This window comes from Argiope bruennichi, chromosome 2 (assembly GCF_947563725.1).
Source record: "Argiope bruennichi chromosome 2, qqArgBrue1.1, whole genome shotgun sequence".
Taxonomy (NCBI): Eukaryota; Metazoa; Arthropoda; class Arachnida; order Araneae; family Araneidae; genus Argiope; species Argiope bruennichi.
The window spans coordinates 56,314,020-56,435,915 of NC_079152.1; the positions used below are offsets into that span (position 1 = coordinate 56,314,020).

Sequence of the window (121,896 nt, forward strand, 5' to 3'; positions counted from 1 at the left end):
TTAAAATAGGAAGTGATGATTCACTATAAATCCCACTAGCAGCCTTTACCTTTTTCCACAAGGTTTTACTGGAAGTATGGGATGTTATAGAAGAAACAAATGATATCCATGAATTCCTCTGACTTGGACGACGAATGCGTCGAGCTAGCAACAAGATTTTCTGTTGTCGGGTACCTTCTGAACTTGTTCCACAATTTTTTCTGTTGTTTGAGACTGTCACGGCAGGCTTCATTCCACCACGGTCTTCGAAACTTTCGTCGACGCGGGGATGATTTTGGTATTGTGTTATTAGCGGCGTTCATTATGGTGTTAACGACATGTACTACTGCTTCCGAGATGTCTTATGTATTGACCATTGTCTCTGTGATATCTGCCAGTTGCGAAAAAGCAGTCCAGTCCGCCCGCTGGAACAGGAAACGAGGAGGACAAATAGTCACACCAGCGCTATCAACATGGGAGACGATTATAGGAAAGTGATCGCTATTATATAAATAGTTGCTAACGGCAAAGGTTAGCAACGGCAGAAGCTCAGGAGAACATATGGCCAAGTCAAGACTGTGGAAGGTACGTGTGGGTTCGTGGAAGTACGTCAATTCGTCGTTATTGAGCAGGCAGAGAAAGTTGTTAGAAATAAATTCCTCAATCTGCCGCCCACGACAGTTTGTAGTACCCGAACCCCACAAAGTACTATGTCCGTTGAAGTCACCTTGCAATATAAAAGGCGAAGGAAGCTGGTCCACTAAGTTGTCCAGATCTTGCTGACAGATGGCATCATGTAGCGGTAAGTAAATACAACAGACTGTGACTAATTTCCGTACATGAACTTGTACAGCCACAGCCTGTAGGGAAGTTTGTAATTTGAGAGGCGAACTTGGATAGAGATTTGAAGTAAAGATACAGACACCCCCGGAATTGTGAGATCCTGTGTCTGCATCTTTTCGTATACAGTTGTAGCCACGTAATTTTATAGGAATGCTTTCTGCCAAGAAAGTTTCTTGAACACTTATGCAGACAGGATGAAATTTGTTTAAAAGTGTCTTGATGTCATTTAGTTTGGACCGAATGCCGCGACAATTCCAAGAAAGGAAAGTACCCATTAAGAAGTTTTTGTTGCTGGTAAAGAATTAGGGACAATGGGTGGAGGTTGCGAGGCATCGCAACTCATTTTAAATTCTTCATCCTCCCCCTCAGATGGATGAAGCGAGATTAATTCGGAACTCTTGGATGCTCCACCAAAAATGGACGTTAAGTCCTTATGGACGACACCTTGGTTTGCGAGTCCCAGTGCGACAGATGAACGCAAATTTGATTTTTTAAATTTTGTATTTAAATCCTTTGCAGACACGCCACGTTTTGAAAGCTTTAGCTTCAGGGATTTGTTGGATTTGGATTTTATCTTGTGCGTTTCAATTTCATTAGTTTCAGGAATACTTAGTGTAGAATTTTCTGATTCAGAATCTGAAATTTTAGGGTTCGGTTTTGTTTTTAGATTGCTTTTTGTACAGTTAGAGCATGAACAGTTTTCACAGAATGGTTTTTGTACAACAGCTGCATAACTTATACCAGGTTTAGGTGTTTGGGACAAAACCTTTCGCCTGGCTTCTGGATAGGATATGTTTTCTTTTACTTTTGTTGCTATTATCCGTTTTTCCAGTTGCCAACGTTCACAAGTTCGAGAGAATGATGCATGATTGCCATCGCAGTTTGCGCATTTTTCGGGTGCGCTGCACTGCTGACTATCGTGGCCTTTCTCAGCACAGCGGGCGCAAGTGAGTGTCCCGCGGCAGTTGGCTTTCGAGTGACCAAAACGCTGGCAATGAAAACACCGTAATGGGTTTGGAATAAAATGTCTAACAGGTAATTTATGTAGCCGGCATATATAAATTCTGGTATATTTCTGCTATGGAAAGTTAGTATGTAATGTTTGGTGGGAAGTATTTGTTCGTTCCGCCGGATTGAGATTTGTTGTACATTGGTCACTCCTTGGGATTTTAATTCTTTTGCTATTTCTTCAAGGGGAACATTAAACAATTCCCCACAAGTTATAACACCTTTAGAATAATTTAAAGATAAGTGCGGACTTACAGTAATTCGGATATCAGCCAAAGCTTTCAATTTCATTATTTGTTGGGCTTGCTTTTTAGAATTTACTTCAACAAGCAAGCCACCCGAACGCATTTTACGGATTGAAGTGACGTTCCCTATTGTTGCTGCAAACGCCTTCTGTACAAGAAAAGGAGATACAGAATTAAAAGTTTCATTTAACTCAGAAACACGCTTGATAACAAAGAAAGAATCATGATATGAATTATTTTTTACAAAAGATTGGACTGTGCGATGCCCACTGAAGGGAGATTTCTTGGAAGAGCCCATGCGATATTAAAAAAGATTCGGGTCCGACGGCACCGCCCACCACGGAGCCCAACAAGGGATGGCAGCCACCGGCTCTAGACGTCTAGCCTCGGCACTTACCATAGTGCTAATCGGTTACCTATACGCTCGGAGTTACCCCCGGGGACAGTGACCACCCTTAACGCCAAGCCCAAGGAGTAACCCCTTCGCTTGATCCCTAGCAGACTAGCCACTCAGGTGACCAGTTACCAGCCGATTGATGCACAGGGGACCACAGTGCACCACCCATCTTTCTAGTGGGTTGCCACGCACGGCCAACACGTGGGGTTTTGGCTGTCCATGAGAAGCAAGAAGCAAACAGAGCGGCGACAGCTTCTCATGGAGAGCTCCCTCGCTTGCCGTCGAGGGAAGGAAAGACAGCAGAAAGCAGAAGGCGTAGGGGAGAGCGAACTGAAAGGGAGTATAGATCCCTGGGTACCTCGGGATTGGGACACCCGTACTCACCTATAGTAGGTGAGCCCCTGAGGGGCAAGATGTTTTGGGAGATCGCTTATACGAAGACCTAAGACGCGTATATTAAAAGAAACATATTTATGGAACACCGACGAAAAATTTCAAAAAACATTTCTCAAGTCAAGAGTTGTTTAAAAACGGAGGTACATTAAACAAAAGATAAATAGGATGAAATAATAAAACATCACTCCGAATTTGAAAGACGTTTTCAAGAATTTACTGGACTAGAACCAATTGTTACATTCATGTGTTACCCATTTGGCAATATAGTAAGAAATATAGTGGAAAAAAATAGTAAAAATCTAAATTATATATTCTCTTTATATCTTGAAGAAAATTAAAGGAAAAGAAATATTACTTTAGATACTAAAATAAACATTTATGGAACACCGATATAATATACATTATATATTCTCTTTATCTTTCCAAAAAAAGCGAAGCTTTTCTCTTTCAAAACGACATAATTTTAAAAGCACGGAGTTCAAAACCTAAGAGTAACTTCCGGAATGTAATAGACGAAGCAACGTGTCCTAATTTTAAAAAAGTAGCATATCATTTAACATTGGCTCTACCTACTTCAGTGAATCTGCAGTTTCAATAATGAATATACGAGTATTATTTAACCCGTGTCCGTATTTAAGATAATACGTATCGTTCCCATCTCCCATATGACTACTTAGAATCCAGTGTAAGATTAGCAGTTAGGAATTATATAGATATTCAAGATAGGTGAACAGTATGCAGTCTAAGTCTTCTATTAAATATAACTACAAAAACTAACTTTATATGAAAATGGTTTATTTTCTAATGTATTTTGAATTGTTTCATATTAAATGCATCATTTGATATTATTATATTTATGGCCATTATTATTATGTTTATATCTTACTATTATTATTATGTTTGCAATTATGTAGTTCAATACATATTCCGTATTTATTATTAAGTTATAATAAATTTTATAGACCTTTTTTTTTAGCTCACCACACCCTGGCCACTGGATGGACCGCAACACCTTGAAAAAATCAGAAAAAGCCCGTAACCTGGAAAAGTCTTCCCACTCCTGATTTAGAGCAATAAAATGTGATATACGATCTTGTGATCAAGATCTTAGATCTGTGCCAAATGTTGGATCTGTGGAAAGACAGTTATCTAAAATGCATGTTTAATTTTCTTCATTATATTACGAAGCACAAAAAGCGTTATAATGTGTTACCACATGCGTACCACTATAGTAAGGTTCCACGCTGGTGGACTTCTTTGACATTTGATGGTTTGTCGCCTCTCTCCTTATACTAGCCCCTCCCCCCCCCTTCCCTATCTACTTTAGGTTCAGAGGATGCAGAGGAGAAGAGAAAAGAAGATGCTAAATTGTCTAAATGTATGAGAAGATCGAGGGAGTATTTTTTCTCTTTCATTTTCTATATCAAATGCTAATTCTGATTCTCTAATTTGTGGAATTTTATTTAGTTATCGTTGAGTCTCCAGATTTTTTTCAATTTCTGTTAATGAATAACTGCTCTGTTTTTTTCTCTCTCTTTAAAGTTTCCACTTATCTTCGAACATTTTAGTGATTCTCTTTGTACATTTACATTTAGGACTTTTTGGATTATTTTAAAAATTTCTGTAAAGCTTTGTTCACTTCATGAAATTTCAAATTCAAATTTTTCTCGTCTTCAGATAACTAATTTCACATAGTGCCATGGAGGAATTAATAAAACTCTAAAGCTCAAATCACGGAAATTGGGATAAAGCTTTCAGAACCATCTTTGAAATGCTAGAAAATTAAAAAAAAATGGTTATATTTAACCATTTAAGAAAATTAAACATTAGTGAATTCTCAGAATTCTTACTTATTTTTAAGATGTAAATTTTAATCCAGAGATAAATAAATTATATATATATATATAGTAAATTCTTTTTTTATTTTTTTTATAATTTTTTTGGTTTAATTTTTATTTGTTTTTTTGTTTTTCCTATTAACTTGATTCTAATACTTTTGTTTATATATATATATATATATATATATATATATATATATATATATATATATATATATATATATATATATATATATATATATAAAGAAAGAAGGATTGTCTTATTTCTTAATTTCTTATAAATTTTAGTGCTGTAATTCTATAAACGTAACCACTATAAACGATTTTTGTGTTGTATTAATTTGAAAAATTTGGAATTGCTAACGAGGTATAAGCTACACGCTTACTTTTGTGATTGAGTGTACAGTTTGTTTGTTTGTTTGTTTAGTTATATTAACGTCCCGTTTAATGCAGTAGTAGGACTATTTGGGAACGAACCTCGTAATTTTGAACCGCGGTCAGATGACGAGAACGACACCTGAGCTGGCACCGCCTCTCCAAACTTCCAGACCACACTAGTGGGAGGATGTTTGACTCTGACGGATTTAACGTGCACCAGACTCGCTTACACGACAATTCTTCGAGCCTGAAGCCCTGAGTGTACGATTTAAAATGTTCTGTGATGTTTTTATTTATTAGATTAACGTCCCACTATAAAGCGATGTATCATTTAGGGGTGGACCTCATAATTTCGATATTTGGTTGAATGATAAAGATGGCATCTGAATTAGCACTTCCTTTCTGAATTTGCACTCCAGCACCAGACCATGTGATTTCAACATATTCTTAACTGTCAACTGACATAGTACTTCTTTGTCAAAATCAGCATCCCTCCTCCCTATCTCTGAGCTAAATTTTGTTTACAGGGCTGGTTGCCATAGAATGTGTGCTACTATTTTTTTTTATCTCAAACTGATGCTTTGTACTTTTGCTATCTTTTTTCCTTCGTTGTTCATTAATAACTCTTATTACTAAATTTTTTATATTTAATGCGTTCTTTTTTGTACAACCACCTGTCAAATCTCTCGTTTTTAGCTCACATTTTATTTTTGCTGATTTAGTGCAAGTACTATTGATTTTTGAGAAATACTGACGGAAATCATCTATATCTATGAAGCTGTGTCACGCAATCTAATACTTATGATTTTGTAGAGTTTGATAATGATCTTTGAACTGACCTCATGATGAGTCGGGTTTAATACTTATATTTTGTAGGGTTTGTGAACATTGATTTAGAAAAATCGATGTAAAGATCAGTGGCGGATTGAGCTATTTTGCTCCTATTCATTTGCACATTACAATGTTTTCCTTTTTGGTCAATTTAGTTTCTCATTTCTACGCAAATTCTTTTTCAATCAATACTTTAATTATCTTTTTTTTAGGCTAAAATTTTATTTTAGTAACTTTGTAAAAATGTATATGTTTTTTTAATATGACTCATGATTTAATGGCGTGCACATCTGTACTTAATATTATTTCAGCAAACGCTCGGTATTAACATTTTATATTTATGATTTTATGAAACAAACTTTATGTATAACTAAACTTTTAAATGTTTTGTAAACTTTTGTGTATAATTAAGTGAAAGAAATGAAACTGACAGGAAACTGACTAATAATATTTTTAAAAAAATCTTGTATTATCTTTATTTTCTGTAAATCATGATATTTGCATTTTTTAAATATTTATTTAACAACTAGGTTAATGACATTATTAAAATATCGATCTGCCTGATCTCCATCAGTGAAATGGCTTTAAGTATTTTGGTTATATTAGCGTCCCGTTTGAAGCAACACTAGGGCTATTTTGGGGCGAACCTCGTAATTTGAACCGCGGTCAGATGACGAGGACGACACCTGAGCTGGCACCTCCCCGTCTCCACATCACACCACACCAGCGGAGGACGTTTGGGCATGACGGATTTAACGTGCAACAGACCCCCTTACACGACGGTTCTTTGGAGAAATCGGGTCACGAACCTGAAACCCTCCGGTTCCGAAGCCGAGACCTTACCACCAGGCCACCGCGGCCCTCACGGCTTTAAGTACTTGCCTTTTAGGAAATCTGCTATTAATAAAAAAGTATTTTTAACGTAAATACTGTGGAAAATTTCTGTGAAGTTATCTTAAGAGCCTAGCACACTAACAAAATCTCCAAGAACCAGCAAGGGAAAGCTCGAGTTTTGCTCTTCGAAATAGAATCGTTGCTGGAATGGATAAAGGGGACTTTCAAGCATGTCATAAAGTGACGTTCAGAATTTTTACTCCTCAAATTCTATACTATAATATCGAGGATTAAAATCCTCAAAGACTGACCAATTATTTTCTACTTAGATGACGATATCATTGGTGTCGATAAGTGGAGATCGCATTTTTTCTGAATTTAGATCCGCAATAGACACTAACACAGTTTTACAATCAACTCTGTTGGATGCTGATCGGATGCCGAATCAATGATCTCAGGGCTTGGCGACAAACTTGGCGACGAATTTGGAGACAAAATAGATAATACTGGAGTCTTTCAGAATTTTGGTGATAGTGCCAATAGGAACCGAGATATGGCTGATGGTTCCAGAACCTTCTCTGCTCGGCTCCGGGAACTAAAAAAGCCCGGCTGTCTAAGCTGAAGACAATCGTGGAAAGAGTCGCCGATAGGTTTAGAGTCGCATAGCGAGTCAACGGCGAATAGTTGTATCAGTCCAGTGAAGCGCAAGCGTTGTGTGGAGCTCAAACGATTGCTGAATTCAGCTGTGTGCCGAATCTTGGTGTTTATTATAGAAGAACATTGAGTTCGTGTGAGGAATAGCCATTTGTGTAGTAGTGATTCGGCAGTTGAATATAGCTAAAGCGAGGAGACAGTGGAGAATTGCAGGCATTTGAACAGACCTTGGAGAGTAGCTACGAAGATTCCCTCCTCCTGCTGAATTCTGTCAGGCTGCTTTGTGTGCTGTGGTTGTATTACTACCGATAACTACTTTTGGGTTACTGTTTATTGTAGTGTGCTGCTATGTGTTACCTGTGTTTGTTTCGGCTGTGTATTTGTTGTCTTTTGTGCGTGATTATAAAAGTCGTCTTTCGTTACTAAAGGACTGTTTCTTCATCGAGCAACAAATCGGAAAGAACTCCGGAATTTCCGAAAGAATATTGTATACAAGTTCAAAAAGAACTTTTTGGTTTATATATGAGAAAATAAAGCGAAATTAAATTGCTCGTAATAAAAGTTACTTACATTTTATCTCAAATGTTTTTTATATGATAAAATTTGCAATTCATTTATATTAATTCATATAATCATTTTTCTCATTTTCAATAAATTTATATTTTCTTTTATTTATTTATATTCTATTTATTCAATAAATTTATATTCTTTTTTTTTTTTGCATATTTTCACTTTGAGATTTAAAAAAAATTCATTTCATAAACAGAGAGTAAAAGATTTCTATGTGATAAGTTAATGATAGTTACATAAATACTTTAAGATTTACTAATTTCAGACACAAATGAAAGATATTATAAATTTTCAAAAAAAAAAATGAATTATTCAAATAACAAAAATAAAAATGCGATTTATCAAAAGTGTTTCAATAGTTTTATTTATTTTTACATACTGCATGGCATATTTAGTGCTAAAATATCAAAAATAAAACAAAAGATAAACTCATAATTTTTTAAAATATAATTCAATTATTCGCCAAAGAAGAGAAGGTGCCCTCTTTGAAATATTACTCAATAAAAAATTGTAGAATATATTTAAATATTAAATTACTGTCATTTGAAAACCAATTTCTTCTGAAGTAAGTACAAAGTAGCAATCGCAAAATCAGGCCAAGAGTAAGCTTCCTATGTTCTTTTCTCCACCCCAACATCTGAAATTAGATTTAAAAATATGAATTTAATCTCTATTTTAGTTATATTAACGTCCCGCTTTTTAAAGCAACACTAGAGCTACTTTTGGACGGATCTCGTAACCTTGAACAACGGTCAGGTGACGAGGGTGACACCTGAGCTGGTACCTCCCTCTTCAAGCTTCTACACCGCACTAGCAGGAAAATATTTGGCCCCTATGGGTTTAACGTGCACCAGACCCACTCACACGACGGTTCTTCGGTGGAATCGGGTCTCGAACCTAAAACTCTCCGGTCTCGAAACCGTGAATTACCAGCAGGCCATCGCAGCCCAATTTAATCTCTAGATGAGTAAGTTTAAGTAGAAAATTTTGACATACTGAAATGACAAAACTTTTAATCATGAGTCACTTTCGGGAAAGTTGGTTTCAATATTTTGCGTATAAAATAATTCAAATTTCAAATTTTAAAATAATTTAATGTAAAACTGTAAAAAATATCAACTTTTTTAAAAATCTAAATTATATTTCCTTACGAGATTGGATATTTTTTAAATCATAAAACGCCATGTTTTAAGTATAATAAAATAAAAACATATAAAATTTATAAAAAGAAATTAATTAGGAATATTGTTGGAATAGTATTTAAAATTTAAAAGATACTTAGTTTGAATAAGTTTGTATATATGGCCCATAGAATTTAAATGAAAGCATAAAATTTAATTATTTAGAAAATACCGCAATAAAGATATTAAGGTCTCAGGTATTTGTAGATTTTACTTTTTTAATGATACGATTCTACATATATTTGCTTAAAAATAAATATTGACTTAGAATGAAACATAATATTAACAGAACTCATGATTAATATGATACAATGGGAAAAAAATATCTTTTCAGAAACAAAAATTTGTATTATGTATTGTTTCATAGTAATCAATTTTCTTTAAATCAAGTATTAGCTGCAAATGAAACACGTTTTTTTTCCTTCACATTTTTATCTTTTTCTTCATAAAACTAAGAAAGCTTTTTTTGATATGTCGTTCAATTAAGACTTAGAATCTTTTTACGTATTTTTCAATCAGTTTATTGACAATAGCAGTAACAGAGGAAAAAAGTTATCAAATCTTAATGATCTTACTATATTTGTCACCTAAACCAGAAAATTCAATCGCTGATTACATTATACATTTTTACATTCTGATATACAAAGTATAGAGATTATAATCGTCAAAAAATTTGAACCCAAGATTTTGACAAATACTCTATGCTCCACGCACCCCTGAGTTCGAAAACACATGTTTGGCGTAATGTTTGTCTGACTCAGACAAAGATAACTCAAAAATGCTTTGAGCTAGGAGGATGAAATTTAGTATGTGATCTTTTCACCGAATGTTTGTTAAATTATGATCGAAATCCACTCAGATGACGTCTATCTATCCCTCTGTCCGAATATAAGTTAACAGAATAAATATAAAACGAGCAGAGCTAGATAGATAAAATTTGCTACATAAATTTAACATCCCAAATATAAATTCATATCAAATTTTCAACCAAACCTGTCAAAAGGTTGACTGTCTGTCAGTCTGCACTTTCACAAATATGCCATCCCAATAATGTAATGACTAGGGATTGCAATATCGGAACAGAATTTCAATACCGGTATTCGGTATTTTTTAGATCTTAATACCGGGATACCGGTTTTAATACCGGTATTAGAAATTTTAGAAAAAAAAAAAAAAAAAAAACAGGTGTTTCTTTGTTGTTGTTGTTGTTTTGCCAGTTTTATTAGAGAGTGTAAATATCACAAAAAAATTGTAACTTATAAATTATAACAGTATATAAAGAATCAAAAAAAAGTAAAGGAACACCTTATTTATTTAAATCTCAAAAAAGTGTAAATATCACTATTCAGTCAATGGTACTATTACAAATTCTTGAAATGTGATCTTAAAAAACTTAATGTATCAATTGTACTTTCATTAAGCCTGAAAAGTAATTTTGTGCAAAAATTACCATCTGTCGAAAACGCTCTTTCGGCATCTACGCTAGTTGGTGGTACTGTTAACAATGCGAGATATATTTTTTCCTAGTATATACCTCTAAATCCCTCATCTTCAAATAAATCCATTTCTCGTCGGATGGTTTTGGATATAGCTGATTTCTGTATTGTATTTTGGTTCGTTGAAATTATTTTATTTATCGCTAATTCTAATTTTTGTTCAAGAGACAATTCCTTTTCACTATCGACATTAGTGTCATCATAATCTTCGATAACTGAACCGAATTCTTCTGAATGTGAATAGATTTGTGGGTAAAAAAATTTAAGAAAATTTACAATAAGCTTAATCAGATTTGAATTGGTTATTTTCTTTTCTTCTGTTTCATTTCCATTTTTAAAATCATTATAATTATGTAAATACCATTAGACATTTTCTATTTCGGTATGCACTCCTTCTGTGCGATTTTTCAATGTAATATATAATTCTTCAGATAGTGATGGGTGCTGTTTTTTCAGTGACTGTAACATGAAATTTATTGTTGCATTAGCTGTTAATAAATTTAAATCTCTCCGACATAATGATTCAATAGTCATTTTTATTGGAAGTAGAGCTGATGCAGTTCTGGATATTAAGTCGAATTCACTATCCGAAAAATTAATTTGCAGGTTTAAGTCGATTATTGCTTTTTGGATTGGATTTCTCAGCTTCAAAAATCGGTCCAACATTAGTAGTAAACTGTTCCAACGTGTTTTAGAATCTAATATTAACATATATTCTGTTTTATTTTCAGTTAGTACATATTTTAGTAATGTGTCCTTTTTTTATAGGGGAACGTTTAAATATTTTAACAATTTTTCGAACTTTATAAATTATAGGAAGCAATTCTTGATGGGTTAATATTTCATCCTCATTAGCAATATCTTCTTCAACAATTACATTGTCATTATCTTCATTGCCAATATCTCTCTCACTCTACTCTCTTCAATGGCGGAACCCGAAGTTTCTATATCTTCAATATTTGGATTCTTCTGTTCTTTATTTTTTTGGTATAATACATCTATTATTCCTAATTGAATTCCATGAGCATAGCACAATTGCTGATTTGCACCAATCAACTTTTTTCGTAATTCTGTTGCTCCATCAGTCATTATGGACACAATATCTTCATTCAGGGATAATCCATGTATCGCTAATTTATATTTAAGCAATTAATTAAGCCAATAATTAGCTAGTTAATTTCTCCCGTTAGGGAGACATAAAAACAAAAATGTATACTATTTTGCTATGTTGGCGATTCCAGAACATATAGTGGAGACAAACTTAAAAATGTCTAGTAAATACCGAAAAACCGGTATTTAAACTTGTGAATACCGGTATTACAAAATTATACAAATGGCTCAAAATACCGGTATTCGGTATCCCGGTATACCGGTATTGCAATCCCTAGTAATGACTTAAACATATGAAATTTGATATTAATTTTGTGCCAAATTTTGGTTTCAACCGATTGGAAAAAACGCTTTTAAAATACAAATACGATTTGCGGTTATTATTTAACCACATGGTAGGGATTAATTACCAAAGAAAAAATCGCCAAGGAACACACAATAGGTCCAGAAAAAATGCTACATTCACACCAAAAAGCAATATTTCATAACTACTGTTCACCTATGGAAGACATTCGAGGTCTTACCCAGCGTCCGCAATTTTACACGGGAAGAGCTAGATTACAACTTTATTGGAGAGTATGCGAGACAGTTTGGGGATACCATTTCCGTTGGTTTTTGTACAAAATTAAAATTGTTCCAATTCAAGGCTATAGCTAAAATTGTAGAAAAGGCTGAATACTTTGAAAGTTATTGATGGATGAAAAGACCTAATTTCAAATGCATCTGCAAAATGTACAAACCAATTCCAGAAATAGAAATGAAAGACTGAGAAAATATAAATGCAAAAAACACCCCTTAAAAACAATAAGAAATTACTATAGCGTTTCTTTCATTTTGAAGTTGACTGACTGAATATTGATACCTTTATCTTTTCCGCTCAACGTCATATCATACGAAAAGTTGCTCAATTTTGATGGCACCAGCAAATTTCGCCAGTGTATTAGACTCAAACTATTTTACTGATATAAAAACGCATCCTATACAAAGCTCGTCAAAAAAAAATCTCATTGCTCATGATCTATAAAGTCAAAATCATGGAAAATATCATTTAAATTGGAAGTAGACATCTTTAAAAATATACACACTGCAGCTTAATAAGGAACCATCTACATATTTATATTTGCATTATCTTTAAATTTTCTATTGCAACCTCAATTAAAAAAATAATTTTAATTTATTAAGAGAAACTCATTGGTATAAAATGTTAAATAAATCAATTCAAATAATTTTAGATATGCAAGAAAAAAGATATAGGGGTTGTTACAACGTATATTAATATAAAAACAAAAAAAGATTATTTTGCTTATAATTTCATTTGATTCAAATTTTCATTTCAGTCGTTAATATGGTAACACTTTGCTCTAAAAATACTTAATGTGATACTTAAAAACTAACAGTGAGAACGATGAAAAATAACCAAATAAGCACTCGGAGCGATTTTTATTTTGTGATTTTAATTCATTTAAAATTTTTAAAAATATTTTTCCGCTTTTAAATGCTAAAAATATGATTACACAAAAATTTCTTTTACACCACTTTACAATTTTTAAATTTTTGGTTATAATGATATGGATTTAATTGTCCTGCGGTTTTTTTTCTCAACTTTGCGACGTGATATGAAACGTGATATGAAATTTAATTGTTGCAATAAAATTTCATATCATATTCATTTTTCATTAGTTTTTTTTAATCGAATGATTTTCTTTCACTGATTAAAGCTAAAGAGAGAAAGATTCTGTTTAATATTTGTGCAGAATCCTTTGCTAATAGTTTTGAGTTGAAGTCAGATGATGTGGGTGACACTTAAAGCAGATTCTTGAAGTCTTTTGTTTGATTTGGAATTTTTGAGCCGATGAAACAGCGTTTCGATTTCGGAGTGGTAGGATCATGAATTCGAAAGCAGATTCCATCAAACGTGGTTTATAGAATGTAGTATATACATGATATTATTGATCATTTTGGCTGGTTTTCAACAACCTGTAAAGCTGTAAAATTTTTGAGAAAAAACTATATGCACAAATGCTCTCATCTGACAACAAATCAAGACTATGAAGTCTCTTCTATAATATTCTTTATGAAGTCTCAAAAAACGGCACTTAATTTAACCTGATCAAATATTTTTTTTATCTAATTTCATCTTTGTAACTTTCTAAGCCAGACGAATTTTAGACCGTTTTGATTCCTATGGTAGATTGAACGTGCTTCATCCATTCAGTTACATTTTTAATGACACAGTAGAGTCGCGGGATTTAATTATTTTAGAGAGGTTTATGTGCACAACAAATAGAAGAGGTGACAGACTATTGAATAACGCGGCTTTAAAATTTATCATGATTTAATGCTTAAAAACACCGTTGTGGTGATATCATGAATCAAATTATGCGTAAGAAATTTAATTCAAATGGCGCATAACAAATACTCCTTGTGAAGCAACTGGCAGCCAAAGGCAAATATATTTTTAAAAAGTTACTTAAAAATAATATATGAAAAAGCTTTAAATAATATAAATTTAAATGCAACTAATAAAGGTAACGTATAAATGCATTGTCTTCTCTTCAATTCAAATTTTAAAATTTTAATCTTGAATGAGCTTTAAAGCTATTTATAAATCATGGTACAAAGTTACAATTTCATGCATCACTTTTTTTTTATACTAGCCGCCTTTGGCGACCAGCCAGTTCGCCAGTATTAATTCTCCTTGTACTACGCATCTCTCTCTAATTTTCTATCAACACCCGTTAAATTTAATTTTAAATTAAAGTAGAAGTGATGAAGCTACAATTAATATAAAGACATTTTTTGGTAAAACCAAACATATATTTAAAAAAAAGAAGAGAACTGAAAGCAGAGTCGATTCAACAAAAATTTCACGGATTCATCATAAAATTAAGTTTTTAGTTTTATTTTCAAAAGGATTTAACTGATGTTAATAATAATACTTATTTTTTTCAGTGTATAAACATACTTCAAAAATTATGAAGTTTAAATTTTACAGTGCTTTTGGTCCTAAGGAATCATATTCTGCAAAATATTCCTGACACTCCAACTTTTAAATAAATAAATAAACGCATCTATCTTTTGCGATCAAATCTGACCAATTTATTAAGTTTTGAATATTACAATTGTAGAACAACCAACATTTTTATAATCTAGGCCAATCATTCTTGAGAAACCCTGGGAGGTAATTGGCTTCTTTGAGACGATCGATATAGTAATCTAAAATCGTCCGTTTTAATGGAATCGTGATATTCAAATTTTCATAAATGAATCAATTTTAATACTTGGTTTCGTTGATCGGAGTGCCACTTTTTTAATTTAAAATATGAATGCCCCAAGAATATTTTGTTAAATATGACTCACGGAGTAGAGTATGAAAAATTTTAAAATTCGTAATTCATCAGATCATTTATCGACCCAAGTTATATAAAATATAATTAGTTACTATATTTAGACAATTTTAACAGTATTAAATAGTATGTATATCTATTATTAAAGATTTACAAATTAGCCTTTAGGCCCGGATTTGAATCGATATCTTGCATGTATTAAGCCATGTTTGCCTTAAATAAAGTTGATTTTTTTGAATTAATAATGTAGATATTATAAGATCATAGAAAACTTACTTTGACTTTTTTAGAAAGTATCATATTTTTTATTTATTTCATTTCATGCAGTCACTTGCTGAAAATTACACTTTTATATGTTTAGTTTGTAATGATATTTAACTTCTTTTTTTTTATTTGAGCTTTTGTCAATGTGATGGGAATGCGTTAATAAAATTTAATTTTTTCCCATTGACGTGCTCGTGCAGCTTAAATTTTATTTTTATTTCGTGCGAAATAAATTATTGAAAAATATAATTACATTATTTTTTAAAAAATTCATTAAAAATAGGAATTTAATTTATATATCAAAACATTAGTATCATTGAAACGATTATTTTCTGAACGTTAATGTGATGTAAAATTCAATTTCGGGATGTTATATTTTCGGAAATTATAGCTGAAAAACGCCAAAATTTCACTTAATTTTTAATTAATTAAAATTCTAATTAAAAATTCAAAAAAATTCTTTCGAGTTGCACATTACCGACCTTCAAGGTGTACCTATGCCAAATCTGGTAACTGTAGGTAGAACGGTCTAGCCTATAGAGCACCGATACAATATGTAATAAATTAAAGACGAGGTCACAGAAACATTTATAAATATCAACGATGTTGGCAAAAAAGATGCCATATTAATGATATGCAAATTTACCAACAATTTCTTTTACATGTAAGTAGAAGAAATATTAGCAACCAGTTGTGAAGCTGTGGTCACTGCGGTTTTCTTCATAGCAGTGCGGAATGTCAGACCTTGCAGACTTTGAAAAAAAGGCAGTTAGTGCTCGCCTCGTTGGAACGTTGGTAACCACAACAACTTATAGTGCTAGTATATATCGAACAGTAGCATAGAAGCTTACGTCTGTATATGTATACAAAGGAAAACATCAATCAAGAATAGATATGGAAAAAAAGCCAAGTTAAAGGAACAGATTATTGAATATTAAAGCAGAGTGTGAGCTTTATAAGGAAGATTACATCAACCAAAGTGAAAAAGAATTCTATCAGTACCTGCATATTCCTATTTCAATAAATGTCGTTAAAAGAAAACTACGTTAACAAACCCATACATACAAAACCTACGGCAAGGTAATAATTCAAAAACCATATCTGACTAATGTAAATGCAAAATGGCATTTTAAACCATAAAATTTGGTCGAAAGATACACTGAAAAGAGTAATGTGATTCGATGAATCATCGCACATTTATTTAGGGACGTCCCAGTTATTTGAAAATATTATTTTTATCACTATGGAGAAGAAAATTCACGGCTGATACCCTCCTCCATTGCCATTATGGAATTTTTATGATTTCTTAACTAGATTTGGTTTAATAGTTCTTTAAACAACATTCCGGATTTGAAAAGCGCAATGACTCGATGTATGCAGACTATTATACATGCTAGACATAGCCTTATGCTTAATTAATATATCTCTTTATATTCTTTCATAGTGTTTTCATTATTTTGTTTACCTATTTTTTATACATTTTTTGACACAATAAAAGGAGAACCAACTACAGTGATTTTGATTCCTCCGAAGCTGTCTTTCATCTTCTTCAATAAAAATATTATCATCCTCAATCGTTTTGAGTTTCATGATATAGGAAGTAAGAATTCTGAGTGTCTTTTTTTTCAACTGGTCAAAACCAAAATTTGGCATAAAACTACAATTTTACTAAAGGATCATTTATCAAATGTCAACCATTTATAAATGTTTGCAATATTACGAAATTCGCTTCCATATATCTGAAATAATCTGAATGCGCAGTCTGACAGAATTTAAATTTTTTGACTGATTTAGTTTAAAATTTTACAAAATTTGATATTTTAAATGCTCAAATTGTGGGCCAAATTTTATTTATCAGAATGGTACGTTGCGTTTTGTTTACATGCATGTGAAAGTACAGATCGACAAATAGTTGACCGTTTGAACGGATTTTGTTCAAAATTTGAGAAAAAAATCTTCACTTAAGCGGCTAAACTTCTTCTAAACGGATTTCGTTCAAAATTTGATTGAAATTTACCATTTTGAAATCTAGGTGTTGATAGATAAATTTGATAGAAATTTATCATATGGAAATCTAGGTGTGTGAAAGACCATATTCCAAATTTCACCCATAATTCAAAGCGGTTTCGACTTATTATGTACAGAACAGAGTGAAAAATAAAATTCCAAAAATGCAGTTTTTCGACTCAGGGAGTTTTGAAACTCGGAGATTTCTGAATTTCAAAAACTTTTTGGCACTTTCTCTTTAAATAATGTTTGGTATTCAAGAAAGTAAAAAGTTAATGTTTCATGTGTAGCGAATTTTTTCAGTATGGCACATTATGTTGACCGGTTTTTTTAATATAGAATAACTGATAAATTTGTCGATTCAGATGACAGTTAAAAAGGAATTAATTATCATTTGTCAATTAATTGATAGAATGTTCATTATTAAGTATCTTTGTAATTGGCAGGCTCCTTGGAATAAATATCGCTCTTCGAAGCAGCTATTGAATAATTTAATTTCGCCAAATAATGTAAATACCTCCAAATTTTAAAATTTCTACAATTTTACATTTAATTAAAAAAAATTTGGAAAAAGATAATACCAAACATTTATTAGTGTAAAACATATATAACTTAAAACAGCGGCAATTCTAAATGCGAGTCTAATCTATTTATATATTGAGAGAAATATGAAATTCAATAGTACTATTTATATTTTTACTATTTTATATATATTTTTATTATTTTAATGAATTAAGTAACATGAATTTAAAACAAAAAAATTGTAAACTAGAATCACCAGAAACGAAACAGGTACTGAAATTTGAACTCTAGGAAATTTCGATGGATTTTTGTTTTAGATATGAAGTGAATTACGCCTATTGATAACATTAAAAAATTCTTCACAAAATGAAGGAGTGGGGATTCTTAAATTGAAGTGCAAGTCTCCAAACTATATTCTGTCAGTCAATATTAGATATACTCATTTCCTCCAATTTGGTTTTCCTATTTTAGAAAATATATGGATGTAACTATACATATTTGGTTAAGGAAGAGTTCTAAATGTAATAGCAATTTAGAAAAGAAATTATTCCATTTCAAAAATTTTCTTTTATGTTTATAAGTGCGTGAGAATAGATCTTTATTCATTTTCCCTATTGATGGCGTTTTAGCTTTCAAGTTTCTCTGTACTGTCTATATTCTCTCATTCTTTTAAACATATATTAATTGTAGCAATTTATTTTATTGTTTATTCTTTAGCTTATTTAAGGTCTGTTATTTGCTTCATTACTTTTTAAACACGCAAAAGTTCTTTTCACAGATCTCAGTAACAAATCCATAGTATATCGTTTGCTTGATGGATGAAAAATCTTCACGTATTATTTCATTGAAATTATTTAAAGGAATTATAGATTTTATTTTTCGTTATTATCAAATTTACTCCAAAAGTTCTAATACCAATGTACAGTTATTTATAGATATATATTAAGAACAGTTTTTATTTTTATTTATAATAAATGTGATGCAATTTATTATAAACAAAATTTTATTATTAATACTTTATTTAACTTTACTTTTCAAAATAAATTTGTATAATTTTTTTTTTTAAATTTTCATAAAAAATATTATTACAGTCACTTTTATTAGTAAGAAGGACGATTAACATTGCTTTTCTTACTATATATATCAGCCAATCCATGAATTTAATTCAAATTCGGAAAAAGCAAAGTGCTGGTCGCACATTGGTTGATTTTACGATTACAAATTAAATGGTTACAAATTACAAATACAAATTTTACGGTTCCATTGAATGAAACGGTCGGAGCTAACAAATTCATAAAAATGTTGCCTTTTTTATAAATGATACTGTGCAAAATAATTGTATAAAACGATTATTCGCACAATTCAATAAAAATTATTGCTTTTTCTGATTTTGAATCAAAGTGGCGACGATTACAGATTTATAAACCTTTGCCATTTTTATAAATGGTTGTATTCCAAATTAAGTAATTGCCGATACATAACTAATGATCAAAATTTTCATAGGCTAACAGCTAATATTAATAATAATAAACATGTATTTGCTACTGGTCGGTACCAAATGAAATGCCAATTTAGGAAACTGAATTCACTTTTGATTTGAAAATCAAATTAAAAGAAGTTGAGTTATCTTATTTTTAAAACTTTTGACAGGTTAGACAAGAAAAGTAGTAATTAAATTCATGCTTTTATTTTAAAATTACGATTGCTAAATCAAAGTTACAATTATTTTTAAATGAGGAAGAGTGGAATACTCAAAAATTTCTCGCCTATATATTTTAATAAAGGTGTTATCTCAGAGTACGCCTTGTATAGCACTGGTGTACTTTAATTATGAAATATTAACCTTTGATGTAAATTTAGCATTTTTACTAAATCTATCGAGTTATTCTTGACGAGTTATTTGAAGATTAATCTCCGGCATGCTATTAATAGTATCGAAAATCAATTTTGTGTTTTAGACGCGTTTCTCTCAACATATTGAAACAAAAATTGACACTAAATTAAAGTCACAAAATCACATAGCAGATTTGATATATTTAAGTCGTTGCATCTTTGAATTAACGCTTTTACATGTTTCTAAAATTACAGACTAGCAGACGGTCAATCCCTTGTTGGATTTGGCTCAATATCTGATAGATGTCTAGACAATAAATATTGGTTTTATCTATCTATCTCCCTTGGTTATGTAGTTATCGTGCTAAATTGTATTTGAACAGCCGGGCAGACTGACTTCCTCTGAACACATTTCAACCAAAATTTGATAGAAATCTGCAAATTTGGAGTAAAGATAATATACCAAATTTCATCTGTCTAGCACAAAGCGTTTCAACCAAAATTTGATAGAAATATGCAAGTTCGGAGAAAAGACAGTATACCAAATTTCTTCCGTCAATTCAAAGCGTTTCCACCAAAATTTGATAGAAATCTGCAAATTTGGAGTAAAGACAGTATACCAAATTTCATCCGTCTAGCACAAAGAGTTTGAACCAAAATTTGATAGAAATCTGCAAATTTGGAGTAAAGACAGTATACCAAATTTAATCCGTCAATTCAAAGCGTTTCCACCAAAATGTGATAGAAATATGCAAATTTGGAGTAAAGATAGTATACCAAATTTAATCCATCTTGCACAAAGCGTTTCCACCAAAATTTGATAGAAATCTGCAAATTTGGAGTAAAGACAGTATACCAAATTTCATCCGTCTAGCACAAAGAGTTTGAACCAAAATTTGATAGAAATATGCAAATTTGGAGTAAAGACAGTATACCAAATTTAATCCGTCTAGCACAAAGCGTTTCAACCAAAATTTAATAGAAATCTGCAACTTCGGAGAAAAGACAGTATGCCAAATTTCATCCGTCAATTCAAAGCGTTTCCACCAAAATTTGATAGAAATCTGCAAATTTGGAGTAAAGACAGTATACCAAATTTCATCCGTCTAGCACAAAGAGTTTGAACCAAAATTTGATAGAAATATGCAAATTTGGTGTAAAGACAGTGTACCAAATTTTATCCGTCTAGCACAAAGCGTTTCCACCAAAATTTGATAGAAATCTGCAAATTTGGTGTAAAGACAAGACAGTATATCAAATTTAATCCGTGTAGCACAAAGCATTTTTGATTTATTTTTGTCACAAACAAATAGACGAACGGAGATGACAGAATGACATTTTGCAAAAATGTGTTTTTTGAAACTCTGGAATGCCTAAAACGCGAAGATTCGGTAAAATCTCGTGTAAGAATTTTTTGATGATTATTATACTCTCTCTATACAATGTATATGAGAAAGTAAAAAAGAGGATTTGTCGCTACAATGATAGAAAGCAATAAATGAAAAAGAGCAAAATAAATGTTATCATTTGAGGAATGTATTTCAATTTATATATATATTTACATTCAAATAAGGGTGTTTATAAAGTCCCGGACCCATTTTGATGTTTAATAACTCATAAAATAATAAAGATATAAACACACGTATGACATTTATTGATGGAATAACTCATATATTTTCCTTTTCAGGTTTGAATATTTTTACTTTTGTAAATATCGTCTGCGCGTGTGGTTAATTTCAGATAATTTCATTTTCCAGTCTAAATATCTGTACTTTTCTAAATATTGTTTGCTTATTAATTGCATTTTTCTCTCTTTTGTTTTTGTCAACTATTGCAATGTTATGTTTACTTTTGATGTGTTTGTTCTATGTAGTACTTTTGTATGTGATGTTTTATTCGAGCGGATATTAAGGAGAATGCATACACCACAAGAGAAAGCACAGATTTTATGGTGGTTCATAGAAATGAAATCGATAGTGCAAGCACAGAGAAATTTCAGAAGAATTTACCAAAAAGATCCTCCATCCAAAAATAGCACCTTGTGGTGGAAAAAGAATTTTCTAGAAATTGGAAGTATCGAAGATAAGAAACGTTCCAGACGTCCTTGCACAAGTGATTTTGATGTTGAGCGTGTCAGAGAGACATTTTTACACAATCCTAGAATATCTGTGAGATCAGCGGCAACAGAATTGGATATGCTAATTTCGACGGTGTACAAGGTTATTAAGAAAAAATTAAGACTGCATGCATACAAAGTTCAAATTGTTCAAGTTTTGGAACCGAACGATAGACCTAGGAGGATGGCCTTTGCAACAGATATGCTAAGGAGGATAGAAGATGCTGCTGATTTTCTGAAGAGCATAATGTTCTCCGATGAAGCATCCTTTCATGTTTCTGGCATTGTTAATCGCCATAAAGTGCGCAAATGGGTCTGTGGATGCCGACATGCTTGTCGCTACCTGGCGTGAAATTGACTATCGACTTGATATTCTCCGTGCGACGAAGGGGGCACACGGGGAAGTTCATTGACAAGGGTCATGAAACTTTTTGAGTCTATTTAACCATTTATGTTATTAATTTAAATCTATCTTTATTATTTTATGAGTTATTAAACATCAAAATGGATCCGGGACTTTATAAACACCCTGTATATTCAGATATATTTTGAATTAATTTATATATTATAATTAATTTTCAATTAATTATAATTCATTTTGATATTGTCTTTTACATGATAACCTGTTGAGAGAATTTTCAATTCCACGTTATAATTACATCATGGATGAATGTGATGATGAGAATGATGATTTCATGTTGGTGCATATCATGGTAATAAAATTCATATAAAAATATCATATCAGTCAAGCAGAACTTATTTCTGTGCTTGATAAAATGGAATTTATTCTGAAAATTTTATTTTTAAAATCCAATCCGTGTATGCATTATAATTTTAATATGAAAGTTATTTTTTTATCTGCAAGGATTGTTAGGAAACGGGAGAAAAAAAAATCTTACATAATGGACCCTTAAGTAACTGGTAAAATAATAAATAATGACATTTTTCTGAAGATATAAATTTAAATCAGAACTTTAGGATTGAAAGATAAAAAAAAAAATATAAGACTTTTGGACAATTTTGATCCGCTTAGAGGTGATATGTAGTGAGGATGAAAAACACCTTGTTAAGTGCGTTTTCTTTACTTCGATTTTCATTTTCTTCTAGAATCGTACTGCTTTGTTTCATTTCGAAATTTTAGTAATAAAATCAGTGTCTAACAAATAACTATGTATTTTGGAAATGTAAAACTATGTAACTTAGGGGAAAAAATATAAATCCTCATCTATAGTCCCTTTTACCCCTGTTTTGGTGGAATCCATACTGATTAGTATAAAGGCAAAAACGCTTCAGTACCAGCATTTAATAACGGACTATAATCCAGAGGAAGTGCAGGCTTAGATGTTTTAGTTATATTAACGTCTTTTTTTTTAAAGCAGCACTAGGGCAATTTTGGGACGGACTTCGCAATATTAAACCTGGGGCGGATAATGAGGACGACGCCTAAGCTGGCATACCCCCTCCTATCCAAGCTTCCACGCCACACCAGGGAGAGGGTGTTTGACTCCGATAGATTTAGCGCGCACCAGACCTGTTCATATGACAGTTCTTTAGAGAAACAGGGTCTCGAACCTGGATCACTCCGGTTCTGGAGCTGAAACCTTACCACCAGGCCACCGCGACCCCAAGGGAGAGTGATCTGGATATGCACAATGCCTTGATGTCAAACAAAACTTAGAAAAGGGGAAAATGATGAGGAGCAGTGAAAAGACAAAGAAAACATACAGAGAGATACATAGGTAAGATGAATATCTGGAAAAAAGTAGACGAAGAATTGCAGGCTTTCACGAGATTTGACGTGAAATATTCCTTTATATCACACATAATATTAAGAAGCATTATTGAACACACAGTAAAATTTTAAAACAATGAATGATATTTTGTAAGAAGATAGGCATCTGAAATTATATGTAATCGCACTAAGAAATATAGAGTCTTCATATGATAAGATGTATGGTAACTTTAAAATCTGCATATATTTAAAAGAATAATAATAATAAACAAAGAACCCAGAATTCCCCAATTCTAAACACTGGTCCAATTTCGTTAATTTTTAATGCATATGTAAGTTTACAATCCCTTGATATGTCATGAGTGATGACCTGTTCCTCATCATTCCTAGTATTCAAGAGAAATCTCAAAATCTCTACTTCACCGTACCTTCTCTAGGTGGGGAGGATATTATCTCCAGCCACAACCATTATAGGATTTCGCCGATTTTCATTGCATATGAAAGCTCAGAACCCTTGGATATGTCATCAATGTGACTCTTATTTTCGAAAAACATCGTAACATTAATCTTCTGGCATAGCTCTCATCCTCAACAATTACAATGATTTTCGCTCTGAATGCTGTCAATAAATATAGCCAAACAAAAACAAAGCTTTATGTTTATTTTCAAGTAAAATTTAAAATAGTATTTTCATCTGATACGGTAACATGTAATTCAGCAAAATTTAGACATTATTGAATTATTATATATAATGGCTGGTTATTGAAAGGGCAAGTGTTATTTTTTTTTTCGGATATAAAATTGCATGTATATACGTGTATTTCGTTTTAATAAGTTTCAATTTTAAATATTCAGTATGATAAATAATCAATATTATTTATTACAAGTGACTTTTAAGATCGGAAAGATGACCAATGTCTTTGCATGCTGCGATTTCTTTAGATGTTCCCTCCCCACCACAAGATTTTAACAGTCAAATTTTAGAAACACGTATTCAACTATTCAGAATAATATATCATTCGGGATTATTGATATTCCGTTGAGATCGGTTAAGAAGGATTTTATTATAATTACAAGTTACTTTTTAAATATTTCAATGGTTTTAAAAACAATGCGCCCCTTTTGACAAAGGAAAGATGATTATAATGTAAAAAGGCATTTATGCCAAAGTTTATCGATAAATTTTCAATGATTTAATTAGTTGATATTTCAAACTTTTCTGATTTAAAACCTATATCTGAATCTTATTACCAAGTTATGCAACTTAAGAAACTTAGTTTTCGTTTAAGCTGCTAAAACTTATACTTAATTTGATAATTAAAATCAAATAATATATTAAATTGAGATTCATTGCAATCTATCAGGTTGTTACAAATCACATCAAAATTTAAAAAAAATCTTATTGCGTAGTAAAAATTTCTGGCTACGTAATCTTGATTGCGTATTTCCGTGGTAACCGTCTTTTAAAAGAGCATTTAAGAAGTACATTTAAAAACAAAATTGGTGTATCAAAAGTTATGTTTGATAAAGCCATATCTTAAAATCAAAGCGCTTCGTAATTTTGAATTTCACAATGCCTGCCTGTCCACGTGGATGTAAACACGATCATTCAAAAACGAAACGAGTTAGATGAGTCATAAGACATGTTGTTGTTACACCAAAATATCAATCTGTATCGAATTGTTGCCAAATCTATAAACAAAAAGACAGTTTTCCTAGAAAAATGTTTGCTGTAACTACATAAAGAAAAGTAGTTACATAAGAGTTTTTTTCCTTAAAGATGGGCATTATTGTTTATACTAATTGAGAATATTATACGCTTTTTTAACTACTGCATCTATTTACTTGCGAGTACCATCTTTCCAAGGAACTGTATTTTTAATTGAATTGAATAAATACATTCAATTCAATTAAAAATACATTTTTATTGAATTGAATAAATACATTCAATTCAATTAAAAATACATTTTTATTGAATTGAATGTATTGGTATTTTTATTGAATTGAATGTGTTTGTATTTTTATTAAATTGAATGTGTTTGCAATTTTATTGAATTGAATGTATTTTTATTTTTCCATTGAATGCGATTGCCGTTTCATCTAGAAAAAAATCTAACGCACTTTAACTTGATGTTCATAGTTCGACAAACATGATGGAAAAAATCTAGACTTTGAACCTAGAACTTCCAAATTTGGAAAATGATTACTTCTGGAGTAATAACTAAGAAAGAATCTGTCAAAATTTAAAGTAGTTTTCTAAATTAAAAAATAATTAAAATAACTCAATAGCTGTGGAACTTATTATTGCATAAAAACCATTTCTGCATCACTTAACAATAATTCAAAAAATAAGCTTTTATCAAACATTGTTTCTGTATAATTTTCTACCCTAATTTTAATAATTATGTTCCAAATATTTTACAACAATATTTTACAATAATTGGATTAACACTCAAACTCATTGTTAAATAACATTTTTTTGTATACTCTCACTCGCTGGTATGTAATTAAAAGTAATTTTTTTTTAAAAGTAAAAAAAAATACTAATCAAACAAAAATATTATCATGCTATAATATGCTGAACTACAGGTTCGAATCTTTAAAACAAATTTCCTTTTAAAACGTCTTTTAAATAATAATCAATTACGTAAAATATTCCCTTTTTTACTTGCTTTTCAAACAAAAAATTCACACATGTAATTAAAAATAAGTGTTTTAACAACATGGAAATCTCAGAAAACCAGTGTGAACAGTCTTCCCAAAATATTCGACAATAAAGATATTTTACCCTACCCCCCTTATTAAAATTGTGATTATTTGAACTGAACCCCGAACTCCATGAATGTTCATATTTTTGTTTTGAAAGTGAGCACGTGAGAGTTTGGTTATTCGCAAAATAATAAAGAAAACCGTATATGTAATTTGCATGTATTTTTTCCCACCGATTGAAATCAAATTTGACAGAGAACTGCAATTATACTCAGAAGATCACAAGCTGAATTTCATTGAGTCATTGCGTTTCCGTGCATATGAAATACGGGCTGACAGACAATCATCCCTTTGACAGATTATGTTCAATATTTGTTATAAATCAATGCTTTTGATGCTAGAACAGTGGACCGAATTTTATATTCCTGCGGTGCTGTGTTTTTGAATTTTCGCATTTACATATACGAAGGCTGTTTGAAATGTATAAGTATATTACTTACATGACGAAATTAGGACCGCAACCCCCTTCAAAGTATACCCCTTGCAGCTTCACACACTTAGCCCATGGATCCTTCCACTACCGAAAACACTTCTGGGAGGTTTCTTTTGGAATGATGTTGTCGCATTCTGCATTATCTCTTCTCTACTCTCAAAACGTAATGCTTTCAATGGTATCTTTAATTCTTGAAACAATAGTAGTCGCAAGCAGCCATATCTGGGGATTAGTGTAGTTGGGAGACGATTGGAATTCCGTGTTTCTCCAAGGAAGTCTGGATCAGGTTTGACGAATGAGACGGGGCATTGTCATGATGCAATTGCCATTTTGTTTTTTCTTCCAGAGGTTTGGTCCTTTACGCCGAACAATATTTCTGAGTTAGAGTGGAACTTGTTGATATTATTTTTTTATCACTGTTTGTCCTTCCAGTGCGTCTCCACCGATGTGCGGCCATTTCTGAATCAGTTCCTTCACTTGTGTTATCCCCATAGCATCGTCCAAACACTTGCCGAATCTTACGAATCGTTTCGCTTTGAGACTCACCAAGCTTTTGACGAAATTTGATGCAGTATCTTTGCTCAACTCATTCAGTCAACTTGAGAGAAATCAAAAATCCGACGAACACTTATAGCAGCACTTTTCTAAGTGGCCAGCAGGCAGCGACTGATACCTTCAAATACAGAGAAAAAAAAATCAAGAATGCGCATTAAGTTGTTTTCTCTCATTGTGCACAGTGGCGCCTCTCTAGCATAATTACCGCTGGAAAATTCAAGATCGGAAACTTTTTAGACAACCTTCGAATGTGGAAATATACCTAAGAAACAGTCCATCCTTTTCATGGATATATTCTCAAATTTGTATATGAATTTATATTTTAAATATTTGACCTGTTCACCGGATTTTATCTGTTTAGTTTTTTGCGCTTGGTAGTTCTTGTATTCACTTGTACTCGCATCGATAAACAAACAGACTTTTTCTGAATGGATTTCGTTCAAAATTTGATTGAAATCTATCTACAAATTTGATGTAAAGACTGTATGTCAAATTTCATTCACCTTACTCAAAATATTTTTGAATTATAGAGTTCACGGACAAACAGACATAAATAAAAAAAAGTGTTTTTCCGACTCAGGAATGTCTGAAATTTAAGGTTTTTTTGAGCTTCAAAGATTTTTTGTTGATCGCAGTCCTTTTTCTCTATCTTCTTCTTATACAAGAAAGTAAAAAGAGGATGAAAGGAGATGCTCTAACCAGAACATTAAAACATGACCAAATTTCAAGTTTGATTCGTCTATTTATATTATTTTTTGAAATGCACTCTTAAATACAGTAACGACAATCTGAACGCAAAAACATATTTAACTTTAGCACATTGCGCACGTTTATAAACACAATACTTAGAAAAGATTTTTTTTCTCCAAAATATTTTTTATGCTTATTAAAAATAATATATATATATGGAAATAAATTTAGCATTTCTGAAAATCTTCTTCTAAAAATTTTTAAAACTGGTGTTAAAATGAATTTTTTTGTTGTTTTTCGAATTTATTGAGAAAAAAAACTTTAACATTTCAATCAATTTTAATTAAAAATAAAATTATTATCGTAAAATAATTCTTATTACAACTACCCAAAAATTGATTATATGCTATATTTGGTATTTCTAGATCTGTAAAGTATTTTGAACACTTTTTTCATTATTTATATCAAAACACTCAAAATGCGAATAGCATCCAGTTTATAAAGATTAGTATTTCAAGACAACAGCCTAGTAATCAAAACGGCCATGATTAAATAGATCATTTTTTTTTTCAAATTTTAAGATGATTTGGCAATTGCACACCTCGGATAAACTGATAAAACATTATAAAAGGATAAAACGTTATAATTTTGGATACTTTTAAACGACTTTTATCATGTCAATCGAGAAAGTATACTAACATCACTAAACATTTTTTAGCTACAAGTTATAAATTATTTGCATATGCTGATTTGCACAAAGACGCAGAAGAGACTTCTTTGAACAAAATATGTACATAAAATATATTGCCATTATCAGGAAATTCGGTCTCGAAAATTTTAATAAATTTCGACGTGTTTTTTTTTTTTTTTTTTTTCTTCTCAAAACAAAGAAGCCTATTTTTTTTTAAATTATTTTTCTTACCTCTCTCATAACTCAGTAGTTAGGTGAAATTTAGTTCGTAATTTACACAAAATGTCTGCATATTTTTCAAATTTCAAATCAACTCGCTGGCTTGAAGAGATATTTTTTCTAAATTATGCACTCGATTGTCTTTAATAGGTGACAGAGCTAAACACAAAATATACCATATTTACGACATTTTTTTAAGTGCCTTTTTCATTCAAAATCAAGGAAAATATTAGACCCATTTAAAATTATTTTATTTATTTATTAATTATCTTTGGCGACCAACTACTTCCCAGAGAATATTGACTCTGTTTAATTTTAATTAAAAATTTTATTCAAAACTTGATGCTTGCAATACCATCAATAAAAAAATTTTATGCATCAAATTGCGACAGACTTTAAAGATATGCTATTTTCTTATCTTTAAATCTGTTCACTTTTTTGTGTGTATGAACTATCCTAACAGAATCCAATCCAATGACATCACAGTGCCAATAAAAACGTAATCTTTCGTGGTACTGTAATTTCACCTTGTTATTCTTCAAGTGAACTGCTCAAATAATCCATAAAATTTTTACTTTTTACTTATTTCTTTTCTTTTTTTTTCTTTAAACAATTGAAAAAAAAGACTTATACATTTAAAAATATGCATTTTTAGGTGTATGTTAATATAAAAATGAAAAAAGTTTAAATTTCGTTACAAAAATGAAAACAATAAATTGAAAATTAAATAAAAAAAATATTTTTAAAGAAATTGCTAAAATTCAGAAATAAATTTGTTCTTTAATTAAATCAATATAATAAAAATGATTTTATCATATCGTTGAAATCGGTATATAATATTTTCAATAAATAACTGCATAAATAATGTAACAATAAAATTTTTGGAAGGAAAATTTTCAAAATCCTGGTTAATTTTGAATAGACTAAAATTTTAAAAACTTGCTCAAAGATTCATATTTTTTGCGTAATATATATTTCAAATCTTTAGATAAAATAAAATAACTATTTCTCAAAAAATAAGCATCTATTCTTGACTTCAACAAAGCATACAACCATCATCATCTTGTCTTTTTTTGTATTGTTTTCGGAAATATAAAGTTTTAAAAATTCACATTGAATAAATAAATATAATCGATTATAACTTGAAATAATTATAGCTTATAATCGATAATATTAATGATTTGAAAAAATTTTATTAACTTTATTTAGAAATATACAAATTATCACTTTCTAAAACACTTAAATTAATAAATTTTTTAAAATTAACTATTGCTAAAATTTCTCTTGCATTCGCTTTTTATTTTGTATTAAATTTTATGCAATCATTTTAATGTTTTGCAATGATTGTAACGACAAATTCTGAGAAAGCGTGGAAATTGTTTACCTTAATACTACATATCAAAGAACGAATAATAATAATAATGATGATATTAATAATAATATTGAGTTCAGGTGAAAAAAATCCTCTGTCCCCAAAATTATGTTATATTTTTAAGAAGGCATGTACTCCTAATTTTATGTCGTAAATGTTTTTGGCTGTGAAGATTTTGACAGCATCAATTACAATACCATCCTCGAAAGTTCCAAACAGTCAATGAATTTCCTATTTGATATTTTAAACAAAATTCCATAAATATTCAAATATTCTTAAGGAGATAACCAATGAGCGAAGTTTAAATTCATCTATTAAATAAAATTCCGATCCATTTACTATAAAACATGTACTAGAACATTATCATCAAACTGTTTACCAAATTCCGACTGTTACATCAATTATGAATCCTTTATTTACACGCAGAAAATTGCGAAATATAAAATGGAATTTATCTATTGGCACCACCATACTATCGTTTTCCATATTTCAGAACTGATTGGGTTCTGAAGAATTTATTATTGCCCACATAGCTTCATGTAGAAGAAATCAAGTTGTTTGATAGTGGTACAAATTTGTAATGTAGCTTCCCACCACGGTTAGTTCAATCACTGGAAAGTGATCCGGGTACCGGGTCAGTAATCCCAGAACTTGGCGACTAACCTGGAGACCATTCGGCAATTTGACGACTAATTTGGCGACAAAATAAATATTGCTGGAATCTTCCAGAAGTTTAGCAATTCAGCCAATAGGAACCGAAATGCGTCTAATTGGCTCATAACCTTCTCTGCTTGCCTTCCGGGAACTATAAAAGGTCTGCAGTCTCAAGCTGAAGTCAGTCGTAGTCGTGTATCGAGTCGTAATCGTGGAAAAAGTCAACGGCGAATAGTTGGATCAGTCCGGTGAAGCACAAGCGTTATGTGGAGCTCAAGCGATTGCTGAAGTGAGCTGTGTGCCTAATCCTGGTGGTTATTGTGGAAGCAGCATAGTGGAGTATCCAATCGTGTAGTAGTGAGTCGGCAGTTGGATACAACTAAATCGAGGAGATAGTGGGAATTACAGATGTTTGGAGAGACGTAGAGTGAAGCTACGTAGATTCCCTCCTCCTGCTGAAATTCTGTTTGGCCGCTTTGTGTGCTGTGGTTGTTATTACTACGGATTTTTACTTGTGGGCTATTGTTTGTTGTTGTGTGATGCTGTGTGTTGCCTGTGTTTGTCTCGGCTGTTGTATTTGTTGTCTTTGTGTAATCGTGTCTTTCGTGTTTAATAAAGGTTGCCATTTGTTACTAAAGGATTGTTTATTTCATCGATCAACAAATCGGAAAAGAACCCCGGTAGTATTCTTAACAATAGGTTATTATTATAACTGGATGATATTGCATTTCATTTCGGACATATACTTGCTCCAAATCATCAAAAGAAAAAAAAGAGTCGTATTTAACCGATGCAGAATCAATTATTTCATCACTATTTCAGATTAGAGGTCCTTTAAAAGAACTCCTTAGTTTTCTACTAAAAATAAACTCTTTATCTGAAAACTTATGTTTTCTACATTTTTAAACATTAATAGAAGTTAAAGAACAAAAAACACTTACCGCTATAAGATCCTAAAATTTTGATGCAGCTTTCAGAAAAAATCCAATTCATCCTTTGATTTATCTGCACAATTTTGAAAAAGAGCATTTTATACCCAGATATTAAAAAAACTATCTTTCACAGAAGTAACATCTACAAATATTACTCAATTAGTTTCTTTGTCCCAATAATTCAAATTTTTCAGATGGAAACAACTCATATGAATCAGAGAATGCTAGATAAAAAACGGGGCAATTACTGAAAGTTTTTTTTAAAAATTTCAAAATCTTCAAAAATTGAATTTTTTATTTTAAGATTTTTTCGAGAGATCATTAGAAAGTGTAGAACTGAATGGAATAATATAATTCCAGAAAAATGGTTTAATAAAATAACTTTTATACAGCGACAGATAGTATAGAATCAATAGAATTTCTAGATGTATAACTCTCTTCGAAAGATAAATATTCTGAATTCTGTGGAATGCATTAGTAAATTTTTACTTATATGTTTTTGAAAGGTTTTTGTTATTTTTATGCCATTTATGTGAAACTCCAAAAATGGGTAAAGCGGAAACAAATCTTTTCTTTTTAACGGACATTATAAACGAAAAACTATTATTTAATGGAGGATCTTCTACATTTGATAGTCTTTCATCGATTTTCAGTTGTCTAATTTTCTGAGGTACTCTTGGAAACGATTTTCAATTTGGAAAATTTTGCTTTTTAACATCACAAATACCCTTTCTCACAAGTCCATAATACTCTTCTGTTTCTTTATAGCAATCTGATCAATAGAAATGTCGTGCTATTCTATCCTTAATGTTAACGATATCTTAAGGTACTGAATTGATATCATGACTTAATGACTATCTTTGATCCTTATAGATTTCAAGAACAAGTTGTTTTTTTCAGTTCCAATTTTATCGATCACCCTTTTCATCACCAATGCGTTTTTTTTTCTTTTCTTTTTTTTTCATATTTTAAAATTAATTGCTTTGTTCAAGTTTTGTAAATTGAACAATATCAGGAGGAAGCAATGAAATAATTTGAGTTACATGGTTTTCAACAACTAGATTTAAACCTATAGTATTATCTTGCATTATTTTAACTCAAATAATACAAGAAAGAAGTTCATTTCGTCTTCTTTAGGACTCATTCGTGGAATGATATTCTGAATCCTGATTTTCACAGTCATCAGATAATAGCATATATTCCGCTAGCTATATTTTTGCGGCTCTTTACCTCAACTTAAAATTTTTGAAATTCGAAAGCTAAAACTACTTTCTTTCTCGTTCTCTCTCGCTTTTTTTTTTTTTTTTTCCGTAGGTCGCGGTGGCCTACTGGTAAGGTCTCGAGTTCGAAACCGGAGGGATTCAAGTTCGAGATCCGATTCCACCGAAGAACCGTCGTGTAAGCGGGCCTGGTGCACATTAAATCCGTTGGGGCCAAGCATCCTTCCGCTAGTGTGATGTGGAAGCTTGGAGAAGGGATGCAAGCTCAGGTGTCGTCCTCGTCATCTGACTTTGGTTCAAAATTACGAGATCCGTCCCAAAATTGCCCTAGTGTTGCTTTAAAACGGGACTTTAATGTAACTAAACTAATTCCGCTCTTTTTTTATTTGCATTGTTGTTTTCGCTTTCCTTTTTCGCGCTGTCGTTCTGCTACTTTTTCTTTTATTCCTTGTTCTTCTCTTTATGTTTTCTTTCTTCCTCTTTTCTAATGGTACCAAGTAATTGATGTGTAAATTTTTCTTCATAATCAATTTACACTATGCTCTAGCTTTACAATTAAATTAAATTCTTCGACCAGTACTTTCAAGTCAAGTTTCTTACTCCTAGATAAGAATGCCATGCTGAACATATTAACTTTAATCGTCTGTTATTCGAACTTTCAATATTCCAAAATTGATTTCTTAATAATATCAAGAAGTTTAATTTTGAAAGATTTCTTTGTCGGCAATAATATATGCTGTTTCCTATTTAATTATATTCTGAAATTCTAAATATAATTACTTTCCAATTTTTAAAAATCAATCTTAATATCATAATTTAGTTCATTAGCTCAATATGTAAATTTAAAGTACTTTATCTATAGTGTAAAACTGTTGTATCATCTTTATAAATGTATATTGAATATTTGTATACATAATAAACAGCTTAAATAATTTATATAATAACTTTTTCAAGGAAAAAAAAAACGTATAAAAAAATCGTTTGCAATTTTTCAAAATATAATATCGCACTACATATTCATCGAAAATTATTTTAACAATTTTACTACACTACAATAAAATAGTTCTGTATATTTGTATTTCAAAATATTTGTAAGTTGGGTTAGCCGTGTAAATATTCACACGCCATCTTGGCAATAATTATAAAACAATATTGGCAATTTGGCAATTCACTCGAATTCTATTATACCAGCTTGGCATCTACAACTACTAATTAATCATTCAAATGCCTGCTTGGCGAAATCTATAACATATTTGCCGGTCTGACAATGTAGTGGAATTCTCTTGACCTGGTTTGACATTGCAGCTACATTTCCGAGCGCCTGAATGTAAGAACAGTTTATTTTGTGTCACTTACTTAAATTAACTTAAAAAATTAATTAATTTTATGTCATTCACTTATTATATATTTACATTATTATTTTATATAAATATCTATTATCACGGTTAAAAATATATAAATATTACCACAAATAAGTGTCTTTAAAAATCAACATAAAATAATAATGTTTAAGTATTATTTTATTAAAAATTATTAAGTAGAATGTAGCTTTCCATATATTATTACTGATATTTGCTAAAAAGCTGAAATTTATATTAAAATTTAATATGAAATTCAAATGAAATAATAAAATCTAATTAATACTTCCTAATATGTATCAGATTAAAATCTTTATCGAAAAATAAATTCATCTGATGCGAAGATTTCTTCTAGAAGCAATTAAATCATTGCAATAAATGGCATCAGAATGATCTGCAATACAAAATGGCGCTTCATTTGTTTCATACAGAGAACTCTATAGGGGAAGAGAAAAAAAAAAAATTGACAACAAGATTGTTAACTGACCTGCAACTGAAAAATGACGTTGTTTCGACAGTTTGATTTGGAAGACCAGCACAATTTTTCTCGAAAATGCGTTCTCAATTTGAATAACTTGCTTAGTAAAAGAAGAACAACAAAATCTTTTCTAGATATGCGGTCTTAATTTACAAATATCTCGGATAGAAACTCTGTTAAAGTCTATACTATACAGTACACTCCCGAGTATCCGGCTTAATGTAACCAGATAACAAAAAAAGCCGGATAGGCCGGGTTTCTATGAGCTAATTTCTTTATCCCCCAATACCATAAGACAAAGTTTTTATGCCAAATGTATTACGTAATACTTATTTTCTCATTTCTTATTGAGTACTAAGCCCTCCATTTATCTCAAGCCATATCGAATGTGAACGCGGCCTGGCAACGTATCGAGTTAAAATAGAAAACTCTGTACTGGTAATTTAAATATGTTTATATACTGCAGCGCACGTTTCCAGAATTTATTAGAGACAAAGTAAGTTAAAGGATATAAACTGTTCACATTTTAACACAAATTCTGTAATGCTCAACTTAAATGCAGGTAATATAAACAAAAGATTAAAGTACATCGTAGGCTTAATTCTTAAGAAAATGGATTCAAACTGGTTTTATTTTTCATTGATAAATGATGATGCAGATAAGAAAAGGTAATTCTAAGATAAGAGTCAAAACTTACAGTTTTTAGTTTTTGAAAAGTCCTTAGTAGATTACTGCTTCTGCAATGCGTGGCCTTCCTCATTTAATTATCATAAAAGAAAACTAGGCCGGATAGTCACGCACTGGATACTCGGGAGTGTACTGCATTTCAAAACATTAGATTAAATAAAATAATCAATTCTAAAAAAATAAGTATTTATTCTTGACTTCGAAAAAAAAATTCCTCTCCTTAAGCTGGAAGGCAAAGGTAGATTCTTTTTCATCTAAATTACTATTTTCCAATTCCCATTCAGTCCGTAGATAAAAGCCAATTGGAATGATCTCCCCAAAACATTCTCGCATACTCTCCAATTTATTCCCCCCCCCCTCCTCCTCCTCCTCTCTTCGCATAAAATTGTGGATCTTGGATAAGGCTGCGAATACTGTAAAATATCTTCAATAATTACTATGGATGTGATATGAGAGAACACTTTATTTGCAATTATTTACATAGAAAGTTTCGAAAGCATATTTACATCGAGAAAGCGAAATCTGAATTAATTACACTTTGGAGTGGAGTTGAGTTGCAACTAGTATGACGCTTACATAATCTCCCACCTTGCAATTTTATGTAGTACCTGAAATTGCAACAAAAGTTATAAATCGAGTCTGTTGGGAATTTTAATACGCCGGCCAGCTTTAGTGACAACATCAGGAGTTACTTTGGTTATATAATCATCATCTTCACTGGAATCTTGATCTGAAACAGCTGGAGTTGCAGGAAGTTGAGTGTTTGTGTCTTTATCCTTTTGCTGAGCAATGAATGGTAATTTTTCAGAACTTCTGATTTCCAAGGAATAAAGTCTCTGGAATGGTCTTAATTTTCCCCCTTGAGCTGTTCTTACTCTGGCGACTCTTGAATGTCCATCTGCTCCAGGGAAGACTTCAGTTACAATTCCTAAGGGCCAGTGAAGGCGTTTTCCATCAGTTTCAAGGAGAATTATGTCTCCAACATTCAAAGATTCATCTCGGGTGTGACGACCTTTATGCACTAACATTGCTAAGTATTCGTTGCGAAATCTCGTTCTTAAATCATGCCGTAGTTTTTGAATAAAACGTAATCTTCTATTTAGGCTTTTACTGTCGATTTCGTCTAAATCAGTTGTATCACTACTAGGAATGCCTTGCAAGAAACAAGCAGGTGTCAATGGCCTTAGACCTTCTGAATTATCTTCAATATATGTGAGAGGCCTGGAATTTATTGTAGCTTCACAGTCACATATAAGAGTTTCCAATTCTTCATAATCAATACTCTTTCGGCCCAAAATTCTCCTTAGCATTTCTTTTAGCATGTGAATCATCCGCTCCCACCATCCACCCCACCATGCAGCAGTTGGAGGGTTGAAATTCCATTTAATTTTCTTGATAGTGGAAAACGACATGATCTTCTCCCAATCTAGATTTTTCAAGGCATTACTTGAACCAATGAAGTTGGTGCCGTTATCAGTGTAGATTATATTAACTCGATCTCTCCTAGCAAAAAATCTTCTTAAAGTCATTATAAAGGCTTCCGTGGACAAGGAATTGACTAACTCAAGATGAACAGCCCTATAAATAGCACAGGTAAAAAGGACAATCCATGTCTTTTCTCCAGAACGCAAAAACAATGGGCCTGCCAAATCAATCCCTGTGACTTCAAATGCTGCAGCAACTTTTATTCTATTTTTAGGAAGAGATGCTAAAGGTGGCTCCGTAGGTTTGGCTTTAAATCTTTTGCAAGTAATACAATGAGAGCTTACTTGTTTTGCTATTTTATTGACAGAAATAATCCAGTAATTTTCCCTCAAATCGGAAATGAGAGTTCGAAGTCCGGCATGCTGCAACTCACAATGTTTCTGGTGTATCAATCGACGTATTATTTCATGGTTACCTGGCAACAATATAGGACACTTAAAATTCTCTTCTTCTCCCAGTATGAGCTTAGTTCTAACTTTAAGAATGTCGGAATCGTTTTTGAAAGTTTGTATATTTTTCAATGCTTTCATCTTGCTTCCTGCAAAACTTTCCTTTTGAATTAGCTTTAGCAAACAGTTTTCAGCTGATTGGACTTCTTCATAGGTTAGTTCGGTTTCCTTACATTTTTCTTTAAGACGACAGTTTTTAATAAAACGTAGTATCCAAGTCAGCATTCTTAAAATCTTTGTATATTTGATATGCTTATGGAATATGCTTTCGAAACTTTCTATGTAAATAATTGCAAATAAAGTGTTCTCTCATATCACATCCATAGTAATTATTGAAGATATTTTACAAATACCTTGAATGATGTTTGTTAAAGTAGAGTATACATCGCTAAGGCTACCTTACATTTATATAATTTGAAGTTAACTCTCAACGTAATTATTGTCTTTTTTAAAAAATTATTTAAAAAAAGACAGTAATTATCAAAGATTAATTATTGTCTTAATTAATCTTTGTAAATTCCTTTTTTGGCAACATTATTTCTATTCTGACTCATTATGTTTGTGACGTCATTATGTTTACTTTCAGATGTAATCTCGGTACGAAAAGGAATTGTTCGTTGTAAGTTATAGAATTCTTTTTCCTGTGAATGTTGAATTTTATACTTTTAAACCTGTGAATATATATCACTGCCGTAGCAGAAATTTTATGTATATACCTAAATTCTGAATGAGTTTTAATTAAAACTGCTTCATTAGAACATGCAGCGCAATGAATTATTTACTGGCGTCCGCATACAATTTATCAGAAAGCTAAGTTAGTGTCTGATATGAAATTTCCAATCGATGGAAAAAGAGGCATCTAAAAGGCATACTTATGTTTTCCTTGTTATATTACAAGTCGTTGTTTTCGAACATCTGATTCGCTGGAATTAAGGGTTGCATAAAATTTCAAATGAATTTTTTTGTAAGTAATTTATTAGCTGCGAGAGCAAAGTATTTTTAACTTTCCAGTTTTATTCAAATTATATAACTCACACTATTTTAGAAATCTTAGATAGTTAAATTCATTGTGCTATATGCCTTCCTAATTTTCTACTCATTTCCCCTCAAGTTATAAGTTCAGTTTGGAAAAGGAAGCGATTTAACTTCAGCTGATCCAGGATCATGCTTGTTAATCGAAGCACTTTTGTAAAAATATAAGGAGAGAAAAAAAAAAAAAAAGAATAATTAAAGATTGAAGTTTTAGATGCTCTGCAGAATATATTATTTCACAATAAACGTAATATACCAGAGTATAATTCAATAAGAATTTTTGTGTTTCGATTTTTAAAAAAAAAACATTGATGTACAATGAAACTTATTAACGAGTATAAACTGTTCCCTAATCTGAAACAATTCCTAATAATGTGAAACATTCGTTAAGCAAAACAATTATTTCCATGGGAACCCATGTAAAATAGAACAATGCGTTCCATTCCGAAAAATGTACTCAAACAAATTTATAATAATGTAATTTATTATTTATAATGCAAGCTTTATTTTTACAAGAAAATTCTCTAAAGATATTTCTCTTTGACTGTGCTTCAAAATTTGAAATAAATGAAACATAACGTTGTCGTTTAATGCATTTGTAACGCACATAGTTACTGTCTTGTCAGGGTGATGCTTTTCACTAAATAATTTTCCATATTTTCAGCATTTCTCTTATTTCGTTGAAAGCTTTTAGCTCAGTTTCATTTATTATTTCTCCGTTTCTTGACCAAATTTCCTCCGTAGCTTTTTGCTGTGACCCAGAATTCAGCTTCATGAGATCTTCGACTGTTCTGTCTATGCTCATACACTAACTCATCAATGTCGTTGCGATTCACACATGTTAAAAATAGCAAATAACAAATAATAAAACAAACTCACATTCTTCCAAGAAAAAAGATTATGACAAAATATTTTCAGAACAACTAAAAAAATTCCTCTCAGCAAGCTGGAAGGCAAAGGAAAATTCCTTTCAGTCTAAGTTACTGTTTTCTATTCCTTTCAATTCTTAGACAAAAACAAATGGAAATGGTCTTCCCAAAACATTCTCGCATACCCTCCAATTAACCTCCCCCCCCCCCTTCCTACTGCATAAAATTGTGGAGTTTAGATAACAAAGCGAATACCTTCCATGGCGTTTACCAGTAGAATACAAGGTAGTTACAAAATGCGTATCTGGTAATAGTTCCAAAATACAGATCTTTGGCATGAATCTAGCAATTTTACTGAATCTATTTTGAGAATACGTATTTTGGACGCTTTTTACAGACCGATGCACGAAAAATTTGACATCTTACCCAATTAATTTACATAGCATTGTACATATTTCATTTTCTGGTACTTGTGTATTAACCACATACCAGTAATCAGTCGTTAAAAATAATTAAAGATCTAATTTTAGTAGGGTCTTTCGTAACTATTTTTGCCAATGGTATACGACTAATGATACATTAATATAATTCTTTACTACACTAAAAGGCACACACTGAAAATAGAAATCTCAACTTAGCATTGTTTACAGATTGCTTAAGGTTTATAATCTTAAGCTTGAATGGAAACAGCATTTTTATTAGAGAGCGTGCGACAAAATTTCATTGAGATCTCTGCTGGTTGTTGTACTAAAGCCATGTTCCAACGACTTGTGCGTCTGCAGATATGCCACATTTTCTCCGCTTTCCCCTCTCTTGCGGTTTTCCGAGTTCTCTGATGTCTGTGGACGCGATCCAGAGTTTCCCGCAAATTGTTTGTAAACTGGACAGACATCAAAGAACCCTGAAAACTGCAAGAGAGGGGAAAGCGGGAAAAGTGCGCCATGTATGCAGACGCACAATTCTTAGGAACGCGGCTTAGGTCATAAACTAACTCTCCGACCCGCCCGAAGGCACACGGATAAAAACTGAATGACCGGACCACCGCAACAGCAACACTCGTGGAAACTGTGGTTGAGTCTTAAGGGTCATCACTGGCCACAGTACAACACTTCCCTGAGGAAATACGTCTCGTCATCGATGGGAGGAGCCAGATCTCCACCTTTATGTCTACTCACAGAGGTGATGAGAACCAACCACCATGCTGGAGGCTTCTCACCCTCAATTACGGTGGTTGTACTAAAATATTTTTCGAAATTAGAGAGGAAAACGTCACTTTATTTCAATATTGAATTAAAAAATCTCGAACAAATTTTGAAAACTATTTCTCATTAAGAACCTACTAAACAAAAATTAACTGCATGCAGAATTTGGTAGTTTTCCGTCAACGATAGTGATCTCGAGCTCAAAATTGAGTCTTTTTTTTTTGGGGGGGGGGTGAGGGTTCCAAAATGATCTACCGCAATATGGAATGTATTGAAAGATTTTTTTTTAACCATTTACGTCGCATCATTGTTGTCATAATTTACAGACACCAAGCTGCTTATTCATATTATTATGTTAATATTAGGGCACGGCAATTGCCAACGGGGGAGCCAACTAATGAAAAGCTGCTAAAATAATAATAGAAAAAAAGTGCCATGTTTTGAGAATAGCTTAAATGGCAAGAAGCTAGTCTTGAAGAAAAACAAATAGCAATTAACTGGGGAAAATATCAGATTATCTTACTTCCTACGTTATGAGAATGTCTTTTGAAGATAGTATAGAAAAAAAAGAAAAGCTTCTATTAATATAAAGCTTTTTTTTGTCGTAATAAAATAATCACAAAATGATCAGACCAGGAATTAAATGCGCCAAAAATTGCGCGTCCTTCAGTTTTGTTGCTGTTATTTTTATTTTGCTATCAGTATTTGTTTATATTTATGTGCTATATTTATTTATTTATTTTGAAATGGAATACAAAAGATATTTCTAAAACCCATTTTTAATTTGTCTTGTTTCACGTTTCAAATAGGGTTTGTCGGTTTTCAAACTCGGTTTTAAAAAAAACAGTTTTTTTAAAAGTAAATTTGTCAAATTCGAAAACCGGTTTTTAAATTTAGAAAACCGGTTTTCTGGAGCACCTGAATATTTCTCAATAAATAAATAAAATAATTTTTTTTAATTGAATTTTATCGGTTGAGACCGATTCATCTAACAGCTGCAGACTTAGGGCGACGAGATGCGAATTTATTAGCAAGTGAAGGTATATTTGAATTTCTGTTAATTGAACTAAAAAATTTAAACACTGAAATAAGTTTGAAATTATCATATGCTTTAGAAGAACGAATTCAAGAAAGAAGACAAGTAGAATTTATCAACTCTTTTGCCTGTATTTGCAAAATCCACAAAACATTTCTAGTTCAGCGAAGAAATCTAGTGTACTTTCTTTAGCTTCAAAAACAGAAATTATTAAGTTATCTGGAAACCGATTCTGATGAAAAGCAAACCGAAGATACTACATCAGAGTAACGCTTTTTTTAAAAAAAAGCCATAGAAAAATCAATTCTTAAGTTTCTTGAAGACCCTAAAGAAAAACTTACAAATCCAAAGACACTGAAAGATGAATTTTCATTATTTGCGGCAACGAATAAAAGAACAAAAATTATAGATTTGTTATTTGATGCCTCGAAAACTATAAAACCAAGCAAGCTCAGTAGCTAGTGAACGAGTATTTTCAATTTCAGGCATTATTATGTCCAAAATAAGAACAAGACTTGGCCACCGTTCAGTGAATAAATATCTTATGTTTTTTTAAATCCTATTTTCTTAGGAGAAATTAGAATGAGTGAAAATAATATGAATATTATTTGAAATTTTTGTTTGTGTTTTCGTTATTTTGTGTAAGTAATGTGTATATGTAATCCTTAATTTTTTTTATATTTTGACTTCAATATTGATTTCGTTTTTTGTTATTTTATATCAATTAAATAAAATATTTTTCCCTATTCTATTTTTTTTGTGACAAAAATTCGAAAACCAGCTAAAACCGGTTTTTTGGAAATATTGAATTCGAAAACCGGTTTTTCAAAAAGTCGGGTTTTGTATAAACCCTAGTTTCAAAGATGGAATTACGTTACCGATTTTTCACATAATTCAGAGAAATTTTGTATACCTATTTTTTTTTAGATGATAATGCATTATTTCAACATTTTCATAAGTTAACAATTCATCGCTTGATAAAATTTATTCCTAAGTCGGGCTGTGGTAAGGACTCGGCTTTGGAACCGGAGGGTTTCAGTTTCGAGACCCTATTCTACCGAAGAACCCTAGTGGTGGACGTTAAATTCGTCAGGGTCAAACGTCCTCCCGCTGGTGTAGTGTGGAAGTTTGGAGAGGGGGTGCCAGCTCAGGTGCTGTCTTCGTTACCTGACTGCGTTTCAAAATTACGAGATCCGTTCCAAAATAACCCCAGTGTTGCTTTAAAACGAGACGTTAATGTAGCTAAACTAAACTATTCGAATGTTGTCATATGATAACGAATTAAAGAAAAATTCATCATAAGATTCCGTAATACTCATGTTATTTCATTTAAAATCAATTACTAAATAGGAAATAATTAAACTGAAATTCTTCTTTTTAGTGCTGTAATAAAAGTATTCTTTAAAAAACTGTTTTTCTTAAATTTGTTTTCACCTGAAATGTGATCTCTGTATGATAGCTCAAGAGGTAATAAAACTCTTTTAAATCCTGTCTCTTGGAAGTAGTTAATCTTTATCTTTACTTACAATAAATATGAATGTGTATGTCTGTATGCATGTGTTAGCCTATATTTACTTTGGAGAATGAAAATTTGTGCCTAGAAGCGATTTTTTTTTGAAATTTTAACTAGAATTTTAATTAATTAAAAATGAAGCGAGATTTTGGCGTTTTTCCGCGAAATACTACAGTACAAAGCTGTTTTTGATATCATCTTAAATTCAAAAAAGGATGTTTCCTATGTTACCAATGTTTTAACCTATAAATTAAGCTTCTATTTTTAATTAATTAAAAAATATTTTAATCATATTTTCCAACAATTTGCTTCGCATAAATGAAAATAAAATTTAACCTGCACTAGTGCGTTATGAATATGTGGGAAAATTTAGCTTTTATCAGTGCATTGCTATCACGTTGACAAAAACTCATTCTGAAAGATTAAGTTAATCCTTACTGCAAACGAAACCTAAGAAAGAGTAATATTCAGCACATGTTTGTATAAAATGAAATAAATATGAAAGACGATATTTTCTTAAAAAAATGCGAGAAAAAAGTTTTTTTCTGATGTTTTAAAAAAGCTATACTATTAATTCAATAATTCAGTTTTATTCAAAGCATACATAATTTATTAAGCATAGAATGTACTCTCTAATCAGAACTCAATAGCAAATTTCTAAAAATTTATGAATTGGCTTATATATCTGATAAAATATGGTCTAGATCAGAGGTTCCCAAACTTATTTTTCTCGTGGACCACTTTCAAAGTTTTACTATTTTCGGTAGACCCCCTGCTGCTACATTTCTACTGTATTTCCAAAACTCCTTAAAAATATCACCCTAAATTGGGGGTGTTAAGAAGAAAAAAAAAAGTAGCACATTTTCTTGTGTCCTGTTTATTAAAATAATACTTGTGGTTATACAAAAATTATAAAAATTTATCATTACAAAAAATCAACAACTGACAAAAAATCAACAATAAAAAATAGTCACACTTTTAATGAGACGGATGTATTTGATGAATTGACAGCAAATTATCAATATTTGGCTTCAGTTTTGTAAGAAGTAATCTCAAATCTCCCCGTTCTGTGATGTTCGATCTGCTCCTTTTTTTTTTTTGTTAACAGGTTGGTAACGGCACTAAAACTTTATTCGACAAGATATGACGAGGGAAACGCTATCAAAAATTTTCTCGCAATTTCCCACAGCCCAGGATATTTTTCGGGGATTTCTGCCTGCAGCCAAAATGTTTGATAGCCTTTTTTAAATTCCACCTTCAGTTCCTCGTTGGTGCTGAGCTCAAGTAGCTCCTCTTGTAATACCACATTAGCCTCTTCCGTTTCTAAACAAGCAAGCAGGTCTAAACAAGCATCCCGGACGAGCGGGCGCAAGGGCGGCACTTTGCAAGTCTCGACATGTGGTGTACACTTGTACTATTATCTATTGTTCTATTCAGTTCTGTGTTTGAACTGAGTCTCGAATATTTTTGAGTACTTACCTAGTGAATGACGCTACCTGCCTACGTTGATAGGTAAATCCAAGCCAAAATTTTTGTTCTTTATTATGAAAACCAGAAAATTTTTCGTGGACCCTCACTTACAACTTGTGAACCCCTGTTTTCTTTTCACGTCTACGTGGACCCCCGTGTGGTCTCCTGTGTCCCTTGGGGGTCCACCTGGACCACTTTGGGAACCTATGGTCTAGATTAAATAAATTAACTATATTTGATGTAGTTTGAATTAATAAATGCTCTGATGAATTACGAATTTAAAATTTTTATATATATCCTCTCTTCTGTGAATCACGTTTAATAAAATATTTTTGAGATATTAATATGTTAAATAAAAAGAGTCCTACTTTTTTGCCATTTAAACTGATTGAGTTATGAAAATTTGAATGTCAGTATTATACAAAAACGCGCGATTTTTGATCTCTTCATCCACCGTCTTGAAATAAATACGCTAATCTGGGCATGGATCCCCAAGACTGATTGTCTAAAATAATGAAAATGTTGATTGTCGGTAAATAATGATATTCAAAGCTTTATAACTTGGTCAGGCTTGATCGAAGCAGCCTGAAACGTTAGATTATCAAGATAATTTTATTAAATATGATTTACAGGATCGAAGGACAGTATAAAATTTAGATTTCATAATTGTTTTCAGAAGTGCATTTATTGATTGAAATAAAATAAATTATTATTTACCGCATTTAAATTGTTTTGGAGGTACAACTGAATTATACGATGAATCAGAGAAATTTTTAAAAATAATTCTTTGAAATATTATATCAATTATATAAAAAATTATTTTGTGGTATACATAAGATACAATGCAAAAAGATTCCATTTTCTGTAATCATATTTAAAAAAAATATATGTTTGGTTCCTGCATTAAAAGTTTTCTTATTTATTGAAGTTTTATCACTTCCATTTCAAATTTAAATTTACATCTTACGGCAGCTGACAGCAAATTAAAGAGACATATAGAACAATGAGCAAAATATTATAAGGCTTGTATAATAATATGTGACTATCGAAATTTGTTGCTTAAAAATATTATGCTGAAGAAGCTATTAAGAGACCAAGGTACATAAATATGTAATTGAAAATTCTGTAGAGAACTATTCCTGGCTAATAAGCTGATCGCCAAAAGCAGATTTTTGGTCAGATAAGTTATGCATTATTATATGCGAGAAAAGTTGTGTAACAATTTAGTTATATTCAAACAATGTTTTGTTTTGAAAATATTTGATATTTTTGAAAAAGGGTATCGCTATAAAATTATCAATAAAATCATTTGAAGAACTAGTAAGTGACAAATCGTTGAATAACCGCTAAATTACATATTTATGTATGGATTTCATTATAATATTTTTTAAAAAATGCAATGCTTTAAATATGCCAATTCTATTTCGTTCAACTTAACAGACGAATTTTAAGTTTGTTCTCTTGTTGTATAGTAACGAAGTACAGAATACATACTTTTTGCTACAATATTGATTACATTGTAACAAATAAAAGATCAATCATCAAATTACCACTTAAATTATCAATATAAAGACAATATTAATTGATATATAGAGAATAAAACTAAACTACCAGACGTACCAAATATATTTTGACCCCCAACGGTTGTCCTTAATTTTTTTCATTGATTAGTTTATTTATCCTGAAAAAGAACTTAGTTCGAAAACAACAAAAACAACATTTTAATAATCGGAATCGAGTTTTGAAAATTTAATTTTCTAATGTCTTTCTGAGCTTGTGGTTTTATTTTGAGCTCTTGGTAAGTAACGTCTTGCGCTAGAACGACGACGTTAGTTTAATATGATGCTGAACACGTGATACGCGTATCAAATGACCATTTTAATTACCAGATGTAGATCCCCCTATCGTTTTTTTATGTTGTTTTTCAAAAATCACCTGGTTATGAAAGTCACATTTCTTTTGAAAAAGGTCTAGAAGGAATATTTTTAACAGCAATATCTACTTGCACTTGGAAATTTCGTGTAAATGTTTCATTTTTTAATGTTGTATTGACAAGAAAGAAGTAAATGATTACCCTAGAAACTTTGAATCCTTCTTGTATTATTTTTCAAACACGGGTTGTTTGTGCACGAATCTAGTGAAAAAAATTGTCAACTGATTTCTATATGTTATTTTTGTGTCATGTATATTATTTTAAATATCGTCGAATGACTCCGAAGATGTTTGCGACTATATATTCTTATTAGATTTTGTTTGTTTGTTTCTGAACAACAGCCTTTTTATTTTATTGGCGCTACTTTGAATCGTACTGTAGATAATAGAGTACTGTAGAAAGTTAATTTCATAGTTTATTTTTAATTGTGTTTTCCGATTGTTTTGTAACGAAGTATACAAAATATCACAATTGTCAAAAAATTCGAGATATGGTCTGATCTTCACATTTCAGGTCTCCCTGAAACTGAGAAACGCGTTTTTGGAATTATATCTGACTCTGACCATGACTGTTCAAAAGTGTTTTGAGCTGGATGGATGAAATTTGATTTTTAATATCTACTTCAAATTTGTAGAATTCTATCAATTTCGAACGAAATTTATTCAGGGGAAGTCTGTTTGTCCAATTATCTGAATATAAGTTAATACAATAATTACAAAACGGAGAGAGCTATATGAGTTAAATTTGATGCACAGATTTAACATCAAAACTGTAGATATATGTCAAATTTGAAACCAAATCCGTCATATTGTTGACGGTCTGTTTGTTTGTACTTTCACAAGCATGTAAGTGCGATAAAGCAAAAACTCAATACTTTTTGGTACTTGAGCATAAATAGCATCTTAGCGATTACTCGTCACATATTGCACTCTAATAGGCACTTTCGTAACTATGTTTTTTTTGTTTGTTTTTGTTTTTTGCCAATGACATTTTTTTTTTAATAATACAAAAATATATTTATTAGAGAATATGTGGAATTTAGGAATGACTACTACGAGGAAGACTACTGTCGTTGGTTTATGATATGAATGACTGAATTATTGTATTTGTTTGAAATTATTTTTTGATGACTGAATCGGAATGCTATGTTTATGGCAATGATATAATTTAGAAGAATTTTATATTCTTAAATTGCTTATTCAGATATCCGTCATTTAAGTATTAACTCACGCTTTGTAAATTTGAAGTACTCGTTACACTTGGTCCAGAAAGCATTTAACCGGCATTTAGGCATACGCTTTAATTGACACGAACGTAAAATATATAAAATTTGCAAATTTGATAAAATTATAATTATTTAGTAATATTCTTAAATACTATTAAATAAATTATAATATTATTAAATTAATAATATTTTTCTTATTATTAAATAAATTATAATTATTTAATAATATTATTCTTTTAATCGAATAATCATTAATTAATATTATAATTAAATCGAACATTTTTAAATCTGGATGTCATAGATGTGTAAACCTTAACCACTTCAACCCGCTGGTGTGATGTGAAAATTTGGAGAAGGGGGCGCCAACTCAGGTCCCGTTCTCGTCATCTGACCGCTGTTCAAAATTGCGAGGTCCGTCCCAAAATAGTCCTAGTGTAGGGACGTTAATAGAATTAAATTAAACTAAACTAACGACTCCAATTTCATTTGGCTTTGACATTGAAATCGATTCGATTTTCTGTCTAAATGATGTTTGTGAATGTGGTTAAATCTATTTCAAATAATTAAGATTATATAATATTACTAGCATATTATAATTAATGGTAGATAATTATAACTATTAAAATTAGAAAATTATTTAACCTGTATTACTAAATTAAATTAATCATAAAAAATGCGAAATTATTCAGTTTAGATTTATTAATAGATTTGATAAATTGTAAAAAAGACTCAGAAACATAACAAGCAGCATACATGTTCGTTCAGTGTCGAACAAGGGGCCTTAAAAACCTATATTATATTAACAGATTTGAGAGCTAAATTTTCTAACAAATATAGGCCAAGCGTTTTCATGACAGGAATCTTGAACAAGCAATCAATAATAAAACTAAAATCATTTTGACTTTCCCATATGAAAGAGAAAGTAACATAATCATAAAAAAAATTTTACCTTAAGATTTTGATGAATCTTTATGTTTAAGATCACCTCCCTCTGCGCTTGAAAAACATTTTTAGGAGCATGCCTGCTTGCAAACAGAATAACACAAAAACCGAAGAAACTAGATGATTGAAATTTGGAATGTGATACAGACACCAAAGCTACCAATCTGTATCAAATATTGAATAAAATCTTTTACAGAAATTCTGTCAGTCTGCTTATCTATAAAGAGCACCCGCCGGTGGAGCACCTCGAAATGAGGATGAGATGCTTCCAGCATGATGGCTGGATCTCTCCACCCTGGAGGGTACACTAATAGGTGGGGGATCTGACTCCTCCCATCGATGACGGGACGTACTTCCTTCGGGGAGGGTTGTACCGTGGCCGGTGACGGCTATTAGGACTCAACCACAGTTCCCGCCAATGTTGCTGTTGCGGCGTTCTGGTCATTCAGTTTTTATGGTTTAAATCCGTGTGCCTTCGTGGCGGGTCGGAGAGTTAGATGGTTGACTTATCTATAAAGAGCAAGATAACTAAAAGACACATTGATCTGTTTGAAAGAATTTTGATCATATTGGGTTTATCATAAGTAGGGCTGTGCCGATTTTCGATTTATTTGGAAAAAAAAATCGAAATTTTAAAAAATTTATTTTTTGATGCCAGTTTTTGAAAAATATAGAAATAATGAAAGCATGATTATGAATAACAGTTCATGATAAATTGCGATAAAAAATCGATATTCACAGTTAACTTGTGTTTTCGATTTCGTTTTGGTTGCCGGGTAGTATTTATTTTTGTTACTCTTCATTCTTATTGTCCTTCATGCAGAATTTTTGTTAATATTTCTATAAATACTGCCATATTCTAATATACAAAAATAATTGTTTTAAACCAAATGTTATAAATTGTAACATGCAGACATTGCTTTGCCATTGTAGCATCACTTTATTAAAGGGGTTTCAAAAAAATTATTTTCTAACTATTTTTATTCAAAAGAAAAGAAATATTTTTATTATATAAATTGGAACTTCCTTTTATTTGAAGTCGTTTGATCAGTCAATATGTTACGAGATACTATTTATAACTTATAATAGCTATAAATAAATAATGATATCACGATATATCGAAAAATATCTATATGTGTTGGACGATATATCGCGATGATAAAGTTCCATCATCTCCAAGCCTTAATCATAAGGACCCTGAGTCAAATTTTGGATCAAATTCTTCAACTTTCTGTCTGTCTGTCGATCTGTTTAAATATACTTCTTTGAACACGATAATTCAAAAATTGAACAAGCTAGATAAAAAAAGTTTGGTAAATATTGACACCAAAATTTTAGATATAAATCGAATTTTGGACTCCATCGATCAAATAAAAAGCATACTCAATCATAAAAAAAATCAAAAAATGATACTCGATTCCCTTTATTGTTGATGAAGTTAAATACAAACCGTGCCATATCTTAGAAATGTATGAAAAAGTTGAGGGGAGAATACTCTGACAGCCTTTTTACTATAAGTTTTCTCAGCTTACTAAATAATGATAGGGAAAGTAAACGTATTCAGAAAAATATACATACTATTTAAAATTTCGTAGCAAAGTACATTTTATATTTATAATTTTCTATGCAATTTTTTGAATGCTGTTCCTTGATTGGTTGGGTGTGAGTTTTAATGGCGCAACAGTATAAGTATGGTTAAAATATTGGAAATCTTTTGTAAAATGTTATGTTAAAAATTATCGTACCAATTGATATTAAAAAAAATACATTGAAAAACTGAATTGCACTCGATAAAATGTTGGAAAATGCTAAGCAGACAAGGATTGGAGAAAGACAATTGATAAAACTAGATATATCCGTAAAAGTTAAGCTGATCATTGGATATTATTCCAAAAAATGAAATGGACTAATTTGAACTGGAAATTCTAACTCTAGATTAATTTTAGTTACAAAAACTAGTTTAGACTCAATACGAGGGTTACTTTCGAGCAAGTCCTGGTTACCACAGGGCCTGGTGGTAAGGTCTCGGTTTCGGAATCAAAGGGCTTCTGTATAATACTATGTAATATTGAAGAATGCAACATTTTCTTAAGGTGCGTGACATTTCTAAACAGAAACTTGAGCTACTGAAAAGCAATCAAAGGAATTACACCCCACAAAAAAAAAAAAAAAAAAAAAAAAAAAAAGGGAAAAAAGGCAAATACCTCTTCGATTAATCCCTATTGAGTGAAAAATCTTTCTTTTTTTATGAAAAAGAAACCTCTTTGAGACGAAAAGGAATCTCGAAAGGAACGTGGGTTCTTTATTGATTCTTGGAAAGATAATCATTAGCTATTTGTTCCATTATATTGTTTACAATGTGACACTTATTTACCTTCTCTGCGTTTGCTAAAAAATTTTTCAAATGAATCCTTGAAACCAAATTGGAAGGAAAATAAATGAATGAAATGCGCTTCATTTTGTTGTATTGTGACTTATGGTACTTTACAAGCTCGCTGACAGTTATCTGCCAGCGATTTAAGCCGAGTGAGCGTCTCTTGTTTTTTCAGTAGCGCCACGAGTACGACTTAGCTACTTCATGCGTCACATTTGCTTGCACAACCCCTTTATAAAGGGGGGAACATTCACACACCTCAAGATATAACACAGAAAAAGAAAAACCATGCCCCAACCGTGACTCGAACCCGCGACGCCCAGTTCACTGGGAATACGCGCTACCTCTATGCCAGGATACCGGCGATGAGCTTCATAGATTCTTAGTTTGAATAAAGAAAAAATTGCATATGAAAAATTGAGAATTTTCATACATTAAAAGCGGTTTGAAATAAAAACATACGTTACTTTTTAACATTATTTCTTTAATAAAAAAAGCATCGAACTTATCTATATATATAAGGGATAAATAATCTAAGTTCACCGATTTAGAGCTATATGCTTTCTACCACTATTCAACTGGACCGCGGAGGCCTGCTGGTAAGGTCTCGGCTTGTGAGCCATAGAGTTTCAGGTTCGAGACCCGATTCCACCGAAGAACCGTCGTGTAAGGGGGGTCTGTTGCACGTTAAATCCATCGTGCCAAACGTCCTCCAAATGGTGTGGTGTGGCGTGGGGAGGGAGGTGCCAGCTCAGGTGTCATCCTCGTCATCTGACAGCGGTTCAAAATTACGAGTTGAAGTTTGTGAAGTTTCTTAATTAAGAGATGCAAAAAACATTTAACTAAAAAAAGAAAGAAAACTCTTTTAATTACAAAAATTGAGCACAGAAGCGTATTACTGACTCTTGCAACAATTCGACAAAATTAAATTGCTGAATGCTGGGGCTGCAGTGGCTGGTGGTAAGGTCGCGGCTTCGGAACGAGAGGCTTTCAAGATCGAGAGCCGATTTCACCAAAGAACCGTCTGTAAGCGGGTCTGGTGCACGTTAAATCCGTCAGTTCAAAACATCCTCCCGCTGGTGTGGTGTGGAAGCTTGGAGAGGGGGGCTCCAGCTCAGGTGTCATCTGACCTCAGTTTAAAATTACGAGATCCGTCGCAAAATAGCCCTAGTGTTGCTTGAAAATGGAACATTAATATACCTAAACTAAACTCGAACCGCGATTAATTGACAAGAACATTACTTGAGATGGTACCCATTTCTCCATATTTCCAAGGCTGCATCAGCGAGAGGGCGTTTGGTCTCGAAGAATTCAGAACGCACAAGGCTCACTTGTGCGGCAGTCTTTAATAAATTGGGTTTCGAATATTTTGGCTCTAAAGCCGAAATCTTGCTACCAGAGCACCGCTATGTGTGTTCCTAATTAGAAAAAGTTGTTGATTCTTGAATCAAAAGTATTTAAAGAAGATTTGAACTTCTAATCAGACACATCATAGGATGATAATGTTTTAGGCTTGATTTATCTATCTTTATTTTATTTTTAATTTGTTGATTGATTAATTTTTTTCTGGCGCAAGTTTATTCTAAAAACCTGCTTTAAATTATAAAGCAGCATTCAAGTGTGCCCAAGAAAAATGTATTTAATATCATCGTAGCATGATTGAATATAAATATAGAAATAAAAAAAATATTATTTACTTAAAATTATCCAAAAGTTTATTAAAATTAACGGAAAACCTTGTATGGAAATGAAACTAGTATAATTGAAAAGCCAATATTTTAATGTTCAGTAAAATCTTTTTTATATAATGGTATGTTCCGAAATTAACTCATCCAACAAAAATTCTGAAAACCTTTTTAATCAACATTTATTTACTATCTGTAAAGGAATTACGCGCAATAGCTTTAGATGCAACATTTTTTTCTGTAAAGAGTTTTAATATTATCATGCTCAACTATTTCTGGATTGTCCCCCCTCCCCCCCAAATTGTTAGTCTTTATTTTGATTTTTAAAATTTTTTAGAAGCGATTAATTATATAGGGAGATATTTAGAGAGTTTACAGAAAATTACAGAAATAATAGAGTAATTTAGTTTTATGTATTAATATTCAGTTTTAAGTTGCTCGTATAGATTTAGATGTGCACACCATAGTTCCGTAAGATGACCATTATAATTTATAGAGACGAATGTTTCTAGGCAAAATGGATGACTTCTCTTCCGGCATTGATGTTTCCAGAATTCTTCTTTACACTAATGTGAAAATTTTCAACTTTGGAAATACTTAAAGGCCATTTAGCTCACACAAACATCTGATTTTCTGCGAAATTAGATATATAGTTCTTGAATCTTCATTTCGAAAATTGAGATTCAATCATAAAGCTACCTTTCTTGGCAAAAAAAAAAAAAAAAAAAAAAAAAAAGGAGAGAGCCACGAAACAAGGGAAGATAATTTAATTAATTGAAGCACAGATTTTAGATTTGATTTGGTACCACATAACAATTAGCAAGCTATTTCAAACTATTTATTGGTTTAAAAGCATTGCATATTCTACTTAGATTTTACTATACATACATTCTTATAGCACTGCAGGTAAATCAATTATACGGAGATCACCGAAACAATATTTAGGTTCTCGCTTCCCAAATGTATATAATAATAATGGCTTTGTCTAATTAACAAGTTTATTACAATAACGGCATGCTTCCTTCGGCGACTTCATTTAAATTTTACCAAATCACTGAAGAGATTTCATACTACATTACATTTTGTTTGCAAAGCTCTATCAGACATAATATTTTTTTTTATTGTTTTAAAGAGATAATTCAATTAAACAATTTGTCCTTTTCGACCAGATAATGGTTAATAGCTGTTGTGTCCTAGTATCATAGAGTCGATTACAGGACCCTAGACCTAAGAGTTCAATGTACATTTACCCTCAAAATATCCACTGTATATATAGTTCTGATGTCAAACATGTAATGGCGCAAATCGCAGTGTTATTTTTGTTTTGTAGGATTTTATGGTGCAAGAGTAATTGTTTGGCTATACCACGACAAACAAAAGGCAAAAGAAAATTATGTAAAACTATTTATTATATTAAATACCAAAGTTAAACTTATATTACAATATTATATATTAAGCTATGTTAACATTTAAAATATCAAAGATCAAAAACTGAAATAAAATTTACATAAAAAATGACATAACATACTGTGTGCAGTCGAATTTGGTAAAAGTTGTATTTACTTGCGTGCCGTCCTCGTCATCTGATCACGATTCCAAAATTGCAAGATACGTTCTAAAAAAATTCTTGTATAGCTTCAAAATGGGAAGTGAAACTAATAAGATCAGAACGTTTAAGACGAGTTATATCTTATTTTATTGAACAATTGTTGTTCAGTCAAGAGTGCGGAAATGGAACACTTAACGAATGACAGATTTATTTTATCATCTGTTTTTCTTTCTTTTTTAAAAAAAAAACTAACTTGCGGTTATTTTAAATTTTAAAAATAATTTTTATTGAAAAAATAAAGCTTTTTTAATAGAAATTTATTTTTTTTAGTGGCTATGATAGACGTGATTACCATAATTTGAGACGTTGAATAAATTATATATACACCAGAAAAAGATAACTAGAATGAAAACGAGCAGATAATTCAAATTTTATATATATATATATATATATATATATATATATATATATAAAATTTGAATTATCTGCTCGTTTTCATTCTAGTTGTGAAATGTTGTTTACAAAATATAGCCTAAAAATTTCATTTTTATGAATGATATATATATATATATATATATATATATATATATCATTCATAAAAATGAAATTTTTAGGCTATATTTTGTAAACAACATTTTTATTTGTAGCAAGATATTTTGTTTTACGCATAGCAAAATTTAGTGTATGTTTTTGTTCTTTTAAGCAAATTAAAATCTATTTAAAATTTTTTTCATGGATATTGCTTTAAGCAACTATTTACCAACAAATACATGGAAAATATAACTTTCTAAAATATTGAAATGTTCAGTGTTCTATAAAAAAAAAATAGTCATTGATATCTCCGTCTGGATTTTTTCGTATTTTTAAAAACATTTCCTTATTTTTTTATTATGACATGAAAAAGCGTCGGAAAATTTAATTTAAATCTAAGTTGCAATTAAAAAAATTATTTATCAAAGGTACACACATAATATTTAATTTGAGTTCATTTTAAGGCACGTTTTATAAAATTTATGATTATTTTTTAACTTGTAAGTACATTTAAATTTCAAAACTTTTTATCAATTTATGCAAATAAAATCTTAATAGATTTAAAAAATAATTTTTTCGACGAATTTTAAAACTATCAGTCCAAAATTTTTAATTGGATTATAAATAAGCATAATTATGCAATTAGAGACAAATTTAATTTCAGGTTTTGCTGCTTATTCAAGATTTTATTGAAAGAATTCCATTGCGATACGCTATAGAAGAAGAATATAGTCCGTTATTAACTTTCAATTTATTTTTAAAATATTAAATTTATATAATTTTTTTATTTTTAAAAAGTATTAAATTAGTAGCAAGCATCTCGAACTCTTGTAAAAAATTTTCTTACTTTTATTTTTATTATAGCGATATTTCTTATATATATATATTTAAATATTAAAATAATATTTAATTTTTTAAAAGATTAATATAAAGTAAAAATAAGCTTAACTAATCAAAATAAATTTTAAAATATATTTTTTTAAAAATTGTAAACAGATTAAAAAAATAGCAGTTTTTTTTTGACGCTATTAAAAAATAATTTATTATTTTATAATCTTATTTCAATTTATTTTTAAAAATATTAAAATATCATCTAACTTTTATCAATTAGAATAAAATTTCGAAAGAAGAAAAAAATTGTATGTTAAAAAAAACCAAATTATTGTTTGAAAAATAAATTTAAAATTATAATAATAAAAAAACGGCCGGCGCAAGTAATTTCATTCCGCTTTCAAGTTCCGTTATGAATTGAATAGTGTAAGTAAGTAGCATTTTCAAATCTTTCTACGTAATTTTTTTTTTAATTCCAAAAAATTTCCATGATTGAAAGAGGTATGCACAGGACACTTACACTACTTACTACCTCTGTCATCTAAGTGTATAATCTGTGTGGAGAGAGAGATTATCATGATTTACTAAAAATTTGAGAAGCAGACATAAAACGTAGTGACCTTCGACACGTGATATCTGTTATCCAATCACAATCGCGCTGTCACTTAGCAGTGTTAGCGCCTAGTTGTTTTCCAAATCCGCCGCCATAGTTGTCGCCATCTTCTTAAGTATTTTTCTTAGCTACACAAACTTTTGCGGACCGATGGCTGTAGAAATCACTTAACGAAGCTCGTTTTAAGTCCGTAGGACTCAGTTGATCATGGAGACACCATGACGCATCCTAATTTTGTGACAAATGGCGCCAGCCTTGAAGACTGCCATACTAATTTCTTCGCATTGGTAAGTACTCTATATACTATACTTATAGCTTATTGAAAGTGAGGGCGAAAGACCTTTAATGCCGTAGGCAATATAAGCAGTGTCTGATTGAATGTTTACATCTGCCGATTGAAGCTATATATATTACAGTATCATTTATGAACAATATATACATTTCTTATCAATCTAGTTTCTATTTTTTAATATACCCAACATTTCCCGTAGATGCACTCTCCGATGTAAATAATAGCATGATCTCGCTTCGGTACCTTTAACATTTTGTTTATACATGCCACAGTGTTTCTTAAAGAAACATTGGGTGTCAATAAAATGAGTTGGTATGTCAAAATTTGTGTTAAAATTATAGTGTTTATTTTTATTACGTTTTTGACAGTCTGGATACAGCTGACCTGTTTTATAGATATTGTTACTCAACCTAAGATGAGTTGTTGAATCTGTTTTTAGGGCATTGCCACTGATTGGTTGTCGCTTTATTACCTGTGCATCGTAATCATTATATCATAAATGTTAAGTGGTTTTAATTTAAAATTTTCACATGTCTCGCCATAAAGAGACACGGGAGCAATTAATACATCTTGGTTCATGAGCTTGTGTTTACAATGTCAGCGCTCGTCAAAATACACCGCAGACGTGTTTCTTATCTCTTGCCTTGTTTTTTCGCTTAAAAATGTTGCACTTAAACAGTATGCTGCAATAAATTTTTTACAAAATACTTCGATCTCTTTTTTTTTTATTTAGTCCCCATTTTCAAACTTATTATAGTGATATGAATTCTTTTAAACTAGTAATCATTATCACAAACCATTTAATTTTCATATATGAATCACTACTGTTAATATAAATTGGGAGAATTTAATTCAGAAAGTATTGTAGTTAATAGAATCCTAATAATATTTAATAAAAAAAAAGGAAAAAGGTTTTGTTTTAGAATAAAGAAATTTCCTTTACATCTTTATCAAATCATAGAAACCAAGTGACATGAAAAGTAAAAACCTGTATAAATATTGTGCAATATTCATAATATTTTGGCACAGGTATAAGATATTTTCTTTCATACTTAATTAAAAAAGTAGTGTTTTGTTTTGCTTTTGTTTGGATTTTTTCAAGAAATCAATAAATTGTTTAAGGATTATTTTCTAGCAATTAGTAGAATCTTTATTTTATTAATTCTTAGAATATAATTTTCATTGTACATCATATACATTCATTTAAGTTAATGATTTATATTTTTATGTAAACCATGCAAAAAATATTCTGATAAGATGAATTAATTTCATTAATTTATCACATATACAAAGTATTACATTTTATAATCCATTAATTGAAGAAAATATGTCATTTTTGTATAGTAAATAACTCTTGAAATCTCGATTTATTATTTTGAATATAAGTGGATATAATTTTTTCTTTGTGTATTTTTAAAATGTTAATTATGTTATAAATTTTAGTATTCTCTAAAGGCTTAATTGATTTAAAGATCATTAGTTTTAAAAGGATTAAAATTAAAAATATAGATAAATTAATTTATATAATCTGAAAAATAATTTTAAAAAATATATAAATGTGAATGTTTTTTCTTAAAATGTAATATTTTCTTTTTAAAAATATATATTGCTAATCATTATTGATATCAATCTCTTGTTAATATCTTCAAACAAAGTCATGAATAAAATTTTCTTGATTTTTGTTAAAAATGAATTCTGATATCATTGTAAGAGGCAAGGAAGGGAGAGCGATTATATTAATATGTATGCGATTTATAAAATTTTATATATGTAACCTTAACTGTTTTTTTATATTTTGTATATTTACTCTGTATAATATACTATTTTTTATAATGAACTTAATCTTAAATAATTTTTTAAAATTGAGAAATACACATATTCAAGATATTTGAAAGTCACAACTGTTTTTAGATTATCATAAGATTAATTTGTTGGAAAAATTTACATAGTTGTAGCATTTATGACATTTGATACTTTTATAATTGCCATGTAGGATATTTCATAATAATGAAATCAGTTGAAACTTTGTAATATATTTATTTTCTTTAGGCTGACTTATGTGGGATAAAATGGCGTCGCTATTATGCTGAAAGTGTGCTGTGTTATGAACCCCTGGATGATCCAGTATTGTCATCATTCAGCAAGTGTTTGGCCACTGACATCTTGTGTGTCTGGAGGAGAGTTGCAACCCAGGGACATGAACAGCACCGACACAATCTACAAGATGGAAACCAACTTAATTATAAAAAAGAACTCTGGGTATTTTGGTATGGAGAAGAACCAGATCTTACCGGCTTGGTCAGCCCAGATCTTACTAGTAAGTGTTGATTATTATTATTATTATTTTTTATCTCAGTGTATGAAAACATAATAATGAAGGTATATACTTTAAAAATCTGTTTATTCATATTTATCTCCTATCTTGTAATTTCTTTCATAAATAATTTTAAATCCTAATAAAAGAGGACATTTTGTATCAGTTTGTATAGTTTGACACTCAAAATGCTATACTTTCATATATAAAAATACTTTGAAATGAAATTACTCCTCCACCTTTCATTTATTTACTGTCAATGTAAAATTTAATAGCACAGCAAGTTGTAGCATATATCTGTGATTTTCTTTTTCGTTTATGGCATACTCGTACTCAACTAATTACAGAAATTCTAAGTAGTAATTAAAAAAAAATTTGCTATGTTACTTTCACTAATTAAAGTGAAAAAAATTTAGCATGTATTGCCATTTTATAAGAAAAACCATTAAATCTAGAACTGCCAAATTTATCTCGGATATACTTTAGAAGGTTGAAGTATGCATTTTGGAGCATTTTGTACAGTGTTAATTAGATTTTTATAGATCCAAAATAAATGGGAATTTTGTTGTTGATCTATTACTAAGCATATAATAGCACAAAAATAAATTTTACATCATTTAAATGTTTTAAAAATTTGTCTTTCAATGATACCAATTTAGTTTCCACACATTTTTATTTTTTTGTCTAATTTAAATAAGTCATTTTTAAAGATGCTTTTAAGTATAATTTGCAATACTATTTTCATTGCTGAATTTTAAATTCAGCAATGAAATTTAAATAGTTTTCATTAGTGAAATAGTTTAGTGAAATTTAAATAGTTTTCATTGTTGCTACAAATATTTCTTGGATTTTTCTTATATTATTGATCATGGTATGCAGATTCCTGTTTCTTTTTCATATTGAGTGAGTTTCCATTTAAAACATGCTTTTGCTAAAATTTTTGAAGTTTTTTTTTAAAAATTCTACTATAAGATAAGGTTTAATTTCAGAAGTAAGCAACTGTGGAAATTTTGCAATTTCATAATTTAAAACACTATTGGTCTTTTTTGTGCTAATTAGATGCATAATATATTTGCTTTCTTATTATAATACATTGATTTTTTTTAATTGTCTCATTGGTGTTTTTAATGAATAATTCTCTAATTATTACATAAATCATAATATATATATTCTGTAGTGTGCATATAACTTCAATGCTGGTTCATTCTACTTCCAATCCATATAATATTTTGAATATGCTTCGATTCAGCAGCAGTGCAATAGGATTACACAAATAACAGCATACCAGCTAATTGTCCCAAAAGACTAAAAACTAATAGAAAGTTAATAATTTCCTAGAATTGGTTAAGCATTTTATTTTTAAAATCCTCAAACACATAAATTGGTGATTAAAACTCTTATGATATTACATTTAAATTCTTAGTTTGTAAGTTAAATTATATAAAACTTTTCATAGTTTGGGTTAAACCCTGATAAGAAAGGAAAATTTGCAAAGATAGAATTTGCCAAATCTTACAAAAAGAGCCAACTGTCAATATGAGGATACTTACTGATATAATTTTGAATATTATCTTAAATCATTTGATTTTTTTTTTTTTTTTGTGTGTGTGTGTGTGTGTGTGTGTGTGTGTGTGTGTGAAAAGATGTAAATTTTATTATCAAAACATTACCTTGTAAAATATGCTGATAGTAATTATTTATATGCTCTCAAACAATTATTAGAGTAACAAATGCAATTTTTGTTTAAGAAATAACATAATAAGTATATAGTAAGAACTTATTTCAAATGAAGTTAATTTTTCATAATTGTAAACATAAAATTTTTCTTGACTGTGAATCCCCTAGTCAATCATGAATCAAATTATCTTTGTATAGACATAACAGACCATGGTTATTTACATCAAATAGTATATTTTAAAAACAAATGTATAATTTTGAAAACTGTTTTATAATTTAGAGTGAAATTGAATATTAAAAAATTGAACTGCAGTATTTAATTAAAAAACTTAAATTAAATAAATAATCAAGTAACAAGTTTGATGAAGTTGTGCAGAGATGTCAGATTCTTACAATGCTTCTTCTACAAACTTCCCAACAATATTCAAGAGATATAGGCTTCAATTTTTATTTGTAAAAATATAATTCAATATTACAAAAATTAAAATTATAAACTGAAATTAAAGAATGAAACTTATAAAAAAAATAATTCAATTGACTTGAGTATATTATGAACCAAAATAAAAACTGGCAATTTTTCTACATAAAATGTGTAACAGTTTTACTGCTGATATAAAGTAAACATATTGCATTATATTCATTTTTGTCTCAATGTAAAATTTGAAGATTTAATATGGTAGAATAATTTTTTTTTACAAATATACATTCTAAACACCACAAAATAGAGCTTTATTTTGACATGCATACTTCTTAACTATAAATCCTTTTCTTACATAAACACACATGTGCACAAATGCAGTACTGATGTGCTTGTACAAAACTATTAATGCTATGATATATTTCACTATATTGTTTTTGTTTTATTAGTACGTACCTCAAAATTATGAGGTTTGCTACAATTAATATCTTTCCAATTTTAATCCGTTAAAAACATTTAATGATGGTTATCATAGATTATATTTTAAAGTCTATTTGTGATTTTTTTTAAAAAAAGAGAAAGTAAATGGTGAAATAAGGTTTTTTTTTAACTATTATGCACATATTTAAATATATTTGAAAATCATCATATCTCATACTCTGTATTCATTGTGATAAAGCATGTATGTACATCTGTCATTCATTGATCGTGTAGTAATCATTTATTACGTAATACAGATTGATCTCTTTTTAATTTGATAAAGGAATGTTGATATGGATAGAATATTTTGAGTGGTTGTCGTAATTTGGTTTAGTTCTATTTTAACTCATAGATGTTATATGTTTTACTTTTCTACAAATGTTTAATATCCAACTCTTAAATTAACTTTTTTTTCTATTGTTCAGTATTTTTCTTAGCAATTTTTAATGTAGGCTATTGATGAAGAAATATTGAATGTATGCTTAGCATTACTTTATTTTCCTCTGCTGCTTTTTTTAAATTCTTGACTTATAATTTTTTATTAACTATTTCTTTGTCAGTTAAGAAAGTTTTATTTTATTTGTTCAGTCATTCATATAGAGTAATTCTAATTTCAAAGTTAATGTTTTCAGTATTTAACATCTTTGAAAATGATAGGCATTAATGAGCTGAATTTTTTAGCTTTCATCATCAATTAAATCCTTTTTTCTTTTATATTAATTATTATAAATATATAAAACAATTTCTATTAATCTTGAAAGATTTCTTTTAGTAATTTCAATCTGCAGTTTGAATGTAATCAGTACTTGGCTGCATATCCTAGATATAATGTTATGTCTTGTTAATTTTGCATTGCTGATATTTATAAGCTTCCAGAATTTTAGAGTTTTACATCTTCAAAAATTAATTTTATCTTACTTTTTTTTTTTTTTTTTTTTTTTTTTTGAAATATGTCTGAAATTGACAAGAGTAATTGCTATTTGTTCTGAAATTTAGCGATTATCTGTAGTAGTTATCACTTTGTTTCATCATTTTATATTTTAATATTCAACTTCTTCTATATCCTCTCCCCATAATTAACTGCAGATAAAGTGAAATAAATTTGTCATATGACAATTAAAATAATTATATATGTCTTCAATATTTTTCTTCGATATTTTCTGAGTATTTTACTCTTTTCAATCATTGATTGAAGGAGTTATTGCATGGAAAATGCAAGATATGCAATCTAGTAAGGTATGCCAAATCTAGTAGTTGTTTAATTAAGGATAGATGATTGTTATTTGAAAGTCAGTGATTGTTTCAGTTTAAAAAGTATTAAATATGTAGAGATAAATTAAACTAATGCTTTACTCACTGTATTTAGTTAACACTTTTTTCCTCCTTGTGTGCTTAAGTTTAAGCAGAAGTTTCTTGGTGGCTGACAAGCATTTGGAACTGCTATATTTAGCATATGGTAATGTAATTAGATTTGGAAAACAAAAATAAAGATGGGGTGATTTATAGATGTATTGAAATATTCAAAGCCATACTCAAGAAATCTTTCTATTACTTAATTTTACTTTAAGTGGTCTCATTTTGCGAGGGATAGTCGAAGAAATTTGAAGGGTCGTAAGTTAAGACAATTTGATTTATAATTTTCCTTTAAGTTATATGACTTTGTAGAAATTTCTTTCGGTGAGCAAAAACAAACAACATCAGGAATTTGTATATTGTAAATCCTGCGCTGCCCTAAGTGAGATTCTTTTTTGAAAATTTGGTATTGCAAATACTTTGATAATGCTTTCTTCTGTTCATTTCTAAAAAAATTTAGAAATTCTGTTCAGGTTAGTAATAAAAATTAACTAAAGAAATTTCTTTAGTTTATTCATTTTATCAAGTAACTACATTAAATGAGGTTTTTATATTGTGTCCTTATTAATGCCTCAGTTTATTTTATTTAATTTTGTCATTTGAACGAAGATTCATCTTATTTTCAAAACAGTAAATAGTTTTCTGTTTAAAGCAAGTTTTTAATGTATAATAATAGCAATGAGGCAGGAAAGGTTTAACTTTAGAAAAACTAGTGGTGAAATTTTTTTAGTTTGTCCTTTTTTTTTATGTTAAAATTTTTTATTGAATTAGAGAAGTTTGTATTGAATAATTCTTTGAAATATTACATCAGTTATAAAGTATATTTTGTAGTATTCACAAAGCATCAAACTAAATAAGTGTACTTTCTATTCTTATTTATATTTTTGGAGTCATGCCTGAATTCAGCCACAGTGTGATTAGGTTAATTAAAGTTTAGTCATTTTCCAATTTAAATTGAAATTCAGAATTTAGGCAAAATGGTAATAATAGCAAAACGAACATGAGGCTTCTAAAATAGTATGGTTACTTATCTATCAAAATTTGTAGTTTAAAAATATTTAATTGAGAAAGATATTAAGACTTAAGTTATGTATAAGAAATTAAATTGAAAGATTTTCATGACCAATAAGTATAGTAAAGCCAGTTCGGGATTAGAGTCCAAAGGCGATTTGTAATACTTAATAGAAAAATTAAAATTTTTATTATAGGATTAATGAGGCTGATTCGTTACAACCAGTTTCGATGTATGAGGTTTCTTTATTTATTTCAAACATCTCGTTTTATTATTATTATTAATAGTTGTTCTAAAGATTCAGTTCAGGAAAGGTATGAGTGGAATTTAAGAGAGATTTGGATCTTAATCGCTTTCTTGAAAATACGTTGCTTATATCCATCTGTTCAATTGAATCAAAATTCACATGAATTATCTTATTTAGAACTCATGCGAGATATATCTATTGCATGAGATAATTAAAATCACGGTGTTTTTTTTTCCTTGAATTAATTTATTTTCCATCTCAATATAAAAGAAAATGCGTATCTTCCATCCTACTTTTTGTGTCCGTTTATCTTAAAGGCAAGTCACCAACATTCGACGGGAAGAGACGAGTTTTCGCTCTAAGAGGAATCATCTGTATGCACGCATGGCAGAACCGGGCCTAGTTGATGAGTTTTAATGAAACAGCTAAGCTGCACTGTTGTGTAAATAGATTTTACCGAGACAATGAATTTGACTTTAAAAATAATTTGCGCGTAAATTAAAATTTGAAGATTTCTGTTGAATTACTAGAATTCCGAAAATTCCACTCCGTCGCGTTAAAATTTATTCATTCTTCGAACTCTTACCATTGATTGACTGGTCTTTTGATTATCGTTTTCTAAAATAACATCTTCTGGATAGTATATATTATCCAAAGTAGAGTCATCGTAATTTTATAAATATGAAGATACCCCCCTCTTAATTCATTGTTAATTTTTTAAAAATTTAACCATGAAAGTATTTTAACTTGTAAGAATTCAAAGAGAGTTAATAGTAACTGTTTTGAAAAATAATTTGCATCTTGTATTCCGGTGTTCGTTGCCGCTATTATATTATATACACAATGAATTAATTTTTAATGATATTTATAATTATGTTTTCAAATTGCTGAAGAATGCATTTGAAGTTTGAATTCGGATTTCATCTAATGGATTTTCTCATGATGGAGGTTGCATTGGAAATGGTCAATTATCGTGTGCATTATTGATGTAATGTATCTCTTTGCTAGGATTTATCTTGTAAAGCATTTTACATTTAAAAACATATTTTTTGCTTACTAAGTTTTAGCAACTATTACTAAAAGAGCTTAGAAATTGCTGCACGTGTTTACGATTTGTACGGAACAAGTCATTAAATGAAATTCGCTCAGTATCTTTCATTGAAAAGTCGTTTCTCCTCCTCGCTTTCCATCGCGCGCAATGAAGGTTTTCTACTACTGCTGCTTTCTCCTTGACCCTATACTTGGTCACGATTGCATCCTTGCACTAAGTTCAGCAAGGATATGATTTTTAAGATCACTGCAAGTTACGTATTTAGAACTTTCATAATCGGAACTATCCACGTGATTTTGTTCCTTTAATTTCTTGCTTTAACCGAGCTATTTATCTTTAAAAAAAAACTTTCCGATTGTAATCGTCTTGTTTCATCTGACATTGCCTTTAATAATTATTCATAAATATATGGAGAGATTTTGTTTACAAGCTTTCATTGAATAAATTTGGAACTGTTTTGAAACTTTTTACTGTTAGAAGGTTGTCGAACGATTTAAAAAATACATGTAATAAGAAAAACGTTGTAAAAAAAGTGCAAAATTCAGATTATCTCTAGAATAAAGTGACACGGTTAACTGCGGATAATCCAAATGTTTTTAAACAATTTTTATTTTCTATAGGAGGCGTAATATATAATTATTATTTAATTTACGAAAAATTTATTTGGATGCGTGTTAGAACATTTCTTTCTTTCTTAAATACAATTGAGTTTTTTTTTCAACGATATCTTAGGATTAACAACAACGGATAATCGAGAATTAATTATACTTAATTTTTTTTTTAAATTAAGCTCAAGCATTTTTCCTTTCCCTTGTATATTCGCTTGATATAGAATAATGAGTAAAGCTTTTCTCATAAATTATGAGCTGAATTTACTGATCTGTATTTTTATAAGAAACAAGGTTTATTGTTTATATTAATGAAAGCCTTCTGGAAGTGGATTTTATATGTTTGTCTGTTTAAACGTTTTCTTTCTAGATGTTTTAGAAAAACGGAGAATGCTTAGTTATTTTGTTTTATGATTAAATCGGCATAATGAATTATATCGTTTTCCTTTTATATTAGGCAACAGTTTATATCCAAGAAGCGACGTAACGGAAAAAAGAGATCAAAATTACTTGATATTAGGTAATAAAAATGAAATACACTTTTCTTGAAATTTACTTTTTATTCCTGATAGATTCCACTCGCCGCGGACTGGTGAGTTTCTTTTATTGCATCACAGCGTGACGTTGCTTCCGGTGCAGACAAATATCCTTCATGGACTTGTTTTTGATCTTCTCTTTTGGCGTAAAAGAGGTGAAGCTGTTGCAATTCCAAAGATTTCTCTGGATTAGTAGTTGTTAAAAGATTTTCTCCGTTCTTTTCTGAATTCCTTTCTTTCCGAAACATTATTTGCTTTAAGAGAAGGCGTACGCAACACTATATTTGAAATTGACACCTCCTCATTTTTGATATCGGGACTATTTTAAACATGGCTCAGAATTTAGAAATGATTTTAAAATTTTAATGAATTATATTAAAAAGCAAAAAATATAAAATGCAGACATATATTTAAAAAATATTTAGATTATTTTCAAAAAAATATTTTTATTAAATTTATTTTTACTCTTTTTTTTATTTATTTATTTTATGTGACTTGTTTCCTAATAGTAAAAATGAAATATAATCGATTTTAGCTCTCATCCTGATGTATTGGAGTTGTGAGATTTTGGGCACTATTGTATTTTTAATAAATATACGTTATTGTAATATTTTTAGAAATTAATTAACAGTCAGTTGATTTATTCAGTTTCGTTTCCTTATTAATAGTGCAACCAGGTGCTGAAATTGGGAGGAAAAATAAAAATTGAAAAGTAGGGAGAAAATACTTAATTTTTTTAAAAGTATGCCACATTTTAAAAATTGTTTTAAAAAGCTTATTTAATTCTAACTATAACAAGGGAGCACAAGCGAAGAAATAACCACGTCTAAGACTTGTATACTATAACCATTTCACTGCAAACCTTAGTCCCCCCCCCTTCTGTAATTTAAATAACCCCATTTGCGAGATTCGCAAAATAACACAGTTGCTATTTTTGGTTTATTTTATTTACTGAAACCATATAGATTGCTTTAAAAATTACATTTTTCTGTAATTTTCTTTCCCTTTCTATAAATTTCATTCAAATTTTCGTCAAGGAGTTGTTACTTTTTCTTTCCTTTTTTTATAATTGAAATGTTATGACTTAATTCGTTTAACCATGCTGTTAAATTTATACGCAATAAATGACAGGCGAACTTTTTAAAGATGTAACATCCCTCTAAGTGAATCTCAACCAGAATGAAGAAAATTATTAGGCTTCCGATTTTTCGACTCGCCAGTGAATTCTCATCACTTTTTCTCAAGTCGAGATAATCAGTTTGTGGATGGGGAGTCAAAAATTAGCTCTGTACTGAAAGTATATAGTCATTTGAACGGTTGGGCGAGCGGCTATGAGACTCCGAAAAATCAGGTTCCATGCCGTTTCCCCTCCCATCTTTTTCTTCCCCCCTCCCTACACTGCGCCCGGGGCCATTGAACCGACTCGCATGGTTTCCTCCCTACAGTACAAAACTGGCGATTGCCTTGCACAAATACCGAATGTTTAGGCAGCGTGGTCTTCTTGCCCATACATATTATTATGAGTGGCCTGCCTGTCTACCCGGAATCTTCGATCCCGCAAGATGGCATTGTGGAATTTTTGTCTTGTTCTCTTTTCGAAATTCATTTTGAATCTTTTTTTGTTATATGCTAAAGATATATTTTTAAAAATTATTACTGAGGAAATGGTTTGTCTTGTGTAATTCTTGAAAGGAGGAAAGCTCGATTTCAAACGTGGTACACCTCGTTTTCCACGATTCGGATTCAGCAGAAAGCGAAATTGCAATGAGATAATAATGCATGTATTCTTTAATTGTTTGCATAAAGCATAAGTGAATCCTGCTAAAAAAAGTCCTGAGAATTTTTTATGTTAAGCCTTCGTTGTTCATCTATTTTTAATTGGCATTTATATACAATGAATATAGTGGGATATAATTCGGTGCTAAAATAGTATTTTATTTATTTATTTATTTTTTTGCTGATTTTAATAATATAAACATTTAAATCATATAAAGATAAAATTCTCATAGAGATATCCTCGTTCTGCAACTCAAAGGAATTTTTTTTTAAAAAATGATTTTTAAAAAATCTATCTTTATATGAAACAAAAACTTTTGCTTAGGAAAGTTTCTCTTATTTATGAGATTATGATTAACCACTTTAAATATATTTTTAAAAACAAATTTATTGTAATTTCTTTTAGAAAAATAAAATAGCTCTGGATTTTTTAAAATATATATTTATAGAAATATTGATATTGTTGTTAAACACATTACCTTATATTTTCATTATCTATATCAAGGTTCATCTATTCATTATCTTACTCCCTGATGTGAGAGCTACTTTTCTTTTTTATCCGAAGTTGTTTAATTGCATATAAGATATACTAAACTTTTTATTTGTAAATAAGTGCAAAAATGATTCCCCTTTCACATCCCCAGAATGATTTTTATTGGTTTTTGGAATTTAATATTTAGAGAAGTATGTAATATACACAAAATTGCAAAGACATATTATTAATATGAAAGTATAAATTATTTATAGAACATTCTTATATAATACACAATGTACCAAGAAATTATAAATAAAGTTAAAATAAAAAAAAAGTATTTGTTTTAGTTTTTCATTCGAAAGATATCACTTCGGCTTCAATGTGCTTGTTACAGTGGTTTAATAATGATAATGCCTTCCAATTTACTTTTTCGAACCACTTTCAAAGCACACTTCGAAGCTGTTTATATGTCGAAATATCATCAAAGTCCATCCTTTTAGCTTTGAGTTTTGGAAACAGAGAAGTTGCTGGGAAATGAGGGGAATATGATAAAGGATTCAACAAACTGATATCACTCCCCTCCCCAAAAAGGGCTGTGACTGAGTGTAGTATCATGCAATGAACACCCAACTGGGTTCATCCTGATATTTTGGATAAATTCGTCGAATTCTTCATATTATTTAAATAATATTCAGCAGTATTTTTTTTTTTTTGTCTGGTTGTAATAAATTCTTTTACGTAATAAATATCCATACTACCAAACTGTGTAATATTTTGATTTTCGAATGGAATTTTTCTTTCATTTTTTTGGTTAATGTTGATATATAATACTTCTATTTTGCACTTTGTCACCATCGATTTCAAGAAGTTCCGAAAACTCTTCTGTAACTGAAAGGCCTTTACAACATTTTTTTTTCTTTGATTTTTATTCATTGATTTAAATGTAGGAAATACAAACCTATTACGATCAAATTATTCATGCATATAAAGTCTCGAATCTTTTTTTTTTTGAGGGGGGATTTAAGATCTCGATCTTTCGCAGTGATGAACATCGAATTTTTGCTGCAAAATCACTCACTAGCTTAATAATCTCTGATGGCTTAGACGAGGCATGTCATCTGGTATGCGTAACATGTTCTTGTGTATCGTTTCCATCCAAGAGGTTTTGTGCGCTAAGAAAAATTTCATTAATTTTATCATAAATTTGTTTCATTGATTGGTACATTTTTGAATTAATTTTGCCCCAAATGTTTCATAAATTCAGCTACAGCTCTTTTTTCCATCCTAATAAATAAACGTGACTTTTTTTCTACTAAATAAGTAGAACTTCTGACTGTACCCCACTATATAGTCGAGGTTTATTGAGTATGCACGATTGGACTGATAGCACCATTGTAGGTAGAGATCTTCCTGTCTTGAAACTCTTCGACTCAGTATGTAATGTTCAGTATGCAGTCATATTGAATTCGTTATTTGTTTGTCATTTTTAGTAATTGGCATAAAAATATTATTAAATTTAGCGACCTTTTTTTAAACGTTATATATAATTGTTCATGAGTAAATAACATTTGGAAAAATTAATCCAGGTCTTTGAAGAATTGCTCTTAAGATTTATTGAGAGTCATTGCATAGAAAAATTTCAGTGACTACTTTAGCGGTTCGGAAAGAATAACTTCAGTTGAGACAGTTAATTTAATTAACAGTTTTTTTTTCTTTCATATTTAGTTAACCAATTGGTGATAGTATATTTATGGAAGTGCATGGCATTATTCTTGCCTCAATCATTAGATCCTTTTGAATATTTATAAGTCTGTTCAACATGATGAATAGATTTTTTTTTTTTTTTCAGAATTAATGTATTGAACGGTTTAAACTATTTAAGAACTCAGTTAGTTCACACTCTTCCCTTTGGCTGGTAAAAAATAACATTTATAGTAAACTTTGCATATATTTTAAAAATATTTTTGATGATTTATGTTATTTTTTCGTATGTTTATAATGTCGTTGACATCAATGGCCTAATTTAATTGGCATTGTTTTGTTTATTCTTTTAACCTTAAACAGTATGTCCTAATGTAAATTCAGCAATTGTGTCAGAGATCATTAAAAAAATTCTGTCTTCTAATATCTTATTCATTACTATAGACTCTATTTTGGTTGGAAGGGGATGTTTCCAACTGAAATAGGAGAGGATGCCGAATACCTTTTCTGCGCTTGGTCTAAAATTTACTCAATATAATTATTTATATGATTTTTAAAACAAAACATATTACAGTACAAAATATTTGCATGAGATGATCTGGTTTTGCGGAGATTAATGAGAAAATTCTTATCTTGAATACTTGTGTTACATTTTAAGTAAAAAGCAGATACGTGATATACTTTGCATGAAAATTAATTTTGTCATGCAAAATATACTTGACCTGCGGCTTACTGCATTTCATATGACATTAATTAGCCATTTTTAATTTTTCCAAACCATAGAGTTATTTGTATTGTACTTTACTCTACGGCGTCTTATTATCTTTTTTGCATTTATCCCCCCCCCCCTCCAACTCTCCTTTTGGTTCTGGTTTCGAGTTATTGACTGCTTTCTTTTTCTGTATTGCACACAGTTAAGCCGAATCGTTATGAGACCTTGCTGTCTAAAATTTAATTAATTTAAAAAAAAGTCAGATTAATAAAATATATTATTAATTCAGAAAAATGTGATTTAATTTAAACTTAGCTTGTTTAATATTGTTAACAAAATCGAGTTATTCTAATGTAAATATAAAACAATATTTAATAGATTAAATGCAATTAAATAATTTAAAAGATTTGCAAAAAATTTTAAAAATTTTGTATTATCAATGAAAGGACGATAATACAATTATTTCGAATTGCAAAAGACTTGTTTTACCTCTACGAGCAATAATCGCACTGTTCATAACAAACAGAAAATTTGAATTGGGGCGAATCATTTACATGTAATTGAATTCGTCCTGCATGAATTGATTCCGTCCTGCATCTACCATTTTTAAAAGTAGCGTATTTGCGAATTCGTTATGTTAATTAAATTTTTAGTAGCGATTTTTTTAATTTATCCTCCTCTCTCTCTCTCTCTCTTTTTCAAAAAACTTTCTTTTGCAAAGAGGCCGTTTATCATATTTCGTTTCATTTAAAAATAATTTTGATATCAACATTATTTTCGACCTTTTATTTAAAAAAAATTCCATGATTTAATGCATAAAAAATGTTTAAAAAACATGATTTAATTAATATCTATTAACATTTTTAGTTGTGTGTGTGTGTGTTTTTTTTTTTTTTTTTTTTTCTTTTCTTTTCTGTTTATGAGATAAAAGAAACATTTGCATTGCTGGTGTTCTAATATGTAATAAACTATTATAATGAAATAGCAAAATGCTAAATTTTAACAAATATCATCTAAATAGATCATATTAATTGAGAAAGGTGAAAGATTGTTATTTTATGAAATAATCGAATGCAAAATATTTTTTGAAATATCGAAATAAAATTGTGTTCATTAAATTATATGAATTTTTTTTTTTGTTGAAATAAAATCTTCATAGGATGCTAAATGCCTTTATTATTTATATTTAATTATCCCTTATAACATATGCTAATTGTCTTTTATATCTTTTGCTTGAATTTGTTCGGTGCAAAAAAAAAAAAAAAAAGTCTTTGCATTGTTTTAAAACACCGTAATTTATTATTATTATTATTTTGCAACGAAATGTGAATTACGGAAATAAAAGGGCTGGATTTAAAGGGTACTTTTACAGAAATGAAATTTACTTTTAAAGAATCGCTTCATGACAGACATCAACATGTATATAAGTAATCTAGAACAGCATAAGATTCTGTGTTTCTAAGTTTGATATAGCCAAATCCTGCATTGTGTTGGTTAGCCTTCATGCTAAATATTTTGAAAAAAAGCATCCGATTTTGCTTTTTTTTTTTTTTTTTTTTCCTCCAAACGTGGAATTTTTTCCTACATTAAACGATCGTGGGCTTATTAAAGTTTTGTATATAAAGTCTCCTTAATGTAATAATTTAAAGACTTTTTATTTAGATGAGGTTAAACATAACAGGCATTATGTCCTGGAAGTAAGGTGCTAGTGATGCAGCTAGAAGTAAGTTATTGTACATTATATATTAGGTGCAATTGCTTCTTGTCACTGCATTTTCAATTGCAGTCTATAAGCTTTAGTTCAAGAATCAAATTAGATTGTTTAAATTAAATTATTCTTTATCAAAATAAACGAAATAGTTTACATAATGCTTTTAATAAATAATGCCCCTTCCCCTCTTCTCTTTTATTTGTAAAATGCAAATACTCATCAGAGGCCGCAGATCAATCGATCGTTCAACTCAAACCGTTCTTTTTCTTTCTCTGCTATTCAAGATGCTAGTGAATGTTTTAAGATAATGTTCATCTTTATTTGTGCTGTTTTTAGTACTTTTCTTCTTATGTGTATTTCAAAAACCTTTTGGTTTCAATTACTTGTATTTAAGTTCGAATTATATCGAAGCTTTAGAATAGTAATCTAACCAAGTGAAGTTTTATTATCAAAAGAAAAATAATAATCTTCCTTTGTGTAGGATTAGCCTAATAGTTTTTCAGTTTCGAAACGTGGCGCGCGAATTTCATAATTTTTTATATGCATTTTAATCGTAAATTTCTTGTTACTTTAATTACCATTCTAGTTCAGAATAACTGATGGACATAAGTTCACTCGCGATTTTTGATTGCTTTGTAAGTGTAGTATTCTTATAAAATTTAATTTCTTTTCGACAAGAATCATATGCATGTCCTTACGAAAGAATCACTGAAGCGTATCTGCGAGGTTGTGGCACCTAAGTGAAATTATCATATCACATCCATAAACGTTGTAGTTCTAGTTTTTCCCACCTACGGTTGCGCACTTTTTTTTCCTTCTCCTTTGTAGCTCTGCCTTTCCCTGTTATGAAGTTTAAAAATAATCGCACGCTCGCCTTTCGGTCTCTGCAGTTCCTCTCTCCGAGCGTATTGATTGAGTCCTCTGACTTTTCCGCTTTGCCGAGGTTTCCCTCATTGTAGGATACAAGATTGTGAAAGGACTGCAGGATTAGTTTTTTCTTCTCGGAGACCGCAGTTGCTTTTTTCCTGCCCTCGCTTTTTTTTAATTAACTGCTTCTTTAATACTGAAGAATAGAATGCAAGATCTACTTTGTTGCCATTCGTTTGTTAGTGATTCGTTTTACTGTTAACGAAGACTTTTTTTTTTGCCTATGACACAGAAATGAAATTCGGTAGTAAAATTCTATTTACTGTGTTTTGAACTAGCTGTTTTTTGCTGGATGCTTATTCGCCAGAAATAATATTACTTGTATTTAATTTATACTAAATCTTATGAGCGCTTTGACATTCCTTGTTCTCTTGGTTTCAAATTATACTACGCATTTAAGTTAAGCTATATCAATAATCCTACATCTTTTCTATTCGTTTAATACATGCAACTCTTTAATACGGTCAAGTAATGCGACTCGTATGAAGTAATAATGGAGTGTTTATAACTTACATTATAGTCAGTGTCTTTCAGTGTAGTTTAATTGTTGGTTTTTCAAATTAATTTTGAATAATTCGATTATTAATCGAATTATTCAAAATTAACTAATAATAAAAATGTGTATTGGTGTTCTGGGAGCAAACCGTTTGGCCTGGAGCTATCAAATTTTGCAAAATTAAACATTAGGCGATTGAATGTGTGCGTCAGAGCCAATTTTTAATTAGTTAAAAATAAATGGGTTTTTTTCCTTTGCTATAACATAAAAAAAAAATTAGCGTCAGAAATTTTTACAAGTTTAAAATTCATACTTGTAATGACACTAATTTTATGCTACACACACACACATATATATATATATATATATATATATATATATATATATATATATATATATATATATATATATATATATATATATATATATTCAAATTTTGACTATTTTTAAGAATTTTTTATTGGAACTATGTCGAAAATAATTTTTGCATTAAAATCTACTTTCCAAATAGTTGGAGTTAGTTCGATTCGATTTCACTTAGCAAACTTCTACATTTAGTTGTAGTGTTCTGTTTCTGAAATCCATAAAATGGTGCTTTGTTCCAAATTTCATAACAGCATTCTTCTAGCATAGTATTATTTAAATATAACACATATTAAAAAGTTAAAAGCATTAGAGAGTTTATTATTAAATACATCAGTTTACTTTGTTTTTGTATAGCATCAAATTTTTCTGGTTAGATAATAAAAGCATGGCTATTAAGCAGTGAAGATTCAGTGAGTAATAAAATTCCAAGGCACTGGACATCTATCTGTTCAAACGTTAGTTGCGATGTTTGTAGATGCGAAGATATTAAGTGGAAAAATCAGAAACTAGTCGGTCGTCCATAATTTCTTATTGCTTAGTCGGTGATGAGAATTTCTCCTATATTTTTTAAGTAGCCTATTACTTTTACGAGCATTACTATTTATTCAGTTTCAACTATAAAATTAACATCCAAAGCACAGGTGGAATATTTCCGAGTGAATTGTCTTCTATTATTAGTTGAAAAATTTGAATTACTGTGTACAATTTTGTTTTATTTGACTAAGCAAATTAATTTTTTGTTATTGTTATTGAAGTGGCAAAAAGGATAGTTTTTATGCATGTTTATATAGATATTTTTTTTAACAACAGTGGTAAAAAGTGGTGGATGAAAAAGAAAAGGAAATGGCGATAAAATATCATAAGGATTTATACTTCTGCTGACGTTATACATGAATAGGTGGATAGAAATATATTTGAACCGTTGTATGATGAGCTTGAAAACCATATGAACTCCGGATGTCATATTCTTATAAAAAGCCGAGTTCTGTAATCGCGTACCTGAATTTTGTTAATGTGGCGACAGAATGGTTTTTGAATTTCTGGCAACCCTCTTGATTTTTTTCCCCTCTTCTGTTACTGACTTGGCAGCTGAGTGCGAGATGGTTCGACCATTCCAAAATGGGGCGGGAAGGCTGCTGTTTTGGGTACATTCGAGCTGACACAGATTTAAGGTCTCGGTTAGCCAGAACTTGTTTCCATTTCTCCCTCAAACGTATGTGCTTTCGTGCTTTCCCCTTCTCCCGCTTTCTGTAACGTACAAAGAATCCCCAACCCCGTAAAGATACATTAGTAATCATTGTTCAGTTGAATTACTTTAATGGAATTATTACAAATATCACTGATGGAATTTGTATTTGATTAATTTTCACTTTTACTCTATGTCAATAATTTAATAAGATTTTTTAAAAAAAATATTTGGTTGATGCTTTCTGTGAGGTGTGAGAAGGGCTGTAGATTATGTATAGCCACTCCGCTTCCGAAACGCGGGAATCGGAGGGAGGAGGGGGTCCAAAGTTTTACCGTTTCCTTCGTAGAGTATTTTTTTTTTTTTTTTTTTACTTAAGTCATAATGCTTTATACTGGTAATCTGATAATAAATAATCTGACTTGTTCATTTTGCTCTTTCATTTTAAATGCTGTTCTTCTGTATGTACTGAACTGTTCTTCCATTTAATTTAAATTCCCAAAACTATTTTTGATTTACGTCTCCTATAATTAAAAAGGAAATTAGAGATAGTTTAGGAAAACTTTATAGTTTTCCTAAACTATCTCTGAAGATGAAAATGTAACAATATGACAAAGAAGCATTTATCATTATGTTGTTTAATTATTTAATGTTAATTTTTTATATCATATCATTTTTCATCTACAAGTTACTGTTTTTGGAATATTTTCATTATGAGTATGTGTTTTTTTTTTATGAAAGTGTTACGAATTCATAATCAAGGTTGTGATGGTATTGATGCTCTATAAGCCACCATGCTTCACATGGAACTACCAAATTTGGAAAGCAATTTTATTTTTGAGAGTAAAAATTTGCACTTGGGAACATTTTTTTAAAATTTTAATTAAAAATCAGGTTTAATTCGTTAACATTTTTTTTTTTTTGAATTTTCTACATTGTTTTTTATTGTGTATTTTCTCTCCATTGCGGAAAGTTAAGGAATGTTGTATTTTCATATTCTTTAGCACTGTCATTGTGAATATTTACTTACTAATTTTGTTTCATTCTATTTTTTTTGGGGGGGGAGTATTAAAATAGTCCACAAGAATATTAACTATATTAATGATTAAGTCTGGTATGCTGAATAATTGTCTTTGCTATTTCATTTTTTTATTAATCTGTTTCAGTTACCTAAGGTAGTATTGGACATGCTCACATAATATGCCTTTTGATCTCTCCCCCCTCCTAGTTTAATAAAGAATAAGAAAAAATGAAGCCACAGCACCGCGTAATATAACTTGTAGTTTGATATTAGTAATACAGAGAGTAACAATTTTCGTATGATTTTGACATGCGATTCCATTTTTAGGTTTCATGTATACAAAGAGCATAAAAGGTGTAAGACACTTAAAATAATACTTCTTAAATTTGATAAAAAATATTTTGCTGAGGGAAAAATGGAAATCAAGTTATTCATAAAATATTTAATTAAATTCATATACAACTATTAATTCAGGCAAACCAGCTAATTGCCAAAGGGGCTAGAATTCAATTGTTGCATTGTCTTGATTTTCTATTCTTGCTAAGATTTTTATCCGTAAGCAGCTTGCTTGCTGCTTACGGATAAAAATTTAAAAAAGTAAATTAATTCAGAATAAAAGAAGAAATATTTTACGAAATGAGGGAGTGTGAAAATATTTAAGTCTTACTAAGTTAATTTGATTATTGATTTCGCATTAAAATTTATATCACTTTATTGTATGATAATACTTTTGATCTGTCCTTCAAAATGGTTATACGTTTTTACCAGCCTTATCAAGATTGCATGGGAAAAAATAAAAGTTTTGTACCAAAAAAAGATTTAAAATTTTCTTGAATGGACAAAAATTAATAATAAATAAATCATGATTTTTATGGTTTTATATAAATGTCATTTTTAAAAATGCCTCCAAACATTGGCGAATACTTTCGATGATTTTTACCATGAAATTTATACTATAAAAAATGTTTTCAATTTTGAAAAAACTGGTTTTGTCATGAATTTCTTAATTTTTAAAAACCAGGTCTTTGTTTTTAATGTCAAAATATCACCTAGGAAGTTCTTAATCATACCAGAAAACACGAAAGAAAATCAATTGGTGTTACAAGACTAGAAATGGAATTGTATTATTGGAAGAGGAAACCAATATATTAACTTTTTTTGTATGGTTTTATATCCCAAATTTTTTATTTTATATTGTTTTGAAATGTGTATCTTGCGCGAATCTTAACATGGTTAATTAAAAATAGTTCATTAAAAAAAATTCGAATATTCGGGATATAGATATTCTATTCTGAGTTTATCGAGTACAATTTTGTAAGAGGCAAGTTTCGAAATATCATCCGTTCTCCAAACATGTGGCATCTATAAATGAATTTCGAAAATAGTTTCAAAGGAAATTTTGAAATATGCATTTGTAAAAATTGTATTATTTCTTTCATAACTCAGTAGGATTCGAAACATTCAAATTGTATAATTAATGTATCTAAACTGTTCTCTCTAGTTAGTTATGAAATGTATTTAATAATAAAAATCAGTGCGACAGTTAATTCTTTCAGTAATCAACAATCGATATCCCTTAGAATTTTATGGTGAGTTTTGTGGAAATATGTTATCAGATATAATAACAGATTTAGTTTATTCATCGCTTGTTTTGTGTTGATTTTACTTGATGTATACTTTATATGTTTAAGTTATAGAACCTCGATCTTATATTTTTTTATAAACTACATATAAAAGCTCATGCAGTTTACCTTGAAAAATAATTGTTAATTGAATGCTCTTAAGGTAATTGTACAGAATTTTAAATTAAAACTAATACATTAATATTTTATTAATTATTAATATTTTTAAGTATATTTTTGAGACTAAATAGAAACGCTACGCTATAATTCACTATCGAATAATTCCATTAATAATCTTCCCACAGTTTTTTATTATTATTATTAAAATGAAGTAATACACGCTCTTCATTTTTGGTATGGAAGTCCAGTCGGTATCTATCCCATCGGCTATTGAAATGCATTATTAATAATCTACTTTATAACAGCATATATTCACTAAAGTAAAATTTCCATGTATTCACTTCGTATCAGGTGCAATCCGCGTGAGGCTGAATTTGTGGCATTTTTGAACATTTTGCAATCGGAGTGTGGCGCTGTGTGTTAATCTTTCAGCAACCCTGTTTCCTATTGATCGGATGCTTGGGCTCGCTTTCCTGTCTATCCGTTCATCTCCCCCCTTTCCGCTTTGGACCACCGTCACGTCACGTTGGGGGTGATACTGTGACCTTCTTTCCGCTATCCTTCTCGACGATGTTTCTTTACCGCCGTTTCTTATGGCGGATAGCGTCTTATGCGAAGTACTTTTGAAAATAAAATTGGGGAACGTGGATGTTTATTTTCTTTCTGTACTTGTTAGAAAATTTTAATATAGACTCGTTTACTCGAAATTGTTTGTCACACTGCCCTGCCTAACATAAAAATCATAAATGAACAACCATTTGACATGAAAATTCCACACACTCTAAACCAATCAAATGGCTTTTTTAATCGGAAAAAAAAATTAAATCTGTTAAATGCTTTCGATTATGAGCGGTAAACAGTGTCTTCTAATTAATATGAAGCAATGTATTTTGAGTAAAATATATGATGGGTGCAAGGAATAAATACAATTTTAATACGATGATTTTATAATTGCCGTAATTTTTTTTATTACGTATATCATTTCTTGGATAGTGTATATCAAATAGATTCTTGTGTAGAAAATATGAAATTTTACCTTGTAGGATAACATGTCCGATAACAATAAAAAAAAAAATGTTATTCGGTGATTATAACCTCTTATCCAACATACCGCATTTGATACATTCGATTTGCTTTATGCTCGCGGAAGAATGGCCAGGTCATAAAAATCTTATTTGTAAATGTATAGCATGACAGAAATCGTATTTTAACCCTTTCTAGGGCCGTGGGAAGTATGCTTCCCACCAAATTTATCAATCTTTGTATGAAATTATGTAGGTTGACATAAGTTCTGACAAATTTTTTTAGTAAGTCAGAAACTTAGATGCTTCAGTTCTTTATCTCAGACAAAATGTGTCTTCATTTGTTACTTAATTATTAATTAACCAAATTAATTAATTAATCAAATTAAATTTATCTAATAAGCTAATGAATCCCTTTTCTTATTCTAATTTTAAGCCTAAAAATATTTTCCTAAATCCCTTTACAAGCCTAAAATCCACCACCCCTTTTTTTTTAACCTTTTATGTTTAATTTTTTGAAATCTAATGAAAGAATTATTTATTAGATACATTTTTTTTGTTGTTGTTGCAGGCCACACTGATTTATTATATAAGAAAATCACAATTTTTTGAAATAAACTTATATTTAATTAGATTGATGTGATAAAGTTAATTAATTAATTCAAAATTGTTGCTGTAATTGAACTAAAGAATGAAATTAAAGAATGCCTACCAATTTGTTATTTTTATTTCAAAGAAGACTTAGGCATTCTTTAAAAAAACTTACCTTGTGTTTTGCAGTCTGTGCATCCATTATTGATGTAATTTGCAAATCGTTTTTTCATCAGTAAGTTACATCTCTAAAATGAAAACTTTATTGTGGTTTCTATTTATGATTAAGTACACTATTTTTACATTTTAGGTATGTGATGGTTCATATTCGAATCTTACTATTAAATAATTCTCTGCTGTTTGAACTCTGAATCGTAATAAGATGCAAGGTTTTTACCACAGATCTAGTGCTTAGATCAATGCATCCTTTGCAAATTATGAGTGGAAGTTAATTTAATTCTTTAAAAATCAATTTGTAATTTTTGTAACATTAAAAACCTTACAAAAGATTGAAAATTAAATTTTTTTTTCCTCCCTCTGCATTTTTTTTTTTTTTTTTTTTCAAATTTATTCCTTCAAAATCTGTGATTTTTAAAATGTTTAATATAAGAAAATTTCCTACAATTCTTAATAAAATATTATGGCATTTTACAGTTGTTATTGTATTTTTTGTATATTATTATCTGATTGTAATCGTATTTCCGATTACAATGATTTACTGCCAATAAAGCATTTATTTGAAATATTACAATTTCCAGTTATATTTTTAATTGCTAAGTTTGATGAAATAACATTGTTGAATTTTATAATAGCTGTATATTTCAAATTAGATGTGAAATTTTTTCTTTTATCGCCTAATCCAAATTTTCTCCTTTGTATATTAGCAATGCATGTCAAATGTTGGCAAATTTCAAAATATCGGGTGTTTTTAGTAGGTTAGTTTTTGGTGGGAAAAAAATATTACTTTACATCAATGAATATATTATCAAACCATAGTTGAAGAATTTTCTAATTAAAATAGAGAAATCCGTTGGTATTATCTGTAGATTGTACATAAATTAGTTCTATCATTCACTGCTATTTTATCAACTTCTTTATACATTTATTGAAATGAAAAGAAGTCAGATTTAGAAGGGGAAAAAATGTCTCTGTGATAACAATTATTCTCTCACTTTACCAAATACACCCTACCTTTAAGAAATTTATAAAATAAAGGTACTTTAATACATTGTTTTCCTCAAATAATGCAGTAAAATAAAAAAAAAAACGAATAGCAATGGAACTTTTATTGCCATGCAAGAAAAAAACAATTTTTTAAAATTACAACAGGCCTATATATTTGTATTTCAGTTAATAGACTTTTTTCAGTAAGAAAATAAAAAACTTGCCTTTGAGACTTCATTCATATAGCATTTAGTTTTTAAAAGTCTTATATAAGTCTTTGAAAAATTAAAATAACAATAAATTAAAATAGATTTTTAAATTAATGATACATCTCAAGTTCAAGGTTTAAATAATGTAACTTTGGCTACAATTGAGAATTTAAAATGAAATGCTTTAGAAATAAGTTTTAAAAACAGCAAATCAGATTCAATTAACTGAATTATTAGTAGCCAGATTTGTAATTTTATGCAATGTGTATGGAACTTAATTGAGATGCTTAGTAATTTCATCAGTTCCATAAGGAAGACAGGAAAAAGTTACTTATATATATTAGAATATTTTCCACTTTTATTTTCTTTAATTTTTAAAATTGTTACTTTGTTACCTGTATTATTTTAATCAAAAAAGAAAATCAAAATTATTTCTTAATTTTTTTAAATGTTTATTAATGAATAAGTTGTCATAAATATTTGCCCTCTGTTTCATAATATACCATTGAATATCCTGAGAATTTAAAACTGCTATTTCAGACATAATTTAAGGTATGGAATTTTCATAGTTGATTTCTGGATATCAGTATGTTCATTATTAAAACTGATTTTCCTTAAAAATGTGGCATTTCCAATTGTTTGTTTTGCCATACTCGTATAAAAAATTGCTTGATAAAAAAATATATATATATATATATGAAGTTGTTGAATAATTGTTAGTTTTCCTATTTAAATTTTGTTGCTTGCCCACATGAAACATTATCTCTAATAATTAGATAACATTTCATTTTATTAATTTTATAAATTAATACATTAATTTCTGTTTATTTTAGTATTGCTGATTTCTGATTTTTTTTTTTCCCCCTTTAATTTATAGCGGATCCTGAGCAAGGATCGTGGGAAAGTGGATTGTCATACGAATGCCGTACACTCCTTTTCAAATCATTGCACAACTTAATTGAGAGGTATGATTTTTAAAAATTATTTTTTCATATTTTTGCTATTTGTTTTGTTTTCAGATTAGAAATTAAATGATTGTTTTTAAATAGGAGTTTGTTGTCACGGGGCTTCTCACGTCTGGGAAGATGGTTTGTTCAACCATATGATGGAAATGAGAAAAGTATAAGAAGGTAACATTTTTTTTAAAAAATCTTGAATAATTAAATTAATTTAATAATAATTATAAATATTTTTTTAAGTATATAAATATCACAAAGGCTTTATTTGCTTTTCAGCCCACAGCTTTCTTTTTCTTTTAACTTTTTCATCCATGGTGAAAGTACAGTATGTGCAAGTGTAGATGTCAGACAACGAATTCCAGTGTGTCAACTGACACGTCAGCACTTATCATTAGCACAAGGGTGTCACACTGGATTAAAAGGTATTTTTAAATATTTGTTCTTCAAATTGAATCCAACATATTTATTAATGCATGGTTTTTAAACAAGGTTTTTAGATTCTTATCTTAGGTTTAGCACCTGCATATCTGAAATTGATTCACAGAAAGACTACTAATATTAGCATAATATACTCTATCTTCATAAGAGCAAATCTATTTTTAAGAAAATAGATATGAAATTGAGCATTAAAGAAGATTTATGAAGCTATATAAATTAATAGAATTGCTACTTTTGAAAACGAGTGTAAAATTTAATTCTAACTTAGATAAAGGTTTGGAATAGATTTCCAAATAATTCTATTTTAATAACATATGCTTAAATCATTAAAAAAATTTTAAAAAAATTTGCAAGCTTTGTATGCTAATTATTCATACTTATTTGACCATATGGTTGATTAAAGATTTTGAATAGTGTTCTAAAGATATCACTCCATATTGATTATTATAACCAGTTAACTGCAGAGTTTATTTTTTCTAAAGTTCCGCAAGTTCTTATTTTAAAGTCAAGTGATGATGAATATACATATTAAATGATTGCATTGTAAAATTTTCAAAAAATCATAATGAACTGAATGAGATTTAATTTTTATTAGATAAAAAATTACACCTTGACTGCCAAAATGAAGATTTGAATTGATATGCATACATGTTGAATGCACATAACTAGTTATGCAGTGATTTATTTATGCCTCCTTTTGACTAAATTTGAATGCTATTTATATTATATACAAACAGATTTTAAAAATTAATATGCAGAATATTATAATTGTTTTAATATTTAAGTATGTAATTTTATTTTCTATTTTTTATTGCAGTGATACTTTGCCCATATGGAATGGCAGGTACATTGACTGGGCAGAGCTATAAAGATACTGATTTAACCACTCAGAGATTGATAAGTGAGTGGAACCATTTTTATCCCATTAGATCTAAAAAAGAAACATTACCTGATGACGACCATATCATGCCTGCAGTAGAAGTCATTGTTGGTTAGTATTTGAATTATTACTCCCCCTTCATATTTTTACTAATCATTTTTATTCCATTGATTTAGCTAACATTCTCTGTATTAAATACTAGATTGTTATATTTTTATTGTTATGCTCTTGTATATTATATTTTAATTTGAAAATTGCTAGTAAAAATTAAGGATAATACAACAAATTATAATTAAGTTCCAATCATAGTTAGATTGCAAACATCAAATGAACAAAATTTTGCTAGACTAGTATTTTTATACTTTATGTACTTTTTAAAAAACCTTTTTGCAAATTATATTTAGAAATATTTGAAATGGTATCCAATTTTTTGCTGATTTTTTAGGTGTTCAGTAATTGTTTTTCAAATTAATTACTCTTATTATTCACTAAATACACATATCAAATCAAGACAACTTAGTTTTAGATTTTTATTGACGTTAATTTTAATGAATCTAAATGAATCAATAACAATAAAAAAAGATTGGTGGTATTCCTATTAGTCACATTAAAATTTGAAGATACTAAGTAAGGCAAAAGTCATACAAAACAGTAAAAGAAATTGCTGTGATTTTAAATTGTCCTGCTTATTTAATGAAATAAAAGCAGTTTAATGTTGGCAAAAGCACAGGTGTAATAGCTTTGTTTAAAAAATGAAATGGCTTTAGTAAATTAAAAAAAAAGAGAGAGGGAGGGGGAAAAATACCCGAAATGCAACAAATTATTTTAATTTTCAAATATTTTTTTAGAATAGTAACATAGAAGTAAAATTGTTTTCATTGAAAAATTAATTGCTTGAAATTTAAGGTATGCAGTCTTAATTGTAATGGTCATTTATTTTAGCTGCAGACAAATAATATAGAATGTTATTTTTTAATTAAAAATTAATTTTCTTTTAACAAATTAAAAAGTGTTTATTTGGTAAATTATTTTCATTTTGTAATATTAATCTAGAAAAAAAATGAAAGGAAAAGCAAGCAAATGAATTATTGAAAAAAATTGCATGGATTTTGATCATTAATCACATTAAAAGTACTGACTTATAAGGGTTATATTTCAGTAGAGATGGAAACAAATTTTTATTCTTGATCACTATAATTCTCATTTGTATCTAAATGTTAATTTTCAGGTGGAATAAGAATGCGGTATCCATCCAGTTACGTACTTGTCACCGAAATTGATGAGGCTGCAGCCATCGGATCAAATGCTAATGTTTCTCAGTTTGCATCATTTGGTACTTCATCTTCCAGCTTTTGTGCTTCCCAGCAAAAGACTTCCTTACTCACAGGTGTTCTTACTCCTCCAACATCTCCGTGTGATCCTACATTGTCAGCAAACACTACTTTTCGTGGGACATCCACAGATGTGTTTGGAGAAAATGCAGGATACAATTCTGTGTACACAACTGCATGGAAAATAAAACAAGCTGTTTGGCAAGATAGTGCACTTCAGGGTCGAAAACAAAATCCAGAAGGAAGTGACCAGGCTGGAATATGGGATTTCAGTGATCCTTCATCATTAGTCAGATGTGATTGCTCAAGGTTAGTTGAATTATTATTTATTGATCATTTATTTATGTAGATTGTAAATATTTAATATTAAAACAATATGAATTATGTCATTTACATAGTTCATAGTTTTTTTTTTTTTTTGTAATATTTCAGTAGCTTATTTCAGGACATTATGCAGTTCTGAATAATTCTTTTTTTTTTTTTTTTAAGTTAAAAGATATTACTAATTCAAATTTACTATTATTAAAAGTAAATTTTGTAAATTTTTTTTTTTGGTTGATAATTATTATTTATTTTTTTTTAAAGCTAGCAAATGAAATGAAATCTGTTGCTTTACTAAATCTGTTGCATACTCTGTCATAAAAGAATGATTGTTTACCCACTTTCCGCAGGAGGATTTAAAATGTTTTTATTGTTAATTTCATTATTATTTTGACTTGAAATGAGAACCATGCCATTTTTCTATATTAAGATAATTTGATGAAGTTTTAACTTATATTAATAAAAATTTTATATTCTCCCTCCTTTTTGGTTATTGATTAAGAATTGAAAGTTTTAAAAACAAACTGCATTGATTTTTTTATTGAAAAATTATAATCTTTGTTTTAAATTATTTTAAACTTAGATGTTTATAACCTTTCCCATGTTTATTTATCAGTTAGTTTTTTTTTTTTATTTCATTTCCTCTTTTTCTGTAACTGTACTACTGATTAATAAAGGTTAAGAATTTTTCAAATTTGTACTCTAAAACATTCAGGTGATTATGTTTTTTTTTTTTTTGCATTTGTTTTAAAACTGTTTAAGAAATATATATCTGATATTTTGTTTTTCAAGGTCGAAATCAGTGAACCAAGATAAAACAAACAGTTTAAAGATGCCTACAAGTACAAGTTCTTCGAGTCCAGTTGTGACAACATCAAGTCCTGCTGTGTCTGTTGATAGTCCAAGCAGCTCAACTAATACAAACACTGCTGTCAATGCAGCTCGTAAAAACGAAAAACCAGATAAACTTAAACAACAAACACGTTATAGGACTTCAATTCCTTTTCACAAACGCAGTGCGTTTTCTGATAGTTCAGAAATAGACAATTTTTCTGCTTCCTCTACCTTTGTTATGGGTTCCATGCCTGGCTCCACATTGCCTAATAGTGTGAATACAAACTTTCAATTTAAAGGTTTAAGTCAATCGTTACGCTCCTCCACTCCAAGTGGCCTTCCACAATTGCACACATCAGTTGTCCAGCCATCATCTCCCCTCCCTGATACTCCTATGACTGATGGTACGAACTCACAATCAGCAGAACTTGCAATGCCCACACTCTCTCCACATCCTCCTGCAATAAAGGATGAGGAAGACGATGAGGAAATGCCCTCAGAATCTCAGGACCAGAAAGTAGCTGTTAAAAGTCCATCATCATCAACGACTCAAGAAATAAACAGTAACGGGAATAATAAAGAAAAAAGTTCAAACGACCAGGTAATTTTTTTTTTTTTATCTTGCATTTCACTTTGTTTGTAAAAATTGGTGATATATTATGCTTTTCTTTAAACTTTTAAGTTCTGATGATGCCATTTTGGTATGTGTTTGATTAGAAAAATATGTACTTATATGTATGCATATGGATAAATAGAGAATCATTCCGTTAGTTAAAGTGAGAGAAAATGAGAAGGCAACAAAAATGACGATAATTTTTCTGATATATAAGAACATTATGGGAAGTTTTTTTAATTGTGCTACAGATTTACTTGAATATTATCAGAGTTAACTTCGTCAATGGACAATAGCTGAAATTTTGACTTTCAGCAGTTGCCTATTGGAGTAGATGAGAAATTTCTATCTGAAAGCATCTTTAATTGTGGTATTGCAGTTATAATTTTCACTGTTTTGTTTTACATTGATTGAAAAAAAAATATTTTTATGAAAAATTGAATTCATGAACTTTTTAATCAGTCAAGAAAACTTTTAAGAAATTTTTATTCATATTACTATAACTTATACACAAATTCTGATAATACTAGAAGCTCTAATTCTTTTGCTGTGATATATCATGAAAAAAGAGGACAGATATATGTGGAATATAAAGTTGAAATAATTTTCATTTATATTATTTGAAATATGCATCAGAATTGTAAAATATGCTCTTTTTTATACTTAAGAGCTGATATATTATTTATTGTATTGTGAAACTATTACAAATTAGCTTAAACAATGAACTATGTATATGAAATAGATTTATTGAATAATAGGATTGGGCACTCTACTTTTGCCTAACCTTTCAATAAATCAGTAAGTATTAAAAAATAAGTTTTAATTTTAAAAATGAAAAAGAATTTTAACAGGAGGTTTTACTTTTATTAAGGCATATACTATAATATAATATTTTATGTATCACAATACAGTGTCAGTTTTTTGGGATATGGAAGGATTTCCAATATTGGGAATAAGAAATTAAAGCAAGGGAACATTTTTTTATATCAACTATCCCTTATAGTAGAACTCATTATCCTTCATGATTTGCTAAATCTCAAATAAAAAGAGCAGTTATATATGTAACAAATTTATCATTTAAGGCAATTTTAATTTTTAAAAAGATAAAAGATATTTAAAATTACTCTGAATTTTTTATTAGTTAGGCCCCTTCCTTTAAAATAGTGCTTTCTAGATTCTGTGGTGCAAAAACATCTTATCTCTATTTGCCTCTTCCCTTCTCCCACTTTCTCTCATTGTCCATTTTGAGGCTTCTTTTTTAGCATTTAACCTGTTTTAATTATTCATTAGATATCACTGGCCTCATGTAACTTATTTTCATACTTGTGCCATCTTCAGCTATATACCAAAACACAATTAAGTCGCAAGTAAAAAAAAAAAAAAAAATTGTAGCATTAATGGACATTAACAGTGACATTCACAAATGCAATTGCTTAATCAATTTAGAATTTCCAGCAACTTTTAACTGTCTGTTTTGTCATCCTAATATCATGTCTACCTAAGCGTCGATGTAATAGTGGTGAAAACTACTGGATGCATTATTTAATTTATGATTTTTAATCAATTTGGAATGGATGTTAAACGGATACGAAACATCATGAAAGATGCTTAAATTTGAAACCAGTTTTAAAACTTTCAATGGGTTTAAATTGCGAGGGGGGGGGACTTTAAAAAGTGCTTGATTTTCTCAAAGTGCAAAAAAATCTGGGATTATCAAGAGAAGGGAAACCAAAAAACGAAAAAAGAAAAGAATTCCAGTAAAGTGAGATAGATCTAGGGATGTCAGCACATATTAAGATAATGATGATGACAGGTTTTTTTTTCAGCTCTTTCTTTCTTCAACAATGATCACCATCATATATTAAAATACTGAAATGATTACTCTGATTTTACTGTACGAAATATGGATTGGGCATATGTTGTGATTTTTAAAAAATGTTCAGACTTTTTTCATTTTTAGATGACAATGATTTAGTTTAGTTATGCATGATAATAACATGTTTACATTTTCATGGGCATTAAAGAAGAATACGCTGATTGAGTTAGACTGACAGATAATAAGAATGAAGCAAGATATATTAAGTGTGCAAAAGAGATACATATATCAAACTTGGGGAAGGCTGTTCTATGAAAGTACTTGAATAGTATATATGACACTTAACTAATCTTATTCTAATTAAAATGAAGCCTTTTTAATACCTCACATATTCAGTCATTCAATATACTATTTTTTCTTATATGACGTACTAATAGGTTTTACAGTGCTATAATGGTGAGTTCTAATTCATTGTAATGCTTAATTACATTTCATTACACTGAATTTTATGCAAATAGTGTAAAATCCAGTTTGACGAAATTTTAATTTAAGGTCATACATTTTAAATTATTGTTTTGTTACTTTTAAGTGTAGTGTTTTCACTGTCAGTTGTTTTGAATCTCTTAATATGCATATATTATATTTATCGAAATTTAAAAAAATGGTGTCAATAAAATTTAAAAAACAAGACAAAATATATTTAAAAAAATTTTTGCAACATTCTTAATACATGATAAAAGATTAATTTTTAATGCATCCTCTTACTTTTTTAAAATTCAGTTTTGATATAAACAGGATGAAAAAATTTTGGATATTCCCTTCTAAAATTTTTCAGTCATGTTATTTTTCTGCATCCACTGACATTTTCTGAAATGATGTATCCATTCAAATTAATTGATAATTTGCTAATTTTAAGAGAAGTTGGGAAAAAAAATCACTTTTTTTTATGTTATGTGTATTTAATTTTTTGCTAGTGGCAGTTTGCACTATCATGTTTATTTTATTTATTTAATATCAAAGTTAAAATACACTCACTTTTACAGTAGTAAATGCGTGCAAATACAAAACTAAATACTGAAATAAAAAAATGCATTCACATGCATATGTAACACTATACATTCATAATAAAGCAGAAGACTTCACATTTTTAGAAAATACATGGATCTATATAGACATGCTTGTGCAAATGTGCTTAATTGTTTATACTAAAGTTTTTTTGCAACAATTTCTCATTATACACCTTGTTATGGAGAAATGCTGGAAAATGAGACCGCCCTGTGTGTATCTCATTAAAGAAGTTGTCGAGCTATCATACTTGTACCACTAGCTCTATACGTACATTATGTATAACTTTTAATGATTTTTTTTTATTTTTTTTTACAAATTTAAATGAATGTGAAATTGCGCCTTCTCTAACATTTTGTTTTTATATTAATTATTCAGATACATATATTTTCTTGAATGCATTGAATTCTAATTTAATGTACCTTTAGGAAAATCTAATACTTCTTTATGGTTTAACTAATTGCATAGCCATATCATGAAGTTATTCCATTTGACTAAATATCACATTATTGAATTTTTCCTGGTAAGATCTTTTTTATCCATTTGCACATTTATTTATTTTTTCTTACAATTTAAGAGTGATTGTAGATTATTAGCAAATTTATTTGGTTTTTTTTTGTACTAATGATTTATAATTAATTCATATACAGTTGTCAGTTTATAAGTTGACCTGAATAACTTTAATTATTAAGTATTGTAATATTATGAAATGGCATTGAATTTTCTTTAGTTAAACTTCTTTCAATTCGAGCAGATAAATTCCTTTTCTGTACTTTTTATCTTCCATATTATGCATCTGAATTAAAATTAATGTTATTCCTCTGCATAAAAATAAATGTTCTAATTGTGAAATATCTATTAATTTGTTGGTAAATATTATCATTTTTGATGGGGGGGAAATATAGAAATGGTTTTTAAATTAATTTTGAAGAAATTTATTGTCTATTAATTATAATGTTTAAAAAGAAACTAAGAGGAATTCTTGATTTCCTGCGACTTCAAAATGACAGTTTAAAATTTGGGTCTTACTTTTCTCTTTCTATTGAACAATCTTCTTCTCTACTTTATTCTTTCTCTACTTTTTTTTTTTTTTTTAACAAAAATGCATTTTATTAAATGACAAATTATTTATATACCATAATCTGATATTTTAGGTATCATCTCCTTTCCAAAATGTTGCAACAGTGGTGGAAAATATAAAAGTGGAAATAAAAGAAGAAGAATCTACAAACTCTCAAAACAATTGTAATAATAACAGTAGTAATGGCACAGCAAATAACAACAGCAATAATTGGAGTCAAGAACCTGCAGAGGAAGTAAAACCTTCTATTGCATCGAGTTCTGTTCCCACAGTGCCTGCTCCTTCTCTTATTGCTGTTCAGGGATTGAAAAGGCCATCATTAACTGTTTGTTCTCATGATGATCCTCATGATGAATTGGTGATGGATGGATTACTATATGACTACACATTCCTTAGTAATTCACTATGGTTAGTAAATCATTGATTTCCATAGAAAAAAAAAATTTATTTCTCTAGCCATACACTATTAATGAAACTCATAGCATTAAACATTGTATTTTCACATTTTAGTTAAACCAGTTATGACATTTTTTAATTTATATCCATACATTATATATATGTTCCTGACTGGTCAGAATGGTACCTGAATATCATGATACCTTTATTTATTACCGTTATTTTAATCAGAGATGGGCATGTTTTTTTTTGTAACATGTTTTATTAAATTTAAAGTTACTTTGAAAAGTTGGAAATGTTCAAGTAATATTTTGGATTGTTATTAAATTCCTGCAAAGATTTTGTGTTGATTTTAACTAAACTGTCATATTCTGTAACTTATGATTAAATTTTTAGTCGGAATTTTTGTGCTTCAATAGAATTATCTTGAAAAAGTTCTTTTTTTACTTTTCATCAGTTTATTTTTCTGACAGCATTGTATTTCCAAGCATCAAAATCATTATAAAATCAAAAACGTCTTTCATCTATTTAAAATATTTAGTTAAGAGTTTAGATAGAAAAAAAGTTACTGATAAATAGAAATACTTTCTCGTTTTTAGTAATTGTAATATATTTTATTTTTTACTATTAATTTGTCTTTCTATTAACAGGGAAAATTCATCAATGAAGCGGAGAAAAATAGGACCAGAGAGAAATTTTAAAACAGAAGCTCTTGAAAATGGAGATCAGTATTTCTATGGGAAAGATCGTTCAAACCCTATGCAAATTGATGAAGGTCAGCCTTTAAAGCCCAAAGATCCTTATGAATTCAATGATGAATTTGATGAAGATAGCCCATCATCAACTGGATTTCGTGCAAGAGTGGATGTATGTATTGCATTTATGTCTAATCTATCTTTATATTTTCATTTTTATTTTGCATTGCATTTATCTGTTTTTATTCAGAGGATACTTTCATGACTGTAGTGTTATATGTTTTAATAGAGGACAGCTTTCTCGCCCTAGTTTAAATTATTACAATGATGATGAAGAAGAAGTTATTCCTTCTTCTTTTAAAAGTACTATGGATTTCATTTCAAAACTTTGAACTTACGTAGTGTACAAAAATAAGATTGAAAAATATTCAATGAATTTTATCCTATTTAATACTATGTTTAATACTGACAAATATTTTATTAGACAGTGTTTAAAGATTTTTTAATTAGAAAAATTTATCTAATTGCATGCAAATAAATCATATAAAATAAATGTACAATTAGTACTCAAAATTTGCTATAAAAATATGATTTTTTTAAATGTTTTTTATTTTTATTTTAAAAACTTAATTGTTAATTTCCATACTATCTAGTAACATATTATTATTATTATTAAAACCTCTATTTCTTTTAGATTAGTATCAGTTCATTTGTAAAAAACAAAATTATTTTTTAAAATATAAACTAATTTTATGTTTTTTTTATTTATATATTATTTTTTATATGTTCTGGGAAAGGTGTATAAAATGATGCTATTCCGTATTTATGTATGAAATGGTTTGAAGTTAATATTTATTATTAGTTTTACATAATACCTATTATTTTTAATTTGTAGGAAGAAGATATCAAACCAAAAGATCCTGGTTTGCCACCTACTCCTGATTCACAGATCCTTACCCCTGGTCAAGTGCTTTCTGCACCTTTGACACCAATTCAAGACCCACCAAAACCACCATCTAATGGAGAACAGCCATCTTCTCCTCTAACTCCAAGAAATCAAGGCTCTAGTTTTACAAGTGAAAAAGATCTTCAAGTAACAGACAAAGATCTGGATAATTTATTTGAATCATCCTCATCTGATGACAGTGCAGATGATGTGGTAAATAATTTACCATTCCTCAAAAATGTATTATATATAAAAACTTTTTAATTAATTTTTTGAAATAATATATATATGTTTTAATTCGATTTAGACTTGGTATAAAATTGTCATTTGAAATTACTCAGTTTTTAAATATAATTTTCCTATTAGACTAGTTTTATTTATTATTAATTATTAATTAAAATTTAAGTATATGTAAAAGAGTACTGAACAAAACTCTGCAAGGAATTTATCAAGTCAATGTAAATAACACAATATGTATATTGCACAAGTATATGAAAAAGTGTTTACAAGTTGCAACTTGTAAAATGTAGTTGTGCTATGTCTATAGATCTATGCTGATGATTTATGAGAGTGAATAGAAGTTATCCAGTTGCAGTTATCTACTCAGATTTATTTTTTTATACCAGAAGGAAGCTTTTAAATGCCAGTTTATTGACAATTCCATAATGGATTGTATAATCTATATTAAAAATCACCAGAATAACTTGGAAAAACATTTCCAAACTGTCCCTAACGTGACTCTAGAACTTTTAACATCTTGATTTGTCTTATTCATGCATTCTCAATGACTTTGATCATCCTTCACCTCCTTCCATAAATCCTGGTGTTGTTATGAACCCACTTGTCTTCATGAAATCATCATTGCCAACATTTGCTAACAATTGTAAATTTAAAACCATTCTTTCTGATATTAGCCATAGAAAATTCCACTTTTATGTTGCTGTGCAATCCTGTCTCATAAAATTACATATAGTCTTATCTGTATTTCCTTCGAGATATTCATATACTCAATTTTCATATGCATAGTACATAACACTTGTACTAAGCATTATCTTCTTACTTCATGTGACCAATTACAGCCAGTTATCTATTGAATATTTACTTCATTGAAGTGCATTGAAATAAATAATTGTAATACTGCAGTCTTAATCAGTTTATTGGGTAATCTATAGGAATAAAGTATTATAATGTGTAAATTTTTTTTTCAAGAATGTGTGTTTATTCTCTGCTATTATAGTTTCAAAAATTTCTCCTTTTTAATTAAAATTCTTAATTTTTAAAATCTAGAATGTTATGCATTGTTATTTTTTTTTTTAACTTTTTTCATTATATATATTATAAATGTGTTTTTACATTTCTTTCACCTTTCTATACTTATAAAATGCATCACTTAATGTCAATTTTTGTGTTGTTTGGACAATTGTATCGCAATGAAGTTAGCCTCACAGATAATCATAATAATGACCTAATGTACCTCAAGTCTAAATTTTAAAATTTAATGTAAAAATTTTTAAATTTAATATTTTGTGTTTGTTTGAAAATAAGATTTTAGTATATGAAATTTTTTTTGATAATCTTACTAAATGACCTCCTGGGACCTTTAATTAAATTACTACATTTGACGAGCTGTTATCAATGATAATTGACAGTGGTATCACCCAATGATACGGTGTTTGTGTAATTATTGCCTCTTCTTATTATCGTAGACCATTGTCATTTCTTACTATCAAGCAATGGATATAGCAAACAGTTACCATTTTTATGAAATTTGTTTTTAAAGATATTAAGAATTAAAATTAAAATTCCTGTGTCCAACATTTGATTATTTGTCCTTGCTTCAAAAATAGAGCCATTGAAGTACTTTATTTATTCATATTGTTTTCCTAATGCAAAGATTTGTATAAGAGTTCTGCCAAAAAATGAAGGAAATTTTTTTCTCTTAGCTTGCAGAATTATAAAATAGTGTGTCCTCCTAGAATAGAAATGCAGGGAAGAATTGTTTAAGTTTAAAAAATCAACCTTGGATTTATTCTACAGAGGAAAATACAGGAAATATTGCAAGCATGCTGAGCAGTTGTATTGTTTTCATTTAGCTTTGTCTAACTTAATGATATTAAATTCTAACACTTTTGAGTTTTAGAGTGAGTTTGAGTTTATATGCAGAAAACCAGGAAATAATTCTCCTGTTATAAATTAAACAGAAATGTAATGAAACCTGTTTGGGAAATTTCTTAAATTTCACCTATACAATTTCACTGAAAACTAGCAAATAGAGCTGAAAGAAAAGCAAAGGAAAAAGGGGGAAAAAAAAAAAAAGTTTTTATTTTTATATTATGAATTGAGCAGATGTTTTATTTTTATATCATGATTTGAGCAGATCAGTCTGAAAATTTGTCATTTCACTTTCCTCTCTTTAGTTTGATATTGGATAAATGAAATTGTTTGACTCTCTGTTGTGAAGTGACCATTTTTATTGTGTTTACTCATTGGATTGTAAATAGTAATATATTTTCTATTATTAGTTCCTAAAATTTCATGTACTTGAAATGTCTTTTTTCTGATGGACATATATATGTATAATATGTGTATATTCCAATTTAAGGATCCTTCAACACCATTATCAGCAAAATTATGTGGTACACCAGAAGAACCTTCTTCAGGAAAATGTAAAAATAATTCATTTTCATCAGGAATGTTATGTAAGTTTTATACAATTTGTTATTTATTACAGTGATTCTTTACAATTAAAATTTATTGAAAGGAACATCAAATTGATTAATTTGTAATGTATTTAGAACTTCAACAAAATATTGACATAAATATATTAAAACATTATCATTTTAACATATTGATGTATGTTTTAATACTTCAAGATTTTATTTATTGTAGGAATAATGAATTTTTTTGATAAATATATTTTAGAATTAAATCTTGACCTTCTGGTATTTTGTTAATCCTTGTATATTGTCTTATAGGTGCTGCTGAGTTGACTCGTATGTTCCCGACTCCACCGTCTTTAGAACATAATACTGCTCAGTCCCCTTCAGGCCCTTTATGTGGTACTGATCTCTCCACCTTAGATGGTACTGATTGTTTTCGTGATAGAACTGATGTATATCTGGATGGTGGATGTAGTCCATATTATGAACCTGTGAAGGTAGCTTTGCAATTAATATTCTCTATTAATTTTTACTGTAAGTTAAAATTAGTACTTTTTAAAAAATTTTCATTCTTTATTATCTCTTTTAGGATTGGTCTTATGTATATAAACTGCCTACTCAATATAAATTTGTTGGTTCTAAAAGATATGCTCCACTGACCTCTTTACCAAGTCAAATGCAACCACTTCCAATGTCTACAGATCATATTTATAAACCTTCATGGACAAATGCTTCTTCTTCTCCTCTTCCTGCCAATAATTCACAACCCAATGCGCAACCAATTGGTTATGTTGAAAGATTATCTTCAAATTCAAAGTAAGTACTAATGTAATGAGATTATTTTATTATGCTTACCTTCCCCCTCCTTGTGTTAATAAATTTTCCTATCAACTAATGATAGTTTCAGAATTGTAATGTTATGCTTTATGTGGGCTGAGCGGATATGATAGAATTAAGTGTTAAGAAATGTGACAATTAATAAGCATGCCCATTCCCTGATAAATAGTACAGGAAATGATTTTCTGACACATTATTACAAAGCAGAATTTTTCATAAAAGTTGAAAAGCTCAGTTTCCATTCCCTTTCTTTCCAATTATTTGAACTACTTTTATATAAGTTCTTTGATATTTATTTATGTTATAATACTTTCATTTTTTCTTTTATTATTTTTATGTATATCAAAATTTTAATGAGATTTTAATTTATTTTCAGTTCTCAGTTTCCAATTATACCAGTGAGTGAAGGGGAAAGAATGGTGCCGCCCATGTTTTCAGTGGATCCTCCTATTGATCAACGAACATTGCCCATGAACTATGAATTACAAAGCCCAGCGTCCAGTGCCTCATCTTACTTGAACAAACATTTGAATTCTGTTGACAGTAGTGGCACAGCTTCCTCCATACCTGAGGCTCACAGCCTACTGGTCAATCTTGTGTTAGCTGACTCTATGCTCAATCTTTTCAAAGATCATAACTTTGCAAGTTGTACTCTTTGTGTATGCAATATGAATACCAAAGGTGCAGATGCGGGTATCAACTTGCCAAGTAGCCTCATACCTTCTGGTACTGATGAACCTCAGTACAAGTGTACGTGTGGTTTCAGTGCTGTTGTGAATCGTCATCAGAGCCATCGGGCTGGAATTTTCTATGAAGATGAACTTGAAATTACGGGTCACCGATATGAAACTTACTTCTGTAGGAAAAGTCTTTCTGTGGTTGAGAGTGTATCCTCTAAAAAGACCGATTTAAGTCAGAATTTAGAGGAAGAAACAAACGCTCAAGTGGACCATGTGCCACATACTATTGTGGACTTAATTAAAATGCAATGCTCACACATATACTCTTCATTTTCATTGTTTCACAAGGCTGAACAATTTCGTTATTTTGATAAGTTTAATTATCATTGCAATGCTCTTGAAGTATCTGATGGGTGTGAAGTGTGCTTTCTTGCATTGGATACAGGTAGACAAGCTGTTGACAATATGAACAACAACAAAATGGATGAAAATTTAAAGTCTTCCTGCCTTCATAAGTGGCCTTATCTTGCAGGTAAAATGGTGTTTAGTCATTAATATTGAAAGATTGCATTATCATCAGTTATGCTATTTCTTCACAATATCAGTTTTGTGCCATCTAAAATAAATTTTACTTCTCTATTAATAATGAAAATGAATGTGCATGTTGATGCTCTACAGTCTGACCATTTGATCTGCAATTATCATATATTTGACACATCCATAGCTTTGAAGGTTGGGATGTAGACCTGAGAGTGATTTAAAAAAAAAAATTGTAATTAAAAATTAAGTTAGATTGGCATTTTTCTTGATAACTTCCAAAAGTATTGCAGCACAAAAATTATTTTACATCATTTTAAATTTAAAAAATTATCTTTCCAATGTTACCACATTAATAATTGTGCAAATTTTCCCTAAATTTTGGTGGGTTTTTTTTTAATAGATTTTTTTAGCCTAATTTCTTACAGTAGATTACATTGTTGCCTTGAAATTCAAACTTCCATTGTTACATCTAAGATCTGTGGTTGGTTGGTGTTTTTTTGGCGCAAGAGCCATATTTGGCTATGCTGCGCCAAACTAAGATCTGTGTAGTTATCATGATAAATAAAAAAAAGTACAGTTACAATATTTAGAAGATAGATGAACTGACCATTTATGTTTTTATAGTGTTTTGATGTTGTGGATTTGGCCACTTTTACAGATGTTTATGTACATAATGAACAGAATGTATGTAAACCAATCTAGAGGTTTAATGCCTGACAGTTTGACAAAATCATGGATATGAAATTAGGTAAAATAAATTAGCAATTAATATATAAAAAATAAAATAATTATATTTAATTTGATTAAATGATTTAATCAAATTAAATATAACCAATTACCTGGCAAACCAACTGGTCCCCAGAAGTGATTAGTATATAATGTAGAAAACTAATGCTTTGTTTAAATTATATCTATATATTCTGAAATATTTATGAATAATATTTTTGCCTAAAAATAATATGCAAAAACAGTGCACTTTCAAGAAGGACTTCACTCCCCCCCCCCCATTAGTTTGTGTTTGTGTGTACTGTCAAACTTGTGTGTAAATACATTATCTCACCCTCCTCTTGTTTTTTTTTTTTTTTTTTTGTTTTTTTAATTTAATTTAAGAATGCCCATAGGATAGTTTTTAGGAGATTTATAAGCTTGCCAGTAAATACGAATCACTTAAGTCATTTCTTTAAAAGAAATATTTCTTTTCTTATATACTGGTAGTTACAATTCATCAAAGCAGTAAATGAATAAATAAGAATTATTCATTCAAGATTGCAATTTTCAATGCAATTAAAAATAATTAATAAAATAAAGACTTAAAAATAATGAACTTTTGCAACCAGAATATGAAAAGTGTTTAGCTATTGAATGTTAAAAAATAATGTAGTCAAATTAAAGTAGTAATTGTAGTCCTTCAGTCGAATTATAATACGTAAGTTCTTGATGGTTTTAATAAATTTATTAATTAGAACTGTAAATAATGCAAATGCATTTGTAGAAAAAAAATTATAAAGTAGCTATAATTTATTGAAAAATCTTGTTGAAGCTTATGTTTCTGTAATTATAAATACTTATTATTCATTTTTAGGAATATAATATCTAAAAATTTTAGTAAACATAAATGTGGCGTTCTTCATATTATAACTTAATTATGTATATAAAATTACAATTCATCTAGTTACACAAAAGCATATAACAATCTTGGACAAAGGGTCTAATAAACTTACATTTTTTTTTTAAATTTGAATTATGTATAGAATAATAATAATACTAACAATAAGTAGAAAAAAGATATTTTAAGCTATCAGTGCTTTATATATTACTAGCCACCATTGGCGACCAGCCGGTCCGCCAATCTTAATGCTTGTCAAAATTTTCAATTGAGTGTTTTATGTAACTTGTTTTTCATAGCATCTTCATCAGAATATTTTTAAGCTTCAAATTTCTATAGTCATAGCACTTATACTATTATAAAAGCCTTAAGGTATGATCTCACTAATTTCTTATCAGCTGTGGTAAAATTTCTACTTTTAAATTAAAATGAAAATGATTAAACTTCCATTATTATAAAATTATTTTTTTTTATTGAAAAAGGCATTTTTTAAAAAAAAATATGAATATTGAAAACAGAGTCATTCAGTATTTAAATCTTATGTGCACTAAAGTATATTTTTCATAATTTATGTAATATCTCAAGAATAATTCATTTCAAAATTTAGTTTTACTTCCAAAAGGATTTAAATGAAGTGAATAACATATTTTATTTGGTTTTGGTCTATGAATATATTTTAAAAAAAATGTGAAGCTTAAATTTTTTTACTGTCCTTTGGTTCTAAAGGAATCATATTCTGCGAAATATTCTTGACACTTCAACTTTTTGATAAATAAATGAACCTTTCTATCTTCTGCTATAAAATCTGATAGATTTATGAAGTTTTGAATAGAGCAGCTAAGAACAATCAACATTTTTATAATCTTAGGCCAATCAGTCTTGAGAAATCAGTCTTGACACTGATTGGGGTATCATCTTTGAGAGGATCGATGAAGTGGTCTAAAATCACCTTGTTTTATTAAATAGTGATATTCAAATATTAATAAATAAATCAGTTTTAGGGGCTGATTTAGTTGATTAGAGTGTAACTTTTTTTATTTAAAATATTATATTTTCGAGAATATTTTGTTAAATATTATTCATGGAGCAAAGGATCTAGATAAAAGCTAAACATTAGTCATTTATTTGAGCATTTAGAGACTCAAGTTACAAATAATATAACTGTTTACATTTAGACCATTTTAACACATGTATTTTTATTATTAAAGATACAGATTAGCTTTTAGGCCTTAAATTAAAAGGATATACATCAAACCATGTTTACTTTAAATAAAGTGGATTTATTGAATTAATATTGTAGATATTGTAAAAGATCATATATTTTTTTCACTTTTACTTTTTATAAAATATTACATTTCATATTTATTTCATTTCACACAGACATGTGCTGAAAATTACATCTTTATATGTTTAATTTACAATAATAGTTGATTTATTTTTTAATTTGAGCTTTTGTCAATATGATGGCTGTTGGTTGATAAAAGCTAATTTTTTCCCATTGACATGCTCACACAGTTAAATTTTATTTTTTATCTTCTACTAGATAAATTGTTAAAAAAGGATTAAATTCCTTTTTTAAAAAAATTCATTGAAAATAGAAATTTAATTTGTTGGTTAAAACATTAGTGTCGTTAAAAAGATGATTTTTTTATCTTCAACATGATGTAAAAATCAGTTTTATGCGGTAATATTTTTGCTAGTGGGAAAACCTCAAAATTTCCCTTAATATTTAATTAATTAAAATTCTAATTAAAAATTCGAAAAAATGGCTCCGAGTTGCATATTCCTGGCCTCTAAAGTATGCATGTGCTAACTTTGGTAGCTGTAGGTGGTACGGTCTGGTCTGTAGAGCACCAACACACACACACCGAGCTTTATTATAAGTATAGATTGAAAAGCTTAATATTTAGATAAATTTATATGCTCACTTAAAAAATAAATTATTGCTTAACAACTATTTGTACATCAGACTGATTTCAAAAAATAAATGTTAAATTTTCTTAATGAAAGGTTGTGTTGAAAAAAAACTGCATACCTAAAATGAAAAGAGAAATCTACTATATAATAAAGCATTGTGCATTGTTCTTCATAATTTCCAAAGTTTCCTCAGTTAGAGAAAAGAATTTGACAAACATGCAATTTGTTGAATAATTTAGTGATTAAAACACTTTATAATTTCATAATACAAGATATACTTAAAATCTTTCCTTGAGCATAAATATAATTGCTGTTAGAGTCATTTGTTTAATAAATGCAAATGCATCAGAAATAATGACAAATAACAGCCTTTAAAAAAAAAATTTGCTTTTTTTTTTCTTTTAATGGCATTTTGGTATTGTATTTTCTTTAAAAAATTTTTTCACTTATTAGTCTCTCAGAGTATAAGCAAAATTTAAAGTATTATTTATTTTTAATATAAACTTTATTAAACTTTTATTTAAGTAAATCAAAGGTAAGGCTAGATTATAATTTATCATTGGATGAATCATGCTAACATTACAACAGATGCCCTGATTTTTTTAAATAATTATGAGACAAAAATAATTTTAGAACTTGTAGTTTTATATATCGTGTAACGTCATATATTAAATGCTTAGATGCTATTTTTTAATCACTTTAAATTTCAAATGAAATTTTATTTGATCATAGTATTTAATTGAAAATTTTACTTTAAAATTGCTTTACAGTTGTCACAAAGCTGATTTAAAATTTATAATTCTATTTACAATGAAAGTAAAAGTTTAGATAAAAACTCTACATTTTGGCATTACATTTAAGTTTGTTTGCTGCATTAGTTGGCATAACATCTGTTCCATTCTTATTAATATTTTTACATATTTCTCTGCGATCTGCATGTTTCTGATTAACATGTAATAACTACTGAAGCAATTTTTTTTTATGTCATTACAACTTTTGTGTATTCGGTTTATAGACCATATTGAAATTCACATCTTGTCAGAAAATTTGTCATATTTTATCATTTTTCATTGTAGTTGGAATCTGGATATTGGAACTATGATAATTGCTACTAGTATGTCAAACCAAATACTTTTATAATCTTATAATCATGGCAATAATTAAGTTAATAGTAGGAGTTAATAACTCTTTGGTTTCATTGTTGGCTTTAGTTATTAAAATTGTTTATTGTGTATCTACTGCATGAAGGAGATTTTTAAGAGAATTTTTATTTGATTCGCACCCACCCTTTTCACTCAAATTACTGATTTTAATTGGTTTTGTAACTTAATGATAATAACAATAAATTGGCTTGGAGTTTCTATAGTTATTTGGTATTTGTTTTTACTATGAAATTTCATGTTCAATCTTTGTTGAATCAGTATGGTTTGTGTGTGTGTGCATGTTTTGGGAAGTAAATCAAAAGGTATTAGGATATTTTTTATGTAGTTATTTGATGAAGTTAGGAGAAAATGTCACTAATAATAAAACTAGATTCTATTTGATAATGAGCTCTATGATGTTTTATTGAAATTTCAAATAATTTAATGTATATTTTAGTTGACACAAGTATCACATGGGCAACTTACTCTACTTCCTTACTTTAGTTTGAAAAATACAAATAATTATTTAATTATAAAAAAAATTACCTTCAGTATGTTAGCAAATTACTAAGTATCTTCTCCTATATATCTCTTCTGGAGCATATTTTAGATGCTGCAAACATAGCATTCAATACTGAAATCCTATGTTATCCAGCCAGATTTTGGAAATTATTTAAGAATTTGAAAGGAAAATTATATAAGAAACTTAATATTTCAATTATAAGATTTAAGGAAAACAATCTGTACAACAAAAAATCTCGCATGATAGATATAAAGCAATTTGTTCAGAATGAATTAAGAAAATTATAGTATCACATTTTAGACACCGTTCTGAAACATATTATATTTTGAATTCTGAAACATTGCAAAACAGAAATAAATCGTGTGTAATGTCTATGACAAGTAAATTGATACTGACTATTCAAGCAATTGTAAAATCTCTTGAAATTGGCAGTTTTTTGTTCATTGTTTTAGAAATGCTGCATTTTGTTCCATGTTGTTATATATAACTCTTATAATTTTACTCTGCTTTAAAGCCCATCTTGATTTAGCATAAATTTTTTTTTAACTATGGGTTCTATAAATTATTTTGTGTATCTCTTAATCATTTAATCTTTATTGGCAACAATACAATAATTCCATTCTGTTATTTAACTCTTATGACTATTTTTCTAAAACTATAAACTATTTGTTGCTCTCTGCTATCATGATCATGTGAGATCACATCATTTTATGACTATGAGTTTTCTTTCTGGTTGAGTGTGGAATCCCTTGAGCATGTTATAATGAAAGAATTATGAACTTCAGTCCCAGTAATCTCTAAGCTTAAATATAATACTGCTCTGTTTGTGAATTATTATTGGCAGGTTTTGTATGTGACTCCTTTGATCAAATGATATCAAATTATATTCTATATATGGCTTGATTTTAACTTATAAGTTTTAGAATATGGTAATTTGATGCTTGATCAAATAATTTATATGGTATTTGACAAATAATCCAGTTTTTCTAATGCTATTTCATTATAAAAACAATAAATATTCCTTTTATATGTAATTATTAAAATTGTTGATTTAATAGAAATACAACTTTTTTTTTTCTTTATGCAGCTAAAGTGCCAGTGAGCAATTTAGAAGTAGTCCATCTTTTGCGATCTCTACAGCCTGTTCTTCAAGAAGCGGTGCAACAAAGGCGCCACCAAAGACTTTGGGAAGTCACATATCCAGTTTTAGGGCCACTAACATGGAGGCAGTTTCATAGACTTGCTGGTCGAGGTACAGTTGCAGTTTTCTCTCTAAATTATGTTATTAGAATAAATTCTTAATATTTTTAATTAATTCTCTTCTGTTTGGCTTATGTAACATATTTTAATATTATGTAGGTACTGAAGATCAGTGTGAACCTCAACCTATCCCCTCAATTCTTGTTGGTTATGATAAGGATTGGGTAGCTTTGTCACCATTTGCCTTAAAATATTGGGTTGGTATTTTTTTTCCCCTCCTTTTTTTCTTTTGTGCTACAATATATAAGAGTTGCTAGCTTTAATCATAATTTTTTGAAATTGTCTTAATTTAATGAGATTAACTTAATTCATGTATTGTGACTGAAACAGTTTATTCAAATTCTGTTCTTTTAAGAGATTTGAAAATAATCCTGCTTTACTGAAATACTAAATATGGCAAATGAGACATAACATAATTTTCAAAGATATGTTCTGAATAGAAAGAGGTAAAGTAACTTAAGGAAAGATGTCTTATTTTTCTACCTTGACAAAGAGCTGAATTTAACATGCAGTTCTTTTATTATAGCACAAAAATTTTAATATATTAGGACTTTCATGCTTTAATGTATTTATGATTGTAATAAAATTCTTAAATATATAATTTTTTCAGGATAAGCTCTTATTGGAACCATATACCAACAGCAGAGACATAGCTTATGTTGTGGTGGCTCCAGATAGTGACTGTGTCTTAAACCCTATTAAAAAATACTTCAAAGAACTGAGCACAATTTATGAACTGTGCAGGCTTGGGAGGCATTGTCCCATTACCAAAGTATTGCGAGATGGTATTATGCGTGTCGGTAAGGGAACTGCTAAGAAATTAGCTGATGAACCAGTTGATGAATGGTTCAACCTGATTGGAGATGGCCCTATTGCAAGTCGATTGAAATTATATGCACAAGCATGCAGATATCATTTAGGTATATATAAAATTAATTTTATTTATTGATAATTTTGAACTTTTTCATATTAATGAAATATAATAATAATTTAAAAAATACTGTGATATTATATTTTTTTTACTTTCAGCTCCTCATCTAGCAACTCAACCATTTGATAGCAGTCTCATAGATTCTCCACCTGTTTTGAAACCACCTGATAAACCTTTATCTGTTGCTTCACCCAGAACCACTGGAAATGAGAGTCAAGAAAAGGATCAGCCAGCTTTTAAAACAGAACCAGGTACATAATATTCAGCATATTATACTTATATCTCTGGTTTGACTGAACTTTGGATCTGACCACATTTTTTTTATTTGGGCCTTCAAAAATTGAGCATTGCAGAAAAAATATGATTTTTTATCATTTTGTTAGTAAATACTTCTGTTTTGCAAATGCATTTTCTATTTATTTTGGATATATTTTTAATTTTAATTTTTTTAATCATTAACCTCTTGTTTAGATTTTCTTAGAAAAACTATATATGGTAGAGAAATATGTCTAACTATTAATCAAGAAGCCTTAAGTCATACCTACATATCTATTATGAATGCTCTCTTAGAAAGTAATAAAAAATTAAGCTATATATATTTTGCTTTATGAAATAAAATATTTTATTTTGATATAATAGATTGCATTTTTTAGTTTACATTTAAACTAAGCACTTTCTCAAGAATTATATTTGAGCTTTTTTTTTTTAATTCAGTTGCTTCATTTAATTCATTTGACAAATATTTCCTATTGGTTTATTCATTAAAATTCTGTTATTTTAATGTTATATGATTTAAAAATTATTCATTGATTATTATAGAATAATGTGAGCACATTTAGCATCCAAAAAGTTATTTAGTTTCTAAAATAATTTTTTTATTATAGAAATAAAAATGGAAACATCTGGAAATAGTTCCAATGATCAACCTTCTGTATCTTCAACTGCAAACCCAGATTCTTCCGAGTCTGAAGATAATCAGCAGACACCAACGGTGGTTATTTATTTAGTTGAACCTTTTACACATGGTTCTGCTGATGCTGATGTCTACCGACTTGCTAGTCTGGGACTTCTAAGATCATATACTCATATGTTGCAGTTTTTGCCAGATCACATAAAAAATAACATTCATTTGCAGGTATGGCAGTCAGAATTATTATTCATTGAATACTTTTGTATCCTCTATTACGTATTAAATTTTTGTACCTTAAAAAAGGCATTATTCTCTTTCATAATCTTTAAAAGATAATTTTTCATATAAATCACCAATTTTTCAAGCTTCTGTTTTAAAATTCATGTATAGAATCCTTATTATTTTATGCAGTTAGTAGGCCAATTACGTAAAAGAGAGAAATCAAAATGAAAAAAATCCAAAAATAATAATTCTAATAATTAGAATTACATTTCAATTTGAAATTGGGTTTAAAGATGGTAAAATTAATTTTTCTAGGAAAATTCCACTGTGCTTGTTATAGAAGTTAATTACACTATGTCATTAGTTATCAGTTACAATTTAATGTTATTAATTAAATCCTGATTTCTATATATATATGTATACTAAAGAAAAAGACAAAAATAGAAGCAACTAATAACTAATGATTTGCTTAAATAATTATATTTATATGCTTTTATTAAAATGTAATTTGAAGTTTTTGACTCCTATGAAGAATGAAAATCATGTTGATAAATGTAATATATTGGTTAAAAAAAACAATTCTTTAAGATGCTCTAAAAAGGCACTTAAAAAATCATCTAAAGACTTTGAATACAAATGAATTGTTGTGTGTAAGAAATTAACTGTTCAGTAAGTTTAAATGATTTCTCTTAAATGGTGTAAATAATCCATGAAAAAATAGGTTTCGTTAAAGCATTTTCATTTTTTAGTAAAATATGTATTCACGTTTTTCTGAAGACGTAAAATTTTTTTTCCCTTTGAATTTAGATTAAAGGCTGGGTTTTATTAAATTTTCAGAATATAAAATGTTAAGAAGAGGGAGGGGGCTTTTACTGTAAACTTAGAAGTAAGAAGTGATAACTTTTTATAGTCAGAATATTTTTGAATGCTGTTATTATTTTCTGTTTAAAAAAGAAAAAAAAAAAAAAAAAACATTTAAAACATGGTCTTGTTCTGTTCATCAATTTTATGGTACTTCTGTCAGTCTTTTTATGGTCACCATTCTGGAATGCTTTAGTTCTTAACTTTATAAGACTATAAGTAAAATTATTAAATATAATGAGTTAATGCAGGAGGAAATTTGCACTTTCCATCCCAGTCATATCGAACTTATTTGTTGTTGCATATGTAAAAGTCAAATACAAAATTGTTAGTCATGCTATGCTTCTACATCATTTTCAAAAATGATATGTCCATCTATATTAACTGGTAATTTGTTAATTTTAAGAAATATTGAAAAGGTTTGCAAATCTTTATTAATTTAATTATTATTTTTTGTATTGATAGTTTGATCATTTTTTTTTTTCAAAACTAAAAAGGCATAATTTATTTTACAATGGATGATGTGCAAATACTGAAATATTTACAAAATACACATTTAAAATTAATTTTAAAATTTTTTTTCAATTAAACTATGCTCTATTATAAAACAGAAAACATCCCATGCTTAAAATCCATGCTTTGTACATGTATGCATACATGTACAAAGTTTTTTTTTTTTTTTTTTTTTTTTTTTGGCTAAGATGCTTAAGCACTTAATTTTTGCAGCAATTTCTCACTATGTACCTTATATATGTTTCTAAAAATCGATAAAGCCTACTTAATGTAACTGATGTAATTTAGCAGCCTATCTCAAAAATTGAACTATTGAAGGTGAAAAAAAAAAAGTGAAGAACAAAAGCAATGAAATATCCTATTCTTGTATAATTTATTCAATATATTTTAGCTGTTATTTCTATTTACATATGGTAATATATTATATTCCTGCTTGCATTTAGGTCATAACTCTTGATTCAATATTAAGCTTGGGACGGATGGAAAATGCTGAAAGACGTAAAGATCAGCTCAAAGCATTAGCTTTTTCAGTATTTTCCCAGTGTCATCAAGTATTTTTGCACCAAACTATTGCCAAGTCTTTGACTGGATTTGGACCAGCAGCTGCACAAGATGTATTCTTAAAAAACAGAGATGTATGTATAGTTTAATTAAATTGTGTTCATAATTATTAATAAATTGTTATTCCTTTCGATTTTATTCATAATAGTTCAAGAGATGCCAAGGGAATGATAATAAAAGACACGACTAGAAAAATTTTCAATTTGCATTTTCCTAAGCACTTACAATCTTATTTAGTTTCATAAATGTGACCTATCAAAAATAATTGTTGTCCCAAATAATTGAGTCCCAATCCTAAACACAATTGAATATAATATTTAGTCATTTTATGTGAAAATATTTATTTTGGAAGATGAAAACATGATCATGTACAATAATAATTGAATGGTATTTCATAACTTATGACCGTATCTAATTTTCAGGATTTATAATTAACTATATTATTATCATTTCAAACATCTATTACTCTCATAGCAACCTTTAGTTCATTTGTATCATTTTAAATTCTAGACAGTGTTCAAGTCAATTTTTTTAAAAATTAATACTTTTGTTAGTGTACTTAAATTATCATTGTTTCTTATTCGTTATTAATGCTACAAAATCTTGGAATTAATTTTTACTCAAATTTACGATCAGATGGTGTCACTTATTATATTGAATCATATTCAGTGTGATTTAAATAAAAATATATTCATTTAATATATTTATAGTTTGTAATTAATACATAATTCTGATTACATGTTTTACTAAATAAAAAGTATATTCATTTTCGAAGGAAGTAATATTAAAATTAAACAAAATGAATAAACCAGCTGAAACTGCTTGTTTTAGTATGAAACACTAGGAAAGGAAACCATGAATACCTGTGGTATGACTTTCCTTCCCCTCTCTGAAAATGTCTGGGCACTTTAAAGTAACATTTAATAGTTCATATGTATAAATTTGAAAATTATTCACATATTTTTTTTTTATTGTTAATAATTTTAATTTTCATCTTGTTTAAAAAAATCAAGAATCCTTTGAATTTTTTTCTTCAAATTAACAGATTAAAGCTGTAGATTGCTTACTACTTTTGTAATTTTTTGTACTTTCATTTAAGAATAATTCTACAATGTAGGATTATTCATTTCATAACTAAGAAAATTTTTGTGGACTATAATTTTCAATTATAGGGACTTTTTTTTCTTTGATTTATTTTTTTCAAAATTGTAATATACATACTAATAAATCATTGTTTTTAGTTATTTATCACAGAAAGTTAAGTAAAAAACTGTTGATAATTTCATTTACCATCAAATTCTTTGCTTTAGGAGTGGGGTGCTTTTGAGAAAAGATTCATTTTAAACTATGCTTTCTGCATTACATTTTATCTTAGTACTTACATACCTACTTTATTTTTTAGCCTAGAAACTGCATTTCTTTACCTCCTCCAAGCAAAGTTTTTACTTTGGCTCCTCAAAAAGACAAACAAACAGAGTTGGGTGAAATGTTTGGAGACAGAAGAGAGAAATCTAGTATTTTATATTGTACATATTGTTTGACAGAAGACCAAAGATGGTTAGTTGCTAGTTGTACAGATGACAAAGGAGATGTGTTACAGACCTGCTGTATTAATGTTGAAGTACCAAATAGGTAAGCATTTAATTTTTGTTTGAACAAAGGGAAATTGACTTAGAAAAACTTCAAATAATATTTAAATTTTTAGAATTAAAAATAAGAATTTTATAATAATTTTATTTTATTGTATAAATTTTTCATGCAACTTGTGTAGTCTTTATCACAACTTGAATATTCCTTCTTCTTTTCATAGGACTCGCCGGAAAAAGGCTTCTGTTCGGAAGCTTGCTTTGCACAAATTGTTAGACTTTATTGTGGAGGTGTTATCCAAATTTCTTCATGCATGGAGACTTGTGATTAGCAGACTGGGACGCTTGGGTCATGGAGAATTAAGAGATTGGGCAACTCTACTGAGTCGCAAATCTCTCCTCCGTTACAGTCGACAGTTACGTGATTTATGTCACCAGTGTGCTGTTCTTGGTCCTCCTGATACTCCTGCCATTCTTTCTGCTTGTTTAGTTTCCCTGGAACCTGATTCTGCTCTACGAATAATGTCCGATCAATTCACTCCTGATGACCGCTTCAGCAGTAGCTGCAATTCTTGTTACCTCAGTACCCCTGAAGATGCTTCCTGTACGCATATCCTAGTCTTCCCTACTTCAGCTACTACACAGGTGAATAAAATATTATATAACTTTTTTTATTTTTGGGGGGGGTTTTTTGTAAAAAAAGAAGAAAAATAAAGAATTAGAAAAGAATTTTCTTAGAATTTTTTTTTTTTCTAAAATTATTTCAAACAGAAAAGGAAAAATCTGCTGTATTACTATGTTATTTTTTAATTCTCTGCGATATGTTAAGTATATATGTAATTCACATTGTAATCATTTTAATTTAGCTTTGAGAAAGACATTGTAAAAATATATAAATTTATCTGAATTGATGAATGTAATATTACATTGACCTTTCTGTTTCCCTGTATATCATAAAATTATAATTTTAGATTAGTATTTATGGATTTAATATAAATGTTATTTTTATCATCTTTTTAATTTGACAGTTTAATGATGATGGCTTTAGTCATTAATGTTAAGAAATGCAATAATTTCTTATTATTGTGGGGCTTGATTTTTCTATCTCTCATCTTTTCCCCCACTTCTTCATAATGTTTTCCAAAAAATTTTAATTCTATTTACATACCATTAATGCATAGTGGTTAATTGTGATAATTATTTTCTTTTATATGTAAATTTTTCAGGAAAAGGAATTAGGTTTTTCAGTCAAAATTTTTTTAGAAATATAGCATTGTATTTTATATTTATTGCCATTTCCTATGGTATTTCATACAAATTTTCAAACATTTTTGCATTATAGGAGTTTCTTTTCTAAAAGTGGATATGATAAGAAATTTCAGAATTTAAGTGATCATTTCTTAAAAAGGGTTTATAACTTATAATGTATCTTTAATTTCAATGAATAAAAATTTTTCGTTGTTAATTTTAAAAATGAGTGGTTATTTATCAAGAATCGTCATCATCTTTAAGTACATTAAGGTGCCTTGAATTCTCAGTATAATTCATGATCAGTTTAGTACAGTGTGCATAATTGCAGAAAATTAGTAAATTGGTGATAAATAAATAATTTATTCTGAGAAAAATAACTCTTAACATTTATTTCTTCTGATTTTGCAGTCATCTCAAGCTACATTCCAGCAAGAGCACATTGATCCTTTGTCTACCACTTTGGCTGATGATGACATCTTCCAAGCACTCAATGATGATGATATTGCAGTGGGGCAGGATATTAATGACATTTTTCGTTGGACAGAAAGCCCTCCTCAAAGTCCTGGTGCTTCTCCTCGTCGAGACTCAATCTCTCAGCCTGGAAGTCCTAGCTGTGGGATGGGTGGGCGTCATTCGCCTTTTCATCATGGGGGACCAAATAGAGTATGTATTTCCATCAACATGCAATTGGAACTTTATCAATTTTATTTATTTAGTAATATAATTGTTTTTTAAATGAGAAATTTTAAAGTAACATGGCTTTTGATTCACATTTCCTAATTAGAATCAACAATTATCTGAATTGAGTAATTATTATATATTTTTTGTAATCACAATTTTAAATATTCAAAAAATTTCTAAAATATATATTGTTATTATAAATGCAGTTTAATTCCACCATCATAAAAATACTTTTTGGAAACAAAGGAAGCATGTAATGAAATATCCTTTGCCTTTCATATCTTCAAGAGAATTTTAAAAATAATGTCAGAAATATTGTGGCAGTTTTAAATTTCTGTCTTTGGTGGGGTTACACTTTTGAGTTATGCAACTCTTTTATTCATCACCACACTAATTTGAAGTTTTCTATATTTTTGGTACTATAAAAGTGTTTGTATAGTTATTTAATTAATAATTCCAAATCATACATTTTCTGTCAAAATTGCTGTATTGACTATAAAACACAAGAGTATGTAGCATCGTGAAAATTACTTAAATTCGAAAACTATTCTTTGAATTGTTGGGCTGCATTATTTTACTGCTATTAATGTCATGATATGGGGGGGAGGGCTTTCTTTGCTTCAATTAAATGTAAAAGATTGTAAAGCAGTTCATTGAAAAAAATTCTTCATTTGATGAGTTTTGTTAAATTTTGAAGCTATGTGTTATTTGTTTCACGCTGGCTTCAAAAAATGTTTTGGCTAGCTTTTTTTTTTTTTTTTTTTAATTTTCATTTTGCTTCTAGCTACTGAACTGCTCTTTTTTAACTTCTTAAAAAGTCTTTGAAAGACTCATGTTGAACACTGCATTGTTTAATCATCAATTTCATGCCCATCTACTCCAGGATGTTTACACCTTAGCTTTATTAGACAGCAAATAACATTTCTAAATATAGTAAGTTAGAGCAGGAGGAAATGTACATTTTCCATTTCAATTATGTTGAATCATGTGGAGTTAATTTTTTGGTATCGTTATTATTTTTTTTAAAAATTATTTGTTTTACAATAGAAAATATTGTGGAAATATAAAAATAATTATTAAAATTTAAGGAATATCCATTTAAGATAAGTTTTTAAGAAAATCTTTCAATAAAAACTATGCATTATTACACAATAAAAAAAAATATATCCTATGCTTAGAAAAATATATAGAAGATTATGTATGCCTGCTTTCTCCCCCCCCCCTATCTAAATTGTTAAAAGTAAAATATTCTAGCAATTTCTCACTTCACTAGACACCCTGAAACAGCCCTAATAAATCAGATCATTGTAAATTCATTTGCTTAGTGATTTTCAGTAATCTTTGCTCTTTGAAAATTGAGATATTTAAATTTGGAAGCAACGACTTGTGAATTATGTTATGAATGTGAATGGTAGATTAGAATTGCTTCCCCTCTCCCTTCTTTCACTAATACGAAAATTTTCAAGCAGTCATATTTGAACATTGCTGTATTTTTCACTAATTATTGCAGTGGTATTACAATTTTATTTTCATATTCATTAGAATACTATTATTTATGCAGAAAATCGATCTTGAAAGGAGTTATAATGCTTTCTTTGATTCAGGGTCCCCCCCCCCCCCCCCAAGTTAAAAAGTTGCGGCGCAGTTTATCCAGAGAATGGATCTTGCGCTAGTATAATATTCACTCACTCACTCACTCAAGTTAAAAAGTAACATTTAGTTTGTATTAATATTTCTATGGATGTGTTGCTAGTAAACATCCATCATTTATTAATTATTAAAATCATAGATATTTTTCCAAAATTAGCCCCTATTAAGATATAGTTGCAAAGAAGTCTATATTTATATGTCCATTTAACTAAAATGCTTCTGCTGCATTGGTTTTAGTATTCTTAATTATCTTGTGTTCTGTATTTTCAGGGTTCTGGTCATCTGCCGATGGATACGATAGAAGAACCTCTTCAGCTTTTACAACAGCCTCTTGCTCTAGGCTATTATGTCTCGACAGCTAAAACAGGGCCTTTACCTAAATGGTTCTGGTCTACTTGCCCACAGTTACAAAATGTTTGTCCTGTTTTCCTGAAGGTAAATATTTATTTAAACTGGAAATCCAAAGTTATAGTGAAATGAGAATCAAAATGATTTCACCATTTCTTTATGTTGCATTAACATAGTTTTTATTATTTTTATTATTATTATTGTTGTTCTATAGACAAATTTTGAAAATAGTGGCTTGCCTGTTCTTTAAAAAGATAGTAAAGCTTCTGTTTTTGTAGTACTTCTATGGATGTAATTGAAACTATTTAATGTAATATTAGTAAATATTCAAAAAAAAATAATAAACTTGCAGTTGTACTGGTGAATAAAAATGTAAATATTAAAAGTTAATCCAAAACATTAATGATACTTATATGCAAATACATTTTTAAAAATTTTGTTTCATTTTTTTTATGTATTTTTTTTTTTTTTTTTTTAGTCTGCATTGTTGATCCATTCACCTTTTGTACAGCAAAGTTCTGATGATTTATTACATGCAAATCCACACACAAGAAATTATCATCCACTTGATTCGAATTTGACAACAGATGTACTCAGGTTTGTGAACTTTTCTAATCTGCTTTTCATCATGTAATAAATTGATGTTGTACGCTTGAATCTATTAATCTTAACACAATGTCTTGCTAAACATGACATTTTAGGCAATTTCAACGGCAATCTAAAGAATGAGAATTGAATGTTTCTTTAGCAAAACTTTTTTTATTACTCTACAAGATGATAAATATTTAGGGAATATATTGCAAATTTGTCAGCTAACTTTTAAGTAATTTTATCTGAAACAAATACAGCATTTTAATAATTTATTTAACTTTGGAGATAGATGTTTTGAATTTTAAATTCAATTAAAATTTAAAAAAGCTCTGTTTGTTAAGATTTTGTGGTAATTTATTAAATGTGGTATTTTACCAAAATTTCTTACTTCTATAATACCTATATATACTTCTAGGTATTATAGAATTATTTCTATAATACCTCTTAATATGGATTAAGAAGGTAGCAGGCATTTTAGATTATAATGGAATATTGAAAGAATAAAATGAAAAATCGTCTTGATCATACCGAGTTTTATTTGTAAAAAATGTGAACTCAGCAATTCTGAGAACTGCCTGTTCTTCCAAAAAATAACAATGTATATATATATATATATTTTAAGTATTGAGAAAATAAAATGCTGAATAATATTGTGAAATGTTGTAGAAATTAATTATTTTTAAAATTGTACTTTTTGTTCAATGAAATTATTTAAAAATAAGAATATTAGGAAATCATTAAAAAAATTGCTCAATTGTTGTTTGTAATTGTTATCTTTACCATATTAATTCTTTAATGTCTATGTATGTATATGCGCACATTTTGAGTTATTCAATATTATGATAAATTTTTACTTCATGCTATTTTTCCAAGATTTTTGTAGTATAGCAGTCACCTCTATATCTACTTTGTGGCCTTTTTTTTTACTGTGAATTTTTTTATTGTGTCCTGTGATTGTTTAATTTATTAATGAAAAACGTTTTGTTTTCTTCAATAGGTATGTGTTAGAAGGCTACAATTCATTATCATGGCTATCATTGGATCCTTCAACCCATGATCGTCGTTCATGCCTACCCGTTCACATACAAGTTTTAATGCAACTTTATCAAGCTGTTGAAGCTCTTATATAAGCTCTTGGTTACAAGCGTGTACAGGCAACAGGGATCAAACATAGTCATGACTGTAGGCATTTACAGTCAGTTTTAAAACAAATTGTGATGTCTTCAAATGCAGCACACGATGACATATCAGAGCTCTTTCGTATCCACACAATTGTGTAATATAAATTGTGGTTGTAAAGTTCCAACACTTGAGAGAAAATCCATTCTGATATGCAAATTGTCCTGCAGAATGTATCTAATTGTATTTATGCACATATTATAAACTTTTCCAAATGGAACAAACTAATCGGCGTTAGCTTAATCAATCATGTGGAAGGACTAGTTGGTTGTGTAATTCATCTCTTCCGCTAATAGTGAGTGTTGGGAGAAGCATCTATCGCCGGTATTTCGAGAATAAAGTATGATTATACTATTTATTTTGTATATATATATAAGAGCAAAAAGGATATCTATCATACGCACCTGAAGATAGACGTCCTCCCATGCCAAAACTAGGTATATGCTACTTATTAGATGATGTAGTTTAATACAGCGGGACTTAACATTTCTTTGAACAATCGTATGTCAACCGTTGGTTTTGTACAAAGCAATATCACAAGTATACAAATCTTTTTACAAATCATCTATCAAATTATCTGTACATGTCCTTTTGTGTCGTTGAAAGTTGTAGCTGCCACATCCCCCTTAAAAAAAGATTATAAGGATATAGTGATCATATGGTATTGCCATCTTAGCAAAGGGAGTGCTGGACTCTTATTTTTACTCTCTTCTATTGGTTCCCCACTGCCAGCAGCTTGAAAACTTACCTTTGCATTTTCTAATCATTATCTTTATAATTTCACTTCATGCTTGTTTCATTATCAAACTGACTTTTTATTATTTTTTTAACATTTTCTGTGGGAATAAGATAGCTTTTCAGATTGGCTGAGCAATAAGTCTGAGTATCTTAGGATTTTGAAGCATTTTCTCTTTATCCTGCTGTTGTCTGAACAAAACATGTATAGTTGAATATTTGTATGTGTCTAATAACAGAAGAGCAATTTTAGTGTAAAGACTATGCATGTGTTGTAGAGTTTTTCAACAATTTTAATGAAGTATGTTAATTCATAAGTGCCCTTTAAACAAATCTATGCAATGAATTTTAGAGATGTGTACAGTTTGAAAAGACTATGCAATTGAAGTAATCACTGCTGTACATTCAAATCAAAACACTATGCAACTAAAAGCCTATACACAGTTATTTAAGACAATTTATGGAAATGTACAATACAAAAATTTACCATTTCAATAAATATTAAGTTAAATTATAATTTTTTATGTCAATAAATGCTGTAGATTTTTTGTATTGTATCTTTTCATTTAATTATATGTAATATCCATTATATTTACCTATGTGCATGATGCATAGGCAGTGTAATGATGTATGTTTTAGACCAAAAGGTTTAGTAATACATCATAAATATCTTTTGAGTATGAATAGATAGTTGCATTTTTCCAAAAATAAGTTTAAACTCCTTCATCAATGATTTGATGATTAAATTTATTTTACTAGTTAGTATAATAACTAATTAACAGAAACGTGCCTCTTTCTTATCTAAGGTTTTTATTTATTGACCTTAAAAATGATATATCTGCTTACATGTAATTCTACACTAGTGCCTACCTTCTGCCTACATAAAACTCTTGACTTAAGAACGAAGCAATTTTTTTAAAACATGCTAGTGGAATTCAGAGATTTTGTTATTAAAATAAAATATCAAGGAGATTACTTGTTTTCTACCTGATAAAGAATGATTTGATTTATTATTGATCTGTTGATTAAAGAATAGTGCTACCCTTCTACATATATACAGAATATAATTTATTTAAATACTTTTATGTTCAAATAATAATAAATCATTTTTTAATGAATGCTTATATTTGAATTACACATTGTAGTAGATTAATTAAGGTAACTTGTTTTATTCTACCATTAATAATTAAATGAAGTTTTACAAAAAGAAAAAAATATGAATCCCTTTTTATTTGAATATTTTTGACATTTGCATGTGCTACACCTGGTTAATTTTGCCCACTAGTTTTAATGCAGTCAATGCATTTGATGTATAATGTTAATGCATTGGAAAATTTGAATATTTTGTAATAACAAACCAGAAAGATTATTCGATAAAATTGATTTATCTTCTTTTTATGGATTTATTATAAAATCAAATTAACTTGTATTGTGCAAAGATAACTAATACGGTAGTCCACTATTTTTATTTGTTATATATATATATTGAAAACAATTGTTGATAAAAAAAAAATTGTGTGATGAGTATATGTTAAGTTACTTATTTATTTAAATCAATGGAATATACTCATAAAAATTTTTAATATTTTTACTGAAAACTTTAAAAATGAATTCTATCCATTACAATATTTAAAAATACATTTTCTGTAAAAAAAATATATGAGAAATATGTTCAATTTTAATTGTTATTGAATTCTCGAAACACATAATTCGTTCAGCTTAAATGTCATTTTCTAATAGTTTTAAATTATTTTCAAATTCTAGTTAAAACTTTTAATAATTTGACAAACAGTAGTATGCATCTAAACTCATAAATTAACCATGAATTTCCTCTCCATTAAATTAGGTACTTAAATTATTTATCCATAATAATAGTTTATTATATTGAACCAATTAATTACTTCCCTCAAATATTTCTCGATGATGTTGTTGAAGTTATATAAAAAGATGCTAAAAGTGTTGAACAGAAAGAATTCTTTTATTATAAAATTTTTAATTCCGATGGACTGATTTTAAATTTTTCTGTCATTTTTTTTTTTTTTTTTCATTATTACAGTTTCTCCAATTTACATGCAATTAAATAAAGCAAGCTTAAGCTTTTGAGCGCATGCCCCCATCTTTCATCAAATCTGTAAATATTCTTGATTTTTGGTAACTTTTTTTTATAATAAAATTATTTTTTCATTCTGTTTATGTAGTTTAAATTAATTATAACAAATGTTTACAAATTTAATGGGAAAGTTTGTCTTGGCAACTGTATTATTTTGTTGTGAAATATTCAAATTCTGCACTAAATATGAGCAATTCTTGTGCTGTAATCAATGATAAATTTGCATAAACAGTTGCCTTTATTATTAATAACACATCAAGATTCTGTATTTTATTAATTTTTCAACAATCTTTAATACATTGTCTAAAATTTTGGTTATATTTAATGCATTAATAATATATCTCTGTTCATGCAATGAACATTTTGATATTAAAGAAATTTCTGCTGTAATTAGCCAAGTTAAATAAAATGTATGTATTGTACTGTAAATATTGGATCTGTTGTACTTAATGAAAAATTACATCAAAAGTGTAGCTACAACTTTCTACAGTGTTTGATAAAATCATTAGTAGAAAAAAATGTGTATATATTTAATGTATATAAATATAGATTTTAATATCATTGAATACATTCATTACCTAATAACTTACATTAATTTAATTATTTCTTCCAATTTATTTTTTATTTATTAATCATATTAGTTGATTTGTTAACTAAAAAAATAATTTAGATTTTTGCTTAAAATTTATATTTTATTATTTAAATGTTAACCATTCTTTTGTTGTATAATATTGCTCCTGTTGTGAAGCTGAGGGTTTTTTAATACCAAAAATAAAAAAAAAAGAATAATTCAAAGTTGTTAAAATCCTGTATTATTAAATTTGTATGAGCAACTTATGACAACTCCTTGATGTTCCATTTCCTGAGGAATATAAAAGATAACTTATGTAAAAAATATATATAGCAGGTAAAATTTCACCATGAATAGCCATCATGAACAATGGTTAAAATGTGTAAAGCATTTCGGTCAGCTACTTCAATTTTGCCTCAATAGACCAAGGTGAAGTTAAAAAGTTTTAAAGTTAAAAGTTAGTTATGAAGTTTGGAGTCCCTGAAAATTTCTTACAGCTTAAATTGGCTGCTTAAGAATATGATTAATGTTCCTTGTATTCTACTGGATAGTATAATCAAATTAATGTTGATGTAATGTGCATTTAAATTTATCTGATATTTTTGAAAAATATTATAAAACATTGATTTCTTTGATGAAGAATATTTAATTTCTAATTGTTAATGATGATAAATTTTAGAATATTTATGATTTTAATTTTGGCCTTTTAAATGTTTTATTTCATCAAGTCAGAAATGGAACATGAAAGTCTGCAACAGAAGGGCATTCTCTCTGTATAATAAATCATATCAATGTCTTTGAAGAAAACTTGCAAAACGAGTATTTAAATATAAAACGAATGCTTATTCTCAATTTTATACTTTGTTATTAAATATATCCTAAAACTATGCAATGCAAATAACGAAAAAAAAAAAAGTAATTCAAATGTGTATTAAAAACTTGTTCACTTATTAATAATGCAAAAAGTGACAAAAATAAGTGAACTACATTTTTCTGGGGGAAAAAATTTATTTACCGGATTGTAACTTGCAATGCAAGGAATTAGATCTGTTGTATAAAAGAGCTTACTATGTCCATAGTTATTTTGTGGGAGCAATAATTGAGCTATGCACATAAATATCACAAGGTCCAGATTTACTGCTCAGCCTATATTAGAGAAATCATGTGGCACAGCTTCCAGGCGTTTTTTGTAAATATTCCATTTCTTTTTTCTCATTTCCTGCACTGTGAACATGATTTGGTCCTGCAAAAGAGTACTCAAATCGTTAACTTTAGATATTGATTGTTTCTTCCTTCACATTACTGTGATTTGGTTCCAATTCCCATCGTTGTAGTTGGTTGATCTCAGAAGAAAAAAAAAGAAGTTAAGACTATATGCTGACTATTTTTCAGATATTTTAATATCAAACTCATGAATTTAATTTTTCTGATTTATCATGTGTGTCATTTTTCAATACATGAATACATATATTTTTCTCTGTAGTAATTTGTAATGGGAAACCCTATTTAGAGAATTCTCGAAACAAGAAAAATGCTTTTTCTTGTTCCTTTCGCTTGGAAATATTGATTATTTCAAATCCGGTGCAGTTTCATTACCTCATTTTTTTTTAAATATTTGTTTCATTATTTTTTTTATATGAGCTTTCTTATTCCTGCTTTATTTATTTTTTAACTGAAACATTTCATAATTGTGATTCATGAGATTCCATACATTTATTGCAGTTGTGTATGTTTAAGAATATTACTTTTAGATGTTTTTATGGAAATAAAAAAGATATATGATGTAAATTAGACAATTTCTTTTATCATCTGTAAATTGAAATATTTTTATTATTTATATTGACTGTATTGAAATGAATTCATTTGTTCACTCATTATCTTTGTATGATCTTCATCCTTGCCCTTATGTACAGAAGAATAGTTGAGGTAAAAGTACCACAATGAATATAAAAGCATTTTGTTTGGGACATCCTGACATGCTGCAAGTGTACAAATGAGTTTCTTTTTGTTTATAATAAATCTATTTAACTGGTTTGTTATTTATCTATTATTTGTGTAACAATTTATTTTTAGAAAATTTATAAGTATGTTCATTTTATAGACACATAAGTAACTCAAAACTCTTAATTCCACTTTTCGAAATTGAATAAGCTGTCGGTTAATGGTAAATAATCTTTAAAAAAGTTTTTTGTGAAGCATTTTAAGATTCTACTGTGGTCATTGTACAATAGTGTGCAGTTTCTGTTGTATGTGAATTAGAGAAATTTGATTCGATTTTCCTTGTGTAAGTATAATTTTTGAAATTTTCGATAAATGTCGATGTTCTCTGAAAATATTGCCATTTGTTTCCAATATACTCTTAACAAAGAGTGTCTCGGTTGTGCATTTGAAACATTTGTAGACATAAACTCAATCGGGGCTTTTTCAAGAATAGTAGAGAAGGTTTTTATATCAAGCAAGATGAAAAAAATTTATTTTGAAAAAATTGCTGTAGAATTTCTATAGAGATGGATTGCCTGGTAAGGAAAGTAATGATTTCATCAATATTGATTTATAATAACAGAAAGTGATACAATTTGAGAGGATTTGTTGGCTGAGGAAATAGTTTGTACACCTCAAGATAAGAAATATTAAGTTTTTAATGCTTATATTTGTTTTCGGCGCTACTAATACGATAAGGTTTAGAATCTGATGATTGGATACTCATTTTAGTACTATAGTAGCCGCCTTAGGCGACCAACCGGTTCGCCAATCTGAAATCTCGTTAAACATTTTAATAATTAAATATTTTATGTAACTCCTATTTTAATAGCTTCTTCATCAAAATATTTTAAAACTTCAAATTTTGAGTCATATAATTCACTCATTATAAAGGTCTTCAGCCATAACGTAATATGGCGTTTTCTCAATAACCAGAGAAGGTTCGAAAGTGGTTCAGCTTCATCAAAAGCTGTAATAATAAGAAAAGCAGAATAGTTTGAGATCCTATAAGTTATCGAAATGAAATTATTGTTCAAAGTTTTGATTCTTTTTAATAGGAAGATCCGCCATTCAACGGGCGGCTGTTAATCGGTTTAAAATTCATAAACGAAAACTTAATAAATCGGTCTGTTTATCTTCAGAAGAGTGAAATTTATTATTATTATTAAATTTAAAATGTTGTTGTGCCTACAATTTATATTAGAAGCGGG

General features: G+C 29.1%; 2 protein-coding genes across 2 annotated transcripts; one reads left to right on the top strand and one right to left on the bottom strand.

Moving 5' to 3' along the window:
* Positions 1-36,265: 36,265 nt before the first annotated feature.
* LOC129962196 (uncharacterized) lies at positions 36,266-37,654 on the bottom strand. Its single transcript, XM_056075936.1, has one exon. The coding sequence runs from the start codon at positions 37,652-37,654 to the stop codon at positions 36,266-36,268; it is 1,389 nt and encodes a 462-aa protein (XP_055931911.1).
* Positions 37,655-56,437: 18,783 nt separating this feature from the next.
* Positions 56,438-120,739, top strand: LOC129955991 (mediator of RNA polymerase II transcription subunit 13-like). Its single transcript, XM_056068267.1, has 27 exons — positions 56,438-56,665; positions 58,720-58,987; positions 82,343-82,430; positions 82,515-82,595; positions 82,701-82,846; positions 83,680-83,853; positions 84,971-85,382; positions 86,187-86,829; positions 90,877-91,211; positions 91,850-92,066; positions 92,790-93,053; positions 95,443-95,539; positions 95,816-95,997; positions 96,090-96,316; positions 96,714-97,549; positions 103,833-103,997; positions 104,105-104,202; positions 104,616-104,925; positions 105,035-105,187; positions 105,821-106,071; positions 107,886-108,077; positions 109,406-109,635; positions 109,814-110,234; positions 111,249-111,503; positions 113,442-113,606; positions 113,998-114,116; positions 115,108-120,739. The coding sequence occupies exons 1-27, from the start codon at positions 56,597-56,599 to the stop codon at positions 115,238-115,240; spliced, it is 6,531 nt and encodes a 2,176-aa protein (XP_055924242.1). The 5' UTR covers positions 56,438-56,596; the 3' UTR covers positions 115,241-120,739.
* Positions 120,740-121,896: the final 1,157 nt, after the last annotated feature.

What these genes read in the sequence shown, in the direction of transcription:
- LOC129962196 (XM_056075936.1), bottom strand. Translation starts at nt 37,654, where the DNA reads ATGAAAGCATTGAAAAATATACAAACTTTCAAAAACGATTCCGACATT.
- LOC129955991 (XM_056068267.1), top strand. Translation starts at nt 56,597, where the DNA reads ATGACGCATCCTAATTTTGTGACAAATGGCGCCAGCCTTGAAGACTGC. An exon ending in AAAATAACATTCATTTGCAG is followed by an intron (nt 106,072 to 107,885) that starts GTATGGCAGTCA and finishes GCTTGCATTTAG; the next exon opens with GTCATAACTCTTGATTCAAT. An exon ending in TTGACAACAGATGTACTCAG is followed by an intron (nt 114,117 to 115,107) that starts GTTTGTGAACTT and finishes TTTCTTCAATAG; the next exon opens with GTATGTGTTAGAAGGCTACA.